The 144,179-nt window shown below is 42.0% G+C and overlaps 2 protein-coding genes across 7 annotated transcripts; one reads left to right on the forward strand and one right to left on the reverse strand.

Annotated features, from left to right (window-relative positions):
* Positions 1–31,096: 31,096 nt before the first annotated feature.
* Positions 31,097–39,117, reverse strand: DLL1 (delta like canonical Notch ligand 1). The gene is made up of 11 exons (XM_075148139.1): positions 39,058–39,117; positions 38,525–38,836; positions 38,215–38,275; positions 37,675–37,932; positions 35,204–35,264; positions 34,595–34,725; positions 34,285–34,454; positions 33,931–34,147; positions 32,425–33,217; positions 32,193–32,307; positions 31,097–31,800 (listed from the first exon to the last, which is right to left on the reverse strand). Exons 1-11 carry the CDS (start codon positions 39,115–39,117, stop codon positions 31,795–31,797), a joined length of 2,184 nt encoding a protein of 727 aa, XP_075004240.1. The 3' UTR covers positions 31,097–31,794.
* Positions 39,118–46,589: 7,472 nt separating this feature from the next.
* On the forward strand, positions 46,590–107,653 carry FAM120B (family with sequence similarity 120 member B). 6 transcript variants are annotated; one of them, XR_012673066.1, is made up of 12 exons: positions 46,590–46,619; positions 49,932–50,977; positions 54,167–54,347; positions 60,437–60,532; positions 66,959–67,131; positions 71,231–71,323; positions 88,749–88,955; positions 92,858–92,966; positions 94,230–94,343; positions 98,555–98,633; positions 99,909–99,960; positions 100,792–100,828. XR_012673066.1 is itself a non-coding variant. In XM_075146359.1 (12 exons), exons 2-12 carry the CDS (start codon positions 49,958–49,960, stop codon positions 100,828–100,830), a joined length of 2,142 nt encoding a protein of 713 aa, XP_075002460.1. In that variant the 5' UTR covers positions 46,590–46,619; positions 49,932–49,957; the 3' UTR covers positions 100,831–107,653. The 6 variants fall into 6 exon arrangements, 4 of the variants coding, with proteins under 4 accessions (XP_075002460.1, XP_075002462.1, XP_075002461.1 ...); XM_075146359.1 differs by having other exon boundaries at positions 98,555–98,612; positions 100,792–107,653; XM_075146361.1 differs by lacking the exon at positions 99,909–99,960 and having other exon boundaries at positions 100,792–107,653.
* The last annotated feature ends 36,526 nt before the right edge of the window (positions 107,654–144,179 follow it).

Consider the following 144,179-nt stretch of genomic DNA (forward strand, 5'->3'; position numbering starts at 1 on the left):
GATAATAAACAGAGAGCATTTGTAGGTGAAAACAACCAGCTTGGCACGAGAGAGAGAGAGATAATGCAGTGGGTTTAATAGGAGGCTTTTAACATTTCCTGTTCGGGATTGGCTGGCTTATTAATGATTTAAGCACAAATTGAATTAACCAAATATTGAACATATGTTCTTTTAAACTCTCTTAAATCTACCAGAGCCTTGCGCGGGAGAGCTATGCGGCCATGCTGTTGAAGTGGGGGGAGGATGACAAGGGGTGACTGGGTAAGTAAAACATAACCTGAAGGTGGTCAATTTAATGCTGTGTTAGCGGCCTGAACTTTCAGTTCCCAAAGGGAAAGGATGATTAATGCCACCACCAAATGTATACCCATACCTGACCCTGATCTCATCAAATCCTGCTGCCACCATCTGCTGTTTTTAATTCCTCTGCAATATTTGTATTTGCTACCTCCCTCCTACAAAGAGAGGGAGGAAAAAAAATGTTCCCTGCTTATGAATGGTGTGATCTGGTTGTACTGGCTGAACGCTGGCCAGGAGGCATCTGTTGCTTATAGTCCTGACAGCATCTGCTACTATTTCTCACTTTTCCCAGCATGCTGTGAGATATGGTTTCTCCCAAAGGTGGCCTTTGTATGCACCATTGTCAATTCCATCATTGTCTGCCACAGCCTGTTCCCACGATGCAGTGGTAGTTACTACCACGCTGCAAAACCTTTTCTTGCAGGCTATCTGTAATCTAAGATATTGTGTGATTGAGTTATGCAGTTAACCCTTTTCCTATGCATCACACCACTAAAATAAAAAGAAACAGGCTGGACCGTTTTTGGAAGGAAAACCTTCAGGGCTTGCAATGGATGGGAAAGTGAAACAGATTTTTTTTGTTGGGGGTTTTTTTTGCTTTTAAAATAATGACAGTTTGGCGTTAAGTAAACTCAAGGTTTAAAAACAAACAAACAAAAAGACAAAGAGCAAAAAATGTCCTAACTAGCAGTTTTAATTCCTTTAAAAATACTATAAAGGGTGCATTGTTTTTTCTCCTGATTCCTGATACGGCTATTAAGCATTGTAACCAAATGTGTGTGAATGCTATTATTTATGTGTCTGATCTTTAAATACCCTCTGCTAGTGGGATACAGGCTGAGACTTCTGATGGACATAGGCGTCCCAAGCTGTCATCTTGCCTTGTCCTTCTGTCAAACAGTTAGTGTGTCAAGCGCTTCTCCTGGGAACTTTTAGAGTAAGAGACTGTAAGCGCAGAACGGTCTGGTCTCCAGAGAGCCACTTTTAACTCACGACAATATCCTTGGTGTCAGCTCAGAATAGCCCACTATGGGGCAAGGAGAAAGAAAGCGCAACAGATGTTACTAGTAAAACCATGTTTACAATTCTGTAAAGTTATTGCCCTTATGTACCTTCTGACCAAAACCCACTTAAAAGACAGCCAGGTTCCTACTGGTTGGATTTTTAAGTCAATTCTGTTCACATAAATCTTCACGTAGAGAATCGGTGCAACTAAAATAGACATCGCATCTCTCACGTGTATGTGCCCCTCCCATTCCCCCCAGATCATCTGTAACAGTGTGGACTTTCGAATAATATAGTTATCACTTACAGCTGCATTTATGGTAATTTCTATATCTGTATAAGAATTGTAAATATCTCTCCCTAAAATGCAAAGGACATGAGTGATGTTATCTCCCCATATGCATTCATACATCTTTTATCCTCTTTTTTCCCCTCTTTTTTTTAACATTTCATTAATTTGGAGCTACTTATTATGTATGGAATCATAGCTAAATCCCCTCAGAGGTCCCTTCATAATTTTGTAATAGTTAAAGTGAGCAAGGTGGCTGACTCTGGAAGCAATAATGATAATTAGCTGATTTTTTAAAACCATCTTAGAGCAGACCGAAATATTGGAGAGACGGAGGGGAGGCGGGAAACAACCATGGAACTTGTGAAGAAGGCCTTTAAAACCAAGCCCCTCCAAAATCCTCATCCCTCCTTCTGCCCAGTCCTGAGGAACTGTCAGGCGCTGCAATACAGCACATGGTGACAAAGCAAATATCAGGGCAGAATTTACAAGACTACATTGGGCTGATGTTCCCCTGTTAGCCTCATTTGTCTTCTATTTTGCATCACCTATATTACATTTTCCGGGGGAAAGGGCTTCTGAGGAAGGGGGAAATTGTGTTATTTTATATCTCTGCAATTCCTATTTTAAGTGGGGACTCGTATTATTTCAACCGTATTTTTAGCCTGTCTGCTCTAGTAATGCCAACTGTAGTACCAGCACAGAGAGAACGCAAAGAACAAGTACTGTACAGACGTACTACTCTCTTTGGCACCAGTTCATCTTGCCTTCACACTTTTGCTAGTTATTTAAAGTCCATTTTCAGTGTTATCATAAATTTAAATGAGAAAGTCTGATTTAAAACTGTTTTACATTCTCTCTGTGCACATAAAAGGCTAGGGAGAATAAGGCACTTTCCAGGCTAAGCTAGGTATGATGTTAGATGACAGATCTGCTGAGCGGCTGTCGGTTAAGACCATTAAAAATACATTGCTGAATCCAAGATCAAGTTCCTCTCTGCACTCTGAAATCCCTTTTCCAGAAGCAAGAGATAACAGAAGGAAAACCGTGGCTGGGTGACTCGCAGCTTTTCTATCGCTAAGACAGGATGAGCTTGGGGAAGCAAAGAGAGTACCTAGAGCTGGAACTCTGTACTTACAGCATTTGGTCTCCATGACAGCTGCAAAATCTGCACAGGCAGTTTGCGTGGAGAAATTCATTATTTCTTTAAAAAAACAGAAGGAAGAGAGTGTGTGCATGTGAAGAAATCCATAGATACAAACTGTGTGTGACCCACTTTTATAAAACATTTAATATCCATAGATGGAAAGCAATAAAATTATCCTAGCAGACAGATAACACCACTTGTGACAGAATCGCTGAGCAGGATCAGAATATACAAATGCTGTGAATGACAGATTTCAAGCTACATATTTCTCCCAGATTGGCTGTGGAAGCTCAACTGCTCAAAACCACCACCATTTCTGAGTCTAGTTCCCTGAGGCACCACCGTATCCTTTGCTGTTTCCATTAGGATACAGGATCCTTTACTGACAGCTTTTTTGCAGGAGGAGCTGTGTGTTTATTATTTCCTGTGACAAGGTGAACCAAGGTAAGACCTACTATGAAGGGCACTATGACCTTCCTGAGATCTTCAGTAAAATACAGCAAACCCCAGGTGTGATGTAAGGAGGCACAAAAGCACAGCTTTCAACAGAGAGATTTGCGCACTAATGGCATAACACGGCTTCAGCGAGCCTCACTGGGTATTTTTTCCTATTTCGGGCCAATCACAGGGACTCCGTTGCTCTTTGTTTTGACTCCCCTCAGCTCGTGGTCTGGCTGAAGTCAGTGAACGGCTCCTGCGAGAGGTGGTGGGTGCACCCTGCCCCTCCGACACTGACGAGGGGCCCAAGCCTCACCAGCGTTAGAAACCAGAACTAACTGCAGGCCCGCCAGCCGCTTCCCTGAATGAAAAGCACCACTGGCACGTTTACAGACAAGCATGTGTATAAATGTTTTCCTGAACCAGGAAATATTGCAAGGAGGCAGCAATATTTTTTCCCTGTTTGTTTCAGCAGCAGGAACAAGTACAGACAAAATTCCTTTATTATGGGTGAGCAGGGTGTTCAGGCTAGGATATGTTGCCTCTTCTCCTCCCTCCAGCATTATTGTCAGCAGATCCGTTTGCAAACTAGTAAAAAACTTCTGCCATGTGCAGGTAGGTTTTGACAGCAAGCGTGAGCTGGAGGCTGCTCTCCCTCACCCACTGTTTGTTTGTTTTTAATTTAGCCAAGCAGCTACGGCTCCCACCATGCAAAACAGAGATTAAAATAAAGCGAAGCAGAGGCCGGAGAAGCCTGTGCTTAGATCGGGGAGGGGTTACTGGAGGGGGCGATGGCACGCCGGGGGAGATCGGCCACCCGACCGCGACCTCGGCAGCAGCGTGCCGCCCAGCCGCTTGCCCCCGGCCTCACGGCCACGAGCGACCTCCTCCCCATCGCGCGCGAGGCGCCAGCTCGTGGCCTCCGCCCAGCCACCCCGCGCCAGTGCCCGGCGGCTGGCCCGGCGGGGTGGCTGCGTTTGCTGGGGTCCGATGCCCCGGCCTTCCCCGGCCTTCCCGGCCGCCTCCAGCCTCCTCTGGCCTTGCCCGGCCTCTTCCCGGCCTCCCCCGGCCTTCCTTCCCCGGCAACAGCGGGGCGGCAGCCAATGGGGCCGGGCCGGGTCAGGGCGGCACAGCGGCGGCAGCGGCGGCGGCGGCGGCGGCGCGGGCCTTTGTGCGGGGTGGCAGGTGACCACGGCGGGGGAACAAAGCGGGGTCAGGGCGGGAGCCGGGTCCCTTTTCTCAGGCCCATGTTCTCCACTCCTCACAATCTGTCTGAATTTAACTTGCCATTGAGGGCCCTGGCTGTAGAAAACAGCTTTATGTCGACTAATCCAGGCAGAAGTAAGGGTAGACACAGAGACAGGTTTGAAGGCGGGGACGTGGCTATTCTGCTGCCTCTTTTTTTTTGGCTTTTTTTTTCCCTCCCCCTCCCTTCCCCTCTGCCTCCAGTGAAAAGTTTTCTGAACAAAAAAAAAAAAAAATGGTGACAAGATTAATCAGCCCGTGGAGCTGAAACACATGCTTGACTTAAACAACCTCTTTGCTGTTATTAACAACTGCTCCAGCATTTCTCTTGTTATGCTAATGGTACAGATTAGAGTAAAATCTATTCCTTCTTTGCTGAACAGGCCAATTGATAGAGGCCGATCTATTTTCTTCCCCCGTTTTAATTCTTTTTTTCTCCAGGCACAAGTGTTTGCAGCAGCAAGAACAACAGAACATGGAAAAAAAAAAAAAAAACTGCACACAAAAGTGACTAGCCCCCACATACACTAAAATCATTAATAAATACAAATCTATATCGGTCTCCACTACAGCCTGGAAATAATGTCTGGTTGTTGTAAGATAGGCTGACCACAAAAGACAGGAAATTCAACATAGTGGCCGATGCCCTACCTTTAACTCATTCATTTTTTTTTCTGTGCAGACACAGAGTGCCTGGTAAAGGAGACGGTTTCATTAGTTTCAATACATCCCTGGGATGAAAAATGAAGCAGTCCTGGAGAGGGCTACTTAACTCAACAGCACACCATGTACTGGAGCGACATTCGGTTGCCAGCGTAGGCTGTAGGGCCATTTGGTCTGTGGCATCAAGGGGAGCAGGATAGGTGCCTGCGTGTCCGTCTGGGCTTGGTGGTTTGTGCCTCCTGTTAGCTTGGGTCAGACCCTAAATGCTCTTCAGTTTTTCTATATTTCTCCCCCCAGCTTTTTAGTAGTCAAAGACTGGGATAACAGCAAAGATGACATTGCAACCTATGAGTTTATGACATACTAAATATTTAAAAGCCTAATATCCCAGAGAGGAGCTTTCAGCAGGTACTAGCCACTGAGTGAGAATGAATGCACCATCAACTTCGATGTGCAGCATGCATGTAGTATTTATATTAAACCTTGTATCACTTCCTCTGGATTTGAATTGTTCCTATATAAATAAGTGGAAACATCATGACCCTGGTTCTGCCTCATCCTAAGCCAACTTAAGTCAGTAAGACTCCACCCACTGATTTTGCTGATTTCTAGATTTGGCCCTACCACTGTCTCTGTATACAGTCACTGCTGAGCAGCAAACATCTGCTGCTGCCTACCACCTTCTTCAGCCTCCCCAGACCCATTCACAGTTGGTTTATACTGTAAACTTCTCCGAGTTCAACGTTCCATGACTTCAATGAGTTCAATGAGTTCAATGAATTTCCAGGATCCACTTGTGAAGCCTGCAGTAACAGCAGGGTGATCTGCCTAGGTCCAAAGACATTAAAGACTCTCCTGGGCCAAGCCTGGATTTGGAGGTCAGCACTTCGCTAGCACTAAATTTGATCAGACAGATGTCATAATTTCACAGAGTCAAAGACCACAGGGATTGTTAGATCATCTGCTCTGACTTTCTGCATACCATATGCCATCATATTTTGCCCAGTTATTCCCATATTGAGCCTAATTACCTGTACTTGATTAAAACAGATCACCCATCCTGTCCTAATGAGATGAAATTAAAAAATGGGGAACTACTACTTCCTGTAGTAGTTTGTGCCAGTATTTTAATGACCTTCACTCTTCAAAAACACATGCCTTGTTTCTCATGTGAGGGCCTGGCTTCAATGTTCGTTTCTGGCCTATTTGGCTCTACTGGAGTAAAAGAGCCTTCCTGAACCTGATAGCTTCATCTTGTGAAAGTACGTAGATTTCTTTGCAGTCTTTGTGTCTTTATGTCATTTTTTTGACAATGATGTAAACTGGTTGAACTCCTTAGGGTGTTCGCTGGAAGCCACTTCTTGTTCTTTCTTTGCTGTTAAGTGGGGATTGCCTACTCTCACTTGCTAATCCTGTGCAGGCACCCAAGGACTGCTTTGACCCCTTTGCTGTAGCCATGCTCAGGCAGCTTGTCCACTGTGAGTGCCAACACTCTCCAAAATTGCCATATTCCAGGAGGCAACCCCACTTTCTCAAGGAGTGGCCCACCTTCTTTGCTCCTAAGTGTGCACCATTTTGCAGTTTTAAACACATTGTGTTTGTCTGACACATGATCATATTGCTCCATATGACTGCTGTGTCTTCAACCATTCTACTAATCTTTGTATGTGAATGTATATTTAAAAGGGCATTTTTTTCACTCCAAGATGAGCAGGATGAGGCTTTACCTGGTTGCTGTCAAGCACACTAGGAACAATCTAATTGAAAGATGTTCCCCTGTTACCCAGGGACAACTTCTCTTCAATACAGGCCAGTATCTAGCTATTAATCTATTTATCACATGATCTAGTAATATTTTAAAAACTTTAGTCTTAATTAGTGTCCCATAGTATGAATGCTGTATGAAATATATTGTATCTCTGTAGTTATCTTTAAAAGTTGAACTTTGAATCTCATTGAAGAAGGAGTTGGCAGTTGTTTGACAAGATCAGCTTTCTTTGGTGTCATTAATCCAAAGATATTTCCATCTTCTAATTCTTTATTGATTAAAATCTATATCAGTCTAAGCATTATTTCCCCTCAGATAAATGGTAGGCTAATCGGGCCACTATTACTCGGGTCATCCTACTTGCCCTCTTTGAATATCAGTAGGCCATTTGCACTCTGAACAGCTGGAATATCCTTGGTACTCTGAGATGAATTGAAAATGAATGTCAACAAGCTGAAGATTTCCTCAGTCAATGGTTTCTGAACTTCTGGGTACAAGTTACTGAGCCCTGATGGTTTATAAATGATTATCACTAAAAGATGTTGCCTTGCTTTCCTTCCAGTAACCCAGTGTCTGAAAGGAGTTTCTATGATCTTCATAAAATAGAAGTACATCAAGAAAAGAAAAAAATAGCTGTGAAATACCTATTTTTCCACATCCAGGGAATCCTTTTTGTAATCTCCATCTGCTAATATTTATATCCCATCATTAGGATATATCTTCTGTTCCTACTGTAGTTAAAAAATTACTGTTCGTTGTCTTCAGCAACTCCAGGTAGGGATTTACCCAACTTTGGCTTTCCCTTATCAATTTTCTGCATTTCTGCATTTTCTGCATATAACAATGCAGATTGTTATATCCTTTGTTATCAATTTTATCTTTTTCATTACACCTTCTTATTTTGACTGCTGTTTTCAATATTTTGCCAATGCTTTGTTGTCATTACACCTTCTTATTTTGACTGCTGTTTTCAATATTTTGCCAATGCTTTGTTGTTTCTTCTTATGGTAAATGCACAGTTAGAGTAAAATACCACTTCTATCTAGAGAAAATATAAAAATGTACTGCATTTTTAGCATATCAACACTGTGATAGACTCCCTAAAGGAAATCTAAGAAATCACAAACAAACTCTTTGTTAGTCTGTGCAAAGCAGTCCTCTTTCCAACAGGAAAGGAGATATATACCAACATTCGATAACTTCCGATGCAGCCCCAGCCCAAAGCTGCAGGCTGCACGCTGCATTCTCGTGACTGCATCACATTGGCCAGAGCATGCAGAGGAGGCATTTCCAGTTCAGGAAATCTCAGGTAGAAATATGGATGTGTGCGGCACATGGTAGGTGTGCAGTCACCGGCAGGACGTCTCTGTAGACTGTAGTCACACCGCACGTGAGCAATGGCCCAACAGCTGGCCAGAGGCACCGCTCTGCTTGGGTTGATGGACATTGGGAACCCGCTGGATGCAAAAAAGGTGTGAGGGAGACAGGGCCTACAGCTGCTTTAGGGTACTGCCACTCCTTCTTCCCACCCCCAAGTAAATCTGCAGGTAGGCTTGTCTTCCCTGGATAATTCTGTGTGAAACTAGCATTGGAGCGCACGTGGCGTTAGCTGTTTCTTAAACAGAGAGAGAAATCCAGGCATTTTGAGCCACCTACTAGGTAAAAGACGTTCTTACTCTACACTGAAGAAACGATGTTCCTGGGAGAAATATCCTTACCTACACTCAAGTAAGAACGCAACAACAAAAAGAAAACAGAATAAATATTTCTGATTTTCACCCATATACCTTAAAGTCATGAGTTTTTTTAACCAGGATTTCAATATCTACTTGCAAGTCAAATATTTCCCTCAGTAAGTATTCATCTCTACACAGCACAAGGCTTGTCAGTCCTACCATAGGCCACTTTTTCCCCCCTCACTTGGAACATGTAGGATGTCATTATTTCTTGTTCCAGTTTAGCTGGTGGGGAGCAGTGGAAGAAAAGTGAGAGGAGAAACATGTTGGGCTCTGATGCCAAATCCCTGAGTCTGAGCTTCACGGAAAAGATGCCAAAATACGGATTAGGCGATATAGGAGCCAAGATGCTGTACAGGAACTCATTGCCAAATTTTAAATAAAACTACTGCCCTTAGAGAGGAAACTATTAGATTTTAAGAAGAGTCACCACATAGTCCAGCACGAATGCCTCTTATAGCTAATAACTGCAACCCAACATAGTATTATACAAAGGGTTGAAGCCAACTATTCTTGCAAATCAATGAGGAAAGAGAAAAAGTCGTATAACTGCTGCTATATTATTATTATTGCATAATTTTCTATTCCTAATACTGCAGCCAGAGACAGTGAACTTCCTTTCGCAGCAGAGTCAAGAAAGCTGAACAAAACTCTGCAATTTCCATTTACCAGCATTCACATAACTTGCTTTGGTCCACATACCATGCAATCCCTGGTTTACCCAAAAATATCTTGTAGGCAGAAGCTGTGCCTAAAAATAAGCCAGCAAAGGAACTAAACACAGTAATAAAGAGACTTTGTTGATATGTGTAACATTTTCAGAGAATTGCACAACATCTAGCAATAAACACTTTTCCAAGCTTTAACTACTCCATCATTAGTTGTGTTGTGCACGGCCTCTTCTGTTGTTGTTCATACTTCTTTGGCATTACAGAGTCCTATTTGTGGACCCATTCTATTTAGGCATCAGTACTCCGTTGAACAGTACCAGATTTTGTGGTCGAGCAAACCAGCTACTGGTTGGAGAAGAAGTGATACAGATTTTCTCTGTGTGGGAGTTATCAGGCTTTCTGGATCAGAGACTTGTGACAGCCATTCACATTTCTGCCAGTCACGAGGTACCTTAAACATTCACCTTTTAGCTGAATGCACTCTAAAGGGAAGGTTGTTCCATTAACCAGCTCCTTGGACGGCCGATGGTGTACTGCGCTCAGGCTGGGAAACAACTGGTTAGACAGTATTTCAGAAAAGCTCCAGGGGCCAGAGTTTTTGAAATGAATCAGAACATATTAAAGAAATACCTAGACTCTGCATCACTGTCTTAGGGTTTGGCTGCAAAAAGCTTTGTAGGCTGACACAAGCTCACTCTGCCCACACTCCAGGCAAGCACAAACTCTTTCCACCCTAGTCAAAACCAAGGAAACTTTGTTCTAGCAGCCATGCAGCTATATTAGTGCTGCATGGATCCAAGGTGGTTTCTCCTGCATCTCTCAGCAGGACTTCTTAACGAAGGCTCAGCACCCCTCTAGCCACAGCTTCCAGTTTGGAGCTGTCATGTGGCCAGCTGAACAAGCAGAGTATCACGCAGCCATCACACCATACAACAATGTATTCTGTATGCTCTGTGTGCATGAGAGATGGGCAAAAAACACTCAAAAGTCCATTGCCTGAGACCTCTCAGCAAAAAATATTGCTGTACTATTCATTAGAAACAATCCTGTTTCTAGAATTCATTCTAGTTGGACAAAAACAGAGGTCAAAATCTTCTAATGCTGGAAGTGAATTCTCCAGGGAAAGAGACAACATGATTTAGCCTAGCAGTTTTTCAAGGACAGAATAATGTTCTTCCTAAGAAAAACAACTGGTAAACCCATAGGTGCCAGCCCCATGCCGGGACTGTGCCAGACAGCACTTACTGTATGCTCTTAATGAATGATGCCACTGCTATATTAATTTGGCTTGTATAAACATAAGAATATACTCTGTCTATTTTCATAAATCTATGTAATATTATAATATATCTTATATGTCATAAACATATATTGACTTTACAGCAGGTATTGCCAGTGTATGACAGCCCTGTACTTAGCTCACCATTGGTGCTCTGTGCAAATTTGAGTATCACTGTTGAAGCAATATGCGTGGAAATTGGAGGAAGCCCAAAGAAGGTGAGAGAAGGCTGAACAACTTGGGGTGGCCGCGTTCAGAAAAGTCTGAGGAACACCAGGATAAGGGTCTTCAAATACATGAAAGGGTGCCGCTAAAGAAGAAGAGAATAACCTGCTCTCCTTATCCACAAGTCAGGAGCTCATTCAGACATTAGGAAAACTTTCTGACAGTCGTGACAGTGAAGCATCTGACTGGGTCACTGGGAGTGATTGCAGGATCTGTGTCACTGAAGGACTTAAAGAAGCAATTAGAAAATATCTCTCAGGAAGGGAGATATATCACACAGGTAGAGCTGATCCTGCCTTGGTGCAATGCTATGGACTTGTTGACCTCCAAAGGTGCCTTTCAGGACTATTTTACTATTTTTCTGGGGCCCATGTTTTCAGTATTGCCACCTGAATGAAAAGGGCTCACTCTCAAAAAAGAGCAAGAATTCTCCCTCTAAAGACCCGAAGACCAGTGCTAGCCAGCTCCAGCTTGTCGGTGGTAAAAGCTTCAGAATAAGGGCTGGTGCTTGCAGACTTCTGTGGGTTAAGTGCAAGTGTCTGGAGGAATTAACTACTGCCCATTCCTGGTCTTCAACCATCACCCATGTGCTGAAAATGCAACAGCAGACATGACAAAGAAGCAATTATCCCAACAAAATTAGTTATTACCAGCGATTCATATGGTAATGATGTTGGTGAGGATGATGATGATACTGCTCAACTGTAGCAAGGATGATAATAACCAGTGTTTTAGGGGATGGATTACAGGTTTAATCAAAATGAATTCTTTATCACAGATAATGAATTTTACAGGGGAATATGGTCCTAGGAAAATGCCTTGTTCTGAATGCCTGAAAATTACATTGATTTAAGTAGTGGGCTACCATATTTGCACTATTCATTTAGGAGAAGAGAGAATGTAACATTTTTATGTAGATATTCTTTGCCATCCATAAAAAATGGGTGTTAATGTCATGATCATGGTAAGGAGAGCCATTACAGAGTCCCACATGTTTATTGGTATCGTTTTTATAAGCTCTAAAATTTTACTCGAGTCCCATTTATATCATCTTTGTTTTGTCCCTGGCACAGAAAGAAAAAACTATCCATGTGCTAAAAAGAAACTAAGATTTGTAAGCATCTTGTGAAATTCATAAGCAACAAAGATCCTAATTCAGGAGAATGTTGGGACTCCTGTTATTACAGTGGAACTTAAACACAAGCATAGATGAGAGGGAGGCTCTCTCAAAGGATAAATGGAGAAGATCTGGAACAATGTATTAGCACTAAAGAGTTTGTTAAGCATATTCATTTCCCAGTACGTGTCCTTTTTTCTAACAAAAAGGTTAGAAGCTTCATTTATATGGTGTAGGGAGATGCTAGGGAACAAAAAATGAGAGAAGGGTATGATAAGATAGAATTAAAGAGTTGCCAATGTTTTAAAAATGGATAGAGAAATTTCACACCCAAGAGAGCATTACTTTATTCCCCAAAAGAAGCAGATCTAGGCTACCAGTGTATCTCCTTTCCCATTCATTTAACTTTTCCTTGTATAGTTTGCATGTTGAATTCTCTGTAAGATCGTTCCTGGTACTGTTAATGCTATTTTGCTATCATTGTTGATTTCAAACCAGGCTCCGCTTTACTTCACAAAGTGCTCTCCAATCTCAAACAAGCTGCAGAAATGCTGAAATCAATACATGCCTCTTGAAGGATAGATCTTTTGTAACACAAAGGAGAGAATGACAAATAGATTACTGAAGCCTTAACAAAACCTCAACAGATCCCCATATGGTGCATTGCAATTAAAAGAGTAGAGGATGGATTTATAATTTTTGGGGAGGAGAAAAGAAAAAGAAAAGAAAGAGTTTTGGACAAGAAAATGGGTGAGGTGGAGACAGAAGTGATGTGTGACCATACACAAAATAGAAACCCTTCTTTCTGAGCCTTTCATCTCCGGGTCACTGGTTCCAATCGAGCCCAGGTCGATAGCGAACAAAAATCATTTTAATCTGATGGCTGTTTGCTGACCTATGTGAAATGAACTGGTTGTGTCAGTCCACTTCCCAGCTGACAGCTCTTGCCATCATCAAGGCCATTGCTACAAGTGGCAGTAATTGGTACTTTTTTGAGGCCAGCTCAGCTAAAAGGCTTAAGAATGGAAAAAGCAGTAGGGCTGAACCACCTCCTCCTCTTGTCCAGCTGCTCCCTCCAGGTGAGTGCTGGGGGACACTGGGGGAAGCTGGCACTGCTGTTGCCTGCACCACATCTGCTCTTTGAACCAACAAAAGACTTCGGGGCAAAGGGGAGTCCTCTGAAGTGGTAAAGACCACTTGTTCACTTGTGAACACAGATTTCTTGTGGAGGATGTGGGGTGGTAAGGCCCCAGGCCTGCAGTGCCTTGCAGGTGGATACCATTGTTTGTTGGTGGCCCCATGGGAGGGTGTCTGAGCAAGCTGGAAGTCTGAAAGGACCCATCAGGCTACTGAGCCCCCTCCTCGGGGCCTGAGGGTCTATAGTTACAATTCCACCTGCAAAACAGGAGCAAGGAGGCCTAAGTCCAACTTCCACTGATGACAGTGGAAAAACACGGGCTCACTCACATGCAAGTACATCCAGAGGACTTTAATAACATTTCCAGAGAATTTCAGTTTTTAATGAAACAAGCTCACGTGATGGAGAACATGGCAAAGTGAGCTGAATCTAAGATGTTAAAATAATAAAGGAAGAAATAAAAGATTAACTTCGAGAGGTTAATAAAAACGAATGCCCTGGAGAGGACAGTTTTAATCATGAATTTTATCAGTGTTTCACTGAGCAGCTGATACCTCCCCTATTGTGAGGAGATAATGTATTATGGAGAGGATATTATGAGAGGGACTTTCAATTACGCTTTAAACCACAGCCACCTTGCCTCCCTCAGATGCCTCCTGGGAACAGTGATTTTGCCATGGGACATCAGAGATGCCAGGGTGGTCTGGCTAACTGGGACACCAACAGGTACTCCAAAGTCTGCTCAGATGGTGCCGACCAGTGACGTTTTCTACGAGGTAAATCTGTGACAAGAGGGAGAGCGTTGAAGAGTGCCAGAACTGCTGGCAAGGCTGTGAAACGAAGCCTCGCAAAGTGGGAAATCCATCTTGTGAGTATCTGTTTCCCCTTTCAGGGATACACACAGAAGTATAAGAGGATGAGGTCCCATCAGGCACTTTCCAGGTGGAAGGATCCATGCTGCAAGTGGATTTCCTGACATCTGAATGAGCTGCTCCCGACATTGCACTTCACGAGCAGATTGTGTGATATTACAGCTAGGAGACATAGGTGCATGGGATAGGGACAAGGAAGAAAAGAAGCCTGAAAAGATTAGAAGGAACCTGGGTTTTACAAACCATGCCTTGTGCAACTAAGTCTTTGCCATACATGTTCTCCTCTTTCACATATACACAGATGTCCTTTTCAGCACCCACATCAAGCATCACTGTTGCTTGGCAGACTGGGCACTAGGGAAAGCACATCTCAATTCTCAAAGTAGGGGCAAGAAAAAGACATGATGCTCTCTCATGTGGTGCCCTTCTGAGCTCCCACCATTCCCTTTCCATCATCAGATAGACCGTGGCTAGACACAATCTGTGTGGAAGGCTGGCAGTGGTCCTCATCAGCACATGTACCCTCTACTCCATTTCTCTAGAGTTGGAGAGAAATAAGTGATGTGCCTGCATGGAAGAAACTCCTTTTCAATTTTCATTGGTGATCCCCCATATTACTGTCAAGAAAAGAAAGCACCTGGAAACTTTCAGCAACTTCAGTCTGGACACTAATGAACTTTGACCACTAGCGAAGCTGACTGTGCAGACTGAATTCCTTTGTAGCTCAGAGTCTGAAGAGTGGGAATACTCAGGGTATGTCCAAAATCTAAAAGGGAGCTGTTGCCTTCCCGCTAGCTGAAATGATTTGGAAGGCCGTAGGAAGAGGTAATGGTCTAACAGGCACTGGTCCCACCTCAGCCTGAGTCCGTCCTTAGGCAGGAGGATGAAAAGCAAGCACATAGAGGACTGCAAGTGAGAGATGCGTGTTATGACAACTGAGCTAGCTGGGCTTTGGCTGGAGTCTCATACTCCCTCAAGTTAAGCTCACTTTTCTCAGAGGTTTGCTAGTAGGGTAGGTGCAAGGTGAATTTTGCTGCCATGGATAAAGAGCTGGGGTGAATGTCCTGCCACGGGCAAGGAAGAGAAAGGGCAGAGCTGGGATGGAGAGTTTGTGGGGTGAGTCCATCTCCACAGTATGCTGTGGGATATAAGGTTTGTGATTCACAGAAGGGTGAGGAATTATATTAAGAGGAATGTCATTCATATAGCATCAATTGGTAAACTAAAACATACATGTACATTATATGATAGTCCTCATCTCTTAGAATACAAACTAGAAAAAAACGTTCAGGGGTAGGTAGAAACATCGTCCAGAGGTGAACTGCACCTGTGAGGTCTCTGACCTTCCTCTGAATAATTTAGTCTTTTCAGAGATTAGATCGGTACTGGAATAAACAGGCTGCAAATGGAAGAACGCCGTTTGAGTTGGAAACAGAGAAATTTCCACTATGGCTCAGACCTCTGGTCCGTTTAATTCAGTATCCCAGTGGAGCCACCAGCACATGCTTGTTCAGAAGCTGTTACACCCCTGTAACAGACAGTGCTGTGAGGATATACCTGTTTTGAGCTGTTTCTGTCTAAATGCTGCAATATTGTCACCTCCTCAGAATTTGGGTAAGCCTCAGTGAATAGTCATAACTTGTAAGGTATGGGGTTTAGCAGGTTGGAGTTTTGCAGTAATTGGGAATTACATGAGACCACCTAGTTCATTAAAACAAAATGAAAGACAGAGTCAAAGCCAGGCCTGCAAAGGTAAACAGTGCATGAATTCACTGCCTCCATATTTAAAGCCTTCAAAGCCTTTCAGTTAAAATCCTTTTCCGCTCTGGATCTCAGCATGAGTCTGGCTGCAGGGAGGTTTTGTGTGGTGGCCTGTCAGCTTCCATCTCCAACACAGTGAAATTCAACTAATTGTAAGTGCACATTGCTCCAGGCGTACATTGCGCACTGCCACTCGGGCCACGCACACGCGCCGTGACCCCATCCACCTACTGTAAAATACGGTATTCTCTCCCCACACACACACTTTTTTGTTACTTGCAATCACCAAAAAGATGACAGGCCAGAGCAAGGAGCAGAGATCCCCGTTGTGTTTCTGCGAAAATCGGTGTGGAGAGATTTAGTCCCATGCCTGCGTATGTGCCAAGAATTGCAGCAGTCATTGGATTGCGCCTCCATTAATGAAAAGGGGTTGGCCAGAGAGCACAGTGTGGGGCTGCGTCTGCCTTCGGACTTTGATCTTACCTGCTGAAGCTGACTTCACTGCCATGTCAGGCTCTCTGCATTGCAGCTGAGGATCAGAAAGCATCAAGAGGAAAAGAGGAACGGAAAAATGGGAAATACCTTATAGTTGAAGACCCTCCGTGACCCAAAATAGCCTCTGTTAGTGCTAATCCTTGTGAGATTCTGCAAGGTCAGGTCTAATTTGCTCCTTATGCAAAATTGTTTTGTTCCTGAGCTTTCATGGCAATAGTATAGTCACAGATTACTGGCAAACTGTTCCCAGCAGGCTTTTTTTCAGCACATTATCATTCTTCAGAATTTGCCATCTGAACTTCACAGAAGTCATCTGAGTTTGTTTCTGTTTCTGGTTTGGATAGGCCAGGCTTTACTTCCATCAAAGTAGGGGTTTTTTTCTCACTCCTTAAACTAGAATCTTTTTCAACTTAATTTTGGCTATCGGCTTGACCATCACAGATTATGAGTGATGTACTGCTTGCATGAATGCCATCATCTTCAACTGGACTCCTTCCTGGGGGGACAATGTAGGGGTATGTTTACCTTCCTCCCCCACAAATTTCCTAACTCCCCAGCTGAGAAGATCATTTGCATCACTTTTGCTGCTGCCAGTTGATCAGCAAAGTACTATGGCTGCAAATCATACGTTTCAACTTCTACGCTCACTTTTTTTTTTCCGTCTCTGTGCGCTCAGTGAGGTGAGCAGCCACCTGCTCCATCACACCTAGCACACTCTGTAAGGGCCTCAGTGCTCTTGGGGTGCATTAAGCATGATCCAGACACACCGAGAGATCAGCCCTGTCAGGGTACTCAGACAGAGCATAGGTGACTTTAGAGTTCAATAAGCTTGGGCTGGAGGCAAGTGCCTGCCCCCAGGATCATAAAGCTCCTGTGGCAATGAAGGGAACTTTGTGATCCAAAGCTCAGAAGCTGAAGGATGCTAGGTGCTTCCCCAGCAATGGTGAACTGGGTTTCTGAATTAATCTCTTTGTGCCTCAGTCTTGTTTAGCTCTTGTATAAGGTTCTGGAAGAGGTCGTTTCAGTCCCGCCCTATGCCCTTATTGTGTGTAGGTACCTGATCCTTCACTGGCGACTCAAGGTGCTATAGTTGACTGAGTCATGTAAATAAGATTAATATTTGGTTAGTTGTTAGCACACCTTTCAGGCTGATCCTCATAAAGTTAAGTTCAGTTCTGAGCAACCTTCCTGATATGACTAGCTTCATTTTCATTGCCGCAGAAGTGTTTCTTGTCCTTCAGATCACCTGCTAACTCTGCTCTCATGTTCGACCTGTGACACTCTGTAATTCAATGCTGCTTCACTGACAATAACATTGAAATTCAACCACACAGGATCAACAATTTAAATAAATAGTTCTGACTGCTCTCAAAGAACTCATAATCCAAAAGGTTTCCACTGCCACTCACAGCTGAACCTCACCACTTATGCCTACCTAATTATGCAACACTTTTCTTCCCAAGCCATTGCACCTGAAGTGCTGATTATACTGTACTTGGAGTGCTGTGTGCTCTCTGAAGGGCTGTTTGTGGTCTCTCTGAAGTTGCCACTTGGTTCCTGATAGAAGTGATCCCATTGCTATTTCTACTTTGTTTTGGAGGCAATAATTGAAGTGCTAATGTTCAGGGATGCATCCACAATTCCCTTTTTGGAGATGGGGACACTGGAGCAAAGCAGTTAGCCCAAAATCTCGTCCTCATTTCTGGGCAGTGTGAGAACTATGATCCAGGAGTGCCAGACCCCTCTCCTGACTGTGAGAGCGCCCTTCTCCGAAAATAAAGGCCAGGCAGGGGAGCCCTGCGGAAGATAATAGCTGCCACTAGCTGCCTCAGGAATTAATTTGTTAGACATAAGACAGTCTCAAAAATATTTGAAGGAACAATTCAGTTTCATTAAATAAAAAAAAAAAACTTAGAGGAGTTAATAGAAAGATACAGATATAGATGTAGATAAATATATATATATATATATATATATATATAGTCTCTCCCTAACTGAAGTATTCTCATTAGTTGTATTGCTTCATTTCTTTATTTCTAGGTGTTTCAATAGATATTTTTTTTAAAAAAAGAGGTCATTCCAAATACTAGAGTCAAGGGGGACTTTTTGTTGGACCTTTTGATGTTGATTCAGAATGCACTGGGTTTTTTTAATAGAGCAAAGACAGCCTCCACACATACAGCCAGAACAAACCAGTGTGCCAGTGAAGTCTTGTCTGAGGACTCAAATGCTAAGGACCTATGGCTTTTTACTGATCTTCTGCAAGACATGAATTTCATCCACACGGCTTCACAAGGTAAAAAGTGGTACCATAGCAAACTGGAGGCACAAGTATACCTCTTCTCACTTGGCCTTAACCGTCTTACCCATTTGAACTCACATTTCCGAGAAGAGATTATGGTTAGGAAGAAGCAGATTAGATAGAATTGAGTGGTTCAGCTGATCCTGACATGTGTTCTGATAGGTTTTGTGTTTCTGGAAATAGCTATTCAAGAGAGTTACGGCTCCTTCCTTTAGCGGAGACTCTAGGTCTACTGTATCAGATGGGTTGTCTCAGAGCACCTCACCCACCTTGTGGGCAGAAAGCCAGTCTCTTAACACCAAAGGGCAGAGGGAAATGTAGGAGGCACAGCCCAAAGGAATGAAGAAAATAAATAGCACGTCCTCACATGTCCTTCCTTATGCAGGGACTCGAGAAGGGCCAGATCCACCATTCTCACAAATTTCTCGGAGTCCATACTCCCGTCTTCTGCCTTCACACTGATTTCTGCAAAAGAACATTAAATTTTAGCAGCCAGGAAACTCTCAGAGGACAGCTTCCTCTGCCAGCTGAGCCAGCGCTGGGGAGCAAATAGCTTCCCACACTTTGAATTCACAGATCATCTCCCCATGGTAAAGCCTGGATTTTTCCTTGAGCATTCGGGATATGAAGGCAAAGCATTTTCTCCCAGCAGGGCAAACTCGCTTGCCTGTTCTCCCCTGCAGTTGCCCTATGGTTTCTCCGAGAAGCCAAAAACACCTAGAGCGATTGCTAGCACGGTTGGTTTTTGCCATGTTGACAGTAAGTAGTAGTCATTAGTAAGCAAATACTGAATTCCCCATGTTGCATCTTCCTCTTGCAGCTTAAAGACATTATTCATCTCTCTACTTTCTTTCCTGCCATGCTTCTTCTAAGATAACTATACGGTACAAAACTCACAATTATTCTACCACTCTTGAATTCCTAATCTTAACAAGCAGTAACGGCTGAGGTGTAGGGATTATTTTTGAAGAGTTACTGACAAGTCAGGAGGAGCTGTTGGTTTGAGGTGCAGCAGAAAATCGTTAACCTTCAGCTAGTCATTAATCCCCAGGAAATGTCCACCCTGCAGTCATTACTGCTCTTAGGATGAAAAGTGTTATATAAGAGCAGAGTATTATTATCAGGTGAGAAGGGGGGGAAAAGATGTTTTTCTGAGAGTAAGTGCCCTCCGAATTTTATTTGGGTTTGATTTCCTAACAGTATTGAACTTCAGCAGAATGAGCACTGGGTTGCTTTAAACCGTTGCTCCCCTCATATGTAACTCAGTTTGTACAGGCATGTTTTGTGTGTGGTTTTTTTTTGTTTCTCTGAATACTGTTTATTTAAGTAATTGTTGGCTCTTTTCCTGTCCTTTGTTGACCCCAGGAAACAACTTTTTTTATGTGTTTCCATTCTGGGATTTCTATTATCTTCTGACTTGAGCTGGGTGTACTTCCGTGAAAAGGCCCAAAAGAGAATGAGAGAGCTGAAGTTACTCTTGAACTAAAGTCAACTTGTCTTCCAGTCTGAGGCCCAAGAAAACCATCCCTTGAAGCAAAGTACTTAGAAGGTAGTTTACAAGTCTACTTCCCAAGAACAAACCAGGATGCACTGTTATCACCTTCATGAACTTAAAGGAGGTAGTTTTACAATTTAGTAGAAAGAAGTCATGCTGTTAATTAGTCACATTTATTTGACAAAAAAAGTGGGGGAGGGTAAAAAGGGGAAAGGAAGTTGGGAAAGCAAAACAGAACAGAAGGGAAAAAATCTTTATGATGAGGTGCTCGGCAGGATGAAGGAACAAAAGGAAGGCTTTCTGCCTGTCTCCTGATATTTTCCAACTCAGCAAAAAAATCCATTGTGTAGCTTAAGGGAAAAAAAAAGTTAAAGTTGAAAGCTTAGTGTGTGAAAGCAACTGCTCAACCATTGTGTAATATGGGCTAATGTAATGTCACTGTTTCCCCATGATGTAAGTTGCAATTTTTGTGCCAGTTGCTGTGGTCAATGTTATCGCTTTCACTTTTCAAAAGGGGGCAAAGGGGTGCATGGAGATGGTATTTCTCTTTACCCCCACCGCCCCTTCCCCACCCCGAAACAAATACTTCTGTTAGGAAATATCAGTGCTGACCAGATGTCACTGACTTTTTTTTTTTTTTTTGCATGTGTCCCTTAACAGCTGGCAAGAATATCAGCTCAAATTATTCACCACAAGCACACTCTTTCTGTTTGTCTCCAGATAAAGGGATTTGAAATCCTGGTTGTCAGAGAGGGATGCTGAAAACTCTGGAATGGATTTCTTTGGGCAGAGGGAATACTTCTTGAAGATCTTTAAACCAGTCAGGGATGGTCATGACTAGCATGCAAAACCACACAGATCCATTAGGGTTGGTACTTCACGTTCTCAGAAACTGTTTTAGCCCAGGATATTTTCACGGAACCACTGTGAAGTGGCTTGTTCATAACAATCAGCAAATCTAAATGTAGAGACACTTTTTATTTCGGTCATGTCAGCTGAAAAAAAAAATCTTAGATGTGGTAACAGATGAGAAATACAGTGGGTGGGTGACAAAAAGACACTGCTGTGCACGGATGCTCTAGAATTGCTTGGGACCGTAGCCATGTGTCTGTGCTACCTTGAACTACAATCTCTACATCTTGCAAATGGGCTGAGGGCACAAGACAGCGCCAGGGTTGCAGTGGGACTGCTCCACACACAACCCTGGCGTCACAGGGCTCAGGAGGCGGCAGTGGTAATGCAGCGAGTGGCACTGCTCCGCCTGGAACCACGCTCGGTGGGTACCGCTCTGCACAGCGCAGAACAGGGGCTGATTTATCCTCATAGACCATAAGCTAATGGCCCTTGTCACCCATGTCAGTGAGGACCATTACCTTCTGCCTAACCATAACCTTCTCCTCTTCCCCTCATATTTACAGTTATATCTGCTTTTCTCTTCAAAACTGTCATAGGTAACTGGTGTTGTACAGAATAGTGCTGTGTTCTTCCCCAGTTATGGCTCCGTGGCAAAATAAGTATGTTTTCCTTATATGAGCAAAGATAATTAAGGAGCTCGGTACATGGAAGTCAGAATGATAGCATTATTTTTAACATTATCTTCAGATGAATGAAAAACCAACGTCAGATGAAGATAACTCAGAGTTTCTGAAAACTCCCAGACAGCAGAGAAGCAAATCTGAACTCTTCACTTCAGCTCTGTCTCTAAACCAGAACAAATCACTGTGTTTATTTAATACTGCATCTTGTCTTTGGTGATGGTTTTAAATAGTCTCTTTAAAAGAAAGAGGCAAAGATTTTTAATGAACAGTAAGGACAGCAACTAGCCTTGGAAGAGTATGTAACACATGACATGTCCTAGGTATGGTAATGTTATGCTTCAGCATATTAAGGCTTATATTCTATTACTTATCGTCTCTAATGTAGCTGTAGAGATCCTCACTATTGTTATGAACAACAATGCTTTTCTAAAGCATGCTAAGCTCTTGAAATGACATCGAAGTTGTTCATAGGCACCAAATTCCACTGGTGAACTACCTGTTGTAGTTTCAAGTCCTCTTAGTTTGGCCTTTTCCAGTAAGCAAGCAGGAGAAGCCAATTCACTGCTCCATGTATTGTCATGTTCCATCTTTATCGACCCTTTAGTAAGGAAACCCTAGCATTTTATCATGACATGGAAGCCTTTCCATAAGCCTTGTCACCTCCATTGTCAATCTCTGCAGCCCATTCAGCTTTGAGCCTACCTGTTTTGACATGCAGAGGCGGGAACTGACTGTGGCTTTCTCTCCATTTTAGGAGGCAGGCAAATGGAGCTCTAGACTACTGGAAAGGCAGTGTTGGGTGACCTAGATTTCTGTAAGAAATCCTACCTCCATCTGAGTCAATACCAGCATTGCCATTGACTTCAAAGGGGCCAGGATAGCGGCCCCTGTGCCTTCATTTTTGTGCTGAAAAATGGGATATTATGGTACTTGCCATTGTTTCTGAAGTGGTTTTAGATGCATATAAAAATTAAATTATTAAATTAATTATAATTATTACTGTATTTTCCATACTGTTTTCCATCACACTATTTTGTTTGCTTCTCTGATGGCCCCAAGGCACAGAGCAGATGTTTTCACTGAGCTGTCCTCAATGACTTTTAAATTACTTCATCATTGAAAAATGGCAACGGTGCCAGTCTTTCTTGTAACATTCAATCTGATCATCCCTCATATGCTTATAAAAAGACAGCTTCAGGGCCAAATATACACAGCATTGGAACTACCATCTCCAGGTACATCAGGTAAACAGCAAGAGGGAGATGGAGAGGTCAAGAGAGAAAAAAAACAGAAAGAGTGAGAGAACACAAGATGGAAATGAGCAGAAAGAAAGAAAGGAAAGAAAGCAAGTCATTTGTGCAATTGAGAAGCATTATAGTTTGGATTTTCTTCAAGTATCAATGGCCTGAAACTCAAATATTAATTTAGCTTGATTCTTGAATCTGTTTTGCCTTAAAAATAATGGGGGAGCACTTTATTAGAAAAAGGAAAAAACATTCCTCGAACGTCTGACAATGGAGCATTACTGAAAACTTCTGATTCCTCCAACAGAAAACCTATTTAAAAAAAGACAAGTCATTAATCAGGAACAGCTGCTCCCAGCACCTGTTATTTATTCCCGTCATTAACACTTCCTTTAGCATTTCTGACAGAAATTGGTATCTTTTCTATCTATCTGATAGAAAAGTGCTCTTTGGAACATCACCAGAACTTGGTGGCTACATTTGATCTACAATGTGTGTTTACAGCTTACCCCAGTGTAGTATCACAGCTTTTCTTTTTCACTTGTGGGTTCTTTCTTTATTCTAAACGTGGGTTTAAAAAGCACTGAACATCCCATATCTTTTGCTGAATACTTGTGTGGCCTCTAATCTTTGGTATGCCCTGGTTAATTGGTCACAGGGGTAGGGGCACACAGTGACTGTGGGGTGTGTACAGGTGCCAAAGGATTCCCAGCCACCGCAGCCCCGCTATGCCTCATTCTCACTGAGGCAAATGGAAACTCCGAGGGCTTACAAGCTGGGATTTCAGTGCTACAGGTGTTGTAATGTTTCTGTGTCAGTTTTGTCTTCTGTCAGAGCCTCCATGTCCCTGCTCAGATCAAGCCCAACCAGCGTTCCCCACAGAGCTGGCGAGGAGGTTCCTCACCTGCCTTTCCCCCACCATCACGGCTCTGTGACCCCCCCGGCTCCCTACCGCCATCCGGAGGAGCGGGGAGCCCCAGGCAAAACGATGCCCTGACTTACCTCTTCCTGCAACAGCCCCTGGCTGCCTCTTGCCCCTTCCCTTCCCTGTGCAGGAAGCATCCAAACCTCTTCTCGCGTAGCAGAAGAAAACAGAGGAGATCAAACAGCAACAAGCATTGTTTAGAGGCACCTTTCCTTTATTTCGATTACCTGCAGGCTTCCAGCACCAAAGCTTGATGTGGGAAGTCCTGCTTTCCACGATCATCCAAAACCCTCTTGTGCACATGCAGAAGTGAGCTCTGAAAGTCCAGCTGGCTCTGGCAATCATGGTTTGAAAACCTTATGGTAAACACTAATATGTAATATAAAATAATATACAATACAAAAGACGTGTAGATGTGGCACTTCGGGACATGGTTTAGTGGTGGACTTGGCAGTGCTAGGTTAACTGTTGGGCTCAATGATCTTAAAGGTCTTTTCCAACCTAAATTATTCTAAGATTCTATATTTCTGCACATAGTTAAACACATCAGCAGCAGTGAAGAAATGCAAGCATACCTGCAATATTGCTGCTCTTTGTTTCTTTTTTCGTTTTCCAGCTCTCTCTTTTTGCTTAATAAATAGCTGTCAAATCTGTTTCATGCTCATTCACAGTTTAAACATTGAGATTTGTAGTGGTTTCCTACCACCGTTAGATAATGTTTTTCATCTGAAAGCCACTGTTTTCATTTAGGACTGTTGAAGTTGTGGCAACATTTCTGTTAGTCTTGGGGTTTATAATGTTGTTTTAGTAAAAAGCATGCATGAGGTTGGATTTAGGAGAACATTGTTTCTTTAATGCAGATAGATAAAGAAAGCAGTGTGTTGTATTTATCAAAAGGAAATGTCAGCAGAACTTCATAGTCTGGTAATTAGATAACACAGATAAGTCTGCTGAGTTTGTGTGCTCACAACTGCCATTCCAGATAACGCTTCCTGAAGTCAATTAGAAGAACTTACACAACATCATACATTTTTCACAGTTCCTTTCTTTAAACTGATACAGAAAGAAAGAAAATTAAGATACAGGCTACGACAAGCATGAGATGTAGTCTTTCCACATTACTTTTTGCTCTGAACAATCCCTCTCGCTTTGAGCTAGAGCGCCGGGCATCTGACTTTTCCAAAGACGCCCGCAATTGCGGCGGCGGCAGCAGCAGCAGCAGCAGCTGTGCCAAACCATCACCACTGCGGGGCAATGGAGAATTCCACGGGCCCTTTGATGCAAACCAAGGTAAAACCAGATCGAAGCGAGGGGCTTACATTTTTCAGACAGGTGGCCTTTGTAAACACACACGTTTGCATATATGGAAAACCTCGTAAAGGAAAATCTCTTAGTGCCTTGAAAAGGAAAGCTCACAAGTAGTAGCCAAATTATCTTGGATGCGGAACTGGGATCCAAGTATTGGAGGCCTGATTCTCCTCCATACAATTTTTATTTTAAATGTAGGTGAGGTATTTTGACTCTATGACTATTGAAAACATTCTGAGGAGGTTTAAGTTATTTATATTAATGGTAAAGTATTAACCTTTTATGCTAGGATTTCATATCTCGTAATGCGTTGTGCCTCATGTAATTAGTTGTTCTTGAGGATACCAGTTTTTCCTTGTGCAGGTTACCATTAAAAGTATTTTCTGACCTATGGCCAAATCCTGCAGTTTGCTTATGTTAAATACAACCTTCCTCAGGCCACTAAGGTACTACTTAGGGCCATAAAATGGCATGAGAGGGAGAACTTCTCTTTAAAGATGTTCACATTCTAAAGCAAAATCAAAAGTAAAATATACAACTTCTTAATGAGATAAAACTCCCAGATCAATTCTATTTTTGGAAAAAAAATTGAAAAAGAAAAAGAAAGGACATTCTCAGCTAATTTGCTGTCTGCCGGGAAGAACTTACTTGTCATTTTGCTATCTTGCTTCACGAAGAAAGTGAAACTCCTAAGAGCTTTTCAAGAGGATATTTCAGTTTACCATAGCTGAAAAACAGTTTTCCCACTAAAAATCTCCTTCATATAAATACTGACTTTGAAGTGTTATAGAAAAACATAATTTTCTGCAAAAAAAATCTGATTAGAAATGATCATCAACTGCCTCCAGCGCATCCTGGCAGTGATGGGAGCTGGATGCAGAAATGATCCTGCAGCACATGTCCTCCCCGCACTAAGGGCTGGGCTGGTCAGAGTTGTCTATCTGCCTTGTCCTTCCCCACAGAAAGTGCTATCCTCACAAAGTTCCAGTTTCATGTTGCAAAAGAGAACACACGACACCCCCCGTCCTGATCCTTTCTCCTGCTCAGCCTTCAGCACCCTGGGAAATTACCCCGTGGAGATAAACACACTAACGAGCAGTCCTGAGCCCGCATAGCTGTAAGCGCTCGAGCCTTGTCCAAACAGCCATGTATTTTCTGAATTATACCTGCGTCTTTATAGCCGCACAGCCATGCTCTGGAGAACACAGTGGTATAAAGTTGCTTTTACTAGCGCGGTTTAGACAAATAAACAAGGGAAGGGACGGTATCTGCACTGATGTACATGACCTTTCTTTCAATGTAGCTGCATCCACACTGGCCGTTCAGCTCATGTAGTTTTATACCGTGAAAAATGTCACCCTGGTCATATATAACCCATGCATAGAGCAGGCTTTAAAGTAAGCAATGACATTTTATATAGTTGCCCCTAGCAGGTGACATGAGCCTGCACCGACCCTCAGAGTTACCCCCACAGCTGACACACGGCGTTCCTCGTCTATGCCAAGGAGTAAGGCATTCCTGAACAGGGCACTAACTCAGATGCTCTGGGTACACCTCTGCTGGGAAACTAAGCAGCTCCTGGTCTCTGGAGCACAATCACCTGTATCATTGCTACAGTGGTCCCTGCCATGCTTTTGCCCCCACAGTTAGCAGTGTCCCAGGCTGTTCCTAGGCACAAAGCAGGAGCCATCCCCCACAGGCAGTGTGGATGTAAGCAGTCAGTTTGGGGGAGTGTAAGGCAGTTTAACACTATGGATGCAGACTGATCCATACCGACTGGCTGCAGGGCCAGAGAGCAACCCCAGCAGTGTTGAATTTATTGGTGCAGGAGATGAGGCCGCAGCAGCAGGAGAAAAGACCAGGGATGTTTCTCCCTAAGAAAAAAAAAGCCAACCTGTCACGAGGATGCTGTGACTTCCAGCCCCATCTCCGCCGCCGCCCTGCCCCGCTGACCAGGCAGCAGCCCCCCCACAGCAGTGGGTCTGTCGTCCACCTCTGCCTCACTGCGAACAGCAGGATCAGCCGTCGCGTTTTCACAACAGTAGGCCCCATGTTTCATCTGAAAATCTGCCTCGTAGTGCACATCATTGGGTCTTTTCCAGACAGGCTCTTGATTCCTATGACTTGCACCAGTGACACAGGCAGAAAGCCAGGTGTTAACAGCCAGGTGAGAAAAGTGGCTCCCGAGGAGGGAAGGGAACAGAGAGGCTCCCGATTAGTCTGACACAAGTAGATGTCAGGCATCATGAGAGATTGCTACTCAGTTTGGGATTTGGCCCAGAAGTAGTTCTCAGGTCGTTTTCTTTGAAATATATGACTTTGGATGTTAGGCCATTACAATAGGGAGGTTTCCCAGGGTCTGTCAGTGGAGAATTCCCATCTGTATCATTTCTGCAGCTTTCCTCCTTGTCCCTCATAGTCCCAAGATGAGTTTTATCTGTATCTCTACCTGCAAAATGGTTTTGCTGGGAGAGAGCCTGCTACAGCAGAGAGCAGGCTACAGACCTTGATTGCAGGTGCTGATCTGTGAGAGGGGGCTGATGGCACCGTGGCCCCCCACGTTAACACTGCCGTGTGTGGCATCCTTTCTGGGCCGTGGGCACACGGCTGCACCACGTCCCCCCTGCACACACTGCGCACACACTTACACCACCGCGGCTGCCTCCCTCCCCCCGCCGGTTTGTCTCCTTGCTGCCAGTGCAGGGTTTGCGTATCCTCTCTGAGATGATGGATGTTTCAATTGTGATAGGGGTCTTTATTCCATGCAAGCATCTGAAAGCGCTTTGCAAAAATAGCTCGCTACCTCGCAGACAAGCAATCTGACATGCAGAGATAGGAAACAGCCTTACCCGCCTTGGAGGGTATTTTAACGTTCCCCACCACCGCGGTATCCTCTCACAAGCACAAATGACCTTCTCCCTGTTAGCACAACCAGGAGGCCCCCATTTTCCTAAGGTCCTGGAAAGATTAAGTGACACAGGTCCAAGGTTGCACAGGAAGTCTGGAGGGAGCACTGGAAATAGAAGGGGGCCCTCCTGAGTCCCTCCGCAGCGCCTTGACCACAAGACCATCCTTCCTCTCCCAAGGTTACACATCAGGTCTGTGGTGGAGCCAGGAATAGTACCCAAGTTTCCTGACACCCAAGCTGTCCTCCTGCACTGTGTACAAAGTAAGCACAAATATCAATTTAAAGCAATTTATAAACCTGTGTCTTGCAATTAAACCTAAGACATGCTGTCTGAACCCAAAGCTTCCTACATTTCGAAAGCTGTGACACACCTCGCTTAAAAAGTCCCCTTCCACAAACAGGGCAGCTAATACCTCCCTGCAGCTAACTTCTCCTGCTCTTTCAGTGCCTCTGAGTTCCTGACATGTCCTTTCCATGCCAATCCTGCAAATGCCGCTTGCCACAGAGAAACAGGTTTGCAGGCAGAGGCGTGGGCTGAGGGGTGCCCTCTCCGGCCACCCTGTTGAGACCTGGCACCGAACAAGGCCAAGCCCCCCCCGGCCGCTGCAGGGCGGAGGGGAGGAGATGTGCAGGTCAAGGTGGGGCATGAAGGGAGGGTGCCACAGCGACGGCCTGAGGAGGGACCCCAGGTGCGTGCAGCGTCCCCGGGGAGAGCCGGAGCTGTGCTGTGTCAGGAGGGGCACGGTGCCATGTGTCCCTGCAGCTCGTTGGAGCCTTTCCATTAATTTTAATGGCCTTTGGATCAGGCCCTGAATTCTCAGCTGTCCCGGCTAAACGGCCTCCCCAGGCAGGCTCTCCTCTCGTTTTAGAACGAGGAGGCCTTTCGGAGACCCTGCTGACAGGGAGGTTCCTGACGCTTTTTGGCAGCAGAGCTCCCGTCCTCGGGCGAGCGCTGCCCTGGCAGGGCGGAGGCAGGGCGGAGGCAGGCCGGCACCTTCGCTGCCCCTCGCCCGCGGTGTGCACCACCGGCACGCACGGCTCGGCACCTGCACGTGCCGCCCCCTCTCTCAAGCAAACACACGCACGACTTCCACCCCCTGCCCAGATCATCCATTTTTTTTCCCCAGAAAGGCCCAGGTACTGAAGATGAGGAGCATGGATCCAGTGCTCCACGCTGCACGCCTCAACCTGCTCTGGTCACCGAGAGGCCCTGTATACACACACGCTCAGGTTTGGGGGCCTTAGTAGTCCTGTACAAGAAATAAATCCAGCATGTGGCAGTAGCCCCAACCCTGCTCCAGACAGAAACAGAAGAAGCCATTGGGCGCATCTGCGTAGCCATCATTTCGGAAGGTGCTTCAGAAGGACAAGACCGTGCCCTTCTCTTTGCCCACAGTACGTTTTTCTTTGCTTACCAAGCTCAGCACTTCTGGTAATTAGCACACTTGAACAAACTGAGCTTTCCAAAGCTGTTTTGTTTTTAAGTGAAGTTACGTAGATGCCGATGCTGTGCCTCTTTACAAGAACGAGGAGCTGTGTGCCTTTCCAGACCTTTACGTGACACCATATTAAAGTAGTACTTGTTGTAGCGTTAAAAACCTGATGTTATAGGGGCACTCAGCCATCGATGACCTGCCGTTCATTACTTCTGTTTCTACAGAAGCAGCATTAAGCGGGCCCAGCTGAGACCATGGCACTGACTGTGCCTGCTCCAAAAAGCTTGGGAAGAAGAGGAAACAGAGAGAAATAAAGTGATTTGCCCAAGGTTGAAGAGCAAATCAGCAACAGAGATGGCAATAAAACCTACCAAGGCTCACTTGTTTGTCCTGTCTGTGAGATTATGTTCCTCTGAACACCTGCTGCCATGCACACCGTCGTGCCTCATTTAATATATGATACATTGACTGGTTATTGGCAGGTTGTTATGTTACTGCTCAGATTGAAAACGCTGTTCAGACCATCACTGACAGGCTGGTTTTTAATAAATACCTCACATCAGTTTCCTCATGAAAACTTTCCCTAAAAAGACACTTTGGGACAAATGAGGAGGATGACCCTGTTGGGTCACTCCATGAGAAGTCAGTAGATCTTATCTAAGGTTTGGCTTAGCGAGAAGACCTTATAGACGGACAAGCCCCTGCAATCCATGTGAGTTTTCCATTGACCTCACACCAAAGTACAGTTTCCAGTGGTTCATGTACTCACGTACACTAAAACAAGGGGAGCATATATATACTTCACAGTTATAGATCACCAGCTGCCATAATTGCTTGATTGTATCTGCTATCCCACTCTGTGTTTAGGATAGCATCCCCCTCCCCTGAAGTGAATGGGAACAAAGGATTTTCATCGACTCCCCGAAGCTGCAGGAGGTGGCCCACAATAATTGGGGTTCAGTTTTAATGGGGCAAAAAGGAAATTATTTCCTAGATTTTCCTTTTTTTCCTGAAGTGGAAGAACACTTTGCCTGTTTCTGAAGGGCCTCTGCTAGTTAACATACCTGCAGGAGAGCTAGTTAGGGCAAAATAAATTGTGGAAATTGCCTGAGCGTTTGGGGCCATGCCAGGGGACGGGATCACACCTTGCCCCAATATGAAGGCAGCAGGCACCAGGGGCAGAGTGGAAACTAAAGATACAACTAATACTTCAGACAGGTATCATAGCCGGGAGAGTTGTGGCTACCAGCCAATTCAATGTCATCCTTTCCTGGAGAGGGAGGTTTCACCCCTCGGCAGGTGTGACTGGGGGAGCTTACATCCCATGGGTACGCATCAAGAACCTGAGGTGAGGGCCCTCGCCGGCATGCCCTGGGTGTCCCAAACTCCCCTGGACTCCAGGCAAGTGTTTAAGGTTGCGAGAAATGAAGAGCTGAGTCATGACGAGCCCCACATCTGGATTGTGACGCAGCGCACTCGCGCTGCTCTTCCTCAGGAAGTGGTGCCATATGTGTTTACATATATACAGCCCAACACGACTGAGCAAACATTACTCAAGGTTTTGACAGACATTTGCCTTTGGGGTAAGAGAGAGCACAACCATGGGTCAAGAGTTCAGAAGGTTAGGAGGGGAAAGACAGGGGTCTACACAGAACAAGTTGTTCCCCAGTCTTTGTGATAGGTCTCAGTCCTACCCTATCCACCCACAAGTCCACAGAAGCCTGTCAGATGCCTGGTTGCAAGGTTCGGTCAGTTCATCATTGGTTATGGAATAAATGTAGCACTCTGGTTATCATTAATAATATTTATTTTGGAAAAATATTTTAAAAATGAATTTCTTCATTAACAAAACAGTAAAAAAAACCTCAAATAACATTTGCACAATATTCCATAAATACATTTATATACAAAAAAATATAGTCACATAGACCCGAAGTGCCTTTGTACATATTTACCAAAAAATTTAAATTATAAAAAAATGAACATCACAAAATACTCAAGCTTTACAATTATCATGAAAATATTTTTACAAATTCAAAAAAATAACACACTTTTTCTCACCTAGTAAAAACACATTTTAGTATCAAAAAAGACAATAAAGGCAGTGTTTGTGTCTCTAATTCAAGAAAAGACTGGCTCATAAGAATCCAAAATATACACTTCAGGCAGTGCATGCTTCTTATGTAGTAATTAAGTCCATTCATTTAAATATATATAGAAAAGCAACTGACCATAGTGCAATGATAAAATTCATAAAAGGCAGTGCAACAGTAATCCTTGAACACAGACCCTTGCCTGGTGCTCATCTTGTTTCTTTATTTTGCAGTCACTTTGCTAACTTCAGTAGAGAACCAGCTCAAGCCTGAATTTAGTTTCTCAGCAGCAGTCAGTGAAGGAATCTATCTCCCATTCCTCTTTCAGCAGCATTCATCGGGGCACGTCTCCTCTGAAATTGTTCTGAACAACCACCTTGCCATATCGCCTCTGGTTTACACCTGGTGAGAGAAAACACGAGCAGAGATCAGAAGAGGTTAATGGAAAGTAAGAAGAGGGCTGTAAGGCTGCAGAGGGTCGGGACTCTTGTCTTTACGCCGGGCAAGAATGGACTCTGCATGAAGCACGCTAAGGGGTAGGTCAGCAGACCACAACCACACTATTATTGTGCCCTTTCTGCAAAAGTCATCGTACCCGTAATATCCACAGCAGCAAGTCACTGAGCTTGTCTTTACAACGTCCACAGTACGACAAACTCCAGCTGGCTGGATTTCAACAGGTACAAATCGCTGTGGCACCATGGAAAAGAGTTTAGCTGCCCTGACGTGTGTTAGGTGAGGGTTGTGCACCAAGACTTTTCTCTGCTGTTCCAACTGCCAGGCAGTATACTAACCTCAGTTGCTATGATGCACTCGTCTTTCTCTTCTGATATGACATACACCGACTGGTACTTTGTGTCCTTTGAAGTGGAATATACTGAATCTGGTCGTTTTCTTTCAGAAGTATCACTATTGAAGACAAAAAGAGACAACACAGGTCAGATGGCTGTTGCTTAATGCTACCTATGAGACACACACCCCCCCTTCAGAGTCAAGCTACCCCCCGCACTCAGATGTGAGAGATACCTCTTTAGTTGTACTGCACTTTTCTCCTCTGCCTCTGAATCATACGTTTCACACTTGGCTTCACATTTGCTGTGCTCCTCTTTAACAGAGTCCTCGTTCTTGAGTTCATGCACCAAATTGTAATCCACTGATGGGTATCTGACTTTGTAGCCATTTTTGTCAGAGTTATCGCTGTGAAAGTCTACTTTCTTATTTGTGTTTTTAATCTGAGTGGCACCAATGACACTTATGGAAATGTCCTTCTCGCGCTGGCAGTTCGCCAGGTTGTTCATGGTCTCAGTCTCGCTCCTGCAGGCATCAGGCTGGTGGTGCCTCTTCTGCACTCTGAGCCTGACGCAGACGACCACAGCAGCGCACCCCAGCAGCAGCATGAGGACCAGAATAATCCCGGCGCAGACGGCGATCCAGGGGAACTGGGCATTCTGGCCTTCCGTGTACTTCTCGGTGAAGTCGACGATGACTGGTCCCTGAGGCGGCTCGGGGAGCAAAAATTGGCAGTTGAGCCCGCCGTACCCCCGGGCGCACTCACAGACGTAGCGGTTGTTTCTTTCGTGGCAGGTGGCCCCGTTGTGGCAGGGGTTGTGTTCGCATCTGCTCACTGGGGTGCTGCAGTTCTTCCCGTTGTATCCCGGGGGGCAGGTGCAGGAATAGTCATTGATGCCATCCTGACAGGTCCCTCCGTTGACGCAGGGAAAGGAGGCACAGTCGTCCACGTTGTCATCACAGTGTCTCCCAGTGAAGCCAGCCTGGCACTGGCATATGTAGGAGTTCCCCAGGTCGACGCACTGGGCTCCTGCAAGACATCAAGGGAGACGAGCGCTGAGTGGTGGGCAGCCAGACCCGACAGCCTCCCACCTGCTGCTCTCGGGGTGACCGTCACAACCAGCAGCTGAGAAAAGCTTTCTTATTGAGAGGTTAGCTCAACCTTTGCCAAGTCTGATCCACCATAAAAAGTACGGGGTTTTTTTAAGGAAGATATTTGTTAATCAGATCTATTTTTCATTCTCCATCCTATTCCCTTTTTAACATTTCACTCAGCTTGGACAACAAAGCTAGTCCAGATCAGGTTAACACCACAATCTCACGTTACAGAGTTTGAGTAGCAATGAATGAGGAGGACTGCAGTAAAGAAAGTCTTCACTAGTTTAATCAAAACAGGAAGATTACTGTTACCAGATTACAAGTAATAATTTTTAGCACTTGTATGGCATTTTGCATCCATAGACCTCAAAGAGTCTTTGCAAAACATTTGCAAGTATAATCCTCCACATTTTTATGCATGAAGCTTCAGGCCAAGTTACCTGGCCACAGTCACCCGTTGAGAAAATGCGATCTGCGGCAGTGGCCCAAACCATTACATTTTAAGTACAGTTCCTCCACCAAGTCAACTATTGACGTGACATGGACCATGATTGATCAGTGGGCCTTGTTAAGAACTCCAGACCAGAAGCCAAAGTAACTGGATGGTCTCCTTTTAGAAGGTGACTGTAGCATGTTTGGCCTTACCATTAGCACAAGGGCTGGAACTGCAGTAATCGATTTTCTTTTCACAGTTGAACCCAGAATAACCCAGTGGGCAACGGCAGCTGTATCCCCCATCAGGGTTGTCGGTGCATCGCCCACCATTGAAGCATGGTCCGTCAGCACAAGTCATGGCGCTCAGCTCACAGTTTTTACCATAGAAGCCCGGGGGGCAGGTACAGGAATAGCTGTTCTCGAGATCCTGGGGGGAAAAAGTGAGAAATGGTCAAAATATTTATCTGAAGTTGCTTTGAAATCCAAAAAGGGATTTTGAAAATCAGTAAACTGACATTAACTCCTCCCCTGGGGTTTCAGATGGCACAAGCAACTCAAACTTACAGTGCAGCTTCCACCATTCTTGCAAGGGTTGGCGTCACATTCATTGATTTCAATCTCACAGTTGGAGCCTGTGTACCCGGGTCGGCAAGAACAAGTGTAGCTCCCCTGACCAGTGTTGGTGCATGTGGCACCGTTCTTGCAGGGCTTGTGGTGGGTGCAGTAGTTCAGGTCTGTAAAAGATTTTTTTTTAAAATGAGGGCAGTCAAGATACTTGCTACTTTGCAAGGCTAGCACAGAGTGGGTGAGCTGGAAATAGCCGTTTGCTTTCTGCGTTTTAAAACAGACGCTCAGGCAAGGACTGAGAACTCACCCTGGTTGCAGAAAAGGCCACCCCAGCCTTCCTGGCAGTTGCACTGCCACGGCTGCTGACAGGTACCATGGAGGCAGCCTGGGTATCGGATGCACTCATCACAATATCGCCCCTGCCAACCCACTCTGCATCTGAAAAAAAAAACCAACAACAAAGTCTCGTCAGATTTAGACTTCTCACAGTTGGAAACCCTATCGCAAACTCTGCAAACACACTGATGCCAGGGATCAAGTTTCCTAAAAGCCCTCGGTGATCCTTCATGTGAGAAAGTCACCGAGTCCAACCGTAGCATCAGCTTTCATCGGTCCCAGCTATTTCTTCCACTTCCTTAGATAGAGCCATGGCTCCAGGTAGTAAATTTGTTTACTCTAATAACAAACAGCTAAACCTTACACACAGCACTGTAAACTCATTAGGTTAATATTAATGGCACTGATGTTTGACTTGTAGATTAATACTTTGATCTGGCATCACCTGGATTTCTCAAATTACCATCTAATATGAAGAAAGGCATTTAAACCGGCCCTTCAAATGACCAATGGCTTACTTCACACCAGAGCATCAATGTTAAAGACAAAGAAGGGAGCAGGAGCGGAGTGGAAAACTTACTTGCATTCCCCAGGTTTGTCACAAAAGCCGTGTTGCTCATCGCATCCAGGCAAACAAATCGCTGTAAACAAACCAAGCAGGGAGAGGCATCAGCACCGGGGCCGAACACCTCCCTTTTACAAGTCTGATCCCAAGAGCACCTTGCGGCTGGGGAGCGAGCCCCTTTTACTAGGTCGGGGCAGTTAAGCGCAGCTGAGTTAATCTCTGGAGTCTGCAGGAGTATTGATCTCGCCCCGTAACTGGGCACTTTACTTATCGCCGGGGATGAGCATTCTTCTTAATACAGTTGCACACAGACAAAAGAGGGCTCACAATTGCTCCCTTCCCCACAGCCCCTCACCCCCCTTCCCTTCCCAGTGAGGGTCAGAAGTCCTTTTTTCCAATTCTATGCACACAGCTCCACCTCTTAATATCCCCCGAAAGTGTGTGTGCAGATAAGAGTGGACAGCTGGTGTGCAGGGTGCCAGTGCAAGACAGCTGCTCTATTGTCTATTCTCTCCCAGCAGCTGCCCCACTGCAACAATACCCCGGCCCCGGAGCCAATGGGGCCGGCGGCCGGCGGCCGGGCAGCCTATCCCTGCCCACAGCTAATCTATGGCACGCGCGTGATTTCGCTGCAAAAAAACTTTTTTTTTTTTCTTATTCAAATAAATAAGTCTAAAGTTCTTCCTCCCTCCTTTCCCCCCTCCGCCCCGCTCTGAAAAGGGGCGGGCGGGTGGGTGCAGCCCTGGTAAAAGAGGTAAGCGGGCCAGCGGGAGGGAGGATGAGGGAAGGGAAAAAAAGGGACTTCTGCTCATTACTTCGCCTGGTTATGGAACTCATTAAGCAGGCACTGCAAAGTTTTAATTCAACAAAGCCAGCCGGAGACAATGGCATGCGAGGGGAAGGGGGGGGAGAAGAAAAAGAAAGAAAGAATCGTCGCTGATAATCAGATCGCCTCCAAGTTGGAAAGAATGGAGCTGGGGGCAAGGCGACGGGAAGCAATCTGCGACTGGCAGCTCCGGTCGCTAACGGCAAAACATTCTTCTTGCATGCACACATAAACACATCTCCCCTGCCTAGTAGGTTTGCGTCGCTGTTATAAGCTGGTTTTTTGTGAGGAGGAAAGCAGAGCGAAGAACGTATGTAACGAGTCGAGAAAGACGGACAGCCCTCTACTTTGCTATGGGAAGAGCAGCAATGTACAGGCATCCAAAAGTGCTGACAGCCCCAAAAAAGCTCATTATCAAAATGCTTCCTTTTTCCCCACCCCTTGACACAACTGGGCTAGGCACTTTTGATCATGGGAAAGGTTGTAGTTCCTATTTAAAACACTATCAAAGGAAATGCGAGCCCCTCTGCCTGCTGTTTATTGTGCAACATTGTACCATGAACTGCTAAAAGCATCCTAGCAGTCACTAACAGTGTGAATAATCCATTTGGGCTCGTTTGATAGCAGCTTAGCTGAGGCCACAGTGTAGGTGGGCTTTAAGAAAAACATAAACACAACAAGAAGACCAAGATGCTGCTTTACAACCTGTAACTGTTTTCTCCCTGCCTGCCTGGCCCTTTGATGACTGGAGGGGAGCACTCGCCCAGCACATCATCTACCAGCGTACTTCAGATCTGTGTATACACAAAACAGAGAATGCCGTCACATGCTGCAGCAGGAGCTCTGTGTGCATGTTTGGCTGTACACCGCTATGTATCTACAAAGGTGCAGGTATCTGACATCCTTGACTATCCTCTCTGATATCTGCTTGCTGTCCCAGTTTATCCTGCTGTATCAACACACCACATTCCTCAACAACTTCAAGCTCAGATGTACTTAAAACTCATGTCCCTCGCTACTTTATTAGTAGTAAAGATCATGGCAATGGCACATAAGAGAGATGGGGAAGAAGTTCTTGTGGCTCCAGGTGCAACAGCCTCTGTTAGTGGCAGTTTATGTGTACCTCAAATGAGAAATGTACAGTCTAGAGGCCACAGAGAATATCTTGGACCTCCCAATACTTGTCTCAATGTAAGGTGGCAAGACATCAGACCATAACAGGCCTACCAATAGGTCTGCCGCATGGATGTTGCCAAAGCCTAGCTCCCTTTCCTGAAGCCGTGTACCCTGTAGATGATGATGTCAAAGTACCATGGTTGAAGGGGTGGCTAAGTATAAAAACTAGTCCTGATATATTTTAATAAATACTCAAGCAACTGCTGAAAACTTTGCTATCAGATTTGATGTCTACGGCACTGTGTAATGTTGGCACTGACATTTTATTAGCTTGAGAAGGGGCTGCCTGCGTTAACTTTCTGTGGCAATGCTGAGGACCTCCCGTCCCCCGCACCAGTAAAGCCTGTACACAGCACCAGGCCTCCACCCACTGTAGCTTGGTTCCCCCTCTCCCGTGGGGCCTGATGTCAGAGAAACACCCCCCAAGAGCTCAGGGGACACTGCTGCAACCGGCACCCGGGAAGACAAGAAGGTGGACACTCACGCTCAGTGCAGTACTGGCCTTTCCAGCCCGGGTTGCAGACCTTCTCGCCACGCTCTCCGCAAGTGAAGTGACCAAAGGCATCGTCCCGGGGTCGGCAGAAGACAGAGCAGCCTTCTCCGTAGTAGTGCTCGTCGCACACGAAGCGATAGGAGTACTTGAGGTCAGTGCGGCCACTGCTGTGCAGGTCCTGGGACCACTCTTCACCCACCGCTAAGTGCCTCTGGGTGGCCAGGCGGCTGATGAGGCGCTCAGGGTTTTCTGTGTGAAAGTGGAGAGGAGAGGCATGATTAGGGACCCTGAAGCAGGCAGGGGTGTAGGAAAATGCTCAACTGGGGGTCTCTAGTGGGAGGGGAACCACAGAGGCGGAATGATAGGGCTGCATGCCAACAGGTTGGCCTCTCTTCCCATGGTCTCCTGAAGAAGAGCAGGGATGGGATGGGATGGGATGGGGGGAACATGCTGCACACCGCAGAGGGAGTGGCCGAGTGGGGCCACAGGGCTGGGATTATTCAGGGGAAGAGCCTGTTTCTGGACAGTTACCTGTGGTGAGGTCATCAGGAGAGTCCGTATGCAGAGCCTCAATGATGAGCGAGAAGGTGCCCTGGGGAAAGAAGGAGCAGAGACATCCCACCGGGAGAGCGTGAGAGCAGGCAGGGCCAGGGGGCAGCGCCCCCAGCCCCCCAGGAGTTATCAGTCGCCCCCAGACACCCCCGGGGGATCGGTGGCCCCTTGGAAAGGCGCTTGCCCAGCTGGGGTGGCCCGGGTGTGTGGGATGGGATGGGAGGGGGCGGGATGGGATGGGATGGGATGGGACGTGGGCCGCCTCCTCCCGCGCCGCCCCCCCACTTACGGGCCAGGTGAAGCCGAAGGGGAAGCGGATGGGGTTGCTGAAGGCGGGGTCGGCGCCGCCCGCGCCGTCGGGGACGCTGAAGGAGTTGGCGCCGAGGACGGGGGTGATGGCGCTGCCGTAGGTGCAGGGCGGCTCGGGGGAGACGCTGGCCTGGTAGTGCTTGAGGCAGACGCGGAAGAAGGTCTTGCAGTCGCACTGCTGCAGCCCGCCGCCGCCGGGGCCGCCCCCGCGGCAGCAGTTGCGGTTGCTGAGCAGCCCCTTCTTATTGACAAACTCCTGCAGCTTCAGCTCGAAGACCCCGGAGCAGCCGACCTGCGGGGCGGGGACAGCGGCCGTCAGCCCGCCGAGCAGCCCGCTCCCCTGGCCCGACCCCAGCCCCGCCGGGCATCGGCGGGACTGACACCCCCCTCCCCGACGCCCCTCCCCGCTTCTCCCGGCTGCAACAGGCAGCAACAGTCCTCGGCACCCCCGCGGGACCCCCCGGTGCAGGGACCACCGCAGGTATTTCTGCCCCCCACCCCGCGGGCACTTACCTGGCAGCGGCTCAGCAGCACCGAGAGGAGGGCGAGCGTCAGCATGAACCGACCTCCCATTTTGGAGGGGCAGCTCTGGTGCCCTCGCTTTCCTCCCCCTTGTCTTCTCGTCAGAGGGGAAAGGGGAGAGTGTCTCTCGGGGGAAGTGAAAAACACAGCGGCCAAAGCCGCTCGCCCCAGCAGAGCTGGAAGAGTTAGTGTCACAGTCTCCTTCTTTCAGGAGTGTCTCTGACTTTTTTTTTCCCTCTGTCGATACCTCTAGGTGTAGCCTGTCGGCGACTGACAGCTCTTTCGGATAGCAAAAGAAAAAGAAAGGAAAAAAAAAGAAAAAAAAAAAAAAGGTTAAGATTAATCTGCTAAACTCTTTTTCTTTCCCAATCCACGGTGCTCCTCCTTTTCTCCAGGAAGAAAAAATAAAAATAAAAATAAAAAAATAAAAGCAACTTAATTCCCAACAGAGGCAGAGAAAAGGCTTCCCAAGGAAGATTAAAAATCGACGATCTGGAAATCCCTGCAGAGGCAGCGGCGGACGCGGAGGCAGCGGCGATAATTCCCGGTGCGGTGAGATGCGGGAGCGGCTCTGCGCGGCTCTGCGCGGCTGCGCTCGCCCTGCGCACGTCGGGGCTGGTGGGTGTCAAACGGCAGTGGCGGCGGGCAGGTCACGTCGAAGCCTTGATCTCCTTTTTTCCTTTTTCCTTTTTTCTTTTTTTTTTTTTTTTTTTGCAAAAGCAGCGAAGCTCTCTTTCCTTGTTGTGGGCTTACTTTTGTTTTTAGAGGAATCCCAGCCAACAAAAATAAGCTCGTGTCTCAATAGCGGCGCACTGAGCGTGTCCGGGTGTGCTCCTACGGGGGAGGGGGTGCCTGCTCTGCGCCGCTGCTCGGCTCTCTCCGAGGGTGAAGCGCTAAGGATCTGCCTCTCCTTGGGCGCCTGCCTCCCTTATATCCCGCCGGCCGCCTGCATGCCTAATGAGATGCAAATGAGCAGCCCCCCAATCTGGCTAGAGCTGTCACAAAGGAGCCACTTTTCCAAACCCTCCTCTCAATGGATCGCCAAATGGTCAGTGAGCTGTAAAATGTGCAACCCTCCTCCCCCTCCCCTCCGCGCTCACAAAACGTGCTCATTTACATTCCTGCAAATTTGGTAACCGCAAGAATCCCCCTTCTGCTCCGGGGAGAGGGTAACACCCCCTCTGCACTGGAGAGAGGCAGCGCAACACGCTCCGGCGAGAAAACAACCCCGGGGACTGTAATTACCTCTTGAAACGTGCAAAGCAACCGCCGTGCCCCCAAAAAGTAACTCGGTGATCATGACCGCTTCCAAGGGGCATCTTCGGCTTTAAAGGGACGAGGGAGGTGGGAGCCAGCGGGGCACGACAAGGGGAATCTGATCCCTTGAAATTCACACCGCATTTCCCCTGGCGTAACCGGGATAATTGGGGAGGGGGGGAATGAATTTGCGCGAACCGAGCCGGGACTCGCTCGTCCCTTGGCTCCTCTCACAACGCTCATCCCGCCGGCGGAGGGAAGGGGGGTGCCGGGGGTCCCGGCGGCGGGGAAAGGCAATGGCAGGGCGCGGGTGGCTTCGCGGAGGGGACCCATGGAGAGGACCCGTCTGCGGGGCTCCGCGGGTCCCGTCCCCGCCACAACCGCTACCGGAGAGAGCCACCCGCTCCGCCCGGGTCCCGCACCCCTCTAGGATTATTATCATCATCACCAGCAACCTCTCCCTCTCTCTCTCTTTTTTCCTCCTTCAGCTTAGTAAAAAGTGAGTTTGGTGTGTGTCGTTCGCGTGGCTGTCATTAAGGCCGTTTGTTATTGTGTGAGGGCTGAATCAGTTAGCTCTTTGTGCTCTCAGCTGTATGGTAATGTAGACAGCACCTGCTCCCTGCACAATGCGAGGGAGAGAAAGAGCTCCCCTCGGCGCACGCTACTGCCTCTACAACAATGTCCGCACATTTTTTAAAGAAATCCCTTCCAGTACTTCCCCCCTCCGTAAAAAAAAAAAAAAAAAAAAAACACACACCACCAAAAAAACCCAAACCAACTTTACACCAACCGTCACCTTATTATTTTTTTTACATATCCATCAGACACTAGAACTTTTGTTTTGATCCTAAAAACATGGAAAGGAGTTTACTGATGCGGTGAAAGAGGGATAGGGATGATTACCATTTGAGCAGTTTCTTAATGATGGATGGAAGCGGGGGATAAAAGTTGGAGGGCGACTCTGGCATGTCACTCGAAGCGGGGTTTTCCACTTTGTTCGGGCCCTCTGTTTAAACACCTTCGGTAGGCGCAGGCGGATTCATTAGGATGCAAGGTGTAACTGTCTCTGTAAATGTCATTTTAATTGTAACAGATCATTTCAGCACAGATTAAGCTTGTGTGCGAAAGGAGAGGATTTGGCTACAATAACCTCACTGTAGGTATGCCGTGCTAAAAGCCTTATTATGGAGACTTTATTGGGTTGAAACGTGCATTTGCATGGCAAAATGTGACTTTCATTGAAGCAGATGTCTTGATCACAAATTATCTTACAATGCGCTAGGAAAAAAAAAATCTTAAAGACTTCTTAAAGTAAAAGCATTGGGTAATACCAATTAAAAGAAAATCACTAATGAGTTCATTCAGCCCAGCTCTTCTTGACTGTTCCAGGACTGTAGCTGCCCACGTTCACTTACTGGGGGTTTGTGGCACCTACTGCAAACCCAGGCAGGTACCCTCGGTACTTAAACAAGCATCCAGACTTTCGCCACTCAACGTGTGTGTCCTTTACATCTAGTTTTGGTCAAACGAGCCGTCTACATCCAGGTACTCTTCTCCCCTCTCCCCGCCCCTCGACGCTTAAGTGAAAGCTTAAATGTACAGGAATGTTTGGGGTTTTTTTTTACCCCGGAGTTATATCTGGGCAGAGAGGGGAGCAGCGATCCCGCAGGCACGGTGCGAGGGCGCAGGGAAGGCGGCCCGAGGGGGGACCGGAGCGGGCGGCGGGTCCCCGGAGGACGGGCCGCCCGCCCCCGCGGTGCCCAGCCTCTGCAGCGGGGAGCGGGGGGGCGCACCCCGCAGCAACGCCGGGTTTAACTCTACATTACTTTTGCCACCTAGCGTCAACATCTTTTCAAGTGGCTTGCCGCTACTTCGCAAACTTCGCTGCGGCGTTATCGCCGGGAAAGGAAGAAAGAAAGGGGAAAAAAATCGCTTCGTATCGGGTTTACTGAGCGAGTGGGGCGGAGGGGTGGTGGCAATATCTGTCTTGAAATTTGGGGGTAGCCCGTCGGTGGAGGCGAGAAGTGATATATCACCGCGGATCTTTTAATCTACGAGAGATAAAAAGTTGGTCCATTAGCATCCCCTTGCTTAAAAAACTGGAAATAAAAAGTTACACGCGCGAGGACTTTAACCTAGTGATAGGGGGGAAAAAAAAAAAAAGACCCGAAAAAACTTGCCCCCAAATCCTTAACAACCCCCCTTCGGTACCGGGTATTTGTTAAATTGACGTGGCACAGATTTCTCGATTACCGCTGCTGAGCGTGACTGAAAGGCGCCGTGAGAGCCGGCAGGATCCTGCCCACGGCGCTCATTCTTCTCCGGCTTAATTTATGCCACGCGATTCTGTATTGGGGAAATCAAGCAGAAAGCTCCTTTTTCTGCTTTTTTCCCCCCTCTCCCTCTCTCTTTCAGATGCTGGGCTAACGGGGAGACTGTTTAACTTAAGTGTTTCTATAGGAGGCTGTTGTAGTTTAACTCCTGCCCACCAGTAGCTGAGGCGAACAAAGGAGGGACTCGAGGTCTAACTATTCATCCATTCTCTGCACTTTAATTTTCATTGATTTCGAAGACAAGGGGAGCCCTTAGGGATTCTCGCTGAAGGGGGATGACACGCCTTTAGACGCGATCAGCCCCCCAGCCAGCCATCTGCTCCCAACCAAATGGCGCTTTTTCGCTCCCAACCGCGTGTCTCCGCACCGCGCTCGCCCGCCGCCCCCCGCCGCCCCCCGCGCCGCCCCCGCGGTGTTAACCGCGCCCGCGCACCGCCACCGACCCCCGCTGCCGGGGACGGGCGGCCGGTCCCGCCCGACGCGTTGCCCGGCCGCGCCCGCCCCGCCGGGGTGAGCCGGCGGCGGGACCCCCCGGGGGCGGGCGCGGTGCCCGGGGACCCGCCGGGGCGCGGTGACCCCGCACGGCCGGGACGCGGTGGGCCCAGCCCCGCCTGCCAGAGGCTCGCTGGGGCTGGTGGGGTATTGTGCTCTCCCTCCCTGCCCCTAATTGATACCCTTCCCGCAACGCCGGCCCCCCTCGCCTGCCCCGGCGAGGATTTACGGTCCCGTCGCGCAGAAGCGCGGCCGAGAGCTCCCCATCAGCCGCAGCTTTTATTTCTAAGCGAGCCAGATTATGGGAAAAGTCACTTCAAAAGGGGAGGAGTGGGGGGGCGGGGGCTGTTAATTAGGGCGACGCGCTGCCATCGCTGGCGCGCAACCTTGATTTTTCCCGGGACGGAGGGCTCCGGGCATATGGCGAACGGTGCGTCGGCGGAGGGACGTGTACGTGTGGAGCTATGTGTACCCGAGTGTGCATAATATTTTAATTAGGTCTATAGTCCCTATGGAGGTATGTGTGCGCGGCTGCCCCTCCGCTGCAGCCCTCCTTGCACGCCCCCGTCACCTGTCCCCCTGGGCCGGGCAGGATGGGATGGGATGGGATGGGATGGGATGGGATGGGATGGGATGGGAGGGCAGGCGGGGCGCCGCCGGGCCGGGGCTCTGGCTCCCCCGCCGGCCCCGGGCTCGGCGGCGTGACCGGGGTGCTGGCGCTGCCCGGAGCCCCGCCGCCGGGCGCCCCGACCCGAGGCGGGTGGGCGGCGGGCCCGGAGGTGGCGCGGTGCCGGAGGGGCGCTCCCTCGCCCTTGCCGTGTGCGGGGAAAGGGATTAAGAAGTTTAGCGTGTAGGTTAGCCCAAAGTTGCAAAGGCATGTGCTGATTAGAATAAGAAAGGGCAGTCGCGTGGCTCAGCTGGCACACAGCGAGGCCAGATGATAGATAAGCAGCTCTGGGCCTTCCCTCCCCCCCAGCCCCCTTTTTCAAATCGCAAATCATCTGCTCCGGCCCTATCCTAGCCTCTCATTTTCATGACAATGGTTGTGTGTTTACCTGTGATCCTGGGACCGACGGGGCATTCCTTTGTCTCCCGAGGAGATTACCGCAGCCAGCTGCTCTCCAACCCTTCCCTGGGCAAATCCCGAAGTGGCCCCTATATGTGTTTTACTGATCGCACACGAGGAGAAAGCGACCCCCTCCCCCCCCCCCCCCGCTCCCCTGCGCTACTTGTTTGTTTGGATTTGCTCCCTGGCTTGCTTCCGACGGGACTTTGCTCGTGGGAAACTACGAGGGATAAAATTGGTCACTCGTGTGCGTGAGCTGTCGTTGCTCCCAAAGTAGGAAGGGTGAAGGGCTGCGTACCCCTGCGAGGAGCACACCGCCCGCCCGGGGGGCAGAGCCGCGGGGTCTCCGGGGACGAGGGGACATTAGGGGCCCGGGGGAAGGAGACTTCCCCCCGCCTTGCTCTCCCCCCGGCCCTCGGGCTCCCCCTGGTCCGGGACAGCACCTTCCCCTGAAACTTCCCCTGGGTGCCCCGGGCCGGGCGGGTCCCGCTGTCTTCCCTGGTCTCAGCTCTCGGACAAGGCGATTCAAATGCTCTCACTCCTCGCGCCCCTCTGGGGAGAACCTCAGCCTCACGTTTGGAGAACTGGCCTCTTTGCCCCCCTTTAACTCCAAGGACACTCACCATCTTTGCCGCGCTAGAAACCACGGATCACGTTTGTACTAGATGACCTTCTGAGGTCCCTTCCAACCCGAAATATCCCACGACCCTGAGATTTACCCCATCTGCCCCATCAGGCAAGCCCAGCATAACCCCGTGCAGCGCTGAGGTCCGGCTTGTCTTGGCAGGGTGTCACAGAGCAGGAAGGGGGAGCGATCGGGCTCAGATCGTATACATGGGATAAAAAACGTAACGGCACTTCTCAGAAAAATATTTTGCATTCCGGCTATGAGATTCACTGGATGGCTGGAAATACTCCCTTCTGCTACCTACTTCAGTAGCAATATTCGCTATGTTCACCAGTTCTCATAGGGAAACCCTCTCTTTTTCCCGGTTTTATTAATCATCATCTTAAGCCAGAACTCTAAATAGTGGCTGCAAACTACCACTCCAGACAGTAGCTGCACAGACCACGCTTCCCCTATGACAGCCAGCACAGCGTGCTGCTGTACTGTACTGCATTTCATGCATGAAGGGTTTTTCTGTTCCCCTGTGGCCTGCAGCCCCCTTTGCATGGTGTGCACATCTTACGCATTGCGCGCTGGCTGCAGCGCAAAACCCGCTGTTAATAAACTTGGGAGGGGCGGGAGCAGTTCGATCGTATGTTTCCGGGGCTTTCCGAGCCACTTCCAATTTGCGTCGTTTTTATTTCTTTCCACATCTCTCTGTGTGCAGTGAAGGCGGGGGGGAGGAGGGAGAAGGGGGGAGAAACTCCTCTGCAGAAGGCGATTATGAGAAAGAGGATGGGTATGGATGGGGCGGGCCTGAGCTTTTGGAAATGCTCTCCCCTTTTCTGAGAGCATCTGCCCGGAGACGAACAGATGTGGGCACCTGCGGTGACAGGCCACATATGCTCCATCCTATTCACAGGCATTCAGACACAGCTACAATGGTCAGGCTTTGTGCACGCGGAGTCACCAAATATATTAATCTGTACTCCCCAGAGCACCGCTCTGTTTAATTTTTCACCAGCAATAACATCTCATCAAATCCTCCCATCGCCTCCCCCATGTCCCCCTTTCCCCCCTGAAAAGATGTGAAGTTATTCGGGTCCCCACCTGTTGCCAGTGGGGTGGGAGCGGGTCGCGCTGCCGGCACGCCCGCAGCCAGGCCCTTCTCCCCGGGTGCGCCCCGGGGAAACCGGGGCTCCCCTCCACTGGCAAATGCCGAGCAAAGCAAAGCACGCTCGGCCCCCTCCCACCCCGCTCCGGGCCGGGTCCCGCTGCAGCCGCCCGCCAGGCTGCCGTGAGCCGCTTTGTTCACCCGAGGCCGACGGCGGCGGCCAGCGCCGCTCAGCAGGCCGCGCAGCCGAGGGGCGACATAAATCTCCGATGTACGACTCGGGCGTTTTCAAGCAATTTCGGTGCGCGACGCTTTCATCTCCCCCCGTCCCCCCCCCGTCCCGGCTGGGTTTGTTCGGGGGCACAAAGGCCCCTCCGGCCCCATTGTGGCCGTACAAAGCCGAGGGACACCAGGCCGCGGGCGCGGACAGCCGCCGTTCAAACCAGCCCGGCCCCCCCTCGCCCCCCGCCGCTGTCATGCGAAGGGGCCCGCTGCAGCCTGCTGTCCCCGGCAGGGCAGGCAGGGACGGCGCTACCAGCGGGCAGCGCAGGGCAGGGCAGGGCAGGGCAGGGCAGGGACCGGGACGGCGACTGCCCCGTCCCCTCACCCGGCCGGCCCGCCCCGCCCCGGCGGCCGGGCGCATGCGCAGCCCCGCCGCCGCGGGAAGCGGAAGCGCAGGGTCGGGTCAGTGCCGGGGTGCCGTTAGGAGGGGGCGGGAGGCCGTTTAACGGGCACGCTGCGCGGGGGCGGGGGGCTTGTCGGGGGTGAGAGCGACTGGAGCCCTGGTTCTTGCTCGCAGCGCGGCCCGGGTGCCGCACGGCCTCCCGAGGTCCTCACACCTCGCCCGATGCAGGCTTCGGCCCTCCCCTCAGCGGCGGGCAGATACCGCCGGCCTTTCGCCTGCCTGCCTGCCTGCGGCCTCCCGCTGTTGTGCCTCCGGCCCTTCAAGGCAGTGGGGGGCTGCGGGCCTGTCTGTGCGCTGCTGCACGTCGGAAGTGGAGAACTTTGCTCCTCATCCCTTGTGCTGCGGGCCTCGGCTAGAGGGCTCTTGAGAGGGCTGGAGCGATTGCTGTGAACATTTCTGCTCGCAAGCCTTTGCAATGCTGCACGTTACTACGGGCAAAATCAAATTTGTATCGTGGTAGTTGCTTGCTGACAAGATGAAGTTTAGTGGTACCAGCTGTTGTAGGGGTCACCTCTGAATTTTTGTGTCTGTATAAAACTGGAGGGCAACAACATTTTTTATTATTTCAGTTTGTGGAGAAAACTTTGTTTTTCCACCTGCAGATTCACGCACTTGATAGTAGTGCAGTTGAGATCCTATGGAACCTGAGATCTCCATTTCACACAAGTAACGTTAGAAATGAGCATCCAGCCTTAAACTGTTGCACAGAATGTGCATGTTTTCCATTCTTGGGAAACTTAGCATTACAACATAAAACATTTTAGGCCTGATTCTGCCAACTTCATTGAGGTGCCTCTGATGGAAGTACTTCTCGAGTCAGTAGATTTTACTTGTTCTCTTTTCTGCTAATGTGATGGATTAGGGAGTGATTTCCTTAACATGACTGTTACTGTTTAGTAGTGAAACAGGATGGTTGACAGAATATAAATTCTTTATTATGCTTTCAGTGAATGTGTTTGATAGTGATATTTAAAATGCTAGTAGTGGCGAAGGTGCTGACTTATGTGTTTGGGTGTGAATTTGCTATTGATTAAGCTAAACTAGCACTGGTAATGGAAATTTTTCTGATAATCTCTGTATCATAGACTTGCTTAAATTGTTAAGCAAGAGGACTACTTCAAATACAGGTGTGAGGAAGTGGGAAAATGTTTCTTTCCATTTATTACAGTATAGTATAGCTAGTAAGGTGTTTACCACACTTCTTGCTCTAGGTCTGTAGCCACTATGGACAGAATCTGTACTGAATCATAACTAAAACTTGCTTGGACGCAATGCATTTTTGCAGAAGTAAGACCTGCCATGGCATACGGCATATGTGCAGTGACCTCAGATCATTTAGTCTGACCGCATGTGTTAGTGATTGAAAGATCAAGACCTTCACACCCATTGCTAGGTTCCATGGAAAGTAATAAAAACCAATAACCTACAAGTGCTCAAACTGTTTGGAATCAGACGTGCAGCTTTCCTGGAAAAACAAATGGCTGGAGCCTTAATGGCACCCAGGTAACGCTGGAAGTAGCATCGTAGAGAGAGCAGTGCCCTACCTTGTATCCATGTGCAGCAACGAAGCAGATTCATACAAATTCGTACGATATTTTTTATATATTGTTATTTTATAACAATGAGGTCTACTGTATGCTCTCAGCTTTATTTCGTATGTATTACATATTGCATTATATAAGGAAGAAATTTTTTACAATGAGGGTGGTAAAACACTGGAACAAGTTGCCCAGAGAGGTGGTAGATGCCCCATCCTTGGAAACATTTAAGGTCAGGTTGGATGGGGCTCTGAGCAACCTGCTCTAGTTGAAGATGTCCCTGCTCATTGCAGGGGGGTTGGACTAGATGACCTTTAAAGGTCCCTTCCAACCCAAACTATTCCATGATTAAAGAGGATGGTATTCAAAAACTGCATCTGGAGGGTATTAGATATTTAAACTCCGAGGACTCAGGAATACCTTTAAAAGCTGTCAATTCACAATACTTTGTGAATTCAACTTCCTTTTTTTCTTTTTGTGTACCATAAGCATGTAACACTCCTGATACAGTCTGTAATTGAAATGTCAGAAATCAGCAGTGTGAAAAACAGGAAAAATTGTACCTGTTTAATTAAAACATAGTGAATTTCTTCACTGTTTAACTGAGAAGGGATTTGACTTTTGAGTAAAATCAAAATAAAAACAAAACAGATTTTCTGAGAATAAGAAAGAAAACAAAGCTTGATGGAGCTTGTTACCTCCGTTTTTCATTGGAAGGTCATTTAAAATAAAATGGTGCTGAGGTAGAGAAAAGAGCACATCTATTGTAGAGGCTGTGCCAAACTTCTTTGCATTGAGATTTCTCGAAATAAAAACGGAGGTCATCAATGGTTTTAATTTTATCCCACAACTCTCGCTATGGAACATGTAAATTGGTTCATTTGAAATGCTGTTAAGTTCTGCCACAGAATTTGGAGACTCTCTTCTTCAATCTTTTGGTATTTCCTAAACTGAAAATAGGCGTATTCCATTTTTAATTATTTAACGTCTAGCTAATGTTTGCACATGTGTCTTTTAAAATAGATTGGTTCAAAACTGCTATGCATGTCAGAAATCCCATTTAATATATTAACTTCACTATTAATGATAGTCAGATTTGTAGATTCACAAAATATAGGTAAACCTCTAATTCTTTAAACAGGTCTTGAAAGTTATGTCTTCAAATGACAGGATGGTAAAATGGATTGAATTTCTGATTCAAAGCAGAACTGATACTACCAAAACCGTTGCAAAAGGAGAGGTATTGCAACTGGTGCTGTATCAATGGACTACTGTCTATAAACTCAGATGGTAACTGAGCCATTTGCACAATCAAAGTACAAGACTGATTTCCAAAATTATTCAGCATTTTTTCCACTGACTTCAATTAGAGATGTTCGTATACTTTTAGTGTGAAAATCATGCCATTAATTCCTGTGTTGTACACTGTCAGCTAAGATGTTATAAAGCTTTTAATTACATCTATACTTGTTTTTCTAGCAATGCGTACTTTTCCATACTTTAACCTATTAATGAAAACCTTTTGATATTTACAGTTTTCGCTGATATAAAAAGCAGAAGTGGAAGGCAAAGTGAATGGGCATTTATGTCCAGTTTGTTGATGAGAAGAAAACTGGTTCAAACTGTTTAAAGGCCAGGACAACACAAGCAGCTATCAGGAAAAGCAGAAAAATAACAGTTCAGTTTCCAAGCTGCTTTTTTTTTGATTGTAGAATTTCATGACGTTTCTCAGTATTGCATTTTAGAATGTTGTTTTTATTTTTCTTCTTTCAGACTGCTGTGAGTTTCAGAGATCAGCCATGGGCATTAAAGGTTTGCAGGGATTTGTGGCCAGAGTTTGCCCTGATGCATGCAGAACGGTAGATCTGAGAGAAATGGCAGAAGAACATCGCATCAATCATCCTGATTTCCCACCTGTTATCGTAGTAGATGCCATGAGTTGTGTTAGATACTGGTACACACCAGAATCCTGGGTGTGCGGTGGCCAGTGGCGGGAGTACCTTGCCATTTTAGAGGATTTTATTAAAGCATTTATGGCAGCTGGTATCAAGTTGGTGTTTTACTTTGACGGAGTGGTAGAAGAGAAAAAGAGAGATGAGTGGATCAAACGGAGGTTGCAGAATAACAAGGAAATAGCCAGAATATTTCAGTTTATCAAGACTCACAGGAAACAACCAGGGAGAGGAATGTTCGTTGTTCCTTCAGCTTTGCCTACTTTTACACGTTTTGCCCTGAAGTCACTTGGTCAAAAAACAGTATGCACATTGCAAGAGGCAGACTTCGAGGTGGCTGCATACGGTTTGCAACATAACTGCATAGGAATTCTCGGGCAAGATAGTGACTACCTCATCTATAATACATGCCCCTACTTTTCCATTGAGAAGCTCTGTTTGGACAGACTGGTCACTGTTATGTACTCTCGAGAAGATCTTTGCCGTGCATTGGGTCTTAGTTTGACACACCTCCCTCTCTTTGCTTGCTTGCTTGGCAATGATGTTGTTCCAGAAAGCTTGTTGGAAGGCTTTTGGCATAGATGTTTAGTCACCAGTCCCCACAAGAGTAACAGCTACAACAGAAGAACAAACATACTTCTAGCTGTAGCAGATTATATCTCAAAAGTTCCATGCTCGTACAGCAGCCTGAAACACTTGGAAGAGATGCTACCTTTGGGGTCAGACAAGACATTACTTTACAGAGGAGTGGAGTCCTATCTTTTGCCCGGGCAGCAGTCCCCGTGGATTCCTCCCAACGTGACAAATTGCCAAATGTTCACCCCTCAACAACAATCAGCCATGTGTCAAGATAAGGAAATCTTTCAGGTACCTTGTTTTTTAAAGCTTAATGGTCACTTTATTGCTATGACTACGTAGTGGAAGTTGGTAATGAGTACACCTAACCTACTGATTTAAATTTGCTTGAGTGAAATCTTTTGTCTGTTGAGTACAGCCATGATTAGGACTATTACATGCATCATGATGAGGGCAGATGCAGCACATTTAATTAAAAGTGGTTCCTCTCTTTTTGAAGTGTCAGGCAGGCCAATTAATGGGGAGCAGCTCCTGTATAGGTCTGTAGCTGGGCATAGAGATGTAATTCCCGTGCATTGCATGATGTAATGACTTGCTTTTTGCTTTGAGAACCCTCAGGTCAGCTACAGCTGGTTAGTGGTCTGCTTGGCTGTGCCTGGCACATGCAGTCAAGGTATCAAAGGGAGCTGTGCTAAGAACGCAGAAATTGAAATTGCTCTTGTGGAGGAGATGAGGAAACTTCCTATAAATCTGTATTTCATGATTTTTGGATCAGGTTAATTATCCTTCAGATTCATTGTCTCTGAAGGAACCAAAAGCACTTTGAGTGGTTTGTTAATCCCTAAAGGGCAGGGCTGCACTAGCAAGTTTCACTTATGGCTTCCCACATGGGCAGAGATGCGCTGGTGTTGGGTGAGAAATGGTACATTGGGTCACCCTGAGAGACTGGATGTATTAGCTAGGGTAGCCGACCTGGCTAATAGAAAACTGAGCTACCTTGATCAGAGTTTATGCAATAGTAGTAAGTCTAGAGTACAATTCTGTTACTCCCTATTTTGTTCAGTACCTATAGACCTCAAATAGAGTGTCTTACTGTTTTGGTCTCTTATCTTCAGCATTTTCTTTAAAACTGTTTTTCCTCATATTACTCTAAAATAATCCTATAATTTACATTTTTCTTTTCTAAAAAGACTCTAAACCATTTAAAAACTACATTGTAACCTATGCAATGCTCATTTCAGCTAAACTGCAGATATGTTTGGTTTTTTTAATTAACCACACATAGATACAATACATGTCACTTTTGACTGTGGTATTTAAATAAAAGATGTTATTTAAAAAAAACAACCACCCTACATCCTAATAAAGTGTTGAAAAATACTGTTTATGCTTGAAGTGCAAGGAAAAATTAGCCAGAATGTAATTATCTAGGTTGGATTATGGCCAGGACAATAGTGGTAATATCCTTCTCCTTAAGAGAATGTACCATGCGGTCTTTATGACAAGTGGTCATTATTTCTTGGCTAGATCTTTCATTTGAAGGGTTGCAGTTCTCTAGCGTCATGCTGAGCTACTGCTGTAATAAAATAATAATGTTTAGAAACTCCGTTGAAGAATGCCTCACTGTTGCTGCATAAATCCTATGTTAAGCCAGTCCGTGGGCCAAGGAAATTACAGTCAAAGTTGTAGATATGTTAACTTTTCTCTTGTTTTTGTTACAGGTCTTTAAGTATTTGTATATGTAATGTGTGTGCTTTGCTTCATATTTTGAAACCCATATGTAATTCTGCTTACCTTTCACAGAATCTGAACTGCACGTAAATGACATACACAGCTTAGTTCCAACCTTGAGGACATAGCCTCATGTTGCTGCTTCTCTCAGAAAAGAAGAGCGTAACTTTCTAGCTGACTGTAGGTGTAAATCAGAAATATTTTTCAAGATACATCATTGAACACAGCAATACTTTTTCAATCAGCTTGTATCTTTTCAGTCCATAAGGATGTGTAAATTATTGGCAAATTGAAAGAAACTAGTATTTTCAAATTATCTCATATCTGTGACAGTGGTTTGTATGAAATAGTTCAATGCTTCATTCAAATCATGCTTACAAATACTTAACTCTTTGTTTTTGTTTTATAAAAAGTAGATTTGGGGGATTACATTGTTTACATATATTAGGAATACTGAAGCATTTCTTCCAGGGCAACCATTAATTTATTGCTATAAGCAAATGCTCTGTTGATTGGCATTGTACACGGAAGCCTATGATTGATTTTATGCTCATGTGAGAATTTCTTCTGAAAGTATGACATTTCAGTAGAATTAGTTTTGATCAGTAATGACCCAGTGATTGACTGCAGCTTTGACCTGCTGAATTCCCAGGTTTGCAGATAGTTGAATTCTGCAGAAATGGTGAATTTGGCTCTGGCCAGTGACCTGGTAATTCCCAGTGAAAGAGGCTGAGATAACTGCGTGGATGGCACAACCCAAATAATACAGATAGCGTGACACATGCAGGGATAATGCAGAGCAGAGAAACTTCAGTGCCTGCTCACTAGATGGCATGGGTCCAGGAGAATTTATTAGTGGCACCCCATGGAAATAATTGGCTCCGCTCAGCTGTTTGAACACTCCCATAGTTTTGGTCTGAGGTTGTGAAGTAGAAGGTCTGTCTGGCTCTGCACTTGGCCAGTCCAGGTTACAAGTGTTACTGGTTGAGGTTCTGCACTGCCTGAGAGCAGCTTTGTTGCTTCTGCACCTAAGCTGCTCCAGACCTGCGGTCTCTGTTGGTACTGAGGCTGCTTGTAGCCAGCTGCTGAGGCAGATGTATCTGCATCCAGTGAGTGGTTAATATGCGGCCTGGGTGATGCTGTGATTCTGCTTTTCAGCAACAGCCTGCAGACCTGGTTTTCCTCACTAGAGTAGGTTGTATTTCTTTTCTAGGCGAAGAGTTATTGCAAAGTAAAAGCATGGTGTAGTTAAGTATCCTAATTTCACCACAATGTACACTACGCAAAGTCAGCTCAGGAAAGAAATGGAGCTGTCTTATGTAGTTCCTCTTGCAATAAAATTAAAAGTTTGGGTTTTGCTATGCCTTCACTCACTATTTAAAGAGGGAAGATACGTTTTCAGGTGACTAAAGGAGGGCAGCTCAATTTTCTATGTCTGAATTCAGAATTCATTTTAAGAATAATTACTCTCTAAAAAACTGTCATTAAAACCCCTAAGTTTTAAGAATTCAAGGCGGGGCTACGAAAGCAATGATGGGTTTCCTGGGGATTCCTGTCCACAAAAAGATAGATGTCTGAAAATATACTATACTGGTGTTACTTGAAAAAGCACCTGTTCCCTCCCTGGCCATTCCCTCCATTTCCACTAATAGAGAAAGTACTATTTCCTCAAACAGTGAATACATTTTGTTACTTTTTGATTCTTCTTAATTTTGGAGGTAATATTAGCCTTCTTCCTTCTTTGAACAGTTAGCTAAAGAACAGCATATCCAATCTGAAAATTATACAATCTTCAATATCCTGAGTAATGGAGAGATTGAGTGCAGCAACTCTTTGGAAGATGAATGTGATACAGAGATTCCTGGTCAGGCACTTATCTACCGCCCTGCTCGTCAGCATATTTATTCTGTCTTGTTGGAACCTGGAAAAGGTAAGGATTAAACTACTTACACCATTATTCAAGTATACTTTCAATTTTGAAATATGAAATCTTGAATTCATTGTTTCAGAGGCTGCATCAGCAGGGCATTTAGGATAAAAACTGTGGGCAGCTGAAGTGTACTTAAGGAATCAAGAGAAAATGTGACAATGAAATTGCAGTTTTCTACATGCTGTTCAATTTTAGTGCTTTTAAAGAGATTTTTTAAAATTGGGGTTTTTTTCCTTGTTAAATGGGAAGTTGTGAAAATTGTTAATGATCGAAAGATTGAGCAAAACAATGACATTTAGAAGATTTTTAAAATTTGAGAGGATATGAAACCTTACGTTGCTTTGATAAGCGTAGCTCCTGATGAATTAGTGAGTTGTAATACACTTCTGCAAAACAGTAATGGAGTGTTACAGTTTAACTTCTGTTGATTTTAAGTCTGCAATTTTAAGAACAGTGGATAGTCAAATATAGTTACCACAGTAATAGAAATGCAAGTAGTCATGCCAGTGATTATTAGTTCTTTTATCAAAGTGCAAGAAAATACGATTTTTTTATCTAAGTGGTATAAACAGATTCTGTAGCAGGTATATATATCTGTGCTTCCATTCTTCGGCTTTAAGACAGAGAATTCTTTATTCACATCCTTGGACAAATTTTATGTTCTTAAGACTTTCATTAGTTATCTTTACAGTGTCTTTTAGGCAGTGAGTTGAAAATTAAAAATGTACTGAACTTTTATTCTTTTTAATATGTTGACTTCTCCTTGGTAATCACTTTACATTTTATTGATGAAAGTGCACTGCCATCAAACCTAATATTCAGACTATGTGCTTAGAAAGGCACAGAAAGGTAATTAAGTACCTGACTTCCTTCAGCAACTAGAGGTTGAAGTTGTGCCATAATAGGAAAAAAAAATAGGAAAAACTGAATCAGAGTTTACATAGTCATTTGGAGAGAGTAAGAAAAATCTCAGCAGTAATCATGCACATCTGTCATTTGTCATTTTTCAGCCTACTGCCTCTAAATTTTGTAGACAATTATAACTTGGTTGGGTTTTGTTTATTCCTCTAAGCAGCAGGATATTCACTGATGTCTTCAGAAACACCCAGACCAAAACTTCTAATTAACAATTGTTGCTGCAAGATGGCAGGGTAGTAGGCAGATTTGCATTTGTGTTAGACTGTTTGTAGTACTCAGGTGAAGAAGATTAGAATTGAAATACAGAAACATTAATTTAGAATGTTATTGAAAATGAAATTTGAATGTGAAAGAGGTCTTCTCTTAAGAAAGTGATTTTAGAATAAAACCACAGATAACGTATTATTTCTCAGTTCATGCTTCAAATTTCAGAGATAGATTTCTAAAGTAAATCATAGTGCACCCTCAATCCTTAACCCTTCTAGAAAGAGAGGTAGAGTGTGTCTGCATGGGCACCCCTATTAAATCTGTATTTTTAGTGCATGTATCTACCTCTAACTGCTTTAACCATGTCACTTCCTAGTAGTTCATGGGTTGTTTTTTTTTATTCCAGTGTATAGTTGCTTCTAGGTCAAGAGTCTGTATGGGAATTCATAAGTAAATGTCAGCATTATTTTGTATGAATTTGCTGCTAGACCTTCAAAGAAGTTTTGTTCTTTACAAAGTAGAATCCTTTGCCACTTTCCCTCAGATGAGGTCAAGATGCCTGTTTTTTGTAATTCGATGAGGGATAGGATGGGAAGAAGTAACCTACACGGTATGTAGGTTGTAGTATAATGTAGAATTACTTTGGATTAGCATTAAAAAGGAGCTTATTGGAAGAAGTCAACCAATTAAATTAGTCCATGTGGAGTCTGCTGCCATTGTGATACAGTTGCTGATGTAGCTCTTTTGAAGCTAACTTGACTAACTCTACACAATGTTCCAGTTTGCAGTGGAGATGTATGTGTTAGTGATCCTCTTTTTACTGCTTAAGATCCCTCAATTACAAGATTCCTGTCTTGGAAACTGACCTCTTTGCAGTTTGCAAATCTGCTTATTTACTGTTAAATAGGGCTAGCAAAACAGCCAACATTTAGTAAAAGCAGTGGTGACAGTTTTAGTAAGAACAGGTTAAAAATAATGTAAACTGTTTCCTCTACCCTGAAACAAGAAACTTAGTTTTGAATGTCTAGGTTGAGATTCCCAAGGGTGCCTAAGAGACCCAAGAATCCATAGGAGCTGGATGTTGTCATATCCTTTGAAATCACCTGCCGAGACCATGCCACTTTGCCTGAAGCCATAGTGTGATAAGCGTTTCTTTTGGTGTCAGTGCCAGTTTAAGTAATTCTCTTGCACAGCCACTGATATCAGTCCCTGTGCAACTTTTCAGTTGTGCTGGTGCAGCTGTTTGTGCAGCTGCATGGTGGCCTAGTTTGAGAAACTGAAAATAGCCCATCTCTCTCTTCCCTCCCTTTCTTGCAGTCAGGTAACTAACCTGGTTCTGTTTCCCATCTGACTCTTTGTGTCAGCTGTGGTGAAACAGCCTGAGGGAATGGCAGGGAGTGGGAATGAGCAAATCAGTAGTTGCCTGAAAAAGTTAGCAGTGCTGCTGGAAGAATTGCTTTGGCATGGTTTGGTACGCAGTAAGCATGTGCATACCTTTGCTCACAGAAATGTTACTGGAATCACAGCCTTATTTTTGACCCTAACAAAATAAACAGGCAGTTGATGGTGATCCTGATAGCATGGCATTTGTTGCCTGTGTATTTTAAAGGTATCTTTATAATTAATTGAGCTATTTCTGATCGTTAAGTGGAATATTGCATATAGTGATATATAAATTGTCAACTTTTAGCATCTTTCCTAGAAAAACAGTACTATTGTAAAAATTCAAGAAGGAGGGGACAATAACAGTAAATAATGCACCTTGATAGGCCAGCCAAGCTCTTTATTTTGTGTGCAAAGGGTTCAGAACAAAGCCGGCAGGTTTTGGCACTAGCGCAGTCCATGGACATACCTGCACCTGCGTGACTGTTGCCAATTAGGAGGTTATGTAATGTAGCCTAAGCCCTGGCCAGCTCCTGGAAGTCCTGGCATCACTCCCAGTTCTAACATTAGCAGGCCAGACTGACCCTCACTTTGACACTGTCAAAACCAGTCCGCTAGCAGAATTTTTGCCAGTTATCACCAGTGACCTCTCAGGAGGGCTGGCATTGTTGCAGGTGTAGAAGAGCACACATAACAGTGTTTCCAATTGTCTCGTGTTCTGGTGTTATGCACATAGTTGAAATTTTCCTAAGACTGCCTAAGCAGGGCTTCCACAGGTCGTTCAGAATCTATTTAAACAAAGGAACTGCTATTTTTTGAATTTCACTGGTGATATTCTGTATGTGCACTGTGAGGAAAAAGGTTTAAAAAATTACTGTTTTTTTCCAGAGATATTTCCATGCAGGGAGGGTTGGCATTTAGTAATCATGTCTCCATTTTGTTCTTGGTACATTAATGTGCTGTCAGTTTGCAGGACCTGCCTTTCAGCTATATTTATTTGGCTACTTATGTGAACAGTAATATACTTCTGTTAGTAATAGACTATAATAGTGAAAAGCACTCAGCTGATGCGGTGCTATGTCCTGTACCAACATTCACATACGTTAAAAGAACAAAACTAGAGGTTTCCTATTGACTTCTCTTTTTACTGTGCTTCAGCTCAATGGGTGATGTAAAAACAGTATTTCACTGGCATTTGGAATTGAGAGACATTTTGATACGTTGTTCTGTGAGTTGTGGAATTCAAAAAGAGTGACTCTCCCCGCCAGCTTCCCCTCAGCAAAGCTTTTATATTTCCGTGCTCCTTCCTAGCATCCTCTTAACTTTTCCCTATGTCCTTCCAACTCCCTCCTGCAATATATGGTGTTCTCAAGTATGTTCCCTATTGCCTCCTGCTCTCCCCAGATCCCATCTATCTTTTTATTCACCTCTAGTTCTTCCATAGCTACTTGTGTATTGATTTGCCATCCAGTGCATTGGGGTACAACAGGTCACTTGACTTTCCTGCCTTTCTTTCAGTTGGTGCCCTAATAGAATCCCTCTGTCAGCTGAGTCATCAGTTTCAAAAATGTTTAGGAATTTAATACATTTGGAATCTCTTCTCCTCTGTTAGATTTAGTTGAAACAGAGCAGTGCATCCATGAATTAATTATAAGACAGATGTCCTAATTGTATTAGGCTTGCTTCCTTAAGAAGCCAGGCTAAAATTTGGGAGGCTGAATGAGCCGAACAGATTGAATAAAGCAGAGTAATTTACATAATAAATCTTAAAACAGAATGCTAAAACATCAGAACGTTTCTGAAAATGACTTTGGGATATTAAATTGGAGGATGGTGTTCATGAAATAGCATTATCATAGGCAATGATTTATCATCAAAATATGAGACTATTCAGCTACTGGAATGTGCAGTTTAAGGCTTTTTTTTTCCCCCCAGTGTAGGCATTTTTCATTTTATTCTTAATGTCATCCGTTTTTGAACAGTGAAGCATGGCAAGCCAGGTGTAATGCTGTCTCTCATAGTCCAGCTGTTGGTTCTTCAGTCCCTCACCTTTATTGGGAGTTTGTGCTGCAAGTCCATGGGTAAGGAAGGAAGAAGAAGCAGGGCTGTAAACAGATTTTGTCGTGTTCTTTCCCCCCTCTCTTACCCTGACACTAGAACTCCATCTGAGGAATTTCTACCCTTGCACCATAGCACGCTACTCGTTCATTCATGCCAACAGTTGTTTGCAGCGTTGAGCTATGAACGAGATCACAAAATTAATGTGACCAAACCTTTTGGGGTTGTGGAGGGGAGTGTTGGAGAGATTTGTTTGGTTTGTTTTAAGCTAGGTGAAGTTTTTGATTACAGTTCATAATGTGGCATCAGAAATACTTGTGCAGTAAAGTGCAGGGTGATTGGAATTGATGATAAAAGGCAGGAATTTTAAAGAACAGTGGCTTCAAGACTGGGTGAGAGCTGAAAGGAATTAGAGATGCAATTCTGTGAAACTGAAAAGGGACAAGGGAAGGGAGGAAAAAAAAAAGCCTTGAGATTTGCCTGGAAAAGATTTGAAAATATTATTTCAAGTGCCCAGGGCTAGCTAAAGCTGTTTACTTCTTACAGTTTACCAGACTACAGAGAGTGGAAATATAGGACACTATGACATGGTTACCATAAGCAAAATCTGGGCAGAATGCAGAAGCACCATTTATAACAACGATAACGATTCTAGTTTTTTTTTATGAAGACTTGCGTTGGAATGATTACGAGCTGACTATTGGCAATCGGGTAGACTGCATTTCAAAAATTCTTAAATGCTTGAGTTTTTTCTAAGGGTATTTTCATTTGTTTTTGTTTTTTTTTTTTAAAGCATCAAGTAGTTAGATGCACAATTCAAGTAGTGAAATTTTTTATTTAAGAGGCACCCTCCTCTTTACTGGGGGGCGGGGCAGAGTTGGGGTTAGGGGGTAGGAAGCCACTTGAGCTATTATGCTTAAAAAATCCCTTTATACTAGATAAAAGGTCTGGAACAATGGGCTGTAAAAGCTCTGCATCTGACAGTGGGATGACTCCATTGCTGTCAGGTTTCAAATAGCCATCAAGGCCTCCTTATAAAGATTTTGTCTCAAACTCTGACACAGGAAATGTCAGGGCAAGTTGGGAGGAGAATCATATTAAGGCCTGCCTGCATATGTGGCAGTGTGACAGCCCTGAGAGACTGAGGTAGCTCATGTAGGTCCCTAAGCTATGCCAGATGCCTCCACAGTTTCCTGAACTGCCTTGGAATGGGAAGGCCTAAAATTGGCTGAAAGCCGTTTTAGAATGCTTTCCACAGAGTCTTGTACTTACATTTTTGGCTGCAGTTCCCAACTCCAAACTCATGTTTATAGTACATAATTCAAACTCTCTTCATTTGTTCTGATGATTTGTCATAAAGATACTAAAACTAATTTTTCTTGGTTTGTTTTAAAGAAGCTGAGCAAACAAGTCATTATGAAGTGCCTTCTATTACTTTAGAATCCTGATCACCACTGCTTCCAACTTTTACACTAGTGTCAGTACTTGCATTTGACTTACTGATCCAATTCTGTCTTTTTTAGGTGGAGCCTATCCTTTGGTAAAAGAGTGGTTTGTCTATTTTGGAAATCCTCTCCAGCAGCCAGAGCTGATACAACCTGTACAACCTTCTATTCCAGGTAGAATAAAAATGTGTTTAAATCTGAACTGAAATAATGACATCACTAAAATCAGGTTAGACAATCCATCATCACACGTTTCATATGGAATCTAAAATGACTGTGGAGCTAAAGTAGAAATGCTGCATACCTGTAATTGCTTTTAATTACCCTGTATAATTATAATAGGATTCAGCTTTGAGCTACATGTTATTACTATGTCTTGTTAAACCCAGTGCTATTTCAAACATCAGTTCTAAAACGCAAACAGTTTCTTAGAGGTTCTAAATACTGCTCTGAGGCCAGGATAAGTTGTGTGTAGGGCCATATTAAAATTCTTCTATTAAGCTGTTTGAGAGAATGTGTTAACGAGACTGGCAGAGAATATAAAAAGGGCTATTTTTAGATCACCTGTGACAACCCAAAAAGAGAATCCAGCTTTCAATAAAAAAATAATTAGGCTATCTGTTTCTGTGAAGCTATTTCTACTGTCTTAAGCGTCAAGTGTTTTGTGTGTTCTTATCTTCTGTCCTTAGGTAAAGGACACATTCATGAACACTCTTAATGAAATTAGTGTTGTGAAGAATGTGTGACATTTACGACGAAGTATCATATACTTTAGTGAAAAGATTGGGCACTGTATATGTCACTCGTCTCTTTATCACTAAATTGTATCATGCAATACAAGTTTAGGATAGGAAGTAAACAGTGTACTGTACCAATTTTGTTATTTCAGAGGGAAAATTGTTCTAATTGTTCATTTGTCTATGCTATTGTAGTTGTAACCCATTTATCTTTAGTCTCACAGCTCGCTCTCTCTCTGTCTAGTCATCTGCTATCATGTGGATCAGGAGCTCAGAGTTTTTTTAGTCTTTCACATGAAATTAATTAGTTCCATTGATATACAATACCATTGATAATCTTGTTAAGAAAAATTATTATCTACTCGACTTTTTGAGAGTAATTACCAGCACTTCTTCCCTCAGTACCCAGAGCTTTCTGTAGCAGTCCTTGTTCTGATCTGGTCTAAATCCAGATTCAGAAGAAGTTGAAATACATGCACTGTTTTTTTTTTTTGTTAGGGATTGCTTTAGAACCTACTTGTATTTGATTTGCTAGGGTTATAGTAAATCTTCTTTTAAGATATCCTAAGATTGTACGTTTATCTTCATATTTGAAACTCGTATATTTAATGAGAGTCTTCAAATTCAAGGATGAAGGAAAAACAGTTGCTTTTTAGATATCAGCCTTTTCAAAATCACTTTGAAGAGAACTGTTTGGAAAGAAATGAGTTACATAGGCAAAGTACAAACAAGGTTTCATTTGATATACAGTAGTTTCACTATCCAGTACCCCGATATAATATTAGGAGAGTGATTATCTAATTGACTTGATGATAGCACAAAATTACTGTGAAATTTTCCAAATGGATATGAATATGCAGGGTAAAAATTGATTGGTCTGTCCTGTACAACTGTTTTATTTCGGCATACAATGGTCTGGGAACATGCATTTGTACAACAAGCAAACAAAACTCAACAAAGTATAAACCATACCTACGTAGTTACATTTCAGTTTGCACGGCAAATATATGGTATTTATTGTTGTGAAATTTTCCTTCCCAGATAGTATAGTACCTCCCTCCCTTTCTGGAGAAGAATCCACTTAATCTCCTGTACTCTGGTTCTACTGCTCTGCAAACATGCTACACTTAGAACCCACCTTCATGATGACAATAAACAGGATTTAAAATCGCTGTGTTTGTTCGTTTATAGCAATCACATAAGAGGAGTTTATAAAAACAGCATCTTCTCAGCCATAATCTTTACTAACTCAGTAATGAAAGGCTGTTCAAACAGACTATTAAAAAAGGGGAGGAGGACTTCTAGTGTTTATTTTTAGTGCTCTGTTGTCATTCCTTCAGCGAACAAATATTTTTCTAAAATTTTTGCAGTCCATATTTGTATGCCTTACATTCGCTCATGCATCTTTTATTTTCCACAGCATGACTTTCTAATTCACCAAATAAGGTTCTCAACAGCACATCACATTTTTCAGACAGGGATCATATTTAGAGCTAAATTTAAAGATGTTGTTATAGGAAGTTAGAGTTCAAAGCTGTCAATCAAGATCAAGTTACTCAAAGATGAGAAAAAACCTTATCAGAAACTATTTGAAAAATCACAGGTGCAATTAATCTGGGAAGGTTCTTTGTTTTATCTTTTTTGGAAAAATGGTAATCTCATCGTCACAACTACTTTAGAAGTATACTGAGAATATATGGGAAATCCTGACTGTATTGAATTTGATTTAGATTAAAAAGTGTGAAGAAAGAATATTTGATATTAACCTTGAACTGTAATGCGCATAACCATAAATATTTTAAATTTTGCATTGATCTTAAAAATAAGTAGAATTTCCACTGATTTTTTGTGTGTGTATAAAACAGCAGAACTGTCTTGCATCTAAAAAGCTTGCAGGTGATAGATTGAATGTTAGCTTTTTTTTTAAAAACAAAATATCGAATCCTAGAGGCTGTAAGACGATAGCTTAAAATATATTTAAAATATAGTGTGTATTATGTATATGTATTTTTCTTGAGAGACAGTCTTCTGAATTAGCATCTGTGCTTGCTCGCATTCTCTGACTCTCTTTCTCCCTTCTGGAATGTTTCTTTTCAGTTGAATGAATGTGATCATGATGTTTCCCACACATTGACAGAGCAGCACTTAAATTGATAAAAAATGTCTCTGAGAAATGAATTTTGTTAGAAGATCTGTGATCCAAGAAAATACTGTTTAACATCCATATCTTGTGAACATAGCTATCTATTTGATATGTGTGGAGTTTATATGGAACAGAGGAAGTTTTAAAGTCTTTCCTGGAAATGTATGGATTCTGCTTTTCATTTTATTTCTGAAAATGTGTAGGATGTTGTAGCTTCATACCACAGGAGTTTGGATGTACTTTCAGTACTCTAATCATTGCATCTGTCAAGAATATGTCATGAATATGCTTATGTTCAAAATGCTTCTCTGGAATGCTTCTTTAATGGTCAGATTTAATTGGCATTTGGGTTTATGGCATCTTTAAAATTGGCCACAGTTGTTCACAAGTTAATGTTGAATGTTCCTAGCAAGTACATTTTTATAAACTTATTTTTATTGCTCAGTATTTACATGAGCATGTAAAATGATGAAGTGTTAAAGTTCTATTACTGGTGTTATAAAATGAAATTTCAATAGTCATTACTTCAAATATACATGAACACTTAATATTATTAATACATTTATGTCTATATACACAATGATGACATGTTTTAAGTTGGTATGAATGTGAGGATCACCTTTGTATAAGCCTTGAGTTCAAGGATATCATAGTGTTAATGCATTCCACAACTTTTGCATGCATTGCATATTCATAAATCAGTTATTGAAGTTCAAACAAATGAAATAAATATTTATGTATTCCCTTGAAGTGCTCTTGTTTATCATGGTGCTTTCTATATGACAATGTCTTTAAATGTGTGAGTGAAAAGGAAAAAGGAAAAAAAATAATTCAATCAATGCTTTTTCTCTTAACTTGTTGGTTGTCCATTTTTGTGTTTAGGCAAGTAGTACCTCTTGACCTCCATGCAGGTCTTTGTGATGCTCTTCTTCTTGGAGTTCCCAAGGACTACAGTTTACATAGTATTGAATACGGTTTTCACACAGTTTTGTGCATGTTGAGAATAACCATAAGCATATGCAGTGTTTGAGTATCTCTCTGTAATTCATAGGAACTTGTGGTTCCTGTGACCCCAGTAGGATAGATAATTTTCTCATGACTAAGCTATACAGTAAAGATGTATCAGTTATATATATCGAAGTATGTTTTCTTCTGTTTCCCTTTTGTTACTTAATTTTGCATTTTTTTAAGTTTAATTTAGTAAATATTTAGATGTGTTCAGAAAGAAAAATATTTCTCCTCCCTATCCAAGTAAATTTCTGTCTTTCAGGAATGTTTTCTGATTGCTGTGAAATATGTAGTGAAGATGTAACTAGAGCAGAGAACAGTTTTGGGGGTCTACTGTATATGAATCTTAGGTCTGTTGCTGACTGTATGCATGATGGGAGGGTCATTAAACTTCAGTGTATTTGTTTCTTTGTTTTACTTACCTTTCATTTAAGGGTTAATATAATGGATTGCTCTTGGGTATTACATGGAATTTAATTACTTGTAGAAGAGATCCTTTCAGAAAAATAACGCTTTTCGCTGGTATGTTCCGAAAGGAGATAGTGTCAAGTTTTCTTTCCCAGAGTAAATAACTCGTAATTCATCAGTACCTCTTTTTCCCAGGCGCAAGTAGATGTTATTTCTGAAAGTAAAGAAACTGTTTATGGAAGAGATGTCTTGAATTTTTTTGTTGAGCTCTCTCAATATAGATATGTAATCTTGATTATTGATGTATTTCATGGTTTTACTCTGAAGAAAGAAGGATTTCTATTATTAGGTATATCCCTGGATGCAATTAATTTTCAAAAACTGTACAGATGGAAAGAGTACCTTTCTTTAACTGATTCTTGGCGTATCTCTTCATATGCAGCTGATTGAGAACCTTCTGGAAGGCAGAAACCATCAAAACTATTTGAGTTTACCCACGTAAAAATTGTCTCACACATTAAAGTTGCTTAGCCTTGGTAGGAAAAGTTGGCTTTGTTTTGGTTTTATGCATGTTATCTTTGCTTTTTTTCCTGGAAGTCAGTCTCTGCTGTTCTTTTTTTTCTTAAGGCAGCAATTACCAGTATCAAAACCAGTAATCTGAGTCTTATTGTGCTGTCTGTACTGGCCTGCTCACTGGCAGTATTTGTGTTATCACTAACCTGCATTTCCAACTCCAATCAAGCAACTGGTATTTTTTCTTAGTATATGTATTTCCCTACAAAATAAGGTTAGAAACTTGCAGATTGTGTGATGGTAGTTCTTTACATGGTTAAAAATTTTGATTGCAGAGTTAGTGTTAAAAATAGTAAAAGAAACATCCATCAGGGAGATGAAGAAAGAAAATACTGATTTCTCTTCTAGTTTCCCCCTCTCCAAAGAATTAGTACCATTTGGTTAATGGGCTTTCTTGGTTAAATAAACATCATCTATGTAGATTTCAGCACCTTGTCACTTTAACCATTTATTATCACCAAGTGTTCCTAACTGAACTACAGCTGCTGCATGTCACACAAAAAAGAAAAGTTGTTACCAAACGTAGCGTAATTAATGAGTCCACCTTTACAATTCACACCTGGTTTTATTTAGCTACAGAAGCAGCAGTACTTTATGGGAGGATTCTGTCTTTAATTGGGATTCTTAGGCATAACCAGTTAGCTGTTCTGTTATTTCACGTGCCTTAGTGTTTATTTTGATAATGGATTAAATGTAATTTAAACGGGGAGCAAATTTTACATTAGTTCACACGTGTCGCAAATTGGGAGATGGCAACCTGGGGTAAATATTAAGGATTTAGAGACCAGGGTGAATGATACTATAGAAAGTGTTGAAAGATACATTATACATAACTGATGACAGTTCTTTTGTGTGTGTTTGCAACAGTGTTTCATACAGTAGCCTAGGGAGTGCAAAATACCAGATAGCCTTGATTTTTGTTCCCAAACTGGAACCTACTGCAGAGGAGTCATACCAGCACAGTGTTTTGTGGAGAATGCATGTTTGCCAGCAAATGGCATAAGTGACCAGTTTGTTCATTAAAACAGGTGGTTATAAGGGAGGCAATGCGAGGATCCTTCAAGGATAGCTAGCTCTAGGAGAGAGAGAAGAAACAGATATGATTGTTTTCTGCTGAATCACTATTTTATGATGAGGCTAACCTCATCTAATGCTATGGATCCCCAAGGGAAAGCACACACTTGCAGGCAAACTTTGTTCTTGCAAAGGGTAAAAGCCTGATGTCTCCAAGTTGTCTATATTGTTGTAACAATTGAATTCATAGAATCATAGAATCATTAGGGTTGGAAAAGACCTCTAAGATCATGGAGTCCAACCATCAACCCAGCACCACCATGCGCACCAAACCATGTCCCTAAGAACCTCATCTACACGTCTTAAATACTTCCAGGGATGGTGACTCAACCACTTCCCTGGGCAACCTGTTCCAATGTTTAACCACTCTTTCAGTGAAGAAATTTTTCCTAATGTCCAATCTAAACCTCCCTTGGTGCAACTTGAGGTCATTTCAGTCCACTCTGCTTAAACATGCCTGTATTCAGTACAATTTGTTTAAGTTACAGGCCTTAATTTTTTTTTTCAAATGCTAAGTTTTGTCAAATACATTTTATTTTCAACTCTGTGGTCCTTGCAAGTGCCAAGAGCAGATCAGTTGTTTCTTTTCAGATTGTAATGAGGTGGGCATGTTTTATCTTGTTGCTGCCAAGATAAAATAATAGATTTCTTTTGTAGGTGGAACACCTAATTTGAAAACACTGTGGTTTGCCAAAGGACCTGACGTGGAAAAGCAACGGTATAATACATTTCTGGCATGCTTTCACCTTCAGGATGGGATGGAATTGCTCCAAGCTATAGAAGCACCTGTTGCAGCATTCTGCTGCTTGCTGGCCTATCTTATGATGCAGGTAACTGGAACAGTTGCTTTTTCTTCAGCTGTCAACCCTGATAGATATGATTGACTAATAAACTGTTTCTTGCTAGCCTGTGCTGGATTTTTCACTTAATCTTTACTGTAGGCATAGTTGATCAAATATAATACTACTGCATTACAGTATTTTTAATTACGCTATTTAACATGCTTCATCCTGTTCAAGAAACACTTGAGTTTTTTTAGTAGTTAATCATAACTCTCTCATGCCCATGACAAAACCCCATGGGCAGTTTAACAGAGAGAGTATAAACTGAGGGATTTCCCCTGCTTTTTGGGACCTTTGCAAATTAAAGCTTCTCTTTTTGTGTTTCCTTTGTGTCGTCAAAAGAAGACATTCCCTTAGGTGACTATGCAGACTGTGCAAACAGTCAATATAAATATTTAGTCAGCTCTCACTACTTTTTCACACCATCTTGTCAATCTACTCAGTTTCAAGCCAGAACTGAGGATACGGCTCTTCTCATTAAATTCTGAGTAATAAGTGATCATTAGGTAACAGTTCTGTTATAATTCTAAACATTTGGCATCCTGGAGACTACCTTAATTGTAATAAAAAGGAACACAAGATTAAATGCAATATTGCTTCATTATTTACATTTCTCTTAGGTATTTAATATATTGTCTGTACTTGCCACCTTTCAAATGCTGATCTCGCAAGCAGATTTTCCTCTCTAAGGATAAGAAAATTATAATGCCTTTATCTAATCTGATAAGCTCTGTTGCACTTTTACTTAAACTGAACTGCATTTTGTCTTTTGTTTTGCTTTTTCAGACTTCCTCTATAACAGATTTATACTGCTGTATGATATATGAAAACAAGTTCTCCCTGACTTTTCCTTCCTTTTCCCTTCATATGTGTTTGTTCAAACTTAGATGATGCATTGAGGAAGTACACATGGGAATTACACGAATGATCCATATAGCTCTTTTTTTTCTTTAATTTTTGTATAGCAGAATATAAATGGAAAGTTTTTTGAAGGTGAAACTCATTAAACATAATTTCATACCTTGCAGTTTCAATTCAGCAAGATACACATCATGTACTTAGCTTTAAACATACTTTGTTTTTCATATTTGGATACGAAATCACCATTTCGTTTATTTATCTGTTTTCACTGTTTCACTTCTTTATTCTGCTATCCTGCACACCCTTTCATAGCATGTTTACTAAATTATTTGAGAAGGGTTTCTTTAGTGGGATTAAGAAGAAGAGTAACAGGACAGAACACCTACAGAAATGTGGATTTACTGAGCCTTGATCACAGCATATTAATGAAATGAAAAAAAAAATGCTTGTTAGGAATATGGTTTTCAGAACTTATTATCCAATGGCTAATGTTAAAAACAGAGATGAAAACAGTTTTGCAGCTCATGTTTTCCACAAGAATAATAGCAGAGAGACCATGCAAAGGGCTTAGTTTGATGGAAGGTTTTTCACGGCAGTGCCAGTTTCTCAGCACCTGTCCCGTTTTCCTGATTCTCTTCTGCCCTGAGTTGCACTGATACAATCTACCCTGTGAACCAGACTAGGGAATTGATTTGAATTGAAATGTTTTTCATTTCTGAGTTGTTTTAAACTTTGGTTAGTTCTCTGATACTGTCCATTTATTTTCTTGGGGTGTTTGAGAGGAAAACATGAGAGCAAGAGGGTCAGTAACCATGCTTTGAGCTGGCCATACTGCTTCCATTTGTTTTATAGCTGAGAAAACAATGCTTGTCTAACTGTGGCCTAATGCTTGCCTTGACTTTACACTTTAGTCTTATCTTTATATTAGAGAGGGAAAGTGGATTGTTACCCCAAAGGTGGTTTAAGTTGAGCAATTGTAGGTTGCCTTGAAGCAGGCTAACATCATTTCCTTCAGCTCATATGAGGGAGAAATAAACTTCTTAAAAATTTTGTTACTTACCATTTAATTTAACTTAAAACTTAGTTTTTTGCAGGAACCAGCATACTGACCAACCCATCTGGCTTCCTCAAAATTTATGTGCAAGTATTTAGTGAAAACTTCAGACACTTTTTTTTTAAAGTGAGAAAAAATTTCTGATAAGCAAATCTTAACTATATAAAGAAAGTGTCAATTTGAAGAGTAATCTTTTCAGTGAGGGTACTTTTCAAATATCCTCCAAATTAAGAACAAAAATAGTGAAAAAAATACAAAATAATAGGTCTGTCTTTAAAGTTAGGGAAAGGAGTGAATGAGTTCAAATATAAAACCGTGGAGCCTCCAAAGAAAGGGGAAATTTCTCTTTCAAGCTCTTACAGTTTTGGAAGAAATCTGACAATGGAAGTGTGATAACTCACCAAGTTCAGTTACTGAATAAAATATTTCTCTAAAGAAGTGTTTTGACATTTGTAAGCATTTTGGCTGATCTGCCCTGTTGGGGACATTTCCTTGCTGTTGTACTTGCAAGCAATCTTTGACTTACTTTTCTTAGGACAGAATTGTACAAATATTAAGAATTGTTTTGTAGATGAAAGTCACTTTCTGTTACTGCAATGTATAAAATGTGCAGGTTTAGTAAACCTCTCTTGTTGCCATCTACACAAAGGTGACACCTGATTTGAAATACAGGGTAAAGCAGGGCTGTTATCAGATCCTAGCAGCCAGGTGGAGTTAATGAATACCAAGGAGCATTTTGAAAGCTTAAAACTTTTCTGATACCCCTCGCATTCTTGTGCTTTATGCAAGTTTTAACAGAGTCATAGAGGGCAAAGTATTTTACAGTAGGATGAGCAGCAAGGCCTGATTTAAAAAAAAAAAAAAAGAAATTCTTGGTAGTGGTTGGGTAATTTTTATCTTGAGGAGGAAAGAATGGATTACCTCTCCTAAGCAAATAAATGAATGAAGTAATTATAGACGACTTCCTAGTGTTTTTTTTTCTTTTTCTATTGATTTACATCAATACTTTTTTGTTAATATTTCTCTCCATTTTTTCTGTCACTTTTTCATTTTTAATAGCCTTAATAGAAACTCTTAACGGATTGAAATCGGATATACACAACATTCCCTGCAAATCAAGCTGTTAAAAGAAGGCAATGCAGAGTTTTAGGCAGCCTTTTAACTGTACTGTAAGCCCACAATGCACATTTCTTGCAAGAGAAACCTTCCCTTGAGTTCCAATTGATAAAGAATTGTAATGTTTTATGGATCTCACTTAGAGCGCTCTTTATAGCTTCAACATTTGTAACAGATATTTGGTCTTGGTGCACATGTATAATCTATAGTGTTCTTATAAGAGGAAGCAAGTCATCAGAACTGGACTGGTGCTGTCAGGGAATCAGCCCAGCTGGTCTAGAAGCACCGTCTTTCTCCTCAGGTGACCACGTGCCTTTGTAGAATCTCAGAATACTTTTTCACAACAGTAAATGCCCCCATTCTCCCTTTTCTGATAGAAGTATTAGAGTGAACTTTTACATGAATTTAGAATTTTCCTTTATGTTTGCCCACCTGAACATTTTAGATTTAGTTTTTATATAGTTTTGAGTTCTTCCCACTTTAATATGTAACCTAAAAAACTAAAAGAATCCAAATATGTTTTATTAAATCCTGAAATTTAGGTTAAAATAGATAATTGAAATATTTTAGATTATTTTTAAAGTTTCCAGCAGATAACCATGTAAGCATTTGAAAGAAATTCTAAAGGTCATCACATCTGTGGCTTATTGAGGTGGTTTTTATTCTCGGTCTTGATTATGAAGCAATTTATATTTTATTTAAATCTCATTTTTTTACTATGATGTTTAGTGTTATGGAGATGAAGAAATTTCCTGTTATTAAGAAACTCCAAGGAAAAAGGAGAAGGGAATACATGAAGGGTGGGCATTTTGTTTGGTGTGTGGAAATCCACATATATACACTATACATGGGTATTGGGGTATGCACTTCATTCACGTTGTGAAAGTAAGTATTTTGTTCCCTTTAAGTGTCTTTTCCTAGACAATGCATTCATGGTGGTCATAACTTCATGAGGTCATTAATTTAAGTTTGATGTGCTTGAGCAAGGGGAGCCAATTTTCAGAAAGTTCCTCTTTAGAGTCTTCAGATAATGTGTTATTTTTTCATCTGTTTTAGGTCAGTAGCCTCTCTCTGGAGGATTTAAATGCATTTGTGGCACTCATTCTCTGCCTCAAAGGGAAGTCAGCTGCTCAACTGGCAGGTTTGCAGGTATGGGCTGGAATAATTGAGTAACATAAAATGCTCATAGTAACTTTGGGATAAATATTTTTTGGGAAAATTCTTCTGCATTAAGTTTTTTCAGATACAGGAACTGAGGGTCATGGTAAATATATAGGCTTTTAATGTGCTACAGTTCATGTGAATACTTACATTTGTTAATCACGTAAAAAAACATAAAATAGAAAGGACATTCTCTAGTGATTGCAGTCCTAGGGGTGAGTGAATTAGTTTTGGGTTTCTTCCTGACTTGGCTTCCAGACTTCCAGCTGATGGAAAATTTGTAATGGTGAATCCTGTCTTGCAACATTGCTTCATTCTTTTTTCCTGAGGAGGATAGTATTTTGGGATATAAGTTGTATGAAAATCACGACATTAAATAAAGTTTGGTATTACTACTTGGGGGAGAACATAAACATAACATAAACCTAACCAGAAAAAATGTCTTGTTACCTAATGTGGCCCACTGTAGGGAAGACCTTTTGGATCACTGTATTTTGTAATTATTCAGGAGTTCTTTTTAAAATTTTTATATACTCTGTGCAAATCTGGCTTTTTCCTTTCCTATCTTCTTGAATCCACATGTGGAAAAGCAGGTTCCTAGATGGTTATTGCAGTAAAACCATCTAAATAAGTTCTTCTTGCACATCTAATTATACAAGAGTATTTTCAACCTCATAGCTTGAGATTGCATTCAAAGTATTAGCAGTGTACAGCACAGACTGCACATTCAATGGCTATTTAAGTTGTGGGTTTACTTAAAAGTAAGGGGGAAAGGGTTAGAAATGGTTGGAACCTTATCGTGTCTTCACTCTGAAAATCTTACTTATATTTCCAATAAATTCTCTGTTACTTTGAACAGTCCATGTTAGAGTTTTAAAAGTACTTTTTACTGATAGCGAGGTGAATTAACCACTCCTGTTACTATCCATTGGTTTCTAGTGCACAGGCTCCAAAATAACAAAACCAGTGTGATTCCAGTTTCATTATTTGATTCGTTGTAACAGATGAAGTCCAGCCTCCTATCGATTTTTTTCTGAAATCATCACAAATTTGTTCTGCTGCTGATCAAGTGTTAGATCTGTGTAAAAAAAATGAAGCAATGAGATGAAGGCAATATGGAAAATAGCAAAACTGTAGGATTTATTTCTGTCAAAGACGTTATTGCGTATAGTGTTGCACTTAATATTGAGAGTATCATTATTTTATCAAGTCAGTTGTGGCAGTCATTCAGTAAAAGCATAAAGAAGTCAAGCATAATCAGGAAGTGTTGAAACAATTTGTTTATAGGTGCACTTACAGGTACTATTATGTAAGTTTCTAAAGTGCTGTTTGAATTAGATGTCTTTGTGTGATTCATTTGTGTTGTGGTTCTATGAACTTATAAATCTGAGTGTTGCATCCAAACACGTAATATTAATCAATGTATACTACTTGTCAGCAGTCATTCTACTAATTCAAAGTTGTTCACAAAATTTTGTAACTTCCCCACAAAGCTTACAGCAGATCAGATATTGTCTGCTCTTCCACTGTTGACATAAAAGTGCATGAATCATGAAGCTGGTCTTACACCGCATCACTCTATGAAGCAGACAGTATGTTGTTGGAATTGACTTATGCATGCTATGGGCAGGTACTTTCCAAAGTTGCATCATTTTGCTGCTTATGTAAGCGCTTCATGCACTGATGCATAATGCCTTCTGCTGTGCTAAAAACCAACAAAAGATTCATATAATGCAGTTGAAATTTTTGTATCGGGCTATTTTGTAGAGCGCTTCCTTGTCTTACCCTGTTGAAATTCACAGTAGTGCCGTGGTAGTAGTGTGAGCCAGAATAAATCCCTCTGAAGAGAATAGTGAGGAAAGATTTTGGCCTCTTTCTCTTCTGAGGTTGTGAATAGGTGAATAACAGTTTCAAAACTTTCCCCTGTTGCCTTCAAGTTAACCTCCCTTCCTGTGTTTTGATGACCTGAATCTCCCAGTGGAAAATAGTTGTTGTTTCTTAGCTTGTTATGTATCTCTGACTTGTCAAGCTATATCGAGGGAGGATGTTATGTTGTATTAATTGCCATAAGAATACTTTTTTTCTTCATATATAAGCCACCTGTAATTTTGTGGTAGCACCAGGATCAATTTGAAGATTTGTATGAGGTTAATCTCACTTCACAGGGAGAGTAAAAAATGGTCTGTTTCTTGTTTCTGTGCTTCTGAAATGTGGTGTGTAGATGAACTTAATAATGTCCTGTGAATTTTTTCTTGGAAGGGCAGGAGACTAAACTAATAGAGTATCTTACATAAATATTCTAAAAATAATGATCAGTAAAGTAAGCTTTCTGAGCATTGTAATTCAAGCATCTCATTTTCAAGATTCCATCTCAGAATAGCTTAAACTGTTTTTACTCATTACTATGTTTATTTAGTAGTTTTACAAAATTGAGTTATGCTGTTAGTTATTTTAATAGTTAGTAAATAGGGTATCAATAGGTATTTAACAGGTTAATTTTCTAGGTATTTGTGTTTAAAATCGAAGGATCCAAGTACAATGAATTACACTAGTACATAGCTAATTAATATATGGACTTTATAGTAGGAAAACAGAGGAATAGAGTTTAATCTGTTTACCATACTTTTTCTTCTCCACTGAGAAATTAAATGTGATCCCTAGAAACAACTTAGTAACAGAGCTTTCAGGGAAGTTATGTTAAACTTAGTCAGCATCTGCAAAATTTTTTGAAAATGTTTGCTCACTTGCAATTTTGGACTTAACACTATATTGTAATTTTAAATGTAGAAAAAATGTTTACTCCTTGTAAACAGTTCTGTGAAAAACACTGATTTGATCAAAAAAAATTGCTCTGTTTCTGCAAACGAGTACATTAGCAAGTATGTTTTATCAGAAGAAAACTTAACTTCCACTGTGAAGTATGAGAGAAAATGTAAATAGAGCCTGTTCTTCTGCTAGGATGAAGAGAACTTTTCAGCCTTCACTTTCAAATCTGCTTTCTGATATGCTATCCATATTTCGTAGTTAACGAGATCCATAAACACGCAAATTTATGAAACAGAAATGTCCATGGTTTGAATAAAGTGGGTTAAAGCCATAAAAAATATAGTTTATCTCACACTGAAAGAAAGCGGGCTGTGGACATATAACTAAAATGCACATTAAATAGTTACTTTCTGAGAATAACATAATGTTTATACATGAAGATTTGATTATTTTTCAAGATCGATGGTTTCAAAATACCAAAATGTGCACACGATAGAGAAGAGATTTTATACATTCTTTTTCTCATAAGTTTTTTTCTAGTTTCCTTGTGCCCCCCTTGTATGGTAGATTAACATTCTGCTTTGCCCAAGCCTCCCGTAGAGCTTATACATAAGGTCAGAATTAAATTTTGGACCCCAGGTTGCCTATTTCCCTTCTTTCTATTTTAATCTGGTGTGCGGTTTTGGCAAAAAGCCCAGAGAGCCATCAGTCTAACTTTGAGGCCATCATAGAGAAAAAGAGGCACCAGCAGTCACGCTTGCAGTCTTGCTTCTTATATTTGCTGGCCCTGGTTGTTTACAAGTGCAATTATAGATCATCTTTCACCTGTAATGCATGTAAAATACTGCCCAAATAGGAGAGGCCATTAGGACTTAACACAAATACATTTTTCCTAAGATCTCTCTAAATATGTGAATATACGAAGAATTTGTATTGGAAGTGTAAAGTTGTGAATCACATCTTTTCTGAAAGTTGTGGCCAAAGATGGAATGGGAAAATTTGGTTAAAAAGGAAATACACCTGGAAATTAGTAGATGAAATTTGGGTCCTGTTAAATGCTTTTAAAAAGTGAAATGTGTGTCAGAAAATATGAACTCGAAGTTAGTAGCAAATGCATGAGTGGACATACACATCACTGCTGGAATTTGTGGCATTTACAAGCTCTTTATAGCTTTGCCATAAAATATCCTGTTATGCCAGAATATCTGCTTTGGAGTAATTACATCTTTTGTGCCACCCGTAAAAGGAACAGTTTGGCTGTGTATGAGGTAGAAGAAAATCAAGCACTGAAGTGTATTCCTTCAATTTTTCAAGTGCTTTCAGTTATTTAAAAAGTATTACTGATACAAAATGAGCACAGTCATTTTAGATTTTAAATTATAAGCTCCGGAGAGTCTTTGCAATTTGATTGCAAATGAACTTTGACAAAATACATATTAAGTATTACTTAATTAGCTTTTGGAATAATAAAAAAAAAATACTCAGCAAACTAATTAACTAGCTTGACAGGCAGAAGTAGCTTTAACAAGAACCTTCGATTATTTTCCATTGTACAGTGCCGTGGAAGCAGAATTAGCTTGGTAATAGTATTATACCAATATTACACAAGATGTTTTTCTCTGAATATTTTCCTGAGGGATACTTAGCCACATGCATGCAAAAAAGCAGTATGTTTTAGAGTAGTGTGTAGGTATCTTGGTTAGGGTCCCGCAAATTTCAGAAGGATGTTGCTAAATTCTGTATTTTTAAACTCAGTATTCTTTCTCCCTTGCCATGCGGACAGAAAAGCATAAATAATACCCAGATTCTGAACATTCCAGGATTTCAATCTTCTGACCTATTTGGCAAGCCAAGCTACGTTTGTTAACACCGTTAGCTGTGATACTTTTCAGAGAGACTCCAAACAGGCTTTATGAGCTATCTATATTTTTCAAAAGATAATTGTTTAAAAAAAATCCTTTCTCCCCCAAGGAAGTGTATGTTTATTGTGTCTGTGTGACTGTTTCTTATTTGCTTGGAGTCTAATTGGATTAAAGGAAACATAAAATACAAGTAAAAATATTGTAAAGATCTCAAAGATAAACCTCTTTTACATACTTAGGACCTGCTTCTGTGATGTATGTTGATATTAACTACAGTGGAAGTTGAGTGCATTCCCAAATGCCTTACTGAATCGGGGCTTTATATTCCCACAAAAATTGCATCTGTCAAAAGTATTTTTAAAATGATAGGTGAGATTGTAACTGGCAGGGGATGGGGAACGGGGGGGATTGAGGTGGTTTACTGATGTTGGCATTACTTCCCAGCCCATTCTCTCATCTGCAGTCTTCAGGTTTTCTCAGTGTTCTGGGCTAATCTGGAACAAAAGTCAGCAGTATGGGATGTGATTGCAAGCTGAGATTGGTTCAGTGCCTGTTCAACCTCAGAAATACAACTTTCTCCTCCTTTCCTAAAGATAGTCTTAAATGAACTAATCCAAATAGAAACAGTTCAAGTCTTCCAGCAGCTAAATTAGTTTTGGTTTAGAACATTAAAAAAAAAATTTACATGATTAATCAAGAGAAAGTTGCATCAAATGAACCTGCTTATGTTAAATCTGTCTATTAAGGCTGAATGTATTCAGGCTTCCATACTCTGCTTTTCTCTTAATAGCTGTGTTTTGGCCTCCCTGGCGTGCATGCCTAGTTCAGTACCGCAGAACCTATTTATTTTCTCTAATGACTTTGAAGTGGTGGGTATGGCTCCCCCATTCTGTTACCGAGATTGAAGTATTGCATTTGCATGGATCAAGCATTAGTGCAAATAAAATTATATCTCAGGAGCTGAAGTTAGTCACTGTTTACAGTATTTTTTGAAAGTCCCATCTTTAAATCTGTTGCTATTTTCATAATCATCTTTTGAAGTTCTGAAGAAATTCAAGTTTTCTTGGTCCTGTTGCATGGACAACTGGCTCTGCCTTTCTTTGCTGCTTTTGCTTCATAAACATATAAAAAAACTTTCTTAGGCTAACATATTCAGCTTCTAGACAAGATTGCTGTTCTGCCCCGCTCTCCCCCATTTTCTTCTTTACCGAATTGGGTATATTTATTAGTATTATTAGAGTCTGTTTCCCTGGACATTTTCTTACATTTGACATAAGCTCAAGTATCAAAATTCACATAACTCTGTGAATTCTGTTATGTGTTCCTGGCACAAATACAAACCCCAGCATGACTAGATCAGCTCTTCTACCTTCTGAGAAAAATGCATTCATTTAGTTGGGAGCAGTTTGCTTATGGAGAAAATCTTGAGCAAGATTTTGAGTGAGGGCCTTAAACTAGAGGATTCATATTCCTTTTTGTGGAAGACAATCTTGCATTTTTCTCCATAATTGTATGAGTTTGCTCTGCTTTTCTGTGAGTTTTCCCCTTTAGTGTCGTGTAGCTCATTAGCAAGGTTTCAACAGCAAGGAAATAGGAGCAACGTTTCAGTTATAAATTGCTTTTAGGCTTTATATGGCATAAAGAATTTTTCATGATGTTTAAGGTAAAAAACACTCTGGAATTTCAGATAACAAAATTACTGTTAATTTTTAATCCATGCTCAATAATTCTGCAGAAGGTGAAATGTAGTTATTGGTAGTGAGAGTAATAAACCTCTCCCAAAATATTAAGGAAACTGACAGCTTTGGCAAAAATCAGAGATAACTTATTACAGAGAGGGAAAATAATAATGTCTGGTATCAACTGACATTTTTCTGCCCGGCTTGTGTTGGTCAAAGTCTACGTTTACTCATGAGATAAATAGTTTTTACTTCCTTGCATATTGTATGTTAGAAAGAACAAGCAGTACATGAGGGTTGGTGGTAGTGTTTGCATGCTGTAGGTGGGGTTGCTCTCCATTGCCTTTAAGGGCTGACCTGTGTCCCCACAGGGCAGGTGACGTGCAGGGACTGGAGCCAGGGAGGGAGGGGAGCGTGCCGTCAGGAAGCGTTGGCATGTGTGCACCTGCCTGTCATCTGCTCAGGGCTGCCTGCATCTGCCTGCATGCCCCTGTCACGCCTGAACAGGAATGCAAGCTGCACATCTGTCTAGGCTTTCCCTGGAGAAGCAGATGGCTATGTGTAACTCTGGAGAAGCAAAAATGTTTTCTGAAATGACCTAATGAGCCATTTATTGGTGGATAGAGAAAGAAGATAAAACAAGCCTTTAGGCGTATGGTTACAGTGCTTTGTAGGATGTACTGGAATTTTTCAAATTACTATAGTAGAACTGTTCATCTTGAAGATATCAGAAACAGCCAGGCTAACCAAGAACTGATTTGTTCCCTTTCTTTTCAAGTGTATTCTTGATTGACATTATCATTGTCCAGGGGTTAAAAGTCAAGATGGTGTCCAGTTCCTATCTGTTGCTTCCTTTATGACTTTGGTCAAATTGTTCAGTTCTTTCTCGTATTTTAGTTCTTACTTGGAACACTCATGCACCAGTAGTCTCAATAATAGATGTTCTTTAGCCAAAAGTGCTCTATAAAGGTGAATTTTTAATATATTCTTAACATTAATATTGATGTCTCATGAACATTCTCCTCCCCTTCATCTTTATTTGGGGATTATTTCATTGACATTCACTGAACAATAGCTGGGATGTGGTTAAAGGAGCTTTTTATAAAGAAATGGAGCTGGGTTAAGGGAAAAGTGAGACATGTACATTACAACATCCCTTACCAGTGTTATATCTTAGCACCTCAAGACATCATCGCTCGTTAAGACAATTCTATCCCAGTGTTGTAAGTGAGGAAACAACGCACAGGGACAATAAACACCAGATGTGTAGAGGGGGTTGTGTGTTACCTCCAAACAAAATTCGTGATTTATGGGGAGATTTAGTTAATTGTTTAGAAATCTAATCAGCGTGTCTAGTGTCACACCAGCACTAGTAGGAAGCATATGCACGTTAACTAAAATGTGAAGGTGTATTACATTCAGCTAGGCTGCTATATATTCCCCTGATAGACTTAAAAGAAGAGACATTCACTTCCTTGCCAAATATGAAATTATGTATGTATTGGTTTTAGCAAGGGCAGTTAATGCATACCTAAGTATCGTTTCCTATTTAGCAATAGTTTTCTATTTACTTTCTGTGTATAGGATACAGAAATACATCTTGGCAGAAAATATTTCTATGCTAGGACTATAGTTCCGTAAGTTCCTACTAAAGTGAATGAGAGCTTTACTACTGAATTTAATAAAAGCACAGAGGTATGCCAATACACTTTTTGAAAAACTCAGTCTGCTCAGTGTTATTTACTTTTTTGCAAAATTATACAATTGTATGTTGTGTTTGTACACTGAGGCTTCAATACAACAGAGGCGTACTTCAGTCTAGCAACAATGGCAAGTAATATTTTTCAATTATAGGAGGCCAAAAGCATAGCGGTTCTGCAGTAAGTTTATTTTGGCACAGCACCTTGTGCCAAAAAAAATAGGTACCTTTTGTTTTAAAATGGCTGTGGATCAGTTCCTGAGGCTGGAATGTCAGTGAATGCTTATTTCATCAGCAAAGCGCCTGCAGAGTCCAATGCTGGCTGAAGTGCTGAGACCCTAAAGTTTGGCTTATTACAGAGCATGCATTTTTTTTAAAACAGCATTCTTCTCCGTGTTAAATACACCTTTAAAAATGGCCAAGTTACTCTCACATAAACTGTTTCCCGATTTATATTCAATTTGCTCTGACATAGGGCTGATACAAGAAAATGTAGAATATTACATGAAAGTAATGTTATTTTCTGTAGAACCTTTATTTTTAGTAAGTTCTTGAATAGCTCAGAAGACGATCTTTATCCAACAGCTGTGTGCACCAGACAAGGATTCTCTAATTTCACTGTATGTATTCATTTAGACTACAGCATGGGGTTGATGTTCTTATGCCAAAAGGTAGCAACTTTCAAGCCGTGTATGGCAGTTTTCCATTCCAAAAGAAATAGGTGTTCTGGAAGTGGATATTCTATTGCAGCTTAATTATAATTCAGTTCCTAGTATCTTGAACATACCTGATCACAGGTTGCAGGTTGGCAGTTCCTTTCATAGGTCATCAGAGGTACTGCTGTGTTGATTCATGGTTTGATTTGTCTTGGACCTCGGGATTGTCATGAAACAGAAGCAGACCAGTTCTTTTCTTTCTCAACCTGTGGACTTAACACCTGGAAAATTCCTTAGCCAGAACTGTTTACCTTGGACCATATCTCTTCAAAAGGTGAACCGTAGTATCAACAATCTTATTGTGCAGCTGTTTTGCAATACAAAGACATCCTAGGAGAAAAAAAACCAAAACCTATATTGCACTGGCAAACAGTATTGGTTCTCCTAGAATTCTCTATATTAACCATCTTGGCTCAATGACAGTTTTATTTGAAGAGCTTATATACCAGACATGACATTAGTAACAGTTGTCATAACGTTTCTGGAAGCTGCAGAGCTTCAGACATACTAAATTTTGCCTAATCTAATTCTGCTGAAGTTCACTGGTCTTTCTGTTGGTTTCAGTGGGAAATAGATCAGGCCCTGAAAAAGTGTATACTCAAACCAGCTTAAGGGAGGGAATGGTCATACATTAGGACAATTAAATAGCTCTTGAACATCTACTCTGACTCGAGGGAGAAAAAAAGCAAAACTAATTTTTAAGCTTGGCTGATTAAGCCTTGGACAGTTTTAGCAGTGAACTCACATCTATCAAAATTTCTTTGTAGTCACAATGATGTCTTAATGCACAGCAACGGTTTCACAGTACACTGCGAAAAATGTCCACAAGATAGGCCACCAGACAGCAGCCCACTGAGCAGTTGCATGCCTAACCAGCTATCATTTGCCAATACAGTCTGCGGCTGTGAAAGGACACACTGCATTAGCAAAGGTAGCCAAGCACACTCTGCCGAGTAGTTATGTTGGTGGCAGAATTTTTATTCCTAAAACTTTGTTCCATGGACCAGTCCTATGATTAAACAAAGGGAAAGGGCTGGGGTAAGGTGTGGATAAGGGCTTTAGATCAGGAGTATAGTCAAGATGCAGGTAGTGGCAAATGAAGCCCCTCATTTTAAAGATTTTGGTAAAGGAGCTAGTCAGTGTAGAGTAAAATACAGAAATATATAGTGAGTGTCAGAAAGTAAGAGAGTGGAAGAAGTTTGATCTTTGAAGGCTTACAATGGAAAGTTACTGGAACTAAGAGAGGAAAGTGACCTTTTGTATGTTTTTTAAATTTCTCTTTGTGTCCCCTAATAAGTTTTGAATATGTTGGCTAATTTGAGCCACATTTAACAGAGATGTAGGAGTCTCTGAGAGAAATAAGTTACTACCTATTGTTTTAAATAGGCAGCTGGGGAGGGGGGGAAGGGACTCTAAATTGCCCAACGGGAGGATGCTTTAATGTTACATCACATTATTAGGGCACCCATGTGAGAGAGAGACATTGCTACAGGCATGGGAAAAAATTTCAAATAATTACTGAACCATTTCAGATGCCGGTGACATAGCACATACAGGAGCCCATCAGTTCCTGGTGCAGACGTACCAGGAGTCTGTCAGCAGTTTGTCCCCCTTCAAGGACAAACTTTATTAGTTGCAAGGCAGATGGAGCTACCAATACTGCCCCTTCTCATAATTCCACAACGTTTAACTAATGTATGGAAAAAAAAACCCAAGAAAGAATATATGATCATAAGAGTTTCCAGAGTCCCAAACAAATCAAACATATTTTGCTACCAAATAAATCCAATATTATCTATATGAGGGAGGGGTGAAGAGGTTCAAAGATAAGCATGTCACCAAAAACATAAGCATGTATTTAAGACAGTAAAAATTAAAATCCTAATGAATCCATTCACTTTTACAGAAAGGATGTGGCTGCTGGCTGGGCTATAGTCAGATGGTTAGCCTGATGACTATAACTCAAAATCTATGCGATGTTCTGTAAATGTCACATGTGTCATTAGCCCAGTAATCATTTACATCAAAGTGTAGCAGTTGTGGCTAAAATAAGAAAAGTAATGTTATTTTAATCTTTTTTGCAGGTGCTAGTGTGCTGTCCATTACGTAACTGTGTACAAATGAGCTGAAGGGGCTGAATGTTTTAACTGGTGATATTCATCATCACAGAAATGTCATTTATGCTGGGTTTTGTTATAGATATGATTAAGAGCTCTGATAAAGGCCAGTATTTTTGAAAATCAAACAAGAAATGAGAAGCAATCTTTCTGGAACTGAAGGAGATTTTTATCTGTTTGCAGATTGGTTAGCAGTAGTACTTTGTGTTATTGTTTTGTAGGGTGCTTAAAGGTAAAAGCAATTTTTAAGCTTTTTTTAGGTTGACTTCATTGGAGTTTTTGGCTTAATGTAAATAACAGTGTTGTTCCACAGAGAGGTATCATTTTACATCAAACTCCTGATAAAACCCAGTAAATAAACTTTCCTCAACATATAAACACTAAACAATTGGGTTGTTTACTACTAAATATTTACTGTGAAGCCTTAGAAGTGTTTAAAAACTGGTTTTTCTAGTTTCTGTTGCAGCAGATGCCCTCATAGGATCTCTTTTCAATCCCCGTTTTCCTTTGCACACACCTTGTTTAAGCAGGAAGAGCTTAATTTAAGCTGTAATCTTTTATCAGAATAGACCTTAGCCGTGTTTTCAAAATACTGGTGCTCCTCTCCCCCCTCAATTTGACAGGTCAAGGAAGCAGGTGATGTACTACACTCTCAGCAGCCTATTGCTTAAAGCTGACTGATGCCAAGCAAATGTACTGTTTTACCAGCCCATCTCTCTAGGATAACACTCCTTAAATTTACGACCATTGCACAGTTTAGAACAGAGCGTATAGCTCCAGTGCACAGGGGTTTTAGCATCTTTTGACAACTCACACTGGGAATTTATACTAATGGCTGAAGGCCGGAAGATCTGGAATTCAAGAAAGGACTCTGTCTTTTGGTTGCAAGAATTTGTTTAGCGATACTTTCCGTTGCAGAGAATTTAACTTTAGTGAAGTTGTCATCTATTGACAGTTCATCTCTTTATATTTAGAACCCAATGTGCCTTACCTCTCCCAGGCAAAGCTAAGCCTCATTGTTTTAATGACAAGTTCCTGAGATAGGATCTACCTGCTGCCTTTATTGCTCAAGCATAAATTGCCTATCGTTAAATATTTGATCATTTAAGATACAGGTGGGTTTGGGGGAGGTAATGTAAGTAGTAGTATACTGATAATACACTGACTGAGTTTCAAATAGATCTAAAAAGAACTGGTTAAACTGGGAAAGTACTCAGATTTTGATCACCATCACTTGAATTCCAGCAGTTTAATGCTTGGGTCAAATTTCATTGATTTTTAATTATTGTTCTTCAATTGATTAATTTTAACTAGAAATTAGCAAATACTAACCTGTCTTTGAGTGTTGTGTTTTCCTTTTTATAACAGAAACAGGTATGTTCTTTTGAGGGTGGGTGGGGAAGGGGGGAGGGGGAGGAAAATGCCTTATGTAATTTTTAAGTTATTTCTTTTTAAATTCATATTTCAAAATGTTAGCCATAGTCATATCTTCTGTATTCAGCTCAACCAATGGAAGAAGGCAACAGATTGGGAAAAAAAATTAAATGACTAAGAACAACTTTAACCTAAGTAACAATTATTAATACATTTTTTTTTCATTGAAAAAGTGTGTCCACAGAATGTTGTTGAAAATCCTACTAAAGGAACCAGTTCTTAAATGAAATGTAGTATTTAGTGCATTGAGATACAGATGACATGTAAAGTAGCGCAAGTAAAGAATTGTAAAATTGTTATCATATCTTTACCTTTCTCCTTGGTTTCTAGAAATGAAGATAGTGAGGCGGCTTTGCCGGTGGGTATGGTTCTGGCCTTCATTTGTGTCTGCTGACATCTGGCATGTTCAGATACTTGCCTGCACATTTCAAGTGCGGTAGAACCTATTCATCCTTTTAATAGAATTTGAACCCTCTAAACTCCATAGAGTAGAGTGGCGAAGGAGTTGTGGGGCTTTTTAGTATGTTCCTGAAAATAGGTTGTGCAGCTTTCAAAGTGCATAGGATAAAGTTTACATCTCTATCAAAAAATCACTTGTGAATCCACAAAGACAACTCAGAGGACTAGTAGCATTTCCTTAAAACATAAAGGTATTTTTACGTCCTGATTTTTTTTTATTATTATTATTTAATTAGGTGTAATTTGACCTGGAAATTTGCATTTCATATACAAGATCCATGTATTTTTCCTCCTGTAAGTAAAAACTCTTCAGCAGGATGTACAGTCTCTAGGTCTAGATTTGCAAACTGCTGCTGTGAGCAAACACTTTTCTTCTTGCAAAGCCTCTTTCTGTGGTCCATGAGGATGCACATGAGCAGAGAGATCACCCTGATCTTGTGGTCCACAGGCTAAAGCCCTGTGTTTATAGAGCAGAAAAAGGCATGATATGAGATAAGTCTATGATGATGGCTCTTCTAGCAAAGACATTTCTCAAATTGTTAGAAAAAAACATTATACAGTAGTGATGTGGGTGCTGTAGCACTTCTCTCGCTCTTTTCAAGTGGGGTCACCCAGTTCAGCTCAGGCCTTCTAAGCACCATATCAGTAACTTCTGCTGCAATGATACTAGAGGACTGTGAACTTTGAGTTGTCTTCTCAGTCTTCAGTTAATGCTGGCAAATAGGAAAAGTAATCTTTTTTCCCAAATGCTGAGAGGATGGGGAGCTGCTGTTGGTAGGAGCAGCAGCAGGGGCACAGCGCAGGCAGCTGGTGCAGGAGGAGCAGTTCTCACGCACTCCGTGTCTCTCTCACACAAATGTCATCAGCTGGTGGTAGGAGTAGCAGCAGTGGGATCACAGGGGTGTATCTCACATGATTCACTGGGGTCCTGAGTTTATAAAAATAGTAAAAAGAACAGACACAATTTCCAATAAGAAGTAATCTCTAGGGTGTAATGCCCTGGAAGGCAAGCCTTCTTTTCTTTTGGAATTTTCCACTTCTCCTCATCGTGACGTCTTTGCATTGCAGACACCAAGCAGTTGTGAGCATTCCCATGGCAAAGCAAGTCTGTGGTTTGCCATGTGCACAGGCTCATTGTTATAGACTCGCTGTGCTTTCATTTTCTTTGTTTTTCATTGCCAGACATGGAAAATAGGATCTACCCTTTAGTGAATGTATTTCCTGTCCTATTAAAATAAAGAAATCACTGTTGATAATTCTTGCCTTGGTCTTGCCAGTATTGATTTCCATTAAAAAAACAAGCCTTACCTGATATCTACCCCCCCTCCCCGCCCCTGATACTTTAGTGCTTTAGGAAAGTTCTGGATTGATATCCCTAGACAGTGAAGTCTTCTACCTGTAAAACCTGTCACCAGCAACATTATTTTATCTTTTTAACCAGTATGTCTCAAGTGTAGTTGAAAAGAGCGCAGCTAGGGTTGTACTGATGGCTCAGACTTCATACTTACTTAGGCAGAAGTAACAATTAGCATCAATGACAGTACTACACTGATCTCCAGCTTGAGACAGCACTCAAAGGCCTCTTCTATATTTTACAATTTTGTACGTCACCATCAAAAGCAAAATTTTTCAAATTCTCATTTAGACGCTTGTTCTGCAAATACGTATGCATTTGTTTTGCACTAACTTGAATAACGTCAGTGAAGAAAGTTGGGTTAATCACATATTTGTGTGGGGTCTATGCTTAGAGTTTTCAGAATAAAATAAAGATATGAAAGCTTTATTTTAAGATTTATGGCCCAGATGGCATCCAGCATCCACATATAGTATCAGTAATCTGTTCTAACAGCTGTTTTACGTCCTAGGTACCAGTGGGATTAAAAAAGACAGTAAAAGCATCTTTGTCAATAAATGACAAAAAGGTATGAATTAATAGTCTATAGTACACAGCCATTAAATTAGAAGATGGGGAATTGCTTGCTGCAGATGACAGCATTTACTCTTTTCAGCAGCTTAAATACCTGTTTTCATTATTCTTCATAAAAGTTTGTTTTCAGCAATTAAATCTTTTGACGTTATCAGTACTTACTGATAATACAGTGACAAAAGATACTGATTTGTATGACAGGGAATTTCAGTCTGGTTTGGTACTGATCTATAATAAAGAGACTATTGGTGGTATAAATCATATGGATATAAATTTGACCAAGTTTGATTCAACTGGCTGGTGTGGTACTGTCACCCTTGGCCTCTACTGCTAATTGTAGCTTGACATGTCCTTTTTCCTTACAGCTTAAGAGTAAAACTTTACCACTTGTCAAAGTGCTCTGAAGTATTTTATTGAAGTTATTTAAAGTTTAGTTTATTGTTGCGTTGAGAACAAGACCAGGGTGCATAAATTCTTAAAGAATTCCCTAGCTGGGTTAGTTTACAAAAAAAAAGGGAGTTCTGAGGATTCCCAGCAGTTCTTACTCTTTGTACTTCCCGCTCATAAAGTCTTACTTTGTGATCACAAACCAAGCAGATTCCATTTTAAAGCTTGTAATGATGTGGACTCATTTCCTTAGCAGGTCTTAAGATTTGATCAGGTGATCAGAAACAATCTGGTTAGTGCGATGTAAGAATCTCTCAGCTGCAACATGATAACTGGCTATGTGCACTCTTACAGTCTACTTTAGTACAAATAATACTGGTTCACTTAAACCACATTCTTCTTTCAAGTACCTTTCAGCATTGTTAAATGGTTTGCAAAAACCTGTTTTACTTGCCAGAGCAAGAGAGTTATGAGTGTTGCATGTAGTTACAAGTCTCAGCTGGCAAGATGATAGTTTACATCTGGAGGCAGTAACCTCCTGAAGCTCAATAGCCTGATCCCATACTGAAAATACTTTTATTTTAAAGGGAGGGGAGAAGAAGATCTCTCTTACTCAACTGTGAAGTGTCAGAAAAGGATGGGCCTTTCATTTTCTAAATGGCGGCTTAAATTAGCTTGTGTTGTCTACATTTGTCTGGATATCAGTCGTTGTCTTCAGTTGTCTGTATTGGGTGAATTTCAAGTACTGAGTGTCATGTTGGGTCAGTGCCCTGGTGGCTAGCTTGATGCCTTTCCAGGAATCACTAGAGGCAGAAGTTCTTCTTCCGAGAGGGCTCTGCCTGGTATCTTTTGCCTGCATCATCATCTCTAGGTCCTCTTTTGCTTTTGCTTTTGCACTGTAGAAATAACACCTCATATCTTCAAGTCGGCTTGATAGAACCCTTCTGCCCCTTGTCTGTGGTTAGGGGGAATCCTATCACAGAAGCCAGTTTCTCGTGGTCAAGTTATGCAACAGACTTTAGCTCATTGCATAATAATGCAGAAAACCTAAGTCCTTGACCAGGTTCTAGCTATATTCTCCAAACGATTCATTGTGTTTGTCTCTTTTGGAAGAAGCTTTGTAGCTCTGTGTTGCTCGCAAAGGTTTCCAGATTTTGTTATGTGGACCTTAGGGAGGAAAAAGTTCTGATCCATTAGTACAAGATTTCATGTTGTCTGCTATTACTTGTCATTTTTTTAAGTAGGGCACTGATGGTGTATGTGCATACCTTTAAGTCTTTTGGGGATCTTTCAAAATGTATGATGTTGTTATTATTAGTAATAATGGACCAACCCTTTCCATTAGATTTCAAACAAACAATTCACAGCTCTTCAGGAGCTAGGGCTAAGACAAATGTGAGACACATTTTTGTCCTTTCTGTTCTGGACTATTTTGGATGCTATTCCATTTCTGGTATAACTTATACTATAAGGAAAACTGTACTGTAAGGGTACAACAACTGCCATGGATTACAGTATTGATGTCCACACTGTTATGAATCCCTCCTGGTCCTGACAGACTGCTTTGGTACAGACTGTGGAAAAGGCATTCCCCACTGAGGAGCTTTGTACTGTTTACACAATACTTAAAATCACAGTTTTCCCCATATTGGATTCAAGGCTTTTATAGTTTGCTATGCTCTGCCACAGCAGGATGTTAAATTCACCTATCAAGTTTATTTTGGCCATGAGTTTTAATTGTCTTGTTGAGTTTCTCATTTTGCATTTTCTGGATGTCGTCATACCATTCCAGTATTTCTTCTGGTGACATCCATGTTGAAGTGAAATAATTTGACTTTCAGACTACAGTCAGAGGAAATTTTAGAGAGTTTAAAATAAAAGCTTGGGCACAATAAACTTCGTTCTGTCAAATTTTACAATTTAAATGATCTCTAAGTGCTGTAACATTTCCTGGTTGATCAAACTGTGGAAGGTCAATGTACACATCATTTTATACTCCCAGTTCATGTTTTGCATTCCACTAACAGAATTCTTCCTGGGGAACTGCTAATGCTTGAGAAATACTATGGAGAATAGCCATTTATAGCCGTTTTAATTTTGAATGTATCTGTCTTAAAAACTTGAGTCAGATGCTGTATTTGTTAAAACAAACTTCAGTTCTTTCACTTTGTTGAATAAAACTAGATACAGAATCCTTTGATGAATTCTACTGTGTGATAGAGGACCATCATTGACACAACTTTGGGACTGTTTATCATTTGCTCTGCTGTTCGCATGGTTATATGTGGTGGTAAGATTGCTTATATTTCCTGATTTGTGAGGCCTACCTTTTTTTTTTTGTGTGTGTGTGTGTGTGTCTGTTAACAGCTTGCACAAGTGGACTCCAGAGGTGTACATCTTGGCGCTGTCTTTGTTCGTGGCCTTACAACTTTGCTCATGGCCAATAGTGCCTGTGGCTTTCCATTCAGAATGGATGATTTGATGCCTTGGGAAGTGTTTGATGGAAAACTTTTTCAAGAAAAATACCAGCAGTCGCACCGAGGTTGCTCTTTGGAAGAGCTTCTGGAAGGCAATGTGAGTAATTGCATCCTCTTAGACGGTTCTGTATTCTTTGAAAAATGTTTGTTTGTTGTTTTAATATTCATGTTTACACTGGTCCCCTTTCTTTGTATTTTTCCTCTCTTCCTTATTCCTTTTTCATCCTCTCCACCAAAAAAAACGAAGAAGGTAGAAATACTGAGATTATGAAGGAAGCTATAATTTTACCTTTATTTTTGTTTCCATTATTCAGAAAATAATATAAGGAAGTATCAAAATGGTTGTCAATTTCAAAAAATGAAAATGCCTGCAATGGTTTTTCTAATACTAAAATACTAATGAAATCTTTTTCCTGTAAGTTTTTAGGCATCATGTTAAGAATGTCTTCAAATAAGCATACTGGCTATAATTTTTACAGCGTTTGAGTGTTACTTTTAAAGGCATTAAGGAACCTAAAGTTTGAGGTGAAGGTTTGGTGAATTCAAAGAGGAACTGGAAGTCAGAGGCAGGTACATATCTAGGTATTTTTTTAGAATCTCACCAAGTACCTTCCTGTACCTCTAAGTACTTATTTAGTTCTTAACCCCACTTTCCGGAAGCTGGGGATTTGTACAATTTGCATGCTATGTTACCAAAAAAACAGTATGACTTAAAACATGTCTGCCCAGGCAAGGTCAGGGAGATATCAGCAGAGTCTTGCTGGATATGGGCCATATCTGGTGCATTAGGGTGGCATCATGTCCAGGCTCAGAGGTAGGGTCTGCTAGTCTGGGTGCAAGGCTGTATTAACGCACTAGTGAAGCCTCGGACTAGACCTGGCTCGTGCCCCACCAGCACAGAATATGTGGAGAGATGCTTGGGTAGATCTCTACTCATCTGTGTAGATAGCTCTTAAGACCTTCGATTAATGTGTCTCTTTTCAATGTGGAACTGAAAATCCTGTATCATTTAATTACTTTTGAAAATTTTACCTTTGAAATATTTTTACCTGCATATCACTTGAGGTTAAAATAAATAAAAGTGGTTACAGAGAAAAAAGTTTTCAGTTTTGAATTATTTTAATCTCATGCATTCAATACCAGTTGTTGTATAATTCGTTTTCTTTTCTAATTTTGTGCCCAATTACATACCATCCTGATCTGGAGTGATGAGTGGAACATGTGTGGGTGGGTGGAATGTATGTGTTTTCAGCATGGAGGAGGGAGATAATCCTTTCCATATGGAATCAATCATATGATTAAGACTATAGCCTCTATTCAAATCCTGTTGGTCTGTTGATTTCAGTAGATTTTGGATTGGGCCAGTGGTTCATCCAGTTTTTCACATAGGACTTTTGCAGAACAATAGAGGGTCTAAAGAATAATTGGGAAAATGTAAAACTGTACAGATCTGTGTGAAATTGATACTACTTTTCCATTCAGGTAGAATTGAGGTTAATGAATAACTTTCACAATATGTATCTAAATCTGTTTTGGCTGAGAGGTATTTTTAAATGTGTTAGGTAGTATGTTTTAGCTAACATTTGAAAATCTTGATGTGGTCAGGTTAAAGTTATATTTTAACCTGTCTTAGAAGGAAAATGAAGGAAGATGTTTAGATCCCTAGAACTGAGTTGGAAATTTGCTTGATCAACTGAAATGTCTAGGTTAGGGTTTTTTAAAAGCCTGATACTCTAGCTTAAACAAACCCCAGATAAACTGTTCTGTTGTGGGGAAAAATAGTCTAGCCCTGTGAATTTTTAGAGTAGTTTAAATATCTTTTTCTTTGTTGGTACGGTTTTATGGTACATATATGGCAGAGAGAGCTCCCAGACTAATAAAATAGCTTTTCAGCTTATCAGTTTGAGGCAAGAATCTGTTTTTGGGAGAACTGCCAAGAGATGCCAGTTTAGCTGGGGACACTGGCAAGGCAACAAGCATATGTGATTGGTTTTTCCTATTATTATAAGTTCAATTTTAATAAATAAAACTGGTACTTAGTTCCTGGCAGAGCTTAATGTACCGCTGGAAGCCAAGATCTTTCAGCACTTGTTTGTTAACAATCTACCCTTGAGCACCATAAATCTAATCTGATGATAGCAACAGCATTGTATTCAGAAAAAAGTTATTCTACATGGGATGTTTTGTTATAGAAAAGATAAGTAATAGGAAAAAGTTACTCCTTTTGGTGTTTGGTGCTTGTCTCCTAACCCCTAAGGTCCCTCCTCTATGATCTGGACAGTTACATTACTTCAGGGAGTTCAGGAGATCTCAGAATCAGTGTTGTTTTGATTATGATGGGCTTAAATACAGTTAATAGCTTTATGAAAATTACAGTAGAATTACAACCTTCATTAAATATATACATGTTTACCAGAAATTTTGAACATTTTAGGGTTTGCTTCCCACAGATTCTTGTACCAAAAGAAGAAAATGCATAAATTAAATGCAGTTGATATATTTGTGGGCAAGTTTTTGTGTAGCTCAGCTCTTTGTAGCCTAGCAGCTGTTAAAGATAAAAAATGGAAAGCTTCTGATAAGAATCAAAAATAGAGCCATCTTGCTTTTTTTAAAAAAATATGCTAAGCTCATATTATGCTAGTTCTCTGTTTTTCATAACAGTAATCATATTAGTTTGTTTATCCACACAGAAAATTGGATATAATAGTCTCATAAAGCAGTGAGGCAATGATATTATCACTTTATTAGCCTTTTTATTGTGCTTCTCACTAATGAGTATGTTCATAATCAATTTTTTTAAATTAAAACCAAATTACCTAATGGGGTCAGCGTAAGTGATATGTTTTGTACTTTTCTGATTATGCTTTTCATCCAACCTTCATAAACACATTCTGAATTTATTCTCCCAAGAATACAATGAAAGGTTTTTCCCGTTAGTGGGTGTTCTTCACAGACTGTACTCAGTTTGTGTGGAAAAAAAAAAATCTGTGGGTTTTGCTAAGGCTCTATAAAGAGGTTTTTTAACTCAAAAAATGTGCTAGGAAAGTTTGCGGGAGGGTTCAAGGATTCAAACTCTATCTCTAATTTAAGAAACCTCTCTAGTTGCTGCAGTCTTGCCACCTATTGGATTTTTACTTTATCCTGTAATCCTCTCACCTCCTTCCCACTCCCCCTCCGCCTTGGTGGTTACAAAAAGGAATTGTCATCCTGTAAAAATCACTTCAGTTTTATGAAAATCACAAATTATGCTATTGCTCTAAAATCTGTCTTTTCATAACTCTTTTCAATGTGTACTACTGCCCACATGCCCAATACAAATCAATAAAAAAGAAAAAGATTCTAAGATCTGACACTTCTCCAAAGCTCACTGAAATCAGTGAAAGTTAAGGATATATCACCTCTCTTAGCATTGTATCTTTAAATAGATTCAGCTTGTCCTTTTGACAGTAGAACTTTTCGTCACACCACAAGGTAAAAATTTTTATTTAATTCCCCCATTTCTCTTTAGACTTGGTTATATTTTATCAGTCAGGAGTTGGGGCTGATATGTTACTATTGTGTTAAGTTTTGTTTCTAATGTATGAAATTAAGATACTTTGATTTTCACTGGTGTGTTTTCCATGAGTTCATCAGTCCTTATCTGGAGGCTTTAACCATCTCTGCCTGAGGTATTGCTGATAGAAATCTAGTTAAGTATATCTACAGGTGCAGAGTAATAGAGTAGGAAAGCAAGTGATTTACTGATGTGAGCAGAGAAGAAAAACGAACTTCACTGAGAAAGGGGAAAACATTCCTTCTGCACCCCTACTCATACCGCCAAGGATCCACTTTTAATATGAAATGTTTGAACTTTGTTTCCTGAAAAAATGCAAACCAGAGTTTGGTTTGCATGAGTGTGGCTAAGGCAAGTCTTTTAGTTGTTGTATATGTGATTGATTTGTGCTACACCTGAGGAGAGAAAGCAGAAGAGTCATTGATTTTTAACCCTGTTGTCTGCAGGAGTCTTTGTATACACCCTTCCAGAATCTGAAATCTTTCATTTGCAAGGCTTGCATGGCGAAGAAAAGAACAATACAGAGCAGACCAAGAGGGAATGGATTTATCACAGGTTGGCACTGTGTTAATTTTCTCAATAAAGTCAATGGATGAGCTTAATTATCCTTCAACAGCAGCAGCATTTACATAGGCAGACCATCAAGCTAAGTAAATTGTAAGATCTTTCTCCAAGAAACCAAAGGAGAGATCTAAGAAAATATTTCCTGTTTTTAGGAATTCATGTGAATTTGATTACCCAAGTTTGGATAGAATAATATTTCCATCTAGCTACATGGTTAGTGAGATATATGCAGTAAATAAAATACCATTCACTGACAGAAACATGACTGCTATTTACCCAGTGACTAAAGTTATTTTTATAGGAGGAATTAGATGACTCAGAGTTTTTTCTTCCTTTCCCTTAGGGGAGCTGTTTTAACGTTGATAGTTGAACGTCTGAGTGAAGCGTTGAAGAGAGAATACTCCTTATTGGACTGACTGATACAGTTCAAAATATAAGAAAGCTTTTGGGCAACCTGGAGAACGGCTGTTTTTTGCCTAAGACCTTGCCTTTTTCTTCCCCACCTTTATGGCTCATTTTACTAAAGACATTTGTTTTCCCCATCTGATCTGCCTGACTTTCAGGGGAAAAAACATCTAAAAGGTTTTTAGCATCATTCATAGATCAGAATGTTGAGGCTTTTGGCGGTTTGAAATAATTCACACTGAATCTCAGTGTTTATACTGGTATTATGTTTATTAGCTGCTTAATACCTGATCAATTATAATGTCTGTGAGGATAAAAATTACCCTTCAAAATTCCTTGAGCAAATTACAACAGATAGAATGTTTTTCTGCTAGTGCAGTACTTTGCATTATGTGACAGCAATACTTCTGATGTGGTACTACACCATACTGGTGCTGGACATTCAAAACTAAGGGTATCTGTTGGTGATTTATGATACCAGACCTTGTTAGCATCTGCTATTGCTTGAGAGCTGTACTTAACCATTTTAATTATGATTTGTGATTCCAATTTGGACAGAGATTTCTGTTTTGTTTTAATGACTGCAGTCTCCAAATCTGTGTCATAAAATTTTGATCTGGTTTCTAAATACACTTGTTAACAGCTTGTAATCATGATGTGCATAGATGGAAATGAGGACAAGAACCATGCTTATTAGGCTGACTTTAGTTTGGACAAATTGTAATTGTGGATAAGTATTTTGGCATAAAACTAAGAAATGTTGTTTCCCAAAAAAGAATATGCTGTCTCTCTTTTCCTTCATTTAGTCTTATATACAGTCAGAGTTGCTTAGTAAATACTGTTTTGCAGGAACACCACAAAGAGAATTTAATCCCAGGTTCCAACAAACACTGAGAAGTTCTTTTGTTCCTCCATATCATAACCAGATGAGGGGGTTCCTATGGAGAAATTCTCAACCACGAGGTAAAAAACTGTGTGCACGTGTGTGTATTTGGAATTGTCACTACCAACATCATAACAGCTCTGTGTCTATATGCAGTTTGCATTTGTATGTATGCAGTTACCCTGTGGCTACAGCAGTCAGTAACAAAACTTGTATCAGTTATAGTCGTGTACTACCATTAGCAAAAGCTAACTCTGCAAGGTGAGGTAGAGTGTAGCATTATAATCTGGAGTCATCTGTTACTCACAATGTTCTGGGAAAAAAGCTTTCATGTGGTATTTAAACTGTCCATGGTTGGTCTCAGTTGGACTGTGTTTAAAATTGTAATAGTTCTAATTGTTGTTCAAATTGTTTTATTTGTTTAGAACAAAAAGTTCTAAAACAAAGCTGCACAGAAATGTCTGTCAGAAGTCTTTAGCTGCAGATCTTAGTTCATACTTCAACAAAACACTTAAGCATATGAATAAAGTTAAACACATTCTTAAGTGGTTTTCTAGATCAGGGTCTCGGCTTCCAGATCATTGCCTAAGTAATACAAATGCAAATTCTGTCTTGTCTTGGCATTAATCTTAAGTCATTCACCAATCTCACTTCTTGAACAGAACAGACATTTCAATGAAGCATCACTGTGGATAACACTGTTGAGCTGACGTAATTCAGTTTAACTTCCTCATTATTATGAGTTAAAGTAGATACACATAGATTAAAGAAAATAAGCAAAAGGAAGAGAAGTGTCTAAGAAAGACCAATTATTTTATTAAGTCTGCAGAGCCTAAATTTCTTCTGTTTCCAGGTAAGATTTTCAAAAAAGATTGATGATGTGAATAGGGAGATAAATAATAAATAAATACAGTAAAGTCTTTAATGTGTTTCAGCTGCCACTGTTGTATGCTTGAGAGTGAGATACTATCATCTGATTCACAGATAAGATTGTTTGATCATGTATGTAAAATGTAAACCTAAAATATAGAGTGTGTATGCTGACTGTGAGCAGAGCCAAAGCTGGTCATTGTTACTGTGACCATCTCAAGACGCCTGCTATTCAGGGGTCAGGTCATCTCTGACCAGCTCTAGAAATCTTGCAACTAGATGTATTCCATAAAGTATGTTCCACAGTAACTGTGCTGAACTGTGTTATAAATGTGTTTCAGTAGCATTATTAAAACATCTTGGCTTCTTCTACACTAGCCCTCAGAACGCTCTTAAAACATGATCCCATAAGTGCAGTTAAATTGCCTCTGTTATAAGTAAAATAGATTTATTGGAAAAATATATCTGTCCTTACAAAAGAGCCCTGCAATGTTTTAGAGATCTTTTTAAACTGCTCTGCCAAGATGACTCATTTTGACAAAATGTCTTTTTCCTAAGTTTGCTAATATTAACGCAGGTATTTGGGTTGCTTCATTATGTAGCTGTTGTCTCTGCTATATGTGTGTGTCTCATCAAAGAAAGAGAAAAAAGAACAAAAAAGTAGTGATTTTGTGTTCCATGATAGCTTACATGATAAAACTTCCTAGTAATATTACTGATATCTATCTATGCCATCATTTATATATCTTCCCGTGGTGTCGTGCTATAGTTCCCTCTGTTCCATATTATATATAAATGATTGGATTAAATGCATTAAAAAGTAATGGAACAGTAACCTCGGGATACATATCTTCTGTGTCAGGAGAGTACCTAATGATTAGGAAGCCTTTGCTCTCTCTTATCAGTTAATGTTTAAGAATTCCATGACAATGTCTCAACTTCAACAGTGGAGGAAAGAGTGCCTCCACCCAGAAAGCACAGACCTAAGAAGCACTGGTATTTCTCCAAGATGATGGTTTGAATTCCCTCAGGCAGAACAAGAACTTGGGCATCCCTCGTTTTATGGTGAATACTAACCACTGATCTGTTGTAATTAACATCTCATCCTCTAGCTGTATTTTGAGAGAAGGGATATTCAGCTGTGGGTTTTTTGGTTTTTCTGGGGGGCCTGGGGATTTGTTTTGTTTTGTTTTGATTTTATTTCTTTATTTTAAGTTCTTGTCATAAATTTCTTGGCTGTGTGTCACAAATGGAGAGTGAATCCATGTAACTCAGAGCAGGACATCTAAGCCTTACAGGGAGGTAGATTTTTCCTTAGTGTTTCTTGTTTGTTAATTTAGAAGACTTCGTATTTAGCACGCTAACTTTTGTGTATCCCATTCTGAGTATCTGTTTATGCTGATGCTTATTAAACAGATCATGGGTTTCTAATTTAAAGCTAAGGTTAGGCTTCTGTTATTGAGATATAAAACTTCGCATTGCAGCACTTTGTAATCTGTGTGCTTTGAGTTTAAAAGTCTTGCCTGAGGTAGCATAGATGTCTGTAATAAAGCAGAACTTTACGGATTCTAGGCTGGTGGCTGAAACACCATACCGCGTGCCGTATAGCCTATTGGTAGACAAAACTTCATTAATTAGCAGTTAAGACCACTCATATGTTGTTTTGAATGACGTTACCTCATTCTACAAATAGCTAAAAATAAACTGAGCACTAAGAACTATGGAAATCACTATTGAGTATCGTGTGTCTTTGTCACTCTGCAGCAGTCCAACTGATAAACACTGAGATCGTTTGTCATAGCACACAAATTACCACCTAGATCTAAATCACCATACAAAAGATAGCAAAAAAAGAAAATAAAAAAATAAGTCTAACCTTCTCTATGCATTGTCTTACATACTTTTATAGGTATATTTTAAAATTTCAGTGATTTGGACAATGGTTCTCATACTACTATTTGAAAACCTGTCTGAAAAGTGAGCGGGAGATAAGGGAAGAGGATAGTGGAGAGAGTGTCTATGGGACTGGTCGTAACAGCTACATGAATGGTTGAAATCAAGGATTCCCTAATACATTAGAAATAGTGAAAGGTATTGGCAAAGATACAGAATTTCTGCCAGTGATAAGGTAAACATCAGAACTGTCTGTATGATGGACCCAGGGGAGCGATGAGGACATAATGAGTAAGAGCTGTCAGAGAGCTAGAAGTAATGGATGATAATTTCAGCTACCAGTCATCTACCACCAGAATCATAAACAGTGAGATGGGGCAATAGTGAAGCATTTTGATAATTTCATACTTGCATTTAGAAGTTGTTGGATTTGGGGGTCAACTATATTCTGCCTAAGAAAATTATGTTCTCTCCAAAACAATAGTTTTGTTTTCTTTGTTTCCATCCACTTTGCCTTGCTTTTCTTCCATCTCTCTATTGGAAAAGAAGAGAAAAAGGGAAATGGGCAGCTTTTGTTTTTTAAATAATTCAATTTAGAAAATATCACTTTTTCAAAAGTGATTTATTTTTCTTTAAAAACAAGCTCTTGGAGAAAAGCTTTTATGGAAAAGTGAAAGCAGTTTTTCAGGGGAAAGGAAAGATGAGTGTCAAGGAAAGGTAGGGAAAAAATAGAGTTGTTGGAGGTATGTCTCACTCCAGAGAAACTCTTTTGTCCAAGACAAAAGGGAATTATCAGAGTCCCATTTCTTCATGGAATGTAATTGCATGAAAAGGGTACATTCACTTCAGTCTTAGCACACTGTAAACCATGAAGCTGAATATAATACAACTATACTGAAGGATCTGATCTGAGTTTGTAGCAAGTTTTCATTTGCTAGGTATTTAGCCAAGGCTTCCACACTCATGTTGCGTACTCAGAATTCTAAATTAAACACTTGTTTTCAGAATTATTTCTTAAAAATTGAGGATTTTTATAGAACTGTAATGTAGGTGGGACTTGGTAGAACTTCAGTGCTGAAAAAAAGATTTCATTTATAGTTTGAGTACTACTTTGCTTATAGGAATCTGTAACTAAAGCAATATTGTACACAGGCAAACTTAAACCAATATGAAAATGTTTAATATACTTATGTCTGGTTCTAAGTAGTATATTTTCCTTTCCTGAATTCACACAGTCTGATCTACCAGCCACAGTGTATGACCTGTATGATTCACTATCCCAACCCATTAATTGGACTCTAGATTTAAAAGTTACAGTGGCCCAAGAGCTTTAAGAAGAGCAATGCCACCATGGACTTTATCCTCCAACGTCTCAAAATACTAGCCATAATTATACACCAACTGGAGAGGGACAGGTTCTTTTTTTCAAAATATGTATAAATGTAATTTTTCTTGCATCTGAATAAGCTCTTGCTTTCCTGCTTTAATGTTAATTAAAAATATTTAATTCCTCTCCTACTCCCTCCAGGTAGAGAATATGGATTGGGACATCCAGACCGGAGGAGAAGATTCCGCCTTCCTCCTCGGTAAAGAATACATGTGTACAGGTAGCAAACTGATATGATGGGATAGTTGCCATTGAGATAATTTTTGTCAAGGAGAGCCTCTTTTTATGAACTTTACAGAATAAGTGAACCATGTGACTGTGGAGGAAATCACTCAAAGCTGAGGCTATTCAGCTTGCAATGTTAGGTCTAAGCTTGCTATGAGACCGGAATCAGTAAAACTTCAGTTAAAGGTACCAGCTGAAGCACAGTAGTATCCAAGTATAGCTACATTGTTTTGTCCGTTTGACACTGGATAGTCTGAAGTGTTTTTACAATATCATCAGATATTCCTGACTAAATTTTAAGACTTAAACAGTAAGTTTTGCATATTTTCATTATATAGCTAGTATTAAAAGAGTTTGCTCACCATGAATAATGTGGCATATCCGTGCTGAATTGTGGTTTGTGTCTTAATTGTGGATTATATCTTTATCTTAAGTGTTATACCATTGTCACTGAAACCTGTTGAAAAGTTTGAAACGTGACATCACTGGTGTAAACATCATCTGCCAGTGAAACAAAATGACCTTCCTGTAAAATGCAGCACTTCCTTACAAGAGCCAAAAATTGCTATAACTTTTGCCACTTCTAGTTGAGCAACTTTTTCTGTCTATCTCAGCTGACTGTGCGGAGTGAACCACATCACTGCTGAGGAGAGAAAGAATCTGTCATGCTTTACTTCTGTAGTAAATAATACTTATGAGAACTAAGTTTTTTCCTGTCCAGAATTCTAATTTAAACACTTATCTTCAGAATTATTTCTTAAAAAATTGATATATTTCACTTTGTGATTCAATTTCAGTGATGTACGTATTTCTTTAATTATAAAATTAATTCATTTTAAATAGAGTTAATATAAATAATACTAAAGAAATGTAAAATAACAGAGCACATGCAATTTTTAACAGCACCATAGGATTATATATTGGTAAATTGGTACCACAAAAGCCCCTCTTCAAGTCATTACTTGTGTTTTTTAAGAAACTGTTTTAGAGATTACAACTACTTTCATATGTCTTCCACTTGCATACCCACTCAGTTAAAAATAATCAGAGGTAGTTCACTTAATTACTGTCTTCAGGCAAAAATATTAGGCAGTTATGTAGAAATCCCATTTTAAATCATGAAATGTAAAAATTGTACCAGAGGAAAAAATCACATAGAAAGTGGGTGACACACTTAGAACCGTGTTTATCTCTTTGCTGATCTGCATCTCAACCTAATTGAAAATTGTCTCCCTCTATGTAATCTTCAACAATTTCATGCTTTTCTTAGGTTTCTAGCAACCTTTGAATTGGGTTGGCTCAAGTGGATGTTTATGGAGCTGGTGGGTTTTCATCTGTTTATGTGCTTTGGAATCACAGTATCTTTAGTTTTGTACTTCAGCATTTTCAGTACATGAAGTTACATAATAACCTCTCTTCTTCTCATACGGGAGGTATATGATGAAAGAAAAATGAAAGCCTGATGTGCTGTTCCTCTCAAAAAAGCCTGAGCAGCAGAAAAAGAGGATATCCAAAGAGAGGGGCAAAATGTTAAGAGCAAGTTTTGAAATCTGATACAGTTTGCAGGTTTTCGTAAGATCGTCTTTAGTTATTGAGGAGGATGACTATTCCAAACAGCAAAGTCCGTGGTGTTGCACACGGACAAAACTTTGTATTTACACAGAGAACTGTGGCCTTAATGTTTATCATGTTGGAAAATCCACTCTTTCGGGTTATATTTCTTTTTTGTTTTGAATAATATTGATTAGTATCTTGTTAGTGTAGTTCTCATAATCATCAGTCTAGATTTTACTGTATCTCAGTCTTAGGCTTCTTATTTTATTACTGCCAGGATTATTTATTTTTATAAGCATTTGAAAATTAAATTTATATCTGAAAACTATCTCATGACCCATACTAACAGAGAGTAGTAGACGGTATAAAACTTAATGCTTGCATTAAGATTTGCAAAACTTAAGGCTCAAAACATAAGTGCTAATCCGGATAATTAATACATAAATCACTGTACCCAGAATGCATCATTATGGTAGTTTAATCACCTGCATAATACAGATCACAAAATCTTAACATGCAACAGGCCGTAACTTCTAAAATTGTTTCAGTGTTGATGTTCATGTGTCTTATTTGGCTCCTCACAACTGTTTGTCTTTTAGATCACCCAGGTGACCCTACTCATTACTGGAAGTGGATGAAAATGGATAAGAGAACAAGATACATTTTTATGAAATGCTGTATGCTGAAGATCATAAAAATTTCATCAGTATTTCAAAAATGGTGGTGGGAAATCAGAAATTTATCATGCCTCATTTTCAGTTCCATTTTATTTTGTATACTTTTTTTCCTGGCCTATAGCTTAGAGAAGTAAATTATGGAATGTTGTGAAACAATTATTATATAATTTAGGTTCCAGATAGTATTTTTTGGAGCACTTTACAAAAACCTTGTTGACACAGTTATGAAAAATGATCATTAAAAAATTATGTCTAAAAAGTAGAGGCTAGTCCTAGGTGTTGAAGAAGGCTGCAAAAATTTAATTAATTTATCTGGTTCTGTTGTGAAAACTATTATGTCTCTTCTGTTAAACCTTTATGCTATACGAGGCTGAAAGTGCCCAGTCTCGGACAAAAAAGGGTACTTCTAAAGTGTTTACAGTCATATCCCGGTTAAAAAACAATACTTTTCTGTCATGTGGCTTACTTTCATAGTTGCTCAGTCTCAGAGAATGAGAAAAGGGTAGCTAAAACATTCCAAAAAGTTATAAAATGAGTTTCTATGTACAAAACTGCTACAGCTTTAATGTCCTATATTTTGGGGCCTTTCAGAGCTGAGTCAAATGCATAGTCCTCTTCTGGAATACCTAGAATTCTCCTCCATATGTAGTCAGTCATTTATGAAACATGTAAGGTTTATGCCAGACCTTACATCTGTCTTTAGCCTCAAAGTAAAGGTGTCAGTGTAAGCCTCTGGCCAGTGTAATTTTGGAGGAAATTCTAAATCAAGGGGAAACTAACAGACATTTTGAATGCATTCTTTTTTTTTTTTCTTAAGTGGCAGTTGTTTGAAGCACACAGGGTAAAATTTTTTCCCTGTTGACATCATTGGTGCATCTTTTCAGATATTAGTGGCACCACGATTTCACTCCATACTGATAAGGTAGTCCCAAGAGATTTAAGTAAATGGACTTTAAGTAAATTTACTTTAAGTAAATGGACAGGTAGGGCAATTGGGTATCATCTCCATGTTAATTTTCCCTGGTCTATTATTCATCCCACAGACTTTATTACTACTTTGGAGATATGTGTATTTTTAGAATAGTACATAAGTTACACTTGAAATTAAATGTCTTTAGAAGTGTTTAGCATGAGGAAAAAGCATTATTTTTATATTCCAAAGAGAAAATTTAGCTCTAATTTTGAAACCTGTTTTCAGAAGCAGTAGTATAGCTAGTGTACAACTTACACATATCTTTATGGTACAATGATTACTGATTTTAGTCCGTTATTGTTCAGTTAGTGTTGTTTCTTAGGCCTTGCGCAGGTAACTCCTTTCAGTCAACTGTCAGTGGAACTTAGTTCCTGTTTAGTATACATGTTATGTCAAAGTGAATAGTATTGTCAGACATACATAACTCAATACTATAATTTCCTCGCATGTATTTTTCTGTTTGTAACCCAATAAATATATTCTTTCATAATCTGGATATAGCAACAGTCCAGCTAAACAAATAAGTTGGCAGCAGTACAGGATTTCTAGTTCTATTAAAAGTTCAAACAAACACAATTTTTACACAACACAATGTTGATTTGCGTTCCAGGGATCCTGTCATGATAGGGACATTCCTGCTTCCTTTTTCTATTGATTTGTCACTGACTGTAATTGTACTACCACTTTTTTCTTTTTTTTTTTTTCCCCAAACCTTTTGGAATAATGTGGTCCGAGTTTTATGGGAAGTTCTCTGGTTTCAGGAATCTCATGGTGTATAATAGTGTATTTGAAAAGAATGTAACTGTGTGCCAGAATTTGTTGGTAATTCCCCCTTCAAGCTTTGATATGAGAAAAAATTTCTGTTGGCCTCAATAGCGAAAGTTAAATACAGTTAGAGTGGGAGTTTTGCTGTGCTAGTTGTGGTATGTTATGAATTGTTGGTAATAATTACCCGGACTACTGAAGAATTGTTGGCTTCTTTGTGAGGTTTTTTTTCCTCCTAATGTTAGACCATAAGCAGAAGCTGCTTATTATTATTTCCAAGCCAAAAGGTTTTTTTTCCCACCAGGAGTCATAGAGTGAAAGCAGAAGCATGAAGTGGAAACACAGAGGTGCTACTTTCCTGTCTTACTGAACTTTAAATTGGTCCAAGTACCATAAAGCTTATGGACTCTAGAAGGAAATCATATACAAGAACGTGACCTTAAAGATTCCAGTCTAATAGGGTTTCCTTAATATGTGGACTATAGGGTTACTTTGAATAGGTACAGGACAGAGGGAAAACAGACGTGGATTTGAAGTGAAGGAACCTGTGTTTGTGAAAAGCATTCTTATTTCTTGTTTGGCTATATTGCTTACTGCTTACTGTCTTCTCTAGCCTGTGCACTGGGTAGCTGCCTTTCATCAAATGTTCACTGAAATTGGGGATTTATTTATCAGCTTTATTTTTTCCCCTTCTGGAAGGGGATTCAGAGAACATTCATTAACATCAATGACTTAGTCAACTGTGACTCAGCAGCAATCGTGACATGGTCGTTGTGAGAGAAAGTGACTGACAGGGAGACATCTGTCAGCTTTCCTCTTTTTATCTATTATGTATCCTTCATCTTACATGACTTTGCTCATTTGTGACACCATCACAATGGGAAGGGATGGGAATGGGAATCTGAATCTGGACTGCAGAAAGCACTGAAACACTGAGTTAATCTTATGATGCTGTGGCATTTTAAGTATCAAAACATATAGATTATGCCTGTTTTATAAAGCAGGAAACTACACTTATAATTGCTTTGCTACCTTAGCAAGCGCTGCACTGAGGTGGAGGGGAACAGCAGTGCTAAAGCTCTACAAATCTTTCTGTGCCATGCTGTCCGGGCAAAGTTATAAGGATAATCAAACACATGGTATTATTTTGCAAAGGTGGTTTTTAATTAAATGTTGGCGAAGAAAATCAAAAGTTTATGTATTTGCATTTAAACATTGACTCCCTCTTGTCAGCTAAGCTGGGAGGCGGGCTAGTATATGCTCCTTCCCTAGGAAGGTTGGTGAGAGATTCCTCTGTGATGCAAAGCCTCCTTCTTGGAGAGTATCTTTTGGTGATGTAGAAGCATGGTCAGCCCAGTAAATAAGCAGAAACCTTGGCTTGTTTCTGCTACATCGGCATATCATGCTTGAGAGTGTAGGGATACATGGCGTTTTGTGAGTCTGGTGAGGCTGCCCTCTCAGATACATTTTGATGACCTGGTAAGGTTACTCCTGAATGTAGGTCATTCAGACTTGCTGAGGTTGCTGAGGACAGGGCTCAGTGGTGTTGAGTATACAAGCTCCAGTGTTTCCTAGTGTCCCAGGTGCAGAGGTGCCTGACAGCCACATGGCTGACTGCACCCTGAATGCCCTACCCGGCTCTCCTCTGGGCCCCCAAGGGGTTTGGCTGCGTGCAGCTGGGTGACCTTGGATCCAGCTGCTGTGTGAGAAAGACCTGTGTGAGAGCGCTGTGAAAAGTCTCGTGGGAGACCTCTGCCCTGTGGCTCAAGAGCTGCATTTAAACCCAGGTCCTTGCCCTTGGTCCTTGCCTAATCTACTTTGCAGATATGCCTGTGTCTAGCCTGGCACCTTGCTGATTCTGCCCTTGCCTTGCTGATTTGACTTCCTGGTTTGACCTGGGACTTTCCTCATCACTGTAGACTTATCCAGTGATCACAGGACTGTTGTGTGAACCTGGTTACCATCATCAGACCTGCTCTGCTCTTGTTCAGGTACTGTGGGACTGCACCTTCACCAGTGAGGTCACTGCCCTACCTGCGTTGCCACGCAGCTGCTGGCTTGCCTTCCCTTGTGGAGCAGCCCACCCTTGCTGCTCCATGACCGTGGGCTTTAAGGCCCTGATAGCACAGGTGGTCAGAAAGTTTGGCTGTAACTACCATAGTATTTGGACAGTGTCAAAACAATAGGTATGGCCTGTGGGATTACTTGCTGCTGAAAACAGCTTGAAAAACTGAAAACAGCTACAACCAGCAAAGTGTCTTTGTGTATCTCTATACAATTAGGACCTTGCATTCATTGCTTTCCTAGACCTTGCAGCTGACATCCAGACCTTTCTCACCCATAATCAGGCTTCTGAGTACACTGTGTTTCAGCATCACACACCACAAATGTGAAGCTGGTTCAGAGCATGGAAGCTCATTTGTTAAAGGATATGTTCTTGCAACTGATACTCCTAGAGCTCTGCTGGCTTGTACTGGTTTTGAAGTCCTAGGTAGGACATTAGGCGTTAAGTTTAACCTACAGTGTCTCGGCTAGGATTTTCTACCTGGAAGTATGTAGTTCTCTTAGGGCTCTGTAGTTGAGGCAATACATGATGAGTTGAAGAGTTGTCTGTAAAAGACAAAAGAGGCAGCTGGCAGGATATTCTCTCTGAGTACTCGCCAACCTAAATGTGTTATTTAATCTTACTACCAAATTAAGGACTAATGTTTGTTTTCGCTTGTTCCAACTGGGAAAATATCTCTTTATTGTATTAAAAAAACCCAACCCTACAGTCTTGAATATTTGTTTGTTCATGTAAGGAATCAAAACCAAGTACTGGCCCTGATCTTGTATTGAGTGCTGTTCATTGCACGAGTAGGAGTTATGGTAGTGTACAACTGAAAACTCTCTAACATGCTTAAAATCGGAGTGCAGGTAGTAATTTCAAGTTCTGTCTCCCGTATCTCTATATACTACAAATAGGGAGGTGGACATTTAATTGGGGCCAAAGAACTGCTCTGTCTGCAGAATTTCAGTCACAGAGAGTGTTGCATTCTGCACTGGGTGTTCATATTTGATATCAAAATTGTTTCATCAATAAGCATCTCCAAAAAACTCTCCTCTCCTCACTGATTATATTTGCAGCTACTGCTCACCAGTCCTTCAGAGATGAAGGACTTGATTTGCTAATCTGATACAATCACAAACCTGAAAATTACACAGTCTAGGGAACAAGGAAGAGACATAGAATATGAGGGATGCATACAACATTTAGTATTTTTAGGCTTTTATCTTTGTGTTGGTTCCTTTTACTCTCCCACAGTTAGTCATTAGATCACATATTGAATGACCTATTATTAGTAGTGGTGACACAGATAAAAAGGGAGATATATATATAAAAAACACATATATATAAAAAACATACTCAATGTTAATATACTTAATCTAGGCATGAATTTTGATATCAAATACATTGGTATTTCAAATGTATTAATCTTCTCTTTTTCATGCCAGAAGACACAAGAAATACTAGGCATAGAAACCAATCCTGGATATAAGCCCTCTGAAAATGCTTGATAACTGAAGGCTTTTTAATAGAGAATGGTGCCCCCTGTCTCAAAGATTAGGTAGCCAAGTATGCAGCTGGCCTTTGGACTCTTAAAAAGAGCAAAACTGTACTGTAAGAGCTGTTCTGATCTCAGATGTGATTTCTAAATATGCTGTAGGTAGCTCAAGAAGTCATTGTTTAGTGAAAGCAATCATAATTTTTAGAAAAGTGATGAGAAACTTGCATGTCATTCATGGCATTTGGAAAATTTAAGTCAAGGTAACCATTCAGGAGTTAGCTTTATCAGATCCAGCTTTATTTTGGTCAAGGGTTGGTTTGTTTATTAATAGCAGAGGCCCAGCAAAGTCTGTATTTACTTTCTGAGAATACTTTATTTTTCATTTGTGATGATGATGCAGCTCATCTAAAAGGATGTAAGTGTACAATGTGTTGCCTTTTGATAATCATCTTCGCCCTCTGGTTTAATTACCCACCAGATCCTTTAGTCCTTCTGATCTACATTCTTGCTGGAGGGCTTTCAATTTGAATAAAGTTTATCCAGGTTTGAGGCATGCTGGTGATAAAGCTAGACCTCTTGTTATGTAATACGCATATGAAAGATCACTGCATTTAAATATGGTGATAAGGCTGACTCAGCATCTTAACCATCTTTCGGCAAATTGCTATACTTTTCTCTTTAACAAAGCCTTCATTTTGTAGGTGTGATTTAATTTCTACTCTACCTTCCCTATGCAGAGGGAGACTCCACAAAGGAGCAAATAGGAGAGGTTCAAAAAAATCCACTAGCGACGTTGCATTTCCAAACAAAAGAGGGAGGGCAGATATACAGTTGATGCACAGCAGCACAGAGCATTAAGAAGGTGGCTAGTGCGTCTAGACCAAGAGTTATAGGTTTTAAAACCAATTCAGAAACCTAGGGCATACTGTACTTCCTTCATGGTTGCAATACACTTGATGTATTTATATTTTTTTTATTGACTATCTGCATATCTAGGCTCATTTTGCAACTGTGTGTGACACCTCTGCAAGTCTAGACAGTGATTGTGGTTTTATGCTTTACATAAAGGTTACATTTTGAATGATTTCTTGAAGTGGTGGAACAAAAGAAGTAATTAATAACCTGCAAATTCATCCTCTTTTTATTTTGAGGAGGGAATTCTTTTACTTCTTTGCATTACTGATTACTATATTAATTCTTGGCAACAAATAGTGCTGCAAGAAACTTTTGCTCCAAGCAAGTTAAAAAATAGCATCAAAGAAAAAAATATTAAGTGCTAATAGGAGCCAGTTTGTGTGTCCTAACACTTACTTGTTGGGAGTAGGAAAGAAATCCCAAATTTGTCATTGTGCATTTGTTTACACTACCGTGTTATTGCTTAATCAATCCACCATCCCTCTCCCTGATAAACACCCCCATCTGTCTGTAGAGAGAGCCCAACCTAGCAAGGCTGAGCTTCTTATTTTAGAAATTAGGATCGGGGTGGGGAGGGGTGAAGCTTCTCTTCTGTTGCTTGTGGTCCAGAAGTGCAGTGATTCAGGGGGTTGTTAACTCACGGGGGGTTACAGCTGGTGCCAGCCCGCAGCATTTAGATTTTGAGAGGATGAGTGTCCAGCCTGCTGGAGGATAAGAGGCATTTGCCTTTCCGTGTGCTGGATATGATCTGTCCTTCGAGAGGGAATGGTTTCAACCCCACAACAGTTATACTTCTAGGTGTGTGAGGGTAGCATGTGTGAAGTTTCTGTAAGAGACTCTCTAGCATTTTTCTCCCATACAAAAAGTTCCTCACTCTTTATGACTTTAGTTAAATCCCTGAAGGGCCGGAGGGAGGGGTTTTTCCCCTGAATTCGTTGGTTTTAAATTGGGCTCACCGGAAAAGGAGATAAATCAGTTTAAAGGTAATTTTACGTAAGATTACGAGGCTATGAGGCCAGAATTGCTTGAAAAATAGAAATTAAGGGCTATGTTTTCTCTTAGATGGCTTGTGCAACTGGCTTCAGATTAACTGCACCCTTTCAGATGTGCTGGGCTGACAGTGCTGGGAAATTAGCCCAGGCCTTCTGACTTCTGGTAGCTTTCCTGACTGCTGGACTACAAACTCGCATGACAGATTGCATCCAGCACAGTAGGCTGCAGAAAGTAGTTAATGGAAAATAGACTGCTTTGATGTTCACTTCTGGTGGGCTGATCCTCTGGTTTAAAGACTAAACATCTATTGTTCTCAGTAGGAGTTTTCTTTACGAAAAACTTTCACAAAATCTGTAATTTCCCATTTTGTTTTCTGAGACTGTGGTTTGCTCTATTTCTACATTCAGTAGCCAGCAAATATTTTCAAGAGTGATTTGTATTTTTCAAGTCTGTAACTTCAGAAGACGCCACAGACAGGACCTTATTTCTCAGAAATTGCTAAGCATCTGTCCTCTTCTGCTAAAGCAGATGTCTCTAAAGTATTTCCATTAGAGCACAGAAATGAAGGCACCTAAACACATTGCCTACTTTCCTGAAAAACGGGGCTAAGCACTGCAAAGATGGACCTTAGAAAACAAGCTCGGCTAGAATTAAAATGGGGGGGAGGGGAGGGTGAGGAGAGTGAGAGCAAATACAGTAACAACCTATGATTAGAAATCTTAACAATGACAGTGAGTTCTGTTTAATTTCTAACTGCTTAAAAGCAGGCCTGGGGAAATGCTCTGCTTAGAAATGTCATGGAAAGTGCAGCTGGTCCATGGGCTTTATCTTGAAAACCAAAGGATCTTTCCCATTTTGCAGTAACACTGCCATTTACTGGGCCATACCACTAGCAATTTGCAACAATGGGAGGGAAAAAAGCTGCCATTTGACCTAGAATGCAATTTTCAACTAATTAATAAAGTGACCATTAGTGCCCGAGGGGATAATAACAGGAATAAGAACAAATTACTATGGGGTGCAAAGGAGGCTTGGGCATTGTATTGCAAATTTCTTATGGCGCTATTCTTCTTTTTTTTCTCACTAATACTTTTAAAGTGCCCCCACTCAACACTTGCTCCTTGTAGGACCCTTGCAAACCACATAAGAATTAGCCCTTCAAAGATCAATCAGGATCTAATTGTTGTTAACAAAGTGCCACCTGGAGAGAAATGTTACAATATACCTTCATTACAAAGCATTCAATCTCTCTCACGCTCACAAGTCCTGGCTACAGTACAGACAAAAAGAAGCGGTTGCTAGCATTAAGATCAGGCACCTGCAATTGCTTGTAAAACACTGCCAGTCCCTGCACAAGTATGCTCCTAACATTGCCTGAGCCTCGTTAAGCTGCTCTGTTTATGCTTCCTCAGAGCAAATTTTGCTGGGGTCTCTCTGCAACGCTTTAATGTATCACTGAGGCCCTCGTATTGATGGGGACGTTAGGCAAAGCAGCTACACCATTTGCCGTGCTCTTTCATAGGCTCCAGGATCTGCTCTCAGTAAGGATTCTTCTGTATTTAATGTCCCCTGCTCTCCCTGTCCCAAAGGCAAATATTCACAAAACCCCCAGTGAACTGACTTTTAATGCCCTGGTTTCGTTTCTCTGCCCTGTCAGAGATTTTACTTGTAGGTGTAGCGCATCTACTGTAGGTTCTGCCTGTGCTAGTACTTTGCAGTTTCAATGGTTAAAATTCAAGACAAGACCCACATTGCCCAGTGTCTGCCACTTAATTCTTGGACACCTTTGTGGCTACATGTCCACAGAAGTTGAAGTCAACTGATATTACTGTCATCTGTCCTGAAAATTTCCAGTGGACTGTTTTATAGCAAATTGAAAACTACTGTCTGCAGACTTGCTTTGCTCATGCCTTGTTTACAAAGTCAGGGAGTTGGCTTGACTGAAAGCTAACCTGCTCAAGAAACTAAAAATAAATACTAGTTTTTGATCAGTTACTCGACCGTCTGCTGTGGCTGCACAAAACCTAGTGCCAGCACAAAGGAGGAGCAGAAACTGGTAGCTGGGAGGAGGTGAGGGAACACAGGACCTTCCCTTTAGTGGAAGGACTTGCTCCACATTAAGGTAAACCCAGCCTCTCTTCCCAAAAGCATTTTGTAAAACTTTTTTTTTTTTTTTAAGCAGTGGGAGATATAGAATCATAGAACAGCCCAGGTTGGACAGGACCTCAAAAGATCATCTGGCCCAGCGTTTCATGGGAAAGGGGGCCTAGATGAGATTATCTAGCACCCTGTGCAATCACATCTTGAAAACCTCCAGTGGTGAGGACCCTACCATGTCCCCGGGGAGGTTGTTCCAGTGAATTATTGTTCTCACTGTGAAGAATTTCTTTCTTATATCAAGATGAAACCTCTTCCGGTGCAACTTGTACCCATTGTCCCTTGTCATCTCCATATGGCTCCTGGTGAAGAGAGAGCTTCCATCCTCTTTGTAGCTGCCCTTTAAGTACTGGAATACTGTGATGAGATCCCCCCAAGCCTTCTCTTCTCCAGGGAGAAAAGACCTAACTCCTTCAGTCTTTCCTCATAGTGCAGGTTCTCCAGCCCTTTGATCATCTTCATGGCCTCATTTGGACCCTCTCCAGTCTGTCAGTGTCTCTCTTGCATTATGGACATAGTACTCCAGGTGAGGCCTGACAAGTGCTGAGTAGAGTGGGATGATCCTGTCTCTATCTCTGCTAGCAATGCACCTGCGGATGCAGCCCAGGATTCCCTTTGCCTTTGTTGCTGCAGCACAAACTACTGACTCCTGTTCAGCTTGTTGTCCACCAGGACCCCCAGGTCCCTTTCAGCAAGGCTGCTCCCCAGTGTCCTGGTTTCGGCTGGGATAGAGTTAATTTTCTTTCTGGTAGGTGGTGTGGTGCTGTGTTTTAGGTTTGGTATGGGAGGAATGCTGATGGCACATTGATGCTTTAGTTGTTGCCAAGTAGTGCTTACGTGGGTCAAGGACTTTTCGGCTTCCCGTGCTCTCTCAGGTGCACAAGAAGCTGAGAGGGAGCATAGCCAGGGCAGCTGACCCAATTGGCCAATGGGGTATTCCATACCATATGATGTCATGCTCAGTATATAAACTAGGAGACGTGGTCCGGGAAGGGGGATTTGCGGTTCAGGGACGGGCTGGGCATTGGTCAGCGGGAGGTGAGCAGTTGCATTGTGCCTGCTTTGTATATTCTATTATTGTTGTTATTATTGTTATTACTACTGTTCTACTTTGTTTTATTTCAATTATTAAACTGTTTTTATCTCAACCCACGAGTTTTCCCACTTTTGCCCTCCTGATTCTCTCTCCCATCCGAGGGGGGTGAGCGAGCAGCTGTGTGGTGTCTAGTTGCTGGCTGGGGTTAAACCATGACACCAGCCACACAGATCCTGGCCTGTACTGGGCACTTTGGTTATGTTGTCCCAGGTGCAGGACTTTTCCCTTGTCTTTGTTAAACTTCATACTGTTCTTGCTGGCCCACTCTTCCGGCCTGCCGAGGTCTTTCTGTAAGATCTCTCTCCTTTCTGACATGTCCATCTCACCACCCAGTTTAGTGTCATCAGCAATACAGATTAACCTTTGATAAGTGGGTGCCTTACATTATGAATGATGGCTGCAGTGAGTCAGAATGAAGGCAGTGAACAGGAGAGAGATATAACCTTTATTTCAATAAACATGAATGTCCTGCTCATTCTGAGGATCAGGAAGTTGGAAAGTGAAGGAGATGTGGAAGCAATCTCCTCTCTTTCTGTTCCTTGCTCAGATTAGCCACCTGTCCAAGCACTTATCCGTACAGCTCCAGAGAACTGAGGGAATCACTGGAAGGGAGTGCTCAGGTACCTTGGCCAGGTTGATTCTTTAATGGATGTACATGGAGGCAGGAATCTTCTGGAGATCTAGGCAATGTTAACAGCCTTAGGCTGCTGGTTTTACTAGAGAAATTTCCTCTGTCCAGACTCTTTCTCATACAGATACATACATGGGGAGAAATGGCACGCGCAGTGCCTGTCTTGTTGGATAACTAATCCCAATGCCCCACTTGCCTCATATTTTGGAACATATGTAGTGCAAATAGAGATACAGAAGATATTTTTTCTGATAAAGAGCACATTATACAAAACCAGATGAATCCTTCTGGATCCTGAAAGGCTTCATTTGTTAAATGTCATTCCAAGTGTCCTTACCTGGCAGATACTGGCTGTATGTGCTTACCTTGCAGTTGTTTTGTAAACAGTCATCATTATTGCCGCAATTAAAACACGTGCTTTGAATTTTTCATTTTGACTTTCTGTATCTTTGACAATCTTCAACTTCCGTGTAAGAAGACCGTTGATCATAAAGGATCTGTGCTGCTTTAACCTCAGTGAAGATTTGCCAAAGAACTAAATGGTGATGTTTGAAATACAAAGCCTTTGGTGTAATTGGGACAGTGAGGCTGCACCAAACTAGTTAGTATATACAAGCTTTGCTTATGTGTGGTGGAGGAAAGGAACGAAACATTCCCTATGACTGGAAGAGCATCCCTCAAACAGCACTGAAAGAGGTGGGCTTCCGACAGTACGATCCCAGCTTGCAGATTGCCTTTTTGATACACTAAAAGTCATTGGTGGCATAAAGCACAAAGCAGCCCAGAGCATAAAATGGGCAACTCTCAGCAGTCTGGCATCCTTGTGCTTGAAATGAATCAAAAATGGTTCAGGTACTCAGTCTTTTCAGGTTAAAAGTGTTCTTAAATGGCTTTACTAGAGTTACAGTGCTTGCCTCTGGAAGTTAGCAACAAGAGCACGTGCTTGGGACGCCTTGCTACTTACGCAGAAATCTGCAGTTTGTGTGCGTCTATCCACTCATCGACATACATCATTCATTAGGGAGTTCTCATTGAACACATGTTTTCAGAGTTGATGAGTATCTAATTTGGTCTGCTGTAAGAGGATTCTGTCTAATCGGTAGGATATGGGACGGAGTTAGGAAACCTGATTAATTCCCCTGCACCTTCCTAGACCTGTCATTTACTAATTCTGTGACCTTGGTCAAGACATACCAATATCTTGTGACACCCATTGTCACCTGCTGGAGCACAGCCTGCCATCTTTAGAAGTCTCTATGAAGCTTGGATCCATTGGGCACTGATTGCTGTAGTGGGTGGCCACTAAATGTGTGGAATATTACCCCTAATAACTCTGTGATGCTGAGGCCAGATACCGAGGTGTGCAAAACTAGAAGCCACTTGAAAATATCGGCAATTGACTCCCTGTGCTGCTCTTTGCTAAAAGAGGGCTGATAATATTCACCTCTCAGAGAGATTATAGCTTGAAGAAGGGCAGGAGATCCTTATGTGAATGGGCTATAGGACTGCATAGTATCTGGGTAAAGCTTCAGAGAAGAAACTGTGTGAATAAATAGGGGGGTGTACAGGGGGTTATCCAGACTGCAAATCTCTCATCAGATTCATGCTCTCCAAAGAAAGGCACAAGGAACAGAGATGGAAGGGTTTGCCATCCCCAAAACAGCTTGGCAGTCCCCCAGGACTGCAGGCTGGCTTCACTGGAGGGTCTGTTCTTCTGCTGACACAAGAGATGGATGTACATACAAGTCGCATTAGCATTGAAGGGAGGTGCCTGCTAAACTTTCCCACGCGCTAGCGGAGGAAAAGACTTCTAAAGGTATCTCACGAGGTAACAGAAGGCTGTTGCTGCACATGTGGCATTTCTTCAATATTTGCCTGTGATACAGCTGTATGCTTACATCATTTGGATCTACCTACAGGACATCTTGCTGTCTGTCACAAACAGGCATTTTGGCGGTGTCCAGCATGCTTTCCCATTATCCTCAATGCAAGTCTGTAAATACACAACTTGTGTGTAACCTGTTTGCATACTGATTCCCTGTGTCCCAGATCTATTGTTGATTTCCAAGGACTATAGTCTCCTTTGATTCCTAGTTTTTGTTGAATGCTCATCAGCAGGGATATATGCTTGATTATTTTTTTTTCCTTCTGTGGCTGTTTTTCTGTCTTTTGTAGCAAACATTGAAGTTGATTGTGGGCCGAGGAAAGTTATACCCTTTGTGACAATGTGTTGTGGGGCTTTATTTAATCCTGTGGGGTATTTGGGTGCATTCTGTTGGGGGAGGGATGGAAGGAGTAAAAGAAAAAGCTGTGGAAATCAGTGGAACTGGAGATCTAGAGTCCTAGAAGGTGGCAATCTGTTAATTAGTGTTCTTGGGAAAACCTGCCTGTGATGAAAATAAAGCCCCATCGTTAAAACCCACTGCATTTTCCTTTTCTGCCCCTCAATGTTGTTAACAATGTTGCACTCTGGTTAAGTAAAAATCTAAAACTGCAGTGAAGTGTTAGTAATCGGTTCCTGAGCAGATTCCCTAATGCTATTCACTTTTCCCTGCTAATCTTCCTGTGTGAGTTATAACAATGCAGCACCAAATGAGAAGGAAATGTCAGGTTATGTTTCAGGGCCAGCCTCCTGCCCACCCTCCATCTGTGCTGATGTCAGTGCTTATTGGAACATATGCTGCCTGTTGCTCACTGACCATCTGTTAGCTGAGCTGATGAAGTGTTCCCGTTGCTGGGACAACCCGGCCCTTGATTGCCAGTGGCACCGCAAACATTTTCCGCTCAGGTTTCACTTTTATCTGTGCTCTGGAATGGCAGCCCCGCCGTGGCGCGGGTTACCCCATCCCCGCCTTTTCCCTCGGCTGGCGGGGGGAGCGCAGGCAAAATTCAAGTTCCCAGTTTTAGGACAAACGCAAAAGGCTGCAGCAGAGCTGACGTGCCCGTGATAAACTGTTGGCCTTACAGGCTCGGGCGCAGGGGCAGGCACGCTTTCCGATGGGAGCCCAGGGTCGAGGGAGCACGTCTGGTGGGGGCTGGAAAGTTTGCGCGATGAGACTGTGGCTGGCATCGCGCAGAAACACCGATAGCCCTGAAGACGTGCAAGGCTACAGAGGGATTTTTGGAGGCAAGCAAAAGGCAAGAGCTGGGCAACTTTTCCCTTGGTTGAGAGTCACTTGCTCTGTAATTGCTGGGTGTTGTAGTTGTGCCCGAGAGCCACAAATCTTTCTGACATAACTGAATCCAAATGTAACCATTCCTTCATGGTGTAGGCCTCAGTTTGTGGAGCGAAAGCAATGTTAGGCCGTAGCAGTGATAATAAAACCATTTGCCCGCACGCAGCCTTTTTGCAGCTCTGTCTGGTGAGCTTTCCCCCTCTCTTAAAAATGTCTCCAAGCGTTAATCAATCCTCATGACAAGCCTGTGGGGCTGGCAGGTGGTATTCCCATTTTAAAGAGGGGGAAGCAAAGTGTGAGAACTGGCACGAGAAGCGCGGCATGCCCACCTCCCAGCCCTCGCCTGCTGAGATCACTAGACCATATTGCCCTTCGTTACACACCAAGAGCCCCAGCTCAGCCGTGGTGCCAACAGGAGCTGCATACCAGACGTGAGGGCCGAGTAGACTGTGTCCTGTAGTTCCTTCCATCTTATATGTGAAGGGAATAGAGCAGCGTCTGATAAATGAACTTTGTTGGTGACGCTGACCACGATAGCTAGGGTAAAAAGTGACAGCTTTTGGGATGCGGAAGGGATGGGTGCTCGGTAGTGTTAAATGCTCTGAAGCTGTGAAATGTCTTTGTCTCTCATTTTCTGTGTTGGTATTCCTCGGTGTTCTCCCCGCTGACCCTGGGGTTTTGGCCCCTGGATGACAGCAGTCCCTTACGTGATCTCTCAGGCCCAGCCTCGGGGCCGAAGACTCTCCCATCGTCCTTCCATTTCTCTCCCTTCCCTTCTGCCCAGCCTTGCCTCTTTCCTGTCTTCCCAAAATCTTTTCTCAGATATGTTGTCCCTTTGCACTCCCTACGTACCAAAAGCAAACTTTTTAGCCTTTCCCTCCTCCAGCCCATCCTTTCTGTCTCCTACCACAGTCCTCTGTCAATCGTACCTGTAGCCTGGCCATACTCTGGCTGGCCTCTCTTGCTTCTTGCTTCTCATGTTTCTAAAATTCTCTTTTCCTCTGTTCCTAAACAAAACTCCTCTTCCCATTTTTTAATGCATCCTGTCAGATACCTATACCATCTTTTCATAAGGCTAAGTTGTAAGCTCTTCAGAAAAAGGGCTATTTATTTTTCATCCTATACATCAGTTATTGTTTTAATTAAATGACTGAATAGTACAATAATGCCGTGTGCCCAGAGACTACATGACGTGTGTGGTAGAGCTGGATAAGATATGATACATACTGACATAATCCTAGGTGTTAATAACAACGTACAGCTTCAGCATATGTTGCTATTTCAGGATGTTCTGGCATAACAGGCTGGTTTTATTCAGCCCGGGGACAAATACATGAACAAATTACCGCAAGGCCAGCAAGGGTGGGGATTTACATTGCCTCATCTTCTTTGTGGTGAGTGCTTGAGCGTTGGGTCTTATTCCGTGGCACGTGTGAGGTAGTGCGCTGTGCTTTTATCGAGTGGCAAGCCGGGTCTCTTACCTTGCCTTTGTTATGGTTATGATAAAAGCATTTATCTGCAGTATATCATAATTACCACAATGGAGCCTGAGCACTCTAAATTTCCACCCTCTCTTGTGGCAACTCGTTTGGTGCCCGTCTGCTTTTAAATCCACTTTGGTGTCCTTGTTTGTTGCCAGAATGGTGCGGATGTGCCAGTTTGTAGATGAAAATTGGGCCAATCTTTTCTCCCCTCCAAGAATGTCATAGAGCTTGGGGGTTTTGCTGGCTTTACAGGCCTGGACTACTATGCATTTTGAATCAAAACAATGCTGAATTTAACACTTTGTTTTAAGATTTGACAACTTGATTTTCCCTCAGTCAAAAAACATGAAGGAAAACCGGTAGCATGAGCCACCATCTGCCCAGCCTCCAGCAGGAATTGCAGTTCCCAACTGAAAGTGCTGTTTTTTACGCAGGACGGGACTGCATGTTTTGTGCAGTTTTTAGACTCAGATTAAACGGTTGCACTGATTTCTACATGTGGCTGAGAAGATAGATTACAGTGTGGCTTTACTGAGTGGTATTTGAACAGTGAGAGTGGTAAATTAAGGAGTTTCAAAGCTTTGAGATGCTACTAACAAGGTGAGGTGAGGCATACGCATGTACTTTACCAGAAATTTGTAATGTCCGTGCATTTCTAGGAGAGCGTAGCAGCTAAGGGTCGTGTTGAAATTCCAGATAGCGATGCCCTTGCTGCCTTCAGGGGTGGCTATGTACCGGTTACTGTCCTCATCTTAAGTGGTGGTGGAGGTCCCTGGTGCTGTGCCTAACTACAGCACTGGAAGGCAAACTGTAGATGTTTTATTGCAAGCACATATGCAGGCTTCTGAGGTGTGTACACATAGCCTTGGCTTGCAAAAAGCGGAGGGGTGGATATAAATTGCCTGTTTGATGTTGCTTAGGCAGGGGTATCAGAACTAGTTCCAGAAGCACTGTTGGGCTGCTAGGGAAGTTCCTCAGCCGGTCGATGTCTATTGACACCATTAGAGAAATACTGATTTTTAACAGCCAAGAACCCGATCTTTGCTGTGGCTGGAGTGTTAGGCATTCAGAGCTCTGCTTAATCACAGCTTTAACACATTTCCTGAATCTGGATGTTGGATCCTGTAAGAACAATAAATACTTGCTTGCACTGCTGTGCTCTAAGGTTTGCCAAGCGGGGCCGTTGTGTGTGCTGTTGTGAAAAAATCCTGTCTTCGCCGCCACGCGGGGGGCAGGCTGCCACTAACATCAGTTGCGCGAGGATTTGCTCTGCGCTGCCCGGGTTCTGGAGATCACTCTCCGCACAAATTAATTAAAAGATGCCTTAGGTAGGTGTCCAGCCGGCACAGAAGGAACCCAGCTCTGTTACTAGTCTGCAATCCCCAGTTTTCCAGCTGTCACTATGTAATACGGTCTCCCCCTCACGTAATTCCTTCCTGTAGTCCAATAGAAGTCCTTTAAAGAAGAAAAAAAGAAAGAAAGAGGAACAACAAGCAAGTAATCCTGTCATACGATCTGCCCCAGTAGTTTGGGGCCTGTTTCTCTTTCAGGGGCTGTGAGCATGCTTTGAGGTGCACAATAGAGATGCCTTCTCCATTGACTGTGGAGCTCAATGAGCCAAACTGGGCAGCAGCCCCGGTAACAGCAGCAGCAGCAGCAGTGGTGCAGCGCAGTAATGGGCCCAACTGTTAACTGATTTAACACTCTGCCAGCTGCAGTCCCTGAGCTCAGAGAGGAGCGGCGGGCCTTTGAATATTACCTTTCAGCCAATTAGACATATGTCACTTTCATAAAACCTTTCGTGTGTGCTCCCATCGAGGGGAGGATCTGCTGGGGAGAGGGAGGGAAGTGCGTTACCTGCCTCCCTCCCAGACGCGCGCTCCCTCCCTCGAGTAGGAATTTCTTGTTGTTTCTGGTATTATTTTCAGCACCGATGCAAGTGCCTGGAGAGGGGTATGAGGGAAAGAGAATGACTCTCGGAGCTCCAGGAGTTCTTCAGACAGTCTTATGGGCTCCCTGGGATAGGAGGCTTTTACAGCAAAGGTGGGTTTGAGTCATTAGATTGACATGAGAACCTCTTTCATCACCTGAACACTGAGATCTGAATCGGCCCGAGTTTGTTTCACATGTAAAAAAACCCTGATCTCCAGGAAACTTTGGATTCAGGTGAAATTTGTAAATGAGTATGCAGATGCCAGAGGACTGGTGCTGAATGTAAAAGTTTTGGCCCAACAATCAATTTCACAAGAAAGTACAAGTAAAATTGTTACTAATCAGCTGCAGCTCAGGGAGAGCGCTGCAGGCTGCGTGCTTTGTCCAGAGGACCAGCAGCAGCAGCAGCCGTACCACGGAGTCAGCAAACGCAGGTCTGGGGTACCCGCCACAGCTGCTCCACAGCCAGTGTCTTTAGGGGTGGGAAATGAATGTTATGGATGCTTATCTTCAGAATCAGTGTGGAAGGCAAAAGTGTTTATATTGGTCATAGAAGAGATACGTGACTTTTTATTCCTTCAGATTGATTGAATATTTTTTTTTCAGTAAGGTTGAAATTCTTATTTCAGTCATGTCAGTTTCTTTCTGCTTTTTATATTAAAATACACAAAACTGTGCTATTAAAATGCGTATTAAATTGTGATAAAATATGGCAGATTATGGTAAGTTTAAAATATTTAGTATAATGTGTTTAAAATATTTTAATATCAAAAGTCAATTCACTTTAATAACAAATGAATTGAAACTAAGAAGTTGAGCCAAAATGAAAAGGATAAGGTAAATGTTTGAAGATTTTTTTCATAGCAAGTAAAAAATCGAAGCATCCTGGGGATGGGGGCTGATGGACAGAAAAACATTTTGTTTTAAAATCCTGGCCTAAAGCTTTCAAGCTGGCACTTGCTACTGACACCGTTGGTGAGCAGAAATGAGTGACCTAGAGCTGTGTGAAGACTGCTTGCTTTTCCCGCTGGAAGTGAGAGACCGGCACAGGTTTTGCACACTCTCAGACCTGGACAACAAACTGTGTGTGGCATGCAAGAAAAGAGGGAAATGGGTAATGGTTATCGCTTCCGTAGCTTGGGAGAGGAGCGCTGAAGCTCGGTTAATCAGCACGAGGGTGAAATGGTCTCTGAATACGCGTGATCGATTTATTCAGTTTTTGCTTTCACGAGTTTATTCTGGGTTTTCCTTCTCAGTCTCTTCAGTCGTCTTCCCAATAGGATGTTCTGTGATTTAGACTTTTGGTGCTTGGTAATTGGGAAGTAATGCGTGTCAAGGGCAATGAGGCAAGACATATTTTGGGGTGAGGGGTCATGTTGGATCTAAATGTGCAGGAGTAGTCTTCACGTATTCAGTCTTTTCACACCTGAAGAAAGGCTTGAGTTTAGTTTTTGAAAAAGAAACTCGCTTTTCCACAAAACTCTTCCCTTGCAGTGTTTTGACCAGCTTAGGCAGTGATGACAGGACTATGGAGTGGTAATATATAAGCTGAAATGAGATGCTGTTTGGAAGATCCCAGGGTTGTAGTCAGACAAATACTTTAAGCCAGCATAAGTTGTCAGTGTTGATAAAAGCAGTAGTTCCACACTTCCTCTGCTTCTGGCTGCTTGTTCTCGCCCTTGTACTATTCGCTTCCTTTTACCATGCTTTTCTTTTTGCAGCCTAATGGTGAACTGGAGCAGATTCAGCTGGAAATAACCTTTTCAGATCACTTCAGAGTTTGGGGTTAGGGGGTGGAGGGGATGTAGCTGGACCCATTTTCCCCAGTCTAGTTCACTGCATGAGTACACAAATCCTTGTGTCAGTAGATAGCACGTGGTACCACCAAGGATGGAATTGAGCAGCCAGGGCAGAGAGGGAGAGCTTTTCTGTTAGCACTAGCTTATTGTCTCTATTGAAGTCTGTTTTCCCATTTAGTAAGGACCGTTTGCCCATTTTTAGCAGCTGGATCATCTGCCAAAAGAAGCCACTTGAGGAGATCTTACAAAGTAGAAGTGAGTGTCTTGTCCAGCCAACAGCTGGTAAGCCAAGGTCAGGCATTCCTCTTGCCAATGGTTCCTGTGGTCAAGATTCTTATGAAGCTCCTTGCAGGTGTTTCTACCTCTAGCCTTTGTTTGGATGTGATAACTTTCTCAGTGGCGTAGTTCAGTGCTGCTAAGCATGTTTTTGATGATGATCCTCACTTTATCTGATTGCATAGTTTGTGGATAAAAAAGAGACTCTGAACACAAGTAGGGAACTGATGAGCTTAAATATACCACCAATAAACATATTTTCCCCCTGTGGAAGCATGTCAGATACTTATTTCACAGGTCTTGTGTAACACTACACTTCTTGAACACAGTATTTCAGATAACGTGATTATTCTCTTTCTCATCTTTCTCTGCCAAATCTTCACTGGAGCGATCTTGCAAACTCTGTTCCTTTCCACCATCAGTCACTTAGTTGGTATGGCTTGGAACTTGCATATCTTTATGCATTTGAATCCATTACTAATGCATAAGCATTCATCAATTTGGCAGGAATGGACATTACACATCTGTAATTCATAAGCTTTAAGACAGTTTTGGGTGATGATGATTCAGGCATCCACTGAATGTCCAAATTCCCTTTGCCATCAGTTGTCCAGCCATAACTTGTTGGATCCAGCAGCGTGGGTTCACGTTGCAGGAATCATCTCCAAATTCCTGCTTAATAGTTTGCGTGCAGTTCATGCTGGAATAAGCAATCTTTGCATGGGGGAAGCTGGCTGGAGTCGATTTCATCCCTTTTGGCAGAGAAGGGTTGATAATGCCATCAGTTGTTGCACTTTTAGGGACAAACAGTTGGCATGTGAATTCCTGTAATTTCTGAAAGAAGCCTGATGAAAACTCCCAGGGTTGTCCAAACACTGAAAAGTTATATTGATAATGGCATTTTCTTTGCATGAGTTTTAGGGCTCCCAGTTTTCCTTTGTCTGAAAAAAAACACTAACAGCACTACATCGCAAAAAGACATGCAGGCCAACCAGTGCTCTGCATGCGTAAGTCCCGGGGGAGCACGCTATTATATTACTGTCAGTGAGTGATGCTTTGTGTCTGTTTTCTGACTTTCTCATGCATTAGCCAAGATCTATATTACTGCTGGATTTTACCCATCATGTGAGCATGCAGTATAACACACATCTTCGTTTTTTAATGGTACTTTGAGAAGTTTTGTTTTCTTGTGGCAGTCTCTGGTTAGGAAGAAAGAGAAGATCACAGTTGAATACAGATGTGATGTGCTTTACCTTTGTGATTTACACACACACGCACACACCATCTTTTAAGCAACAATTTGATGAGGTTTGACTTGCTGATGGGACAAGAGAAAAATTTCTCTCCTATTTGGATTTCATGGCCTGCAGTTGTATCCTTGAAATAAATGCTGGTAGTGGATCCTCTTGGATTTCTCAGCACCTTTTGTTGTTATTGTCTGGTAAATGTTTAACAATGTATTAACTTTATGACTTTCTGCACCTTCGTATAGTTCAAATGAGCAGAGATGCCGTGTTAACACCACTCAGCCTTTGGACAAGTCTCTGTTAATAACACAGACAGATGGGATAGTGATGGTTTCAGGGGGACTTTGGTGAGTCGGTTTTTTTCCCCCATCTGACTAAATAAACTAAGTCTTAGTCAAAGAGGTTTATCCGTTGCTCTGTTCTTGCTGATGGGCTTAAGTCTTCCTTCTATCCTGTTAGCATTGTATGAAGAAGCCATGTGCGTTTGACTTAATTCAGTTCTGAGGGCTGAAAAGGCCACAGCTCACTCTCACTGCATACTTTGATGTCTGCTGTCCTCTGTAAAACTGCTCTACACAGCACCACTTGGATGCCTATTGATTTTTACTCAGTTGCTTTCAGCTTTGTGTTCAGCACTAAATTATCTTTGGCAAGCATATCCATCAACAAGTTGTCTGGGTACATGATCTGTTTCTCTTTGTCACCCTGGCTGATACATACCTAGTGTCTCCTTCAAACCTGGTCCTTCAGGCTCCAAAGGTTTTGTTTCTCAGTTGGAATATTATTTATTGGTTTACATTTTTTCTTTTTCAATAGAACCACTATTGCTTTGAGATAAAAGTTGCTATCATAACTGGATTAACAAAGACACTTTATCATAAATGCAAAGATCACTTGGTATACAAAGGGTTTTTTCCTGCAGAATATTCAGAATTTGGATTATCCATCTGGTATTCTTCAGTGCTGTTATTTTGGCTGCCTTTGCTTTAAAGTACAAATAGCAACACCACCAGTAATTAATGAACTCTTGCAGCCACAGTTTCTCTGTTGAAAATGGCAAGGTCCCTGGTTCTTTGCAATATTCCTTACTTGCACATCAGCACATGGTGTATTACATTTTACGTGCGGTTACTAGTCCTTTGTCTTTTCAAGTATTTTGGGGCGTTGGGTTTTTTAAATTTTGGGCTTTTTTCTGGTGGAAGACACATTCATACTTCTTGGATTCTCTTTCTTTTTTTTCCTAGAAGTTTCTCCCTTCTCAGCTATTGTTGCCTTACTCCTTTGACCCAGTGACATCCCAAAAGACCTATTTTTGGCCATGGTTATTCATAGTTCTCATAACCCTGAATCTGTGATGCTTTGCTTCTGTTCAAGCATTTGGCAACGTCCTGAAACAGAATCCGGTCAGATTTAGGCAGCTTTCAGAAGAGTATTTGCAAATGCATTCTCAGATGTGGCTTTAGGTTAGACCTCGGTCTTCTGAAATTGTGTGAAGTGTGTGCTTTTTCTGCGCTGTTTCAAAGATGTTCTCTCCTCCTCTCTTTACTGCTGCTTTCCTTGATGTGACACTAATATTTCAAATCTGCGATAAAAGATGCATGTATTGGAGGCAGCGGCAAAGTTCACCATCAGGTAAACATAAACAGAATGAGCATATGTATAACAAAAACTGATATTGTGGCATTCAGTTTTCATTTGGTGACCATCTTGGAAAAGTTAACCAGAGATTGGCAGTTGTAATTTGTCATCAAACTGCTAAACCACATAGATAAGTTCTGTAACAACAGCCAAACCATAGAGATAATGAAAAATCTGCTGATTCATACAGATAAATCCAACCTAACTCAAAATTCGCCCCTTCAAATGATACCACTTAACTACCCAGAGTCATTGATTAAGAAGAAAAGTGCTGTTATCTCCACTTCAGCAAGCACTTGAACTAGGAGGAGGAGGAGGATAGATATTCTTCACGCTATCCCTGACTTTCCTTATCCAAGCAGAGGGTGTGAAATTTTAGCAAAAGGGCAGAATTCAACAGCTGGGTAAGATACAACAGCAAAATAACGCAAAGATGGATTTCTCTCAGGACAAATTGCTTTCATTCAATGCTCTCTGTTATTCAACTCGCATAAATTTCTGATATTACTAATATTTTTCTGGTTGCCTTTCAGAATCAGATGGATAACTCCTTTGTAACTGGATTTTCATATATATTACCTTGAAAACTCCAAGCTTTCAGTTCATTCTCCACTCTCTTTGTAATAAGAAGTGACTAGAGGGGTTTGGACCAGAAAATTGTTGAAATGGATATGTTTCTGGGAAGCATTTCATCCTTAGCAAAACAACATATTTGGCTAAATTTCATGTGGTTGCAAATGCTGCCATCAGCCCTGGCCAGTAGTATTTGGTAGTGCTGTAAATGAAATAAATATTGCCCTCGAAAGCAATTGCCCGTGCAGAACACTGTTAGCACAGTTCTCCCACTCATCTTTCTTTGATTACCTGCATTTAGATGCAGTGGAAGTGGAAGGAGCAGACAAACAAGTGGTAACAGACTAAATAATCTATGAATAAAGTAGATTGACTGCCTGTATAATACTTTGTATTTCTCCTTTGATTCAGATGTTTTAAATGGCCCAAGGTGACCAAGACAGGGAAACCTGAGAATCATCCACCTAAGAAAATTTGTTAAAAATTTAAGACGAGAAGTTCTGTGGCAAAAGGAGAGGAACTGGAGGAGTGTGATCTCTGCGGGACTCCTGCTTTGTGCTTGTATACTCTGGTGTTTAATAAAGTGTTGGCTCTAGTTGAGGGTTTTCCCCATGACTGAGACATTCATAATGTCTCCAATATGGATTCCTTGCACCTAGTAAGCTTTAGCTTCTGCTGGAGACTTTTCCTTGATAAGGGCACAAACAGAACCACCTTCTTCAACCCAGGTGTCCATTTTCATGAGACTTGCAGGAATTTAATATCTTGGAATGTAATTTCAACCTCCATCGAACTTGGTGGAAACTGGCTGTTTAACTCAAAGGCCATTAAGAGAGCTGAGCATACATGAAGATAGGCAAATGTGCAGAAGATTATTGAACAAACCTTTTTTCAGTAAACTTGGCTTAAAATGGTTGTTGAACATCAGGCCCTTACCTCTGTCCATCAGCAACTAGTGACTACATTGCAGTTGTGAATCCTTGATGCTTTGGGCACTTTCTTATCTGCTTATGTGTGCATTTAGGAATCTGATGTGAAGGTCACTTTTTCTAATGGCTTATCTCCTTTGAAAATGTAATGAGCTATAAAGTTCCTGTGTCCATTCCCAGCCTACTGCAGAGGAACATGGACATAGCTCTTCAAATGTGAGGTTTTGTCCTATTTAAAACATGCACCGCATGCTTGAAACCATTGGTTATTCTTGCCTTTTCTTTTCATGCCTTGGTGTCCTGGTTTGGGCTGGGATAGAGTTAATTTTTTTCCTAGTAGCTGGTATAGTGCTGTGTTTTGGATTTAATATGAGAATAATGTTGATAACACACTGATGTTTTAGTTCTTGCTAAGTAATGTTTACTCTAGTCAAGGACTTTTCAGCTTCCCATGCTCTGCCAGGTGCACAAGAAGCTGGGAGGGGGCACAGCCAGGACAGCTGACCCAAACTGGCCAATGGGGTATTCCACACCATATGACGTCACGCTCAGCATATAAGGCTGGGGGAAGAAGAAGGAAGAGGGGGACGTTCGGACTGATGGCGTTTGTCTTCTCAAGTAACCTCTACGTGTGATGGAGCCCTGCTTTCCTGGAGATGGCTGAACACCTGCCTGCCGATGGGAAGGAGTGAATGAATTCCTTGGTTTGCTTTGCTTGCGTGCGCGGCTTTTGCTTTACCTCTTAAACTGTCTTTATCTCAACCCACAAGTTTTCTCATTTTTACCCTTCCGGTTCTCTCCCCCATCCCACCCCGGGGGGAGTGAGCGAGCATCTGCATGGGGCTTAGTTGCCGGCTGGGGTTAAACCACGACACTTGGAAAACTCGAGAGTCAAACACAGACACCATATCTGTCTTTGAGCGGAGCAATTAAGGTCATTAGCCAAGGCAACTACTCACTCTATGCAAAGGTAGAGCTGAGGAAAATAGGAGGGATTTCTTCCTGTGAAAGAGATACTTGGTTACCTCCAGATTCTCAGTAACTGCTGTCAACTTGACAATTTAGCTACCATGCAAACCAAAAGGGACAAAGCCCAAGCAGGAGGAAAAGGGAAAACAAGACACTTAAGACTATCCCAGAGGAGATTAGATGAAGATCCCTCTACAGGAACTCTTGACACTCCAGACACAAGCTTAAGAGTCTGTCCTGAATTAGACTTGTCAGAAAGCAGAGCTAACAATAGCCGCTGGGTCCAGCAGGCTGAGCCGTGCTCCCCGGGGGCTGCACTGCCCATCAGAAGTTAGTCATCGGGGCAGCCGAGGTGAAAGAAAGGGAGAGTCAGAAACAACCACCGTGTCCTCTTCTTGGGCCCTGCAAGCCGTGTGAGTGACATGAGCGGGACGTGTTGCTTGTGGACGGCTGTGATAACCCCCATTCGGAGCAGTGCTGCAGGATAACTGCTGCCAATAAGGTGTGCAACAGTATTTAAGGTCTTATCTGCCACAAGAAAATACAGATGTAACACCTGAAATAAATTGTCTGAGGTGCTTATAGATGAGGAAATAAATGTTCAAATTATTTGGCTGTAGAGAAGCACTATTGCAACAGTGAAGAGTAACATCCCTAGCCATTTTGCACTTTGTTTTTGGCCCTTCTGTCCCTCAGTATGTCCATTGTGGTGGCACTCAGACCATAGAGGGACATGCTGGTGCCACACATACTTGTGCCTTTCATGGCAGCCAAAGGCTGGTGAGGGTGTGGTGGCTGTCTTCCCTCAGAGGACACATGGAGCAGGGTGTTCTCCAAGCACATCTGTCGTTGCTGGTGTTGAGGAATGGTGGAGACACTGTCTTACGTTTGGAGTCCAAGCTCAGGGGATTCCTGGAGAACTCCTTGTGGGCAGTGTTTCATAACAGTGCTTGTAAAAGTGTTTCAACCTTAGCTTGTAAGAAGAAATAAGGAAATCATTTAGAGCTGCATTTTTTCTAAAAGCTTTAACTTAGCTCCTGAAGCATACTCGGATGTGTTGATCGTTCAGCAGTGTGTTCAGCTGGGAGGATCTACACAGGGAAGCTAGGGCAGGGTTCCTGGTAGAAGGGGTTGGCAAAATGTGTAACTCAGAAGATTAATGCCATTCTGTTCAGCTTGATCTATTCTGTAGAGGGCTTTGTGTCACTCCTCTTAGACACACCCATGATTTAACATTCAGGAGCATATCCCTCTTGTTATTAACTCCATTAGCTACTGGTTTTCTAACCCTTCCCTTCATCTGAGTGTCAGATTTTTCACTTGCAAATATCTCCAGAACAAGCCTTCTCATCCAGAGGAAGCAGAAGGAAATTGCCCTCCTTAATGAGCATGGACTGAAAGAGGAGGGAAGCTTCCTGCCCTCTGCGAACACAGTTCAGGTCCATCATGGATGCTGTTTGATGTGCCTGAACTTCTCCTTCAGATAAACTCCAGATAAAGCCAGGGTCCTGACTCTTCCTTCTTATTGAATGTCTCCTGGTACTTCTCACAGCTGCCAAGTGCCAGCTTGCACATTGCAGCTAAGTTCCAGTTTGGAGTAACTCCACTTCACTTCTCTGTCTTCCTCACATGGTTTCAGTTCTCTCCTGCACATATTGACCTAAACTGTTGGGTGGCACTTGTTAGGCTGAACTGCTTCTTTGTGCCGCCCGAGCCAGGGGCAGCCTCATCTCGGCAACGAGTTTGTTTTGCACGGCGTTACCTACAGGCTGAATGCAAAGGGGTCCTTACTCCAGCTGGTGCTTCCCTTGATTTCAGTACAAATGTTGTGAGGAGAACGTTTAAGTAAGGTCTGCAAAATGCCTCCAATCCTAGGTCTAAATTAAAGCAGATTCTGATGCCAGTATTGAGTTTCATTCCTTCTCTTCAGCTCTGAGAGACTGGAAAGGCTGCTCCGTCAGCAGCCAGGTGCAGCAGTGGGGTCTGGGTTTATATGTCCCTCAGATAAAACGGCGCTGTGGAAATCAGAGTTAAAATAGCTTGTATATTGATATTGTCATCGTTGTACAATATCTTTAATAGGCTAATAGCAAGGCTGGTGAGAAAAATCCTGCTGGGTTTTTTTTTAATGACCAATAGGTCAGCTTTAAAAAAAAATTAGTTTCAAAGTTTTCAGTAAGAGCCCGAAAAGATCCTGGAAACGGGAACCTCTGAGAACTCCAAGTGTGAAGCTGTAAAGTCTTCATATGCTAAAAAAAGAATATTTAACACTTGAGCATTTGTCCTTTATTCAGCTATCTTGTAAGTGTTGCTGGAAATGCAGCAAGAGCTGAAAACAGGCAGCCTCTTCACAGTGGCTTTTTTTTTTTTAGCTGTTTAATAAACATACACTAGATACAAATTTAGCCAATAAAAGGTTCATGTAGTATGTATGTATATATAATACATGCACAAAAGGGCTATTCAAAATGCATAGCAACCACTCGGCAGGGTTTAATTTTCCTCAACAGTTTTCCATTTTCCTTTAAATTTGGGATGGGAGTGGGGGGTAGCAATCAGAATCCTTGGCATAAATAGGATAATAATAGGGAAGTTCCTGGTATTGTTGATGTTACAGTTCTTAACAAAGCATATAACTGAATTCAGATAAAAGAAAGTTTCTGATTAAAAGGGACCGTATGACTGAAAAGTTTGAAAAGTTATTGGAAATTTCTCTTAGTTGTTAATCACTATCGTATGTTAATCATATGAGAAATGAAAAACTAGCCAAGATTTTTGTAACATGTTTTATTAATTTGGTTAACACTTTTAAAAAATGTATTTTAAAAACTATTAGCATTCTGTATGATAGCACACATAAATTATGTCAGCCAAAGAGTACAGCAGGTTACATCATTGCCTTCTGTGACATTTGTGAAGCCAGCATCTGCTGTGCTTGATGGGTTGGCTTTTTCCAAAGCCTATCTAAGGGGTTTACAGCTGGCTTTCCAAATATATGCCCTTCCATGTTCTTAAAGTGACACACACGCACAGAGATCGTTGGCAGGTTTAGATTTTCATCCAGTTTTCGCACTTAGCGGAGCCTGCTGGAGTGTCAGTTCTCATGTGTGCTGGCAGGGAAGTCCCGAGTGTTAAACAGATGTTTCTGTTAAAATAACACCTAGATGCCCAGATTGAGTCTGTAGTCCGACTTGAGTACAAGTGAAGAAGTAGAATTATTAATAGTTGCTTGTAGCATAGTGCAAGGGTTGAGACTGCTGAGTGCTGTAAAACCTTGAAGAATACAGAGGCAGATTTTTTTTTAAGTTTTTGATGCCTAATGATACAGATAAGCTTTTTTTTTTTTACTTTTTTTTTCCAGAAGAATCTACCCTTCTCTCACTGAAATCTGGTGGTTAGGTGCCTTCAGACATTTAATGGTCCAGGCTCTCTCTGCCTTTTTAGGCACTTAACTTTGACAATCTAGCCTAGCACAATAATTGTGCAGGGGGAAAGGCTGGAGGGTTTTGTGAATGCATGGAAGATAGGGCTTTAAATAACTTGGGATCTAGGCAGATGCAAAAACAAGAGGGCTTATAAAATAGCATCAGTCCTGCCAGCCTCGGCAGGAAACTGTGTAAGTTGGTCTGCCTGGTTTATTTTGACCTGTTAGTTTTTTGTTTTGTTTTGTTTTGTTTTCTGTGTTGAACAGCACAAGCCTCCTGTGATGCGTTAGTAAAATAGGTGGAAGAACCTCACGGTCTTCCATTTGCTTCTTTCTCTTCTTCTGCTACAAAAATAACTTTTTCCTGTCTAGATTGACAGAACAATCTTGTGATATATGGGTGAGGATACATGCATATGTGCATATGTGTGCGCGTGTGTGCATATATGTATATGAAGCATTCCACCCATAAGTCCTGAAATCAAACAAAGCCTGAGACCCCTGCAGTGCAGCAAATCCTCTTGCAGTTCTGATACATGCATAAAGCAGGCAACTAGTACTTCTTCCCCAAAAAGCTTTTCTGTGCCTCTCCATTTATCTGCTTTTTGAGAAGCAAGCAGAGGTGAAATCCGTGTTACCAAGAGGCACCCCAGTTTCTCGCACCTGATTGAAGAGGTCGGCTTGAGATTCCCCTGCAAAACCCACCAGCAAAACACAAAGCTGTTACTGAGCCTTTTTTTCCACTAAGCTCTGCAGTGGCCTGAGATACCTTTCCTTGGGGCAGCAGTTCTGCTTGCAAAAAGCCAATCATTTCATCAAAGCCCCAGACTCTGGAGAACATGGGCTGTGCCATCACAGGGCTGCTTTTCAAGGAGGCATCTGTGCTTAGCATATGGCAACTATTTATTATAGCTGTTGCATTGAGAAACAACAATTCCCATGATAATTGTTTCTCGTATATCAAGATGCTTCAATCTCTGTTTCCCACAACATTCTGCTTGTCTGGTATGTGTGTGCCAATGTCACCGCAGTCCTAGCAGACAGTTGTCTACGTTTTGTCATTACTGAGGGTAAACAGACATGACTTGAGTGGGAAGGAGAGCGGGGGAAGTGGACTGCTAATTTAGTCTGGCTTTAATTCTGCACTGTGAAAGAAGTACTGAATGATTTGTGGGCAATATTTACAAACCTCCCCTCCCTCAATCCATCCATCCTTTTTCTTCAAGCACACATTGTTTAAGGGCATTAATGCTTATTATTTGCCAGAATGCAGTACAGACAATCCTTGGTTTTGCAAGGGAATGGGGGGACTTCTCCATCCCCCCTATCAACTAGTGCTCTGTTCATTATTCTAAAAGAAACACTCCTGTGTTCCCTTGAAAATATACAACGCGTATGGATGTCTACTTACACATGCATGTATACACTTTCAGCACCTATATACAACATATACCCTTTCTCCTTTTGCGTACAGTAATCACATACGTACCTTTCATATGCTAGATTTCAAAATTCCTAAACACGTAAATTAATTATTAAAAAAAAAAGAAAGAAAGAAAAACACACTATAAGGTAGCCTCCCACTGTCTCGTCACCAGCAAGACCCCGACTTTTGCTGCCTGACCTGGCTGTGACGTTCCCTTGTGGGCTTTGAATTTTGGAGAACATTACAGGGACCAATTTCGAGAATGGGCATGCCATTGCAGCAGTTCAGCATCTAGGCTCTTTGTTTGCATAAATCAGTGCAACTCCGTAGGCTGTCAGCATCAGTGTTTTGGCCCATGCCAGGTGAGATTTGGATCCATGACATTTGACGGTGCTTCCTTTTTTCAATTTTTTTTTTTGTTTTGTATGGTTGTTTCGGGGAGAGAAGGGATAGGATGCACCTTTTATTAGTTAATAAAAGCACACTATACCTGGAGATGGCTGAGCAAAACTAGCATCCAAGAGTTCTGTGCAACAGATAAACATTACACTCATTTCCTCAGATAGCCAGAGCCACTCCTGAGAAGCTGTAAGTATTAAAAATCATTGATTTAATTTAAATAAATAAAATTCAGGATTTAAATTAAAAATCAGGGTTTAAGTTTGATGTAGCAATCAAGGCTTAGCTAGGAAGGGTGTTGACTCTTATAATGTTTTAACATAGGTCATGCTACAGCAAAACTCAGGCATAACCAAGATTTGATCTCAGCTCATTCTGTGTGTACTAAAGCAGAGAGAATAGTCTATTAGTTTTTGAAAAATTAGGTTCTGTTCAAAACACAGCATTACTCCCTTACAAAGGACCCACAGTCTTCATGCCATGATGAGAGCTTTGATGATACTCAGCATTTGTGAATCTGACTCTTGTTCTTTTGTGTAGCACTGATGTGTTTACACTAACCAGAGGATGTTCACATGTACCATATTATTCATAAGTTCATCTGACTTTAACCAAATTGTCTGCTTTCATGTTAAAACCTGAGTTGAAACAATTTTGTTTTTGTGATGAGGTGGTGCAGCTCTTCGTGAAGTTACATGACTCTGCTGCTTTATACCCTGCTAACTGGGTCCTGTATTTGCATGTAAAAGTCTGACTTCATAATGCTGCTTTATTTTTGGCTTTGTGCAAGCTGTTTCTAGTTGAATCAATAGTAAAACTGCTCCTTAAGGCAGATAAATATGTAATTAGTAGAAATAATGGAGCAGTAGTCAGTCAGCTGCAAAACTGATGCTTCATCTAAATATGTGTAAGGCACTTTATTTAGTTGGCATGTTGCTAACATCTATTAAGTTAAATTATGAGAAGTGTTTTGAGGCCTTTCACACAGAATGTGAAGCTTTTCATTCCTTATTTACATGTGTGAAAATATATGCATGGAGATTTCAACCCATGAATTAACTCCAGAGAAAAACAAACCACCAGATAAACACAAAGCCTGGGTTTGTGTTTGGGTTTATTATTTTTATCCTTTAGAAAGGAAAGAAGCATCCTTACAGAATTTTCTGATTAATTTATTCAAAGAGCTTAATTGATGTATCACAACACAGCGGTATAATTTACATGGCATTAAAAAATGGAATTGCTTAGTTCTTCGCACTGACAGCAGCCAGCTGAGAGAGTAACGAGAAGTCAATCTTTGATGGTCATTTTTATGACTTTGAAACATGTGCTTTTATTTAAATCTCACCTCATGCTGTTGGATTTTCTAAATACTGAAATATTATGCAGTGTTTTATTAACACCAGTTAACACTGGTAGCTCTGGGTCAACAGATAGATAGATAGATCAATAGATAGACAGATAGTTACTTCCAGATCCTGTTGGAAGTCACCATACATCCCAGAGCTTTAATGCAAATGCAAAACCCATGCAAAGCAACCTCTGGATTGGATAATTAAATGTTAGCAATCTGAAACCTGTTTGGTAGTTTGCTTCTGGGAGGCAGCTATGGAAAGAAGTAGTTTATCACAGTATGAAGGAAGTGCAACAAGACGTATGCGTGTATGTCAGGGCTGAGCGTCCCCAGTGGAAGAGATGTTTTTAACTTAGTCCACCTGATCCTTCGGATTTTGGATCTGGGGACCTCTACACCTCTACAAGCAGGCTAAACGGTGTAGTGTGGAGCACAGCTGAGACATGCCCAAGACCCGTGAAGTGTCATCTCTCAAACAGCGGATGTCTCTGCTCTGCAGCCCAAGGTCCTACTCTACTAGCTACTCTGCCAGGAACTGGAGGGAGATGAGAGGCGAGAGGAGGGTAGATGGGTGAGAGTATCTCCATGTACAAGGACGTTTTACTAGTAGCATAAGAAAAGCTGGAAAAAATTACAGATCTTTGGTTTTCCATCTCCCTACGAGCTCAAAGTACCTTGTCATGCTGTCTCATAAAGATTTTAAAGATGGTTTTAATACTTGAAACTTCCTCCGTCTTCAAAGAAAACAAGACTTCGAGACAGATATGTGGGAATTCACTTAGCCAAGTATTGCAATTTTAGTTTGTCTGCAATGATCTGCAAACCACAGACTCTGAAATGAGCAAGGGGTTATGTGAATGTTCCATATAAGTATTTATTTTTATTTTCTTTAGCAGAAGCTGTCAAATAAAGCATCTCCTGCTCTTCAGAGCTTTTGCAGTCTGTGCAGAGCTTCTGCAAGCCAGGGCTTTGCTTAGTACACTTAATTAGAGTTTGCTTATTATAACAGTGCAAAATACAAGCTGGTTTTACTCTGGGAATTAAATTTTGCTGCATTCTATTCTTGGTTAGCATCAGTTGCTTCCTAGTATTGGCAAGGATGCTCATGAATCTGGGCATGTCTGGTGTAGGAAAGGTTAGTAGATTTAACAAGGAGGCATTAAAAATTGATTTAATAGAGTAGTAGCCTGGACTTTAGTATGTAGCATAATTTCAGCATTGCTCCAGGGTAAGTATTCAATTTTGACTTTTTTTTTTCATTCCAGACTAAATGAAACAGATGCCTCTCAATACACTTCTTTGGTAAACACACTCTGAGAATCCTCCGTCCAATTGTAAGTGATTATATGGCTAAAAATGCAGTCTGTAATAGAGAAAACAGATGCAGTGATAATTATCCCAGTGCCCTGCATATCAAACATTAACTATTGATGGTGGAAAAAGAGAGGCTGAAATCAAAACAAAGTGGGATTTGCTGCACCAGGTCAGCCTATCGGTTCAGGTTGCCTGATGCTATCTTCAGATACGGGCTGAGCTTCATAATTTGTAAAGAAATCAGGAATGCTTCTTTACAACACTGCAAAGAATGTATAATGCTTCTTAGGCTCACTATCTGTTGTTTGCGCGTGATTCTTGCTAGTCAGGCATGGAACTCAGAGGGTCTTGGGGCTTCTAGTTATAATTATTTGAGTATTTTAAATCTACAACCTGAATTTTCTATGCAGTTTTACTGCCCCCAAAAGCAGTAGCCAGCTGTGCTCTGTCTTCAGTAATACGGGAATTGAAATGCCTTGATAGGAAGTTTGAGGTTGGATCACTGAAATAAGTTTTTCCTGCGGCTGTTGCGGAAAATTCCATGTGGATGTGCAAGCTTATCATCTGATCTTCCAAGATGCTGGTGAGTGTAGCACTAGCCAGAGTGACCAGCGTATATGCAAGATCTTAGCCCAGGCTGGAAGGTTTAGTCCTTCGACTAAAATCATTGCAGCTGTTTCTGATTGCTCATTTTGCCATCACATAGTTGAAGATGATTCAATTTTAAAATGTAAGTGCCCAATAAATAGCCTCAATATGATCTAATCTCTTCTGCTATTTTTTTCTGATTCTTTTTAGAAGGGTTTCAATACTGAAAATGTGAAACTCCTCTCTGAAGCTGACAAAGGTATTTGACCCAGATTCCCATCAACTAACTGGAGGCATCTAACCTACAACGCCTAAAGGCACTCACCCCGCATTAGCTGTCTGAAATCCGGGCTGCTGCAGACCCAAACTGATAGTCTGTCTTCCTTCGCTTGCCAGTCAGGACACAACAGGTATTGTCAGAGGGCAGTTCAGCCCCTCCTAAAACAAGTGGGAAAATTGTCTCCCGCAGGTGCCTGTTTTGTCTCTGACTGTAAAGGGTGCCTGAAGTGCTGACACGAGCTAGAAGCCTGATTTTTGGTGGCTTGGTTACCTGAGGTGTACCCCAGTTAGCCTCACCGTTGCCTTCGCTTCTGGTCACAATAGAGGAAAGTCAGTCCCTTCCAGAGGGTTATTCAGTTCACTTGAGACCCGAATCTGACTTTGGGAAATGCTGTTTTTCCTTTGACTGTTGGAAATGGGCAGCTCAGAGAGGTAGTGTTAGGATGAAACCAGATTGTCTTCCTGCAGTCTTATTCTGGAGGGAGAGAGGACTTGTTGCAGAGCCCCGGAGTGCTGCCAGTTCACTTCAAATCTCTCTCTGGGACCTGTTGCTCTTCCGAATAAGGAAGTCTGTAAGTGTTACCATCTATGGGACACAAATGCCTTACCAAAAGCTTTTGACTTACCAAGCTGGTTTTGTTCATGAAGTGAAGATATAGGCTATATTGATTAGAAAATAGTCTGCTGTGACACCTGAACACGGACACTCATGCCTATAGACTTAACAAAGTGGGCTGCTTTTATTTTGAAAACTAAATATGATAATAAATTGTCACTTGCCAACACATTGCTCAATAAAAGTGGCCTTGCTTGTGTTAGTCCTAGTCACATTAACACAAGTTAGAAGTATGTGCCGCCATCTTCTGATGTACAGATGAATGTGTTCATCTCATTCAGGTGTCCTAAAAGGTTGGGCAATAAGATCAAGGTGCTGTGCTAGGCCTGTTACTTCAGTTCCTCCTCAGCTGGTCCAGCTGTGGTCAGAAGCACACTCGTGGGATGGACTCACTGATCTGGAGTAGAGAAGCGTGACCCTGTTACACACAGTAGCCAGAGGCTGGTGGTTAAAACAGGAAACTAATGTAAACTGCTTATCATTGACAGGTAGGTAAACTTTAGAAACTGGGTGAACTCACCTGTGTGAAATATATGAGAAATAGGTCAAGGCCATGCTGTCTGTTTACCTGCTTTTAATCTCCACCAGGGCATCACAATTTATCATCTTTCCAAAGTGAAAGCCCTGCTCAGTACAGAGGAATGGGCTGAAGTTCCATAGCTGAGGATGCGTAGGACACACAAGGGTTCAGGTCAGAAAAATCTAATGGGCTTTTTGGGTTTGAAATATGCCTGTCTAGATACAGTTTGTTCCGATTTTATTTGGCTGTCGTTTTACATATGTCAAATATACTTACAGGATGGTCCCCTAAGGGATGTTGTGGGGGCAGAAGAGGCTTGCTTTTTTGCAAAACTCTCCTAAAGTTGGACAAAATGTTTAGAAATATGCCATATGTGTACTCATCCAGGAGAAAGGTGTGATATGTTAATGTGAAAAGCCACATGCCCTGCTCTGGTCATAGAGGGAAGACAAGAGAGAGGGGGCTATTGGAAGGTGAAGGCAGCTCCCCGGGGTACAGCTGAGACTGGGTCAGGCTGGACCCGAACACAAGACCCTTCTCTGCATTCTCCTGCACCACGCGCTGAGCAGCAGCAAGAGCAGCCACTGCTTTGGTTCAGCAATAATCACTGGGCTAGCCTTTCATTAGTGTCTGACGCTAATTAATATGCCATGTGCTCTTTCAAGAGCACAGATAAGTACTCGCAGCTTTTGCTAGGCAGATGGTAACTTTCATTACCTGACCAGATTTGCTGATCTCCTGTTAGATATCTCACCCCTTGCACAGCTCTGTGGCCATACTCTGTCAGGCTGCTGAGCGTTGTCAGCCACAAAGAAGAAGGATCCTCTTTGATTTTGAAAGCCACAGCCTGGGTAAAACCCCATTGCTCTTTTCTGATACATCTCCTACTGAAATCAACTTTTTGTCTGAATTTTGTCTGAACACAGAAGAACAAGCTGCAGGTTTAAGCTCACTGTGGGCAGCAAATTCCCTCCCTCACCTTAAAAGCCTTTTGTTTTTCCACAACTTTGTAACATCTTTTAGGTCTCAGGAGAGGAATTACAAGTTGTAAATTTCTTTACGTGTCCTCCTTTCACACTCTTAGGAGTGAAAAATAAAATGCTGGCCAGCTAGGCCATCCCTCTGCCTCTGAATAAACATTTGTGTGAGGGCTCCCATTCTTGCCAAGGTGTTAGGATAACATTCTCATGCTGATTCCTCTGCCCTCCTTCAGCATCCCAGTGCTGGAGGTCCATTTCCGAGGCTTTGAAATGGCCATGCTCTCACCTCATCTCATGCGCATGGAAATCAGATCACCAGAAGGAGCGAGCTTGTAAATCCCACCGCAAAGCCAACAGGGCAGCTTAGGAAATGATGACCTTCAGTATATTAGCGGTTGAGTGAAGAGCTCCCTGCAGCCAAAGAGGCTGCAATGAAAATGGAGGAGACAAGGTCGGTAGGTGGGTGATGGCACAGCTGAAGGGCTTGGGCCTCCTTCCTTCGAACTCCACTGACCGTTTTGCCATTGTTTCAGCAAAAGCCAGAGCTGAGCATGTAAAACTTTTAACTGTTTGCTTATTTTTATACACTGAGGACAAAGGATCTCTTATCATTAGCAACTGTTTGTGTAAGGGTTCAGAAACCACAGCTGATAGGAGAGCCATGTCATACCGGGCACCACACATGCCCAGATCATCCTTGCCACAAACTTGACAGACAAGAGACAAAGGGCCACAGCATACGAGTAGCGTGGGTATTGCAGCAACACATTTCTGGCAAGACAGGCCACTGCCATCAACCACAAGACCAACTTGTCTCCTTAGTAGTTGTGTAAGACATAGAGGGGGCTGACTGGGTGTACAAACATCTCCTGCTTATGCTGCTTCTAATTAACCAGAGAAACTTGCTGCCACGTGGTGTCGGGGAGGTAGATGATAACTCCTGCGACTGCACGGAGAGAAGAACAAGGCTTTGTCTGAGCTCCAGAGGGGATCTTGGTGTAGTTATTCCCCGGACCGTGTTGGCAAGCCCTCCAGCTACTGGCCGTCACGTCCTCTGTCTGTTTTCTGAGCAGAATTAGTGATGAACATTTCTGCTGGTTTAGTTGGACCTAGACAAGGGCTTTTCCTGGCAAAATGATGGTGGTAAGAGAAAGAATATTCTCCAACTCCTGGCTGCCATAGCTGGTCTGAGAGGAGTTTCTAGTGCAGACCTGGAAACAGGTCTGCAGGCAGGAGGGTTATGTCAGTCCTCAAGTTTCACAGCTGGGATCCAGAAACGATTTTTCTCTTCATTACCTAATTGCATAGGTAGCTTAATTTGTGGAGGGGATCTTTCTTGTTTCTTTCTTTTGAATTTCCTTCACTTGTGCACTCCAGCCATGTCCAGGGAAGCACCTAGACTTTGATTTGGTTGCACTGTCAGTGCTGCTGTTTTGTTTTCTGTAGATGCGAAGCAGTTCAGAAGGAGCTTATGTGTGAACAGATAGGTAAGTGTATCGCTAAACCCACACCTCTGAGACCTTAACTGAACACTTCTGTTCACTCCCGACCTGTAAGCCAGAGTGAGTAACTCGGTTAGGTTTGAAGTGTCTCTCTGGTGACAATAGATAAGGTCAGTGTTGCTTGTTTAGAGTAAGGCAAATTAGGTACCGTGAAAGGCCTGAAGGGAAGGAGGGAAGTCTATTGTGAGAAAGACAATACATTCAGTATTGTTCTGTCCCTGTAAAAGAGAAAGGGGGCAGCGACCAAAGCCCTGATCTAGATTAGATCCAGAGGTCTTGTTGGGACTGGAATAAGATCATCTTCAAAGCTGACTTAAATATTTGTTTTCTGGGTAGGCGCTGGTTTGAGGAGATTGCTTCAGTCACATCTTGAATACAAAATACCATGAAATTCATATTTGTCAGTGATCAAAGAGACAGATGGAAATAAGCCGTTTGGGAGATGAGAACTTTAACCAACACTGAAAGAAATTATACAGAAATCCCAAGATTAGTCAAGTAGGGTATCTTAACATATTTTAACATGGTTAAATGCCTATTAGTGTGGGCCTTTAGAGCAAGTGTCTTTTGATACATTGGAAAAAATCAGCAAAAGAACAGTTCTCACAGCTCTTTGAAAAACTCCTGGTTTTTTTGAAACTGAAGTAAGAGTTGGATTTCTGCCTAAATCCTGTATTACAGACTGTCTCTCTCAGGTAAAACCTTGGGTTCAAACATAAACCTGTGCACACCTTCACTACACCCAAGCCCTTTATTGTTACCGATTATTTGTTTTAGAGGTCCCTGAGGACTTTTAAGTAATTTTTGTATAATCAGGGGGACACAGTGAAGCATGTGCAACAGCACTCGAAATGGGAATGTTCCTCATTCTGTATTAGCTGGCACACTCCTTCTGAGGGGCATCTGGTTTGGGCTGTAGGGTTTTTCTAGTTCATGTTTGTAGAGCTGTCTTACATCAAAAGAGAACCAAGAGAAAAGGGAACAAAATCTTAAAACCGTTCTCTTTCCTCTGCCACTACCATGAAATATGCTCCCAAGAATGAGAGCAGGTCAAATTATTCAGCATTGGTATATAAGTGCTCTGGGAAGGGTTACTAGGGCATTTCCATTATTTGCTGTGGTTGTTTGGTGGTTGTGACATTTAGAGGGTACTTTGAAGAAAATGGCCCGGCTGGTAAATGACAGCAGAGAAAGGGGAAGGAAAGCAAATGGAGAGGAGGGAAGTTCACAGAGATTTCCTGACAAGATGAAAGGGTGAAGAAAACCCAGTGAGTTCTTATTCAAAAACCATTTTGGTGGCCTGTTTGAATGAGAGAACCGTTTCGTAGCATGCTTAACTACTTGGTCCTGTCCAGGAGTACACTTCACCAAATGTCTGCTGTGTTTAACATCACAGTCAACTTTGTAATGTGTGATGAGAATTATTTTTACAGCTGAGCTTCTTAAGAGAGGCCCACATGTGGTGTGTAAATCCTGGTGGGTTTTAACGCACCTCAGTTGCACTAAAGAGGGAAATGCTCATCTTCACCAGGATTAATAAGGTACACAAAAGTATTAGCATCCAATGTTTAAACCAAATGAAAAGCAGCCTGGGAACCTGGTGTCCTCTACAGGGAACCCAGTGTGTGCATGTGGGAGGACGGGGACGATGACAGGACTTTCCCTGCTGATTCTCAGCATAGTTTTTGTCATGTCATCTTTCCCACATGTCCTCCAGTGTCACAACCTCCAGACAAAATAGTGACCTTTACTCCAGATGGACACTGTGAGAATTCAGTTTTGTACACGAATTTAATGAAAGGTCCAGTCTCAGTGCTCTGATATCAGGTGATGGCATAAATATTGCTAGGTACTTAACTAAAAATGATGAGTTTGGGGATAAAGTATTAGTCTGGCATGAGAGGGAGTCTTGTGGGGGAGCGCATTCCTATTTTGAGTGTGACCTTGGGAAAATTGCTTAACCTGTTCTCTGTGTCTTTATTGCCCAACTCTAAACCCAAGTTGATACGTTACTGCCTTATTTGTAGGATTGCATGAGCAAATTAATCAAGCTCTGAGAGGCTCTCAGATACTACAGTGATATAAATAGAGCTGGCCAGGAAACTCTTCTCATATCCTTCAACATTATTGCACATCACGATAAAACAATCTTCCAAAGGTTGTTTGGTGGATTGGTAATTGAAACAAATACATACATAGAACAGATATCATTTTGGCGGCAAGCAGGCTCCTATAGGATGTGGCTTCACATTCAATTTGCCATTATTTCATTTCATAGAGGGACCTGAACCTGGGGCTTTCCTTTCCTGGAAAACTGTTCAGAATTGGGGTGTTTGGTAAAAAAAAGCTGTTTGTGTTTAAAAAAAAATTAAATCTGACTGGCTCTGCACATAGTAAGAACAGGAGGAATGTGATGCATAAGTGCAAAATTTAAATATGGACCAATCTTTATAGAGAAGGCAAGGCACGAGGGGAGACAAAAGAAGGAAAAAGAAAGAGAATATAAAAAGGACTGCATAACTACCACCAAATGTGTCTTTTCAAAAGCATGTGGAAAAAAGCATCATGAAGAGTGCAACACAGCAGGCTAGGTGTAGACTGAATACATAAACCTGTCCCCAAAACACTGAATGGTGCAACGGTATGGGATAGTGAGGTGTGAAACAGGGCAAATTTAGAGAAAGGAGAGCTATGTCAGCAGCAGCAGCATCAAAACGTAGAGGCTAACATAGTCTTGTTTAAGAGAAATTAGAGGCTGGGAGAGAGGGGAGGGAGAAAGTGTTGATGCACTATAAGATTATCACACATTTCTAAAGAGGTCTGAAAAAGCTGACTTCCTGCTGTGGGGTTCCTCTCATATTGGTGTGAACAAGCATCGCACCATCACCTGCAAAGTCTTTAAGTGCAAGTGGTGACACTTCAGTATTCACAGCCTGCCTTAGAAAACCCAAGGGAAGCAAAAGAAAGATGAAAACCATGCAAGTCAAAAGGGTGCTGCTCCCATTGTTCTTCTTGCTGCTTGGTTAACTGGGAATCCCTTTGAGCAACAGAGAGGTCACATCTCCCCAGAGGCGCTCTGCCCGCATCCTAGGGCAGGGCAGGGCAGCGCTGCCAGTGTGGAAGCAGCTCCTCACAAACACCTTTCATGCCTTTCATGAATGAAATCACCCTGCTAGGCAGGACACAAGCTTTCACCGTGAAAGCATGGTTTTAGCAGAATATATACCTGCGAGCACAACTACCAGTGGAAGATGATTACCTTGTGACATGGCAGCTCGGCCCCTTTTATAGAAGAGGCAGGACTGAAACCACTGGGGACTGTCTTGAACTGAGCTAGGACTTTGTGGGCACTTAAGACTGGGTCTGAGTTATCAAAGACAAGAATGGGTGCATCCAGACCCTCTCCAGCTAGGACCTTGGGGATGACTGCTGCACGCGCCCTGGGCACGAGCTCCTGCTGGTCCTGGCCCACTGGCTTGAGGACTGAGTGTGCTGTCAAGTACATGAAGACCTGAAGCTGAAGGAAGCCACTGTAGCTGTGAGAGGAAGGAGTGGGAGCTTCACAGAAAAAGTATAATAACAATGAACAGGTCATGCACCAGAAACTGAAGGGAAAGGAAAATTAGCCTGAGTTTTTGACATCAGGTGAAATAGTTGGGCAACAGGGTGATAGTCAATGGAGGACAATGCTGAACTCAAGAACGATGTTAGGCATGTCCATGTGCTTTGCTGCATGAGTTTCATACTTTGTAGAAGGTGTAGCACAACAGAGCTCTCCCAGGGAAAGCTTTGGGCTTCCAAGGGGCGCTCTACTATCTCCAGCATGAAGCAACGGATTGCCAGTGCAGGATCATTATTGTGCTGTGTTACAAATGTGTAACAAGAACCCAGAAAAAGCAGGTTTAAACAAGGTCCTTTATTTAGACAATACAATAGGAATAACAAAGCCTGGCTTATTTTCCAGGAAGGGATACGTGGGAGGGTTTCTTCTGAAGGTAGGGGGAGTATGCTCGGAGTATGTGCTTGTCTGGTTTAAATACTTATTTCTGGTTTGGATAACCGCATTCATTTGATGTCCAATCCTATAGAAAGGACACAAATAAGGATGAGAACTAACTTTGTGATCTGCAACCCTACAATATCCCACAGCCATTTTCAGCAAGGAAGAAGCTGTTCATGTTCTTGATTCTTTGTGAGAGACAAGACTTTGGTCTATTTTCTATAGCCACCACCAAAAAAATCAAATAAGCTGCAAATGCTTTATTTTTCATTATTATTAACACATGCCCAGCAACTCAATCCTTTTCTCTCTTGAAACAGTGAGATAGTGTGCCTGGCTGACACTCACTAGAGAGCCATCTGAGCTTGCCTTCCCCGCATTTCAAGAAAAAGGTTTTTTTTCTCCTTTTAATGAAAATTCACTTTTTTTTTGTCCTCCTTTATTCATTTATTTTTGAGGCCTTCCATCTCTGTTAATTGTGGGAAAAGGCTTCACTTTGCCAGGGTACAGCACGCATTGTAAAAGTAATTCAATTTTACACCATAGCAATGACATGATCAAGGGAACTTTGAGCAGGCTTTGTGACCGAGAGCATTTAACAAGTATGTGAAAAGCTTCCAAAGAGCCTTCATGAAAGAAAGAAAGGTTATAACAATAGAAGAGGTAGTTTGATAGTGGTAAATTAAGAGTCATTCTAATCAGGTTAGACTTTAAAGAAAGAGAAGCACCTTTATATCTCTTGGGTATAGGCCTGAGTGCATTAAGAACTGTTGGACTTGTGTTGGGAAGTACACAAATAAATCCCTGTGGCACTCAGCACTTGCTTCTCCGTGGGCTGAAGAATTCAGCCCTGCAAGGACAAAGACATTCTAAGCAAAATAAGTAAAACTGCAGATTTGGACCAAGGACTTTGGAAAAATAATACTGAATCTTTGTCGGTTTTAGTCAATACCTAGACCTCTTTAGAGGTTGTTATCTTCCATTTTGTTTTCTGTGGAAACCTCCTGGCCGTTCCAATGCAAGCATGGAAACAGTCTTGTCCGTAAAGGTGATGATGAACCATTCACACACATTACTAGTTTATAAGGTCTGTGCGGCCTGGGCCAGATTCTGTCCTGAGCTATATACCAGTGAAATACATCAAGTACCATATGCTAGAAAGGCCATGCAAATGACAAATAATTGTATATGTGTGTATTCATATACACATTTGGGAGACTGGTTCTGGGCATATCATTAAAACTTAGGGTTGGTAAGGAACATGTATAGAGGTGTATGTTTTAAAGGAGAGATCCAGCTATCTAAAAGGGTAATGCATACACAGCCTATCAAGCTGTTAGGACTAGTTTTATTGTTTCTCACATGTGCCTTAACCAATACCTTTTATATATGTGTTACTGTGAAAAATGGTCAGAGTTTATTTTGCACAGGAAAAAGGTTATAACTTGTCTTTCTTTCTGTTAGTGAAAAGTAAGAAACAAAAAAGTTGGGCCTGACTCGTTTTTGCAATCGACAGGGACACCTACAGGAAGACAAAATTAACACATTGGCATATTGGGTGTTTTCTGCTTTATTTGTTCACAGCTTGAGCCTATTACCTAATAGAGACACAAGAAAATGGCCCATCTGTTTGCAGTGGGCAAATGTGTGAGTACTACTCTCTGGGGCTGCATGGGAGAAGGGTTGCTTTTCAAGGACGTATTTACTTTACTCTCTGTTTTCTCAACGGTGTGTATAACTCAATACTAAAAGGCTAATTTGTTTAAGAAAACCAAACCTGACTTCTTCAGTTAATTGCTTACAGAAA

This window comes from Calonectris borealis, chromosome 3, assembly GCF_964195595.1.
Source record: "Calonectris borealis chromosome 3, bCalBor7.hap1.2, whole genome shotgun sequence".
Lineage (NCBI taxonomy): Eukaryota > Metazoa > Chordata > Aves > Procellariiformes > Procellariidae > Calonectris > Calonectris borealis.

What these genes read in the sequence shown, in the direction of transcription:
- DLL1 (XM_075148139.1), bottom strand. Translation starts at nt 39,117, where the DNA reads ATGGGAGGTCGGTTCATGCTGACGCTCGCCCTCCTCTCGGTGCTGCTG. An exon ending in AGGCCAGTACTGCACTGAGC is followed by an intron (nt 35,265 to 37,674) that starts GTGAGTGTCCAC and finishes GTTTGTTTACAG; the next exon opens with CGATTTGTTTGCCTGGATGC. An exon ending in GACAAACCTGGGGAATGCAA is followed by an intron (nt 34,726 to 35,203) that starts GTAAGTTTTCCA and finishes TTTTTTTTTCAG; the next exon opens with ATGCAGAGTGGGTTGGCAGG.
- FAM120B (XM_075146359.1), top strand. Translation starts at nt 49,958, where the DNA reads ATGGGCATTAAAGGTTTGCAGGGATTTGTGGCCAGAGTTTGCCCTGAT. An exon ending in TGGCCTATCTTATGATGCAG is followed by an intron (nt 67,132 to 71,230) that starts GTAACTGGAACA and finishes CATCTGTTTTAG; the next exon opens with GTCAGTAGCCTCTCTCTGGA. An exon ending in AAGAGCTTCTGGAAGGCAAT is followed by an intron (nt 88,956 to 92,857) that starts GTGAGTAATTGC and finishes TGTTGTCTGCAG; the next exon opens with GAGTCTTTGTATACACCCTT.